General features: G+C 42.0%; 2 protein-coding genes across 5 annotated transcripts; both read left to right on the top strand.

Moving 5' to 3' along the window:
- Window positions 1–13,616: 13,616 nt before the first annotated feature.
- Window positions 13,617–15,692, top strand: LOC122912802 (transketolase-like). The gene has a single exon (XM_044258996.1). It carries the CDS (start codon window positions 13,708–13,710, stop codon window positions 15,577–15,579), a length of 1,872 nt encoding a protein of 623 aa, XP_044114931.1. The 5' UTR covers window positions 13,617–13,707; the 3' UTR covers window positions 15,580–15,692.
- A 54,823-nt stretch (window positions 15,693–70,515) lies between these two features.
- BDNF (brain derived neurotrophic factor) lies at window positions 70,516–126,249 on the top strand. 4 transcript variants are annotated; one of them, XM_044258993.1, is made up of 3 exons: window positions 70,516–70,617; window positions 90,337–90,514; window positions 124,991–126,249. In XM_044258993.1, exon 3 carries the CDS (start codon window positions 125,012–125,014, stop codon window positions 125,753–125,755), a length of 744 nt encoding a protein of 247 aa, XP_044114928.1. In that variant the 5' UTR covers window positions 70,516–70,617; window positions 90,337–90,514; window positions 124,991–125,011; the 3' UTR covers window positions 125,756–126,249. The 4 variants fall into 4 exon arrangements, with proteins under 4 accessions (XP_044114928.1, XP_044114927.1, XP_044114929.1 ...); XM_044258992.1 differs by lacking the exon at window positions 90,337–90,514; XM_044258994.1 differs by lacking the exons at window positions 70,516–70,617; window positions 90,337–90,514 and adding an exon at window positions 71,595–71,674.
- Window positions 126,250–144,179: the final 17,930 nt, after the last annotated feature.

The following is a 144,179-nucleotide window of genomic DNA, read 5'->3' as shown; positions in this document are numbered from 1 at the left end:
ATGAGTATGGAGCTTCTTTAATAGGTCCAGGTGATCTACCTTTCCACAAAAGAGAAATAAATTTTAATTTATTTAGGCCACACTTATTTAAATCTTTCCCCTAAATCATAAGCCTGAGATCCCACACCTAGGATGTCATAGAGCACGCAGTCCAACACAGGTTTGATACTAGACCTCCTGATTTCGCCAGTCTATTCTGCCATCTCCAGGTAACTCTAGGAGTTTGGGATTAATAGTTAGAAATATGGCTGGATTGGGCACTGATAACATAGACTTCCCTGAGATTAACTATACTGGGTCTTTCCTTATCATGTTAGAAGCAGAGGGGAACAACCAACCAATCAATAATATTAACAGAATCCACATCTCCAAATCCCGTGTTCTTCCCACGTTGCCGATCTAACGTGGAGTCGTTGGTCCAAAACACTCATGAACAAGTGACAGCCCCCAACCAGAGGCTTGATTTCCTGATTATCTAATCCCACATTTTTACCATCATACCAAGCTGCTTCAATAGCACCTGAGCCAAATTCAAAGATGTAGGATACTCGTCTATCCTCTCCAAGAACATAAAGAGATAACCAACTGATTGAAAGAAATCAGGAAGAAAAACATCACTGCCTGATCCCTGAAGAGAAAGGATTGCCTTCTATTTGGCATTTTATTCCCTACAGCCTCTTATAGGACACATCATAGAGCAGGCATTTAATATAATATTCTTGGGAGGAAAAAAAATGAAGGGTTAAAAAGCTGAACTCAATGACCCAAACTGACTTGAGTCTATTGTTTCCCTCAGCATGTGGGTGGCAACAATAGCTCTGATGAGACTTTATGCAATACACTTTATCAGACAAGAGACCAAGGTTGATTTTAATAAAACATCCACATGGACATATTGATTTCTCTTGACCAGGTCCCTTGCTTTCAAGCTGTTCTCTTAGGCAAGGCAATCCATAGAGAGAACTAGCCAGCTCTCAGTTTTGTCCCCTGGTGACTAGTTGACTTGTTAGCCACAGAGCCCAGGGGAGTTAGGGCTAATCTCTGTTGGGTCAAACACAGTAAGTACAGACAATATGGTCTATTGACAGAGAGGAAAAGAAACATTTTGAACATCAATATGCTCTGTTGTGATATAGGCTGAGCCATTGTGCATTGATCTGGGTTAAGGTACTTAATCCACCAGTGACTCAGTTAGCTTCACCTGCAGAATGGGAAATTAAAAGCATGTGCCTCATAGAGTTGTTGAGATTTAATGAGTTAATGTATGTAAGTCACTTAGAACAGTGTCTGCCATACAATAAGTGCCCCATAAATATCAGCTACCACAGTCATCATCTTCATTGCCATTTTCATCATCATCATCATCATCATCATCATGCAACCTGCTGAGTTTATTTTTCAAGGAAAGACGGATTTCAGTCTTTCCTTGTGGGTTCTTGTTCTCCATTAACTATGAGCTCACAATTAAGACACCATATATTGAATGCCCAAACACTTGGAATGATGTAGGATTATGCCCATTTAAAAATTTTACATATCTGGAATTTTATTTCTGAGTTACACAATTTACAATTTGCCTATTGCCTCCAGGTTACAAGTCCCTTCACTGTGAAGACTTACTTCTTCTGCTTCTCCTTTCATTGTACCTTTTCTATTCGCTAAGACCCTAAAGAATTGCTTGCCATATCCTCTCACACTGCTCTTCCATTGGCCTCCACACTCAAATGCTTCCTTCTGGCCCCTCTTGCAGCACTTCACTGCAGTTAACTCACCCTTTAGGATTAGGACTCTAGGAAATCCTGTCTCACCCACCAAATCTGAGTTAGCATGGCTGACACTGTGAGTAGCTTACCCAACAAATATTCTCAACCTACCTTCTTCCCAAAGCACCTCCCACTTTAAAGACTGACAAAGCCAGATACTTGCTTTCCTGACTGTCAGCTGGAGTGACCATGTAACCAAACTCTGCCATATAAAATATACAGGAAAATCTGCTAGAGGTGACTTGGATTTCCCCCCCCTCTCTAATCAAAGCAGACAGCATGCAAAGAGGATTGGTTTTTGTCACTCTCACTGCCCCATATCCTGACTTTGAAAATGATTGTGTGAGGATATCTGGATCTGCAACATTCATCTTGTGGCCATGAACAGACCTAAATAACAGCCGAGACATAGACCCACAGACCCATGGAACTGTTGCATCATCCTTGGATCTACCTACTTCCAGATCTCTTGTTAAGTAAGCAGTAAATGTCTATGGTTCAAGTCACAATTAATTGGTTTTTCTATTATTTGCAAGAGAATATAACCCAACTGATATAACCACCTACCTAATAACATCACCTCATTTGTAGCCAAAGACACCAGGTCATGACATCTGATTTCCAGACCAACCTGTACTTAACAAGCTATGTGCCCTGAGTTCAGCTTCATCTGCTCAGAAGATGAGATCCTTCTAATTTTCATGAAGGCAGCCTATAGGCTAATGGAGAGACAGTAGCTCTCTTTCCAGGTCTTCCTATAATACCCTCTTGTATTTCTTATTGTAGCACCTACCTCACACTGTAATTGCTGATTTCTCTTCTGAATTCCCTATAAGACTGGGTTTCTTGAGGACAAAAAACATTTCTGATTTCTCCTATACTGTCAAAGTCTAGCAAAGTCCCTGGCATATAATAGAACTAATACTATTTTAAACTAATTTGAATTCAGGTAACAAGTTAATCTTTGGCTGGGTTGTTCTCACTTTTCAGTTCAGGAAATATGGTTCCCAGAAAGGATAAAGTCCCAGGGATACACTACGATGCTTAAAGAGTACATGTTGGTGATGGCTACAGCCTATGCAACTCAGTAGCAAAAGCTTGACTTCAGGCCACCCGAATACCCTGCCCCCACTGTCCTTTCATTTATTCAACAAAAAGTTTCTGAATGCCTACTATATGCCAGTTCCATGCCTTCCTTCCCCAGCCCATCTAATTTTAGGCCACCCATCCTATCCCTGGAGAAGAAATGTTGTCTTTGACTTCTCTTGGACATCTAATACAGAATATTCTGTCAACTTTTATTTATGAGGTTCCCCTCCCAAGTGTGTTTGCCTTTTCAAGGAAGCCCAAGAAAAGGGACACTGTTAGCTCAAAGCAAAGGATTACAAATCCAAATGTTCACAGAAGTCGGGACTTAAATGCCAACAAGTGTAATGCAATGAGAAGTAACGGAGACTGGTTGATTGTAGAACACCCTGTACCCAATCAAGTCCAGTAAATGATTGGTGGGTAAACAGCCCAGGATGGCCAAATCTTCTGAGCTTTCAGGAAAGGTCAAAATTTTGTGTGATACCCCCAGTGTTAGGTGCTGGAAGTTAATTCAAACTTTTGAAATAAATGCTATATTAGCCAGTCAAAACACAGCTATAGGATAGAACAAATCTATGGGACATCATTTTGAGACCTCTGACTTAAAGGAATGAATGGAGGCCTCCTCATGATTCTGTGTATACCAACTGGAGAGAGTTTAGGGTACAGCATGGGAAGAACAAGTGGTATGGCAGAGAAAGACAAAAAACAGGCAAAGGTTTACTTGGGGGCATAGAAGACAGCTAGATCTTGCTCATCTCTGGTCCCTCATATTCTTGTAATCTTCATATTGCCTTCAAGGTGCGTGTCATCTCTCCATTTGGTAGAAGTGTCAGTGAAGAAGGTAGGACTAGAAATTAGGTCTCCTGACTTCTGGTTTGGGCTCTTTCTAATTCATACCACTAACCCATTTTGTTCTTGTTCACTTTCCTCTAAACCTATGTTATGTGATCCATCTCCATGCATTTTAAATCGATATGCCTCAGTATTCTCATTCATGAAATGGGAATAATAATAACACCTGCCTCCTATACTTGTGCCTGGCACACTGTATCCACTTAATAAATATTTGCTGCTTCTTCTTCTTTGTTCCTGTAATTTCATTTTCTTTACTTTTCTTCTCTCTTTCTTTTTAAGAAAGGAAAAAAAATTTAATCACATTCCCTGCCCCCAATTCCAATCTTGTGAAAGGGTATACGTTCTGGATCTTGCCCACATGGAAATGATTATTGTTGTCAAGATTCCCAACAGGAAGGAAGGAAGGAAGAAAGGAGGGAAGGGAGGGAGGGAGACTAAGGAATGGTCATTCCCAAAGCAGTATGTAGCTTCCAGGAGAGCATCTGGCTCCTGGGCTCACACTTACCCCTAACAGCTGGAAGTTTTGTGCTGGAGCCCAGAAATGACCCTGACAACTCAATGGAAGCAAGGAAAGATGGGTTTAAATAGTTTTAAGATTGGTATACCTCTTGCTAAGAAAACCCATTCTCACGCAGTAAGATCCAACCTGGAAGACTAGGATCAAAAATGATACCTTGTGCTTCGGGAAAGAATTCCACTACATGATTATTTTTAAATTCACCATGGGGTCCCCCTAGTGTGTTTGAAATACAATTTTATTTGCAAAATCTAATTAAAAATCCATAATTCTAGAACCAGGATGAATCACTGAGATACACTTCTTCACTTTATGGATAAGGAGAAATGAGGCCCAGAAAGGGGAATGAACTAGCCCCAATGTAGTAGTCCCAGTTGTAGTAGAGTCAGAAATGGATTTTTTTGTTTGTTGTTGTTGTTGTGAAAAGATTGAGCTTAAGTACTAATTATTAAGATGGAAAGCAGTGTTACCTAGCAGCTAATAATCAATGCAACAATATCAGCTTTCAGTGGGCACTCACCATGGCTAGGCACCGATTGCTGGAAGCAGTGAGCCAGCAGACTCTCTGCCTTCCCTTCCAGTTTACAGCCTGCTTCTTTCTGCAGGTGAACACGCCAGCAGCATGGAGGACTTGCTTAAGGTCGCTCAGCCCACTGTCAGCAGACATCCAAACTAGAACCTAGGCTTCCAACTTTTCAGTCGTGTGTGTTTCATACTACATTATGTTGTCTCTCAGGAGTCTAGGATGTACCTTTTGAGTTAAAGAAGAAACAGGTCTCTCCTTCATGCTTCCCAATTCTATTAGAAATCAAGGACCCAGAATTAAAAGATCCACATCTCTGTAACCAAAAACTTGGAAATGAGGACACTTGGTTAACATGAATGCTGCTGTCATCATTTAGATCTCAGGCCCTAGGTTACCACCTCAGACAGAAATGACCCCTGACAATTCAGAGGAAACTTCTTGACCGCCCCAGACACACAGCTCCCAACCCCTGCTCCCAAGCACCCACCCTACGTTACATTGCTTTCTTCTTTTCTTAGTACTGATCACTATAGGTATAGCATCGATATTGACCAATTTATGTACTTATTTTGTGTCCTAGAACTGCCCATGAGCAGAACTCCACCTACTTGTTTACTGTTGTAATGTAACATGTCCGCCATGCCTGGCTCACGGTAGATGTGACCATGGTAGCCTATGGTAAATGGTAGCTCATTTGTGAGGTGAATGAGCGAATTATAGTTCTTGATCTCAGCCATTGGATCGACACTGGGTGCTGTAACAGAGCCACACTGTTGCTCAGTCACCATATCCCTTAGCAGCGTCCTCCCAGTTGGGAGACAACATCAAACCCAGAGGTGAAGAGAGTTTGGTGGGAATGTTTTTTTAACAGAAATGTTCACTGCCTGTCAACCTTCCTGCTGAATCCAGCAATCTGCTTCCATTTCAATGTGATTTTTTTTTTTTTGAGACTACATCTGTAGAACTGAGAAGTGTTAGAGTAATTTCCATAATAGCAAGTTTCTTACCCCACTCTCGCCAGTTTACATGAAGTGACAGTGTTTATTGTGTAGGATACGTACATTATGGCTCCAAAGTCATTTTCTTGGATGTCACCCACTCGGCTTTGTTTTTGCTTGTTACTCCAGCAGAATGATTCTCTCAGGAGAAAAACTAAGATTTTTAATAAAAGCACAACACTGTAAAATGGTTTTTAAGGGAAAGTCATTTTTTATGAGCTCTGCTAACTGCCAGACTCCTGAATACATTCCATTTCTTTTTCAATACTTTGTCCCTTCCCAGGGTAACTGCCTTATGGGGAATATGTTATATTTCTCCTTGGATCCGGCAGCCTCACTCTAGTCCTGGCAGCTAGGGGACATTTAATTCATGTTTGCAGGATCTGAGAAAATGTACATCTCTACCTATGTTACACCCAGTAAAAGATGGCAGCTGACCAACCCAATCCCGCAAATCGGACTTAGCAAAGAAGCCTACTCATTGTGCCAGCACCACAGAAATCAGCTGTCTCACCAAAATTTTCCCTTTTCATATCTCATTCATTCACAAGATCATTTAAATCTCCCACTTTTATGCAGAAAAAAAATCTGCAGGATACAGAAATCATGTTTTATATCAATGATTCTCAATGGAGGTGATCCCGTGCCTCTATTTTTAGGTAAAATTTTAGGAAATAAAGGGGACATTTTTGGTTGATGCAGTGATTTGAGAGAGTGATAGGGTGTTTATTAGACAAAGGTCAGGGATGCTAGCTACCCTGAAATGTGCAGGACAGTCCTGACTTATAAACACTGTTCATGCCCCACATGACTTTCTAGTGCCCCACTTATGATTCACATGGTGAGAGAGAGACACCTGTGTGTGTGTGAGCATATCCGAGCCTAAAATCTGATCCCATTTGTTATGTACACTAACTCTTTTAATCTGCAAGGAATAATTTTCCTAGAAATGTAATTTCCAAGGAAATCAAGAATAGGCTATAACTTTAAAAAATAGTTGTACTGGGCACCTGGGTGACTCAGTTAGTTGAGTGACTGCCTGCGACTCAGGTCATGATCCCAGACTTCCAGGATCGAGTCCCACATCTGGCTCCCGGCTCCTTGGGGAGTCTGTTTCTCCATCTGACCCTCTCATCTCTCATGCTTGCTCTCACTCATTCTCTCTCAAATAAATAAATCTTTAAAAAAAGAAATAGTTGTACTAAGAGTTGTTTGCCATTTAAAAAATACATAATGGGGCTCCTGGGTGACTAAGTTGGCTAAGCAGCTGATTCTTGATTTTGGCTCAGGTCATGATCTCAGGGTCCTGGGATTGAGCCCCATGTCGGGCTTCCTGCTCAGTGTGGAGTCTGCTTGAGGATTCTCTCTCTCTCTCTCTCTCTCTATCCCTGCTCCTCCCCCTGCTCTCTCTCCCTCTCTCTCAAATAAATGAATCTTAAAATATATATATATATTTTATATATATTATATCTATTTTATATCTATATATAGATATAAAATAGGAAGTGACATCACTCATAGCACTTAGGATCAATACCTGTATCGGCCTGCATGTGTCACATTCCTAGAAATTCTATGTATAGATGCAAATATTTGACTCCTACACAATGTCTTTTAGTGCTAAAACAAGTACATACTGAAATATATATATATTTTTTTATTTACTTTCCTTTTAATTATCCTTTATTTCACACTTACAATGTTACAATTGAATTTTTCTACCCATGAGTATGGACAGAGTGTGCTATCCATAAATTTCATTTCAAGGTGGGAAAGCTGGTGTGACTGGAGCATAAAGACTTATTTAACCCTTGTCTTAGTCAGTTCAGGCTGCTATAACAAAACACAGTTAGTGTTAATCTCTGTTGGGTCAAACACAGTAAGTACAGACAATATGGCCTATTGACAGAGAGGAAAAGAAACGTTTTGAACATCGGTATGCTCTGTTGTGATATAGGCTGAGCCATTGTGCATTGATCTTGGTTAAGGTACTTAATCCATCAGGGACTCAGTTTGCTTCACCTGCAGAATGGGAAATTAAAAGCATGTGCCTCGTAGAGTTATTGAGATTTAATGAGTTAATGTATGTAAGTCACTTAGAACAGTGTCTGCCATACAATAAGTGCCCCATAAATATCAGCAACTGGGTGGCTTATGAGCAACAGAAATGTATTTGTTATATTTCTGGAGGCTGCGATCAAGGTGCTGGCAAATTCAGTGTCTGGTAAGACCTTGCTTCCTATTACATAGATGACTGTCTTCTCATTGTGTCTTCACCTGGAGGAAGGGTCAAGGGAATTCCCTGGGGTCTCTGTTATAAGGATATTGATCCTATCTGTGAGGGCTCTGACTTCATGACTTATTCACCTCCCAAAAGTCTCCACCTTCAAATACCATCAAGTTGGAGATTAAGTTTCAACACATGATTTTGGAGGGGACAGACACTGGTCTGTAACAGTGAAGGAAAGAGTGGCATGAGAGGAAAGACCATGTAGTAGGTTAAGGAGGAGAGGCTTTGAATGTATTTTCAAAATTGGAGCAACCAGACATCACTGGAAGCTTTGGAAGATCAATGACCTGCTCAATTTCGCATTTCAGAAAAATCATTCTGACTATTGCGTGCGGGATGGATCAGAGATGGAGAAAAGAGAATGACCATTTAATAGACCTGCAGAATATTCCACACGAGGGAAGACAGCATCTTGAAAGTAGTGCTAGAGTACAATGGAAAGAAACCGCTGGTTTTGAAAAACAATTAGGAGGTGGAATCCAAGGAGCTTTGGGACTGATTAGATGTGGAAGTGGGAGAGAGGAAGTTGTTGAGAAGGTTTCCTGGGTTTGGTCACAAGCAAGAGAATGGGGTACTGATCAATGAAACAGAGAACACTGTGGGGCAAAGTGGTTTAACAGAAAGGACTAATGAGTTACATCAGTGACCACTTTGACCCTCCCAGCAGCACTTCAGATAAGAAAAATGGGGCTCTGGGAAATTAAGTGACTTATCTTGAGCCACAGTGAAGAACAATACAGATCAGATGAGAAGTTCAGATCTCCTGATTACAAAGTCCAAAGTTCTTTCCCCAAGCCGTTTTTGCTGAAAAGTGTTTTCTGTCTTCCAAGAAGTTATAATCACTGATGATTTATATAGAGATGCTGAAAATATGTCTACAAATAGCAACCAAAGTAGATCTTGAAAGACAAAGTGTGTGAGATGATCATCGTTCAATGCTCTGAGATCTCAACGCGTGGGGGAGCACAGCTGGGTGGAGTCATGGGGTGAGGGGTTCACCAAGTAGCTCCAAAGATGAATACAGAAATATGGGCAAAATTTTAAAAAGTGATTGATGTGGTCATTAATGGGGAAGGTGGTTTTTATGTGGAAAGGGGTACATCCGTGGGAAGTAGTGGTTTCAAGCATAAGTTCTGAGGTCAAACCAACCCTGTATCCTAAGTTGGAGTTATCCTTTTCTAGCCACGTGTCCTGGGACAAGAACTTCTCTATTTCTTCTCCTGTAAAATGAGAATAATACTAGGATTATTCCTAAGGTGGTTTTGAGCAGTAAATGAGATCATGTATGTTCTTCTCATGCTCTGCAAGGTCCCATAAGATGTGGCCCTCTACCACCTGTCTGATCTTAACTGAAGCTTCCTCTTCCTCCAGGTCTTGCATCACTGGCCTTATCCTAATTCTCCAGGAAACCCGGCACACTTCCACTTCAAAACTTCCCGTTTGCCATTCTTTCCACCTTGAGTAATCTTCTCTTGAATATCTGCATGGCTTTTTCAAAGTTCACTTTATCAAAGAGATTTGTTTTCTCTGTGGCCCTTTAAAATAGCACCCCCACTATAATTTCCTACATCTTCAACACACGGGTCATTCCTCGACAAACCCTGCATCCGTTATTTTTTTAATCTCTTTTTCCAGGATATATATTTCATGAAAGCTGAGATTTACTCCACTTTATTCAGTGCCTAGAACAGGGCCAGGCATGCCATTAACTACTCACTAAATGTTTTCTAAATGAATTCATACATGAAAAATGTTTTGCACAATCGCTGACATGTAGTAAATAATTAATATTAGTGGTTTTTCATTACTCTTAAAACTAATCTTTTGATATATATCTAGCCAAAGCAGATACACATTATTTTATGTGTTTTATATGGTGTTATTTTATGTGACTTCCTTCTCTTACAGGTTTTCTCTTCCAGCATCAGCTTACGCTCCACATTGCTGCAAAGGCAAACTTTCAAAAGCAGAACTGGTTAAATACCTTCAGAACATCCCCATTGCTTAGAAGAAAAAGTTTAAAGTTAATAATTGGGTCCTTCATCAACTGGCTCAAATGGCCTCTGTACTTTCATTTCCTGCTTCTTCTTCCCGTTCATTATATACCCTAACCCACTAATCTACACATAAATCTCCAAGCATGCCGGACTTTTCCATGTGTCTGTGTCCTATACATGCTATTGCCAGTGCTGAGAATGCCCTCCTTCTTATTTTCTACATGGTGAACTCTTCTTTATCCTTTAAGACCCAGATCAAATATCCCTAACTCTGTAATATCTTCCTCAATTCTCCCAGACAAATTAATTGCTTCCAGCTCCACATTTCTCATATTTTTGAACATAGTCTACCAGAGCATAAGACATATTGTATTAGCATTATTTACATATGTGTCTTGTCTTCCTCATGAAACTATTAGCTCCTTAAATGTAGGGATTATGTCCAAATCATTTTTTTAATCACTGGGGACAGACAAATCAGAAGGGTTTCATGGCTGGATAATCTCTCACATCTTTGGTAATTTGGTGGTGCTTAGTCCAGGAATATCACAATCCCCACATTCATACTGCTGCCCCCTCCTTCTATACCTTGCCAGCATCACTAATTGATCAAGATGCTCTTTCCAGCTGAAGCCATACCCAGCTTTAAAATCCTCGTTTCGCCAAATACCCCAGGTAGCCCCTTCAAATGTCTCAGAGTTGATGCAAAAGATAAAACCTTGATACCCTAGAACTTGGTAGATGCTCAATAAATCCTTGTTGAACAGATGCTGAGTTCAGAACTATTTACAAGCAAAAAAAAAAATCTTTTTTAAAGGTACAGATTAGCTTTTTGGTATTATTACAAAAACACTTTTAAGAATCAAGTCTTTCCTGGGGGCGCCTGGGTGGCTCAGTGGTTTAAGCCTCTGCCTTCAGCTCAGGTCATGATCTCAGGGTCCTGGGATCAAGTCCCGCATTGGGCTCTCTGCTCAGATAATTTCTATCTATACAGATCCATTTTTTTAAATGTAGTGGTCATAACATCTAAAACTACCCCTCTTTTCAGCTATTTGTATGATTTTGACCTTTACCATCTTCTGGATTGGAGGAAAACATGCATTACCTAAAAGGACCAGGAAAAGGAATGGCGCATCTAGTTAATTTTATAGTCTGGTAACCTTAGTGGAAGTCCCAAACACATTTTTGTTTTAAAAAAAAAAAAATGCTTAAACTTTTTTGTTTAAAGATTTACTTTAGAGAGAGAGAGAGAGAGTGTGTGTGTGTGTGTGTGTGTGAGTGGGGGGAGGGACAGAAAGAGAGGGAGAGAAAGAATCTCAAGCAGACTCCCCACTGAACATGGAGCCCAACACAGGCTCAGTCCCACAACCCGGAGATCACAACCTGAACCAAAATTGAGAATTGGATGCTTAACTGACGGAGCCACCCAGACACCCCAAAATGTTTAAGCTTTTAACAAAAATGCTTGGGGTGCCTGGGTGGCTCCATGGGTTAAAGCCTCTGCCTTTGGCTTGAGTCATAATCCCAGGTTGGGGGATCGAGCCCCGCATTGGGCTCTCTGCTCAACGGGAAGCCTGCTTCTCTCCTCTCTCTGCCTGCCTCTCTGCCTACTCGTGATCTCTGTCTGTCAAATAAATAAATAAAACCTTTAAAAAAAAAAGCTTGAGTTTTGCCTTCTACCCTAACAACACATAGCTGCTCTGATTGAGTCTGAGAAGCTCAGATGATTGAGGCTTCCCCAGGACTCAGAGTTACTCTTTTCGGCATCAGTGCTCCTCGCCCAAGGAGGCAGCAATCTAGGAGATGAGCCCAATGTGAATGAGCCCTAGGACCTAGCTTGCAAATGTTTCGCGATCAGTAAGCAATGTTTCTCACTAACTCCCTGATGTCTGCCTAATTTTTTCCCACCTAAAAGAGAGGAAAAAATCTCCCACAACACAAAATTTCCAGAGTCTGATTTTTTAATTTTATTTTTATAGTCATAACTGTATTCTTGTTTTAAGGAGTTTGATATTAAAGTTACTAAATATCAACACACAGACTCTAACTGACTCGTGTCCTAAAAATCCCAGTTGGTGGTGTTACCATCTACCTTCTTTCCAATCCAAGGATGCAGCAGGTCCAGATTGGCACCTGTTGTTCTTGTTATAGAGACCTACAAGGTTATTCTGCTACAAAAAAGGGCAGGCAAACTGGGATCATTTAATGTGAATTCTGGTGATTTCAGCACAGCCGATAGCAAACGCAATAGCTTCACTGTTGTTCTTCAGCTACAATAATGGAGAGAAAAGATCCAGACACAAACGGTCAGATCCAAGCCTTACCATGAATTAGGTGTATGACCTTGTGCAAATCACCTTGATTCTCTTTGAGTCACTTCTCAAATCTGTAAAGTGAGGGGGTTGGATTAGATCACTTTTAAGGCCCTTTTTTGTTAGCAGATTCTAAATCTGAACTGCGTTAGCCCTAATTTGGGGAACAATTTCTCATCGCCTTTTCCACTCCAACACCATCTTCCAAGGCACCCTATACAGAGACTGATAGTATTTCGTTGTTATTTTTTCCTTGCTTTAGCGCTATTAAGTGGGGTGACTCACAGGGCCGGGTTCCAGCTGGGGGCTCAGAAGCTATCCATTTCTAAGAGGGGAGCTCTGAGACTCCGAAGGAGGAAGGGAAAAGCAAGGAACATCTAGTTTACCACTCCTAACTGGTTGCCTCCTCTACTAATTCTAATGAAACACACAAGCAGGCAAAACAGATGAAACCTTTGAGCAAAGAAGACCCCATTTCCAAGGCCTAGACCCTTCTGATTAATAAGAACTTTCATGTACCAGAAAGTCAAGTGGCGTAGTGGAAAGGGTTCTTTCGAGAGATACCTAACTGGCATTATTCATGTTGTTTGCTCTGGAGCGTATGTCATAAATCCCCTCTTTCTTGTATTCTACTAATGAATTTTTGCCATTTTTATCCCGAAGAAGTCACTTTGCAACAACTGTCTACTAATCTTTATCTGTACTAGGTTTTTTAAAAAAAATCCTGATTATAATACTAATACATATTTGTTGTGGAAAACAGGGAAGTTTAAAACAAATGTGAAAAGATTGCCCACGGTGTCACCAGAAGCATTTCAGCATATTTCATTCGGTTCTTTTTTCAGGATGCATAATTGTAACTCAGACATCGGCTGTTCCCTCTTCCTCTGTTTGAGCTCACAATAGCTTACACAACAGCTTTTTGTGTGTTTGTCAAAACCCTTTCAAGTAACAGACAACACAGTTCAAACTGGCTTAGGCAGAAAAACACATTTATTGGATCTTAGAAAATTTCAGGATAACCACCTAAATGTCCATCTGAAGGAGAACAGATAAGTAAACTGAGGTGTAGGCATATATCAAAATGCAGCAAAGAAAATGAGTGAACTCAAACTATGCACTGGAACATAGACCATTTCACAAATGCCCAGAGTAAAACAAAGCAAGTTGCAAAAGAATGCATGTACTTATACCATTTGTGTTTATCTAATTGCTTAAGGGCACACACAAACATAGCTCAAGAATACACATTTATCTCCTCGGCCGCCGCCAGTCGCCGCCGGAGACCTCGCGCCGCTTGTGCGTCTCCGCGTCCTCACCCTCGTCCTCCCCATCCTCCTGCCAGCGCGGTCGCGCCATGGAGGGCTACCACAAGCCTGACCAGCAGAAGCTGCAGGCCCTGAAGGACACGGCCAACCGCCTGCGCATCAGCTCCATCCAGGGAACCACGGCGGCCGGCTCAGGCCACCCCACGTCATGCTGCAGTGCCGCGGAGATCATGGCTGTCCTCTTTTTCCACACCATGCGCTATAAGCCCCAGGACCCCCGGAACCCTCACAATGACCGCTTTGTGCTCTCCAAGGGCCACGCGGCTCCCATCCTGTATGCCGTCTGGGCGGAGGCCGGCTTCCTGCCCGAGGAGGAGCTGCTGAACCTGAGGAAGATCACCTCTGACTTGGACGGGCACCCCGTCCCGAAACAAGCTTTCACTGATGTGGCCACTGGCTCCCTGGGCCAGGGCCTCGGGGCCGCTTGTGGGATGGCCTACACGGGCAAATACTTCGACAAAGCCAGCTGCCGCGTCTACTGCTTGCTGGGCGACGGGGAGCTGTCCGAGGGCTCTGTGTGGGAGGCCATGGCCTTCGCCAGCATCTACAAGCTGGACAACCTGATTGCCATTCTTGACATCAACCGCCTGGGCCAGAGCGACCCCACCCCCCTGCAGCACCAGGTGGACGTCTACCAGAAGCGATGCGAGGCCTTCGGCTGGCACACCGTCATCGTGGATGGACACAGCGTGGAGGAGCTGTGCAAGGCCTTTGGCCAGGCCAAGCACCAGCCCACGGCCATCATTGCCAAGACCTTCAAAGGCCGGGGGATCCCAGGGATAGAGGACAAGGACGCTTGGCATGGGAAGCCCCTCCCCAAAAACATGGCTGATCAGATTGTCCAGGAAATTTACAACCAGATCCAGAGCAAAAAGAAGATCCTCGTGAACCCCCCTCAAGAGGACGCCCCATCAATGAGCATCGCCAACATCCGCATGCCCAGCCCACCCAGCTACAAAGTTGGGGACAAGATAGCCACCCGCAAGGCCTACGGACAGGCCCTGGCCAAGCTGGGCCGTGCCCACAACCGCATCATCGCCCTGGATGGGGACACCAAGAATTCCACCTTCTCAGATCTCTTCAGAAAGGAGCACCCAGACCGCTTCATTGAGTGCTACATTGCGGAGCAGAACATGGTCAGCGTCGCCGTGGGCTGTGCCACCCGCAACAGGACGGTGCCCTTCTGCAGCGCCTTTGGGGCCTTCTTCACACGGGCCTTTGATCAGATCCGCATGGCGGCCATCTCGGAGAGCAACATCAACTTCTGTGGCTCCCACTGCGGCGTGTCCATCGAGGAAGACGGACCCTCTCAGATGGCTCTGGAAGATCTGGCCATGTTTCGGTCCATCCCCACCGCAACGGTCTTCTACCCCAGTGATGCGGTGTCTACAGAGAAGGCGGTGGAACTAGCAGCCAACACCAAGGGCATCTGTTTCATCCGGACCAGCCGCCCTGAAAACACCATTATCTATAACAACAACGAGGACTTCCAAATCCAACAAGCCAAGGTGGTCCTGAAGAGCAAGGACGACCAGGTGACTGTGATTGGGGCCGGAGTGACCCTGCACGAGGCCTTGGCTGCTGCTGACCTGCTGAAGAAAGAGAAGATCAACATTCGCATCTTAGACCCCTTCACCATCAAGCCTCTGGACAGGAATCTCATTCTTGAAAGCGCACGTGCTACCAAGGGCAGGATCCTCACTGTGGAGGACCATTATTACGAAGGCGGCCTAGGTGAGGCCGTGTGCTCTGCCTTGGTGGGCGAGCCTGGCATCACCGTCACCCACCTGGCCGTGGGCGAGGTGCCAAGAAGCGGGAAGCCGGCGGAGCTGCTGAAGATGTTTGGCATCGACAGGGACGCCATCACACAGGCTGTGAGGGACCTTGTCGCCAAGGCCTAGGGAGACGAGGGGGTCGAGATTAGAGGCTCTACACATTCCTGAAATTGTGGCAAAGGTGCTCAGAGATCTATGGAGAGGAGTGATAAAATATATGTTTTGAGACAAAAAAAAAAGAATACAGATTTATCTAAAAGAAGGAAAAGGCAAGATTGGGAGAAGTAAACACCAAGTTTAGGAGGGAGGAACAGGGCAGTGATTAGGAAGTAGAAGAAAGAATGCTTTAGCCATAATGATCATGTTTTATTTCAGAGGTTGGGTGAGTCCCAAGTTTTCATTATACAAATTCTGTACATTTTTTTAAAATATGAAAGATGTCGGGGTGCCTGGGTGGCTCAGTGGGTTAAAGCCTCTGCCTTTGGCTCAGGTCATGATCCCAGGGTCCTGGGATCGAGCCCCACATTGGGTTCTCCGCTCAGCAGGGAGCCTGCTTCCCCTCTCTCTCTGCCTACTGTGATCTCTGTCTGTCAAATAAATAAATAAAATCTTTAAAAATAAAATAAAATATGAACGATGTCATGACATGGTCGTAAGGCCCCTTCCCCCCCCACACACACACACATACACCCCGCATTCACACACATGTGCACATGCACTCTCCAAAAACAGGTTCAGGAGTAACTCCAGCATCTGGTATGCAGCTGCCTAGTTTCGTCTGTCTGAGCTCTGGCTTCCTCTAGGTTAACTTCACGCACTGGCAGGTCCATGAGAGGAGTTCACATGGACGAAATTCCCAGTTCCATTTCATGGGGTCCCATGCCCATCCCTGAGCCCATCATTTTGGGAGGAAAGGACATGTGAAGTTCCCAAGGGCCTGGATGGGGGGGGTGGGTGTGGCTGGGTCAATAACATCCCGACTACATGGACGGGGAGGGGGACATAGGTGGCTCCCCAGAGGTAAACCAGGGTGTTGTTATCAGAAGATGGAAGAGATTCTGGATAGACATGAACTACAGATGTCCCCTCTAACTAGCGAAAGACGTTAATGTACTGAAGACATCCTAGGAACAGGAAGAGAGAATACAAAAAGTCTACAGCAAACGACCTGCCACTACCACTTAAACATCTTGCCAGAAGATGTTTCTCCCTGTGCTGTCCCGCCCAAACTCTGGGTGTCCCTTCTCTGTCTTTTCTCCCTCTTTCCCCACACAGTACCCTGACTTCCTCACTGCCCTGCCCCACTTCAGCAAAAGGAGACTCTGCTATCCATTGACTTGCATATTCCCTGCTCAACAAAGCAAAACACCTACAATCATGGGATTCACCTCTTTAGAAAGCAGGAAAGTTGAAGGATTATCCTTTATAACTTGAATATACCCTTGGAGGTCTTACACCCATGTAAACAACTTATCAAAGCACAATTTCCAAACGTTTGCAAATGATTAACCCAGAGAAGTTTTAATACCAGCTTCTTGGATGATGCATTTTCTCCTTATTCCTGCCTATATTCTCGTTTGTAGAATGCTTGTGTTATATATGTTTGTGCTTCACTTTTGTATTTTACTCAAGTCACTCATTATTCCACTGAGATTTTATCCTTGTAATGGTTGTCTAAAATGACATTATATGAATGTATCACATTTTTAAGCAATCATCTATTATCAGGCATTTAGTATGTTTCCATTTGTTATTGTGTTGTAAGTAATGTTGACATTAACATATGTTCGTAACCGTTGTGTTTTTCTGTGAGCATTGCCTTAGGATCTATTCCTAGAATTGGAATTTCTTAGCCAATGGAGTGTGAACATTTTTATGGCTCTTGATACAGTTTGCCAAATAGCTTTTCAGAAGTGCTGAAACTATGTACCCTCCCTTAGCATTGTAATACGAGAATGGGATAAGGTTATTCTTATTTTCTGAGCACTTCCTGTGCCCTTGTATGCAATACCTAGTGAGTTCTGAGTAGACCATAGAATCCACTATAAAGCAGGGATGGTTACATGGTACTTCTCCCACTGTATTAAGTGTTATGCCCTTCCTGGAAAAAGTAGAATATACAGATAGTGGTTATGCCTTCCCATGTTTTCTTTTTTATCTTTCTTTTCATCCGTCCAGTTTCTCAACCCCAAATCTTATAAATGAGCCCTTTTGTTTTTTCCCTCCCCACTCCCCATATTTAATCTTGAACCATTCCAATCACTTCTACTTACAGCACAGAACCTGAATCTGTATGCCTCTCAGCATTTCCTGGGCTCCCACATTAGGTTAAGCCATCACCAGCTCCAGACTGAACTACCAAAACAGCCTCCTAACTGCTTTCCAAACTACTCTCCAAGCAGCAGCCAAAGTGATCTTCTTATAAATGTAAAGCCATAAAGGCACCTCCCTGCTTGACACTCTTAAATGGTTTAGAATAACTCTATCCCTCTGACTTCTCCCCCCTTATCTACACTGTCTTCCTTTCACTTGGTCAGGCTGAAGCACGCAGGCTGCTTTCTGCTCCAGAAGCCAATCTTAGGCTAAACTTTCACTCCCCTGGTCTTTGTAGGACTGGTTCCTTCAGGTCATTCAGATTTCAGCTCAAACATCCCATGCACGGTGACTTTTCCCCAGCTCTCCAGTCTGAAGGAGTCACCCCATCCCTCTCACCTTCCTTCTCCACAGCCCCAGTGCCAGAAGTGTTATTCTAAAACATACCTGAGCATGACATCTGCGGCTTGTGAAAGAAAGTACAGATACAACCATACTTCACTGATATTGCAGGCTTGGCTCCAGACCACAGCAATAAAGTGAATATTGCAATAAAGTGAGTCAAATGAATTTTTTTGGTTTCCCAGTGCATATAAAAGTATGTTTAAACTGTCCCGTAGTCCACTAAGTGTGCAATAGCATTATGTCTAAAACGATTTGCATACCTTAATTTAAAAAATACTTTATTGCTAAAAAACACTAACCATCATTTGAGCTTTCTGCAAGTCGTCATCTTTTGGCAGGTGGAGGATCTTGCCTCAGTGTGGATGGCCGCTGACTGATCAGGGTGCAGGTTGCTAAAGGTGGTGATTCTTTAAAATACGACAACAATGAAGTTGGTTGTATCAATGGACTCTTTCACATGAAGGGTTTGAAACCACTGTAGGGTTATTAATTGGCCTAATTTCAACACTGCTGTGTCTCAGGGAACAGAGAGGCCTGAGGAGAGGGAGCAAGACAGGGGAACAGCCAGTTGGTGGAGCAGTCTGAACACACACATGTATCCATTACGTTTGCTGTCTTTTATGGCTGTGGTTTGTGGTGCCCCCAAAACACTTGTAAGAGTAAGAATGAAGATCACCGATCACAGGTTGCCATAACAAATACAATGACAAGGCAAAAGATTGAAATAATGTGAGAATTACCAAAATGTGACACAGAAACATGAAGTGAGCAGATGCTGTTGGAAAAATAGCAGCGATAGACTCGCTCTCTGGAGGGTTGACCCAAACCTTCGATTTGTAAAAAAAAAGAAAAAAACACGGTATCTGTGAGGCGCAATAATGAAAATTGCAGTAAAACCAGGAATGCCTGTGTCTTCATATGATTTTTTCAAGACCCTCTATAATCTAGTCCAAACTAACTTTCTAGTCTTTCTTTCCAAGGACTAATTTCCATTCCCACCAACAAACACACACGCACACACACACACACACGCACACATGCCAGATTATTCATCATTCCTAAATTTCTTCTATCCTTCTGGGCTCCTTAAATTTGCTCATATTGTTGCTTTAGGATGAGCATTTCTTACCCACTAAAATACTGTTCATTTCTCAATCTCATTCTCAAATATTACCAATTTCAGTTGCTTCTCCAAGCCAAAATAAAAAGCTCCCCTGTAACATAGAGATAACAAAGAGATTCCAGATTGATTGGTGACCTCTCCCTGAGGAAGTCTTGAGAAGAAATTTGAGGCTGCCAGAGAAGGAGGTCTGTCTTAGGAATAGGAGTTGTTACACATATATTAACAATATATATTTTAATATCTCTATCTATATATATTCCTGCTCTAATAATTTGCATTGTAAAACAGAATACTTCACCTTGGGCATGTTTCTTTCATGCTTTATGTAATATTTACTAACTCATATTCTTCCTTTGCCTTTGAATTACCTTTGAAACTTAAGTTTAGTCTGTTAGGGCTTGGCATAATAAATGTCACATGATACAAGCTCAATATATTCTTGTTGAATACAGTCTTTTCTGTAATGACCTCCACTATAGACCAAAGGAGACAAGGAGGCTGAAAAACAAGTAATAAATGAAGAGATGTGGGGGACTGACTGAAAGTTAAAGCTGTCCCCTGATTCATGGCTGAGAATACAATGCTGATCTGTCAGTGTGGTTTTCTAGAAAGAGTAAAGACTCTAGAATCAGATGAATCTCTGTCCAAATACCAGGTTTGCCATTTGTTAAAAGCCTAAACTTTGGCTATCTCACAAATTTCTCTGAACCTTAGTTTCCTGAACTGTAAAATGGGGACTACAATCCCCATCTCATAGGATGTGGTGAAGATTACTGAGAGAAAACATGTAAACCAATGAGTCTAGGGTATGGTACCATACAGGCCTCCAATGTATCTTGGGTTGCTCCCCTTCTCAGTGGCCAGATGGGGATTTGATGGCCCTCTGACTGAACGTGGAGACACCTGGGATACCTCAGATGGTAGAGAAAGGAAACAAGCTGGCCAGATCCCCTGACAGAAAGGATGCCCAACAAAATTTAGATGACAATTGAGAACCTAGGCTTTTAGAGCCTGGATTTGATGAAAAAGCAAGATTTTTTTTTTCTAAGTGCATTTTCCATCCCGTCAGTCCTCCTCTCATCTTGCCTCCTCCATGTCCCTTTTCATGGAGTGAACAAGCCAGTAAGTGACATCAGCACGTTCAGTACCTCAAGGAGACTCCCCACCTGCCCATGAGCCGGGCTCACCTGACACTCTGGCCAGCAAAAGCAGAGAGGGGAGAGTAAAAATAGCACACATGCCCAGCCATTTCCTGAAGCTCACCTCGGGCGCTTACAGTACCTGTGAATTAGTCATAACTCTGTGACACTTAACTTTCTGATCATGAGCATAAAACCATTTCCTCCTCCTGTCTCTCTGTTGGACTTCTAATTTAATATACATGCACACACACACACACGCACGCACATGCACATTTTTTCCCCCAAAATGTTTGTTCTTGAATTGAGTGTTCTTATGTCTCCGTTGCCTCAAACACAGGCTCTCCCTAGCCCCCCCACCAACCACCTTTGCTCAGGAGGGAAGACAAGAAGGGTTCAGAGCTCTTAGCTCTAAGCAGCAAGCATGGCTACCTAATCCTCCAGTCTCATTCCCAGTGACTTACTGAGGCAGTAAAACGTAAGTCACAGAATGCTGATGTTGGGTGAGCCCTCATTTTACAGATGGGCAAACCGAGACCTGAGAAGGGAAAGATTGTTTCCCAAGGTGAGACAGTGGGACAATGACACAACAGCTTCCTGGTGTTCCACGTGTTTTTCTGTTCCGCCATATGCCAAATCACATGGGCCTAAATATTGTTTCCCATTTCCACGTTACACTACCGCGGGAAAAGCAAATGATTCATTACTAACATGTCCCCATTGGCTAACGTTCCCTGAGTGCCTGCTATGGACCAGCTGACATACGCACACTGTTTTATTTGGTTCTCACCAGAACCCCAGCTGGCTTAGTTCCTATCTCCATTTTATAGATGAGGGAGAAGAAGACCAGAAAGAGTAGAGAACGTGGCCAGCATACCGCAGCTGTAAGAGTGAAGTGGAATTTGAAAACAGGAAGTTTGACTTCAGAAGTCTCATGCTGAACCGCTACTCCATCTTGTGTCCTCACCAGGAGACCTCCGCTGGTGGCGTACCCTTCAGGACGGTCACACATCCAGCAGCAACCAAAATGTCAGAGTGGAAAAAGCACAGACAGGGTGGAGCTCCAGGCCAGTGACCTAGTGAGGATGATCTATTGCCAGGGATACAGAGAGGTGAGGGGCTCCCTGAGGCTCAGTGCTGGCCCTGGGAGCTGTGGGAGGACCAGGCCTATTGGACTGCCCTGCACCCGGCCCATTGTCTGATCTACAAAAGCAGACAGCTGGTTACCAGCAATGGGGCCCAGTGGGTTCCAGGGCTTTCTTGGTGGTCAATGGTGGCTGCTGAAGCTGTGCCAGGGATACAAAAACTGTATTACTCCAGATACTCAAACATCCATTTTCTTTATTTCTGTATATTCTCTCCGAGGAGAGAAGCATTTATCCCTCCCACTGTCTCTCCACCCTGCCAACAGACCCCACCCTGGCTTCAAATCCATTTCCCCTGCTCTCAGAAAATTAAAGAACGCTTCTGGATAAAGGCAGAGAAGAGTCTGGTTTGGCCTTGAGAAAACAGACCAGTCCTGCTGGTTTCACTGGTTTGGTCACTGATGGGAGCCTGTAATCTGATTTCAGTCCTGTCATTTCCTCCTCGTTCTGTACTATCCCCTTTTCTCTCTGGGCCTCACCTGGCCCAGTTTTGTCTAAAGGACAGTGTGAACTCTGGGGAAGGGACATCGAAGATAAACACGTCCAGCTGCTGTGTCTACATCCTCTGGGTTTTGATGGTGGGGTAGGAGCAATAATCACAAAACAAAGGCAGGGACTCAGACACTGTGTATGGTAAAAAAAGGAGCAGTGCAGGGAGGGTGAAAACAGCAGGCAGGGTAGCCCTCAGGAAAGATGCTGAACAGGAGAAGGGTTATAGAGGGCCACAGAAAGCACAGAAGGGCTGCCTCCTCAGGTATCTGTCATAAGAGCTCCTCTCTTTGCCGAGCTTTAGGGAAGGCGCAGACCGGCCATACAGACCTGGGTTTTATATGCCATCCACCTCTGGCCTCTTACATTTCACTTTCTCTCCTGTGACCCATTGTTCCCAGAACTCTCAAGAGGAACACTTCTTCATTGACATTGTTGAGAAGGATGAGCAGTGAGTTTCAAAGCTCACTTAGCTAGAAATAGGTAATTTTGAATTTTGAAACAGACACGCACATACACGCTTGCATGTATACATACCCATTCGTCATTTTTCATGATGCCTCAAGAGGAGTAATATCTAATAGTTTGATAGTCCAAGAGGGCCCCTAGAAAACTCCCTAACAAAACTGGGATCACAGTTCTTATTCTGAGGATAAGGAGGCAGGTTTGATCACCAAATTAGACCTCAAAACTGCCTAGATAACCTAGAACACATGACAAGAAGGGTGAGCAGCAGAGATAAACATTGGATCCAGCCTTTGGGTCCAAACATTAAATTTCTCACAACGCTACGTCCTTGTGCTGGGTACTGGGAAACAAGATCCAAGGTGTACACTAGCCAGCAGGAGCACACATCAGCTTGGTCTGGGCTCATAGAATAATGTTTGTATTCATGAATTAGTCTGGCTCAAAAGTGTTCAGGAATGGAATCCTCATGGAGCGGAAAGGACTTAAGCAGATCTAAATCCAAAGCCAGGTTCAGCTTACTATCTTTGAGAACTTGGGCAAGTTACATGTGAGCCACTCTTCTTGATTTGTCCCCATATATGCTTCCCTTGACTGGTTGTCATAAGTAATAAAGATAATGTATGGCTACACTTCTCAGATTAGGCTGGCAAATTCCTAGGAGTATTTGGCAGTGCACTTGGGAGTACGGGAGGCCATGGCATAAATACAAGGCATGTTCCCAGTGTTTCTATTTTACTCAATGGCAACTCACTTACAACCACATTTTTTTTTATGTTAAGACAAATAGGGATCTATTATTGAGTAGGAAGAAAAATCTGCTGCCATCTTAAAGCTCAAAGTGGTAAGGAGCTTTCAAGATACAGCCACTGCACGGTTCATGCTCTTAGTTCCTTAGGGATACACATTCACTTTCTCTGTTTTGGGGGGACTTCAGTAGAAAATTTGAGGAGCTTTGGTGCATGCAAAACACCTAGCATGGTGTCTTGCACAGAGTAGGTGGCCAGCCATTAATAAATGTCATTATCTGGGATGTGATCATCCCCTTGACCCTTGCGTTCATCAGATCACATGTGGGTAGAATGGGGTCCAGTGAGGAGCATCCCTTTTTAAAAGGGACACATCAATTTAGAATGTGTCTTGATTAAAGTGTGATGGTCAGGTTGAGGAGAGATCTGGAAACACTTTAATATGAGAAACTATTCAGGGAATTTGAGTGGTTCAGTCACTTAAGCATCTGAATCTTGATTTTGGTTCAGGTCATAATCTCAGGGTCCTGGGATCGAGGCCCACATCTGGCTCCATGCTCAGTGCTCACTGAGAAGTCTGCTTAAGGATTCTCTTCCCCTCCCTCTGCCCCTCCCCTCTCTCTCCCTTTAATATAAATAAATAAATCTTTAAAATAATACAAGAAACTGTTCTAGTAATTGGGACTCTTTAGCCTGGAGAAGAGAAGAGAGGACAAGAAAGATTCTTATTCTATCTGAGGGGTTGGGAGGAGGGTGACAGGAAACATTCTGAATAAGCAGACTAAGCAGACTATAGCCGACCAAGGTGGAATAAACAAGGGGCTGATTAAACCTCTAGATAAAGAAATACTTTTTAACATTTGAGTTCTCCAGCAGTGGTTAAGAACTCAGATTCCGGGGACACCTGGGTGGCTCAGTCAGGTGAGCATCTATCTTCATCTCAGGTCATGACCCCAGGGTCCTAGGATAGAATCCCGCATCAGGCTCCTTGCTCATCAGGGAGTCTGCTTCTCACTCTCTCTGCTCTGCCCGCTGCAGATCCTCTTTGTTCTCTCTCTATCTATCTATCTCTCTCTCTGACATATAAATAAATATGTCAGACTCTGGAATCAGACTCATGGGGTTGAAATCATGGCTTTGACCTATAATAACTTCAGGCAAGTTAGTTAACCATCTCTGGCTCAGTTTTCTCACCTATAAAATGGTGGTAGTAAGACAGTCCACATAAGATTGTGGTGAAGATTAACAAAAACATATAAAGCACCTAGAACAGTGCCTGATACATAGTCAATACTCAGTACATTATTTCATACAGAAGTTAGCTGGAAACTACATATGGCATGTTATAGATTTGTGTACCCCTCCAGAATTCAGATGTTGAAACAGTACTCCTCCCTGTTATGGTATGAGGAGGTAGGAGATAATTAGGAGTAGATGAGGTCCTGAGAATAGAGGCCTCCATGAATAGGATTAGTGCCTTGTAAGAGTCATAAGCAAACTTGCTTCCTCTCCCCTTTTTGTAAAGATGCAGAGAGAAGATGGCCATCTATGAACCAGAAAGCAGGCCTTTAGCAGACACTGAATCTGCGGATACTTTGATCTTGGACTCCCCAGTTTTTAGAACTTTGAGAAATAAATGCCTGTTGTTGAAGCACCCCAGACTATGGTATTTTTGTTATAGCCGCCCAGATCTACTAAGACAGGGAGACACGAGGGTAAAGGACATACTTGAAGCCATGGATGTTATAAGATTGTTCTACTAAGGAATATGCAGGGAGAAAAGAAAAGAGTCAAAGCAAACTGAAGCCCTGAAATGCTAGAATTGCAGTATTAGGATTGCAGGATTCGGCTGCAAATAGACAAAAATCCAACTAACAGTGGCTTAACTTAGTAATAAAGCCATTTCATAACTTTGTGCAATAAGAATCACAGAGGTAATAGGGGCTGAGGTTAGTCCAGAGTTCAGTGATGTCATTAAGGACCGAGGCTTTTTCTGTTTTCTATTCTGCTAATTTCTGCACGTTGACTCTTTGTTTTCACATTTGTTATCACATAGTCTTAAAATGGCTGCCAAAGTCTAAATGCAGTGACCTTACTCAACCATGTTATTGGCAAGAACATGAAGTTAGGGACAAAGGTTTTCACTTTTTGAGATTCTGTCCTTCATATGGGAACATAGTTCTTCTCAGAAGTCCTCTGGCAAGTTGGTCTTTATGTCTCATTGGCTACAGTTTACTTAAAAGGAAATCATGACGGAAAATGAGATTAATATTCTGTAATATATACCTCAAATCTGAGGTAAGAACCTACTTGCCCTAAACTCAATAGATCTCTGCCTAAGAGCTAAATAAAATTTAGGGTTATGACTCCTGAGCAGCTATCACCTGTCACATTTCGGTAACACCAATATTTAAAGGGTTAGGAGGGCCCCTGGGTGGTTCAGTCAGTTAAGAGAAGGAAAGAAGACAGTGAAGGGTATCAAGAAGAAAATACCATAGATGTTGAGGGAAAATCAGAGGAAGTATCAAGGAAATGAGAAAAAAAAAAATGTTTCAAGGAAGAGAGAGGGGTTATCATAGCCAAATGCTTTAAACTTGGACCAATAGTAACTGAGAAGTTCCAGCGACTTGCCAACATATAAACTGAGTGAGAGCAATTTCAATGAGGTAGTGGGAACAGAAGCTGAGGGAAAGGTTACAAGAAGCTGAATAAATAGAGGGAGTACAACAGAGAATGGAAGATAACTCTTCCTAGTTGTTTAACTATAAGAGGAAGACAGATGGATAATAGCTACAGGAGAAGGCAAGGGCATGTGAGGGTTCTTTAAGAAAGGAGGCTTTTGGTGCCTTTATTCAGGGGAGATGGAGCCAAAATAAAGGACTATATTAAAACATTAGGAAAGGAAGTAAGATGGGATAAAGATTGAACATGTCGGAGAAGGTGGAGTTAAGGCCTTGTTTAGAGATCAACCCTTCATAAGAAAGGCATATTTTCCTCTAAGACATCATGGTGCGAAGGGGTTAGGTAAGTGGAGAAAGGAGAAGAAAGCAAGGACATGTACAGATACAGGCGAAACGTGTTTCAAGCTCAGAAGTGCTCAGAAGGGCCCACAACACCAACTGCATGGGGAAGGAAGTGGGGAGGGGGTATAGCTGAAAAGCGTTTTCCATAAACAGCCTCAGAAAACCCAGTTTCCTGGACATGGAGAGAAAAAGAAAAAAAAAATCTTTTTTTTTTTTAATTTTTTAAGTTATTTTATTTGACAGAGATCACAAGTAGGCAGAGAGAGAAGAGGAAGCAGACTCCCCGCTGAGCAGAGAGCCCGATGCGGGGCTCGATCCCAGGACCCTGGGGTCATGACCTGAGCCGAAGGCAGAGGCTTTAATCCACTGAGCCACTCAGGTGCCCCAGAAAAAGACCATCTTTACCTATCTTTCTCAGGAGGCTTTAATATCAGTCCCTCAGGTTCTAAATGATAATGGGCATCAGAAGACCAGCCAGACATTTTGCCAAATTGTTTGTACAGAAAAGGCCTCCATGGCCCAAAAAGCATTTCTTCCCAACCAGCATCAAGGGCAGGACCCAGCACTCCTTCTGTGCCCATCAAGCCCTTGGTATTTCAAGTAGGGGGAGCTTTTGTAACCCTTACCATTGGCAAGTGTCCTAAATGACAACTTCATTGTTTCTGGTAGGTCAAGCCTCACAAGTCTTCAATTAGGGGATAATTTTTCTCTTCACTAGTCACATTTTAGGGAAATGCCCTCTCCACTGGAAATGGTACTTCCTCAGGAGAGATGCCTTCAGCCCAGTGTTCCTATAACACAGCCTTAAGGCAGACAAAATACTCCATCAGGGCCCTCAAAACAAACCACTGACAGACTGAAATCATTGAAAACCCATTTTGCTCAAAACTATCCAATTTTTATATTTTGGCCCGGATGTTGTTTAGAATTGGTGAGAGGTATTAGGCTATAATTTTTATTCCCTTGAAATATAGCTTTAAAAGTGAATTAAAATGCATGGGATTGTCTGAGGGATAAAGTCACAGTGATGAAAATAACTTTAAGATGCATTTTATAACATCCAGACTATTTTGCCATATATTTCATCCACCCAACAACCCTAGGAGATAGGTGATCACTGCCTCCCTTTAAGATAAGCAAAGATTCAGAGGGGTAAAAAAAAAGTTCTCCCAAAATCACAGATCTAAGTATCAGAATGAGGATTTGAACCCAGGAGTTCTTACTTATTTCTATTAGCCTGGGTTTCCATCTCTTTTAGAAATGGGAGTGATGGCGATAGCTACCTCGCCAATGTAGGTTTAATCAGATGAAGCCTTTAGAAGCAGCCTGTTTGGTGGATTGTTGTTAGAGAAAAGGCTGCAATAGGAAAAACAGAATATTTTTGAGAAATTCTAACAGGGAGGCAGTAGGCTTCAGTGTGGGGAGGCATGTGAGTCAACATTCTTGACTGCAAAGGATATAAACTGCCTGGAGCTAACTGAAGCAACAAAGAGATTTGTTGGCTGGGCGTGGGGTGGCCCTCTCTTCAGCATGAAGGCTGAGGAGACTGGGTCTGTCAAGGGGCAAGAGATAAGGGAAACTGAACTGCCACGTTCACAGCTAAGGGCACATGTCAGAGAGGGTCTGCTTTGACACTACACACAACCTCTGCTCTACTTCCTCTGCCACCACTGGGTGCTGGACACCCTACTTCAGTCCCTCAAGTAAGTTTTTAAAAAGTCCATTGATTAGGTGTACAATCTGGTTGGAGTCTCTGGTTGCCTACCATGTCTCGGCACCAGCTTCCAGAGGTGAGAAATGTATCTATCTAACATCTTCACTTACACAGATTTAGTAAAGGGAACCCCCCCCCAATATGGAAAGACACTTCAGATTCTGCACAGTAAATAAAATTTCAAATGCTCGCAGCAGGTAGTCTAACTCCATTATGTTCTTCTCAAGCTGACTTCTCAATCTGACTCCTAGCACTTCCTCTTCTCTAACTGGATATTTTCATATCCTGATAGAGCATTCCCATGCCTATGCTCTCATCAATTCTTCTTTCTCTTTCTGAAAATACCTCAGCTTTGATCTGTGATTCCTCAGTTCTCCAAAGTCTACTACTGACTTTGCCCTGGCATGTTCATTGAACACTGATTAATGTAATTCTATTATGTTTAAATAACCTTCCTTGGTGAAATCATTCTCCCTAATGTCCCAAGTCTCACTGTGTCCCCCTCCCTCAAAAACATATCCAATCTAGCTCTTAGAATTTAATGACTTGGCCACATATATTACCAGTTCATTAATCAATTGATAGGCACGGTAATATGGAGAGAGGACCAGGAATCAGGTTCTGGTCTACTCCCAGCTTGATGTACTTCCATGGGCAAGTCGCTTCTATTCTAAGATGCTGCTTTGTAAATGAATGAAATAGATGAAATCTGTGGTTTCCAACTTGTGTCTTCATTAGAATCATCACCTGGGGGAAACTCAATTATGAACTTTTGAGATCCAGTACAAATCTTCTAAATAAAGATCTTCCATAGTGAGTACAAAGTAGGGTTTTTTGTTTTGTTTTATGTTCTTTATTTTATTTTGTTTTGCTTTAAGCTCACCAAGTTATTCTGCTAAGAAGCCAGGTATGGGACACCTGGCCTAATAGATTTCTTGTCCCTTTTACTTTTAGGGAGTGGTGAGATAGTAGTGGGTAGTAATCAAGGATCCTACCTCCGGTATCAGAAGGAGCCCAGGTTCTGATTCTGATTCTGTAACTCCCTCATTCTGAAACTTCATCCAATTACTCAACGTCTCTAAGCATCTTTTCCTCATGTCAGAATGGGACTGATGAATGTAACACACCCCATGAGGTTTTTGCAAGGATTAAGTGAGATAAGGCGTTTGGCGCTCAGAGCCCAGTGCCTGGCCCATGAACAGCACTCAGCAGTGCTAGCTGGATTATTATGATGGCAAAGGGAGGAGAGTTCAGGCATCCGGCTGTGTTGGGGGAGGCTCGGGGAAAGCTGGTGGAAACATGACTTTCTTTTTTCTGTTTTTGTGCTTGATTTAACTGTGTAAAAATATAACTGATGAACTTAAAATGTTCAGGATGTTGGCGTTTTTCCCCCTTTTTTCTGGCTGCAGCTTCTCAGAAGACGCGTTCCCAAAGAGGAACATCTCAGCCACACCAAGCAGTATGTGACTCGCTGCTGCGTCTTGGCACAGGACTGAATGTGGTCCATAGTAAGTTGCTTTGCCTTAGTGACTCAGCATAGTAGGCCCTTTTTCATTTCTCTCTCATTCCCCAGCCAAGAAACTCTCCCACCTCTCTCCGCCGTATGCTACTGAGATTGCATTTTGTATCATCTGCTGGGAGATAACATAGTTAAATTGATGCTCGGAACCTTATAAGGCTATAAACACTTCTCTGCAGGATGGACGTCATAATAGCAAATCGAGGGCGAGTGCCAATAATAGATTTCTTGGGTTTCTTTTTTTCTCTGCACATTCTTCAGGGCTCTCCGAGGGGGGACAGAAATGACATGGCAGCCCCGAAATAGTCCAGGGAATCAGACTGAGGAAGGAGCGTTTTCAGCAGGGAGGCAAACCAAATACAGCCCACATCTTCTCAGCACCGAATCTGTGTCCCCTCAAAAGGGAAGGTGCCCTTTTTGTGGCAGTAGTTGGAGCAGTGGGAAGATGATGGCTTTAGTGTTGAACAGATCTGAGTCTTGGTGTCCTCTGCCTCACACCAGCTGCGTGACTTTGGGCAAGTTGTCTACTTTCTGAGCCTCCTGTTCCTCGTCTTTGTAACGAGCAGGAGAGCGGTGATAAAATGAGATAGCACCGTAACCCTGCCTGCCACAGAGTAGGGACTCAGAATGTGTTTGCCTGTTTTGCATTCTTTCTCTCCTAAAATATCTCCCACAGAATTAGTCCATTAAATGTGCAGCGTCTACAACAGGGTGATTCTAGACTCTTCCAACAGGAAAGAAGTCACTTCCATAGAAAAGCCTTGGAATGTCCTGCATGGTGTAGTAAAAAACACACTCAGCTCAGGGTCAAACTCAAACTCTAGTCCCGTTATGTGACTTACCATCTTTGTGTAACATTATTAAGTTTCTACATTTGCTGAGGGCTCCCTCTGTGCCAAGTGCTACACTGAATGCATAATATGCCTTATTTTACTTCATCTCATAATAACCCCCATGCAGTAGAAATTAGTATCCTCAATTTATAGAAAAAGGAATTAAAAGGCAAAAGAATTCAATAAGTTGCCCAAGGTCCCAATGGCATAAAGGGTGAAGGTTGGATTTGAACCCAGTTCTGTCTGGCCCGAGAGTCTGTGTTTCTGATCACCATGGGATCTGGCTCCTGCTTACTGCTTGCATATGAGGAAAATATACGCAAAACAAAGGGATAATAATTCATCCCTACCCTCCAGGAATTTCTGGAGGGGAACATAGAAAACCATACGTTGCGGAGGCTTCGTATCCTAAAAGGACAATTTAAGGTAAGGAGTTATTATCACAAAAAGTACAATGGTCTCCTTGGTCCCAGAAAACAATCTACGTCCCCAGAGAAAAATCAAAGCTGTACGGCTGACCGTATTTGCCTACACCCAGCAATGTGAGCCTGAGGACAAGGTGGCTTTTGCAGCTATACGATTGTATATTGAGTAGGGTAGAGTACGCACTAAATCTGTATTTATACTCGGGAAACCACGCTGTGCTTAAATTAGCACTTGAAGAATAAAAGCTTCTCTAAAGCTGCCCTTCTTAAGTAACACAGACTAACATTTCTATAACTAGAGACAACAGTATTTTGAAAGCAATAGCAAGATGCCTTGAATTCACCCTAAATCATTATCCATTCCTCTCCAATCACACCTCCCAACCCCGCACCCCCTTGCAACCAGCTTCCATCTAAAAGCAAAACTCTTTCCCAAAATTTACAACCCAAGCAAGGTTTGAATAATAAAGACCATCAGGGATTTTTTGGGGGGACTCCTGGTTTATTATTCAATGCTGTGTTACTCAGAAGTCACAGCACTCATCACAAAGGGGCCCAGAAGCATTTAATTAATCAGAGATGCCCAAGGCATCATCACAGTAGCATAAGAATCAAACGTACAAATTCATGAAAGACACAGAAACAGCATCCAATCTTATTCCCTAGCTTTGTCCCAGTTTACGGGAGGTCAACTGCATTTACTGCCCAGTAGCCCCAAAATTCCACCCAGCCGCCTCCTGGAGCTTTTCACAGATCAATATTTGCTCTGAGTTCACTCTTGTACAGGCTTTTCACCCAGCCACACACTCAGACATAACACATACACACATGTAAGCGTGCATGGGTGTGTTTGTGCATGCACACGCGCGCACACACACACACACACACACACACACAATGCACATCACCAACTCCCATGGAAACCAAACAAGGGGGAATAATCTAAAGGCAGTAAGGAAATCACAGAAGAGCTCTCCAACCGTCCTGCCTGATTCTCCCCAGTCCTACAACTCTGAGACCCCTCTGAGATTTCTGTAGGATTCTGAGTACTCTATCACCATTTAATTTACAGATGAAGGGTGATTTCCCTAAGCTGAGAATAAATAACCAAATAATTGAGCATCACAGCGAAGAACCAGGAGAGATGCTAATTTTAAAGCAATCATGCAACCACTGGTGCCAACAGAAGCCACTTAAGACTTTTGATCCCAAAGTCACCTTTGCCCAATAATATCTTTAAGGTGTGGGAGGCGAGAGAGAGAGAGAGAGAGAGAGAATGAGAAAAGATATTAGTACTAAATATTTTCCTCACTCCTTGAATAGCTTAAATAGGGACTGAACAAATAAAGCTCAACCATACAATGGAAACCTCTGTAGTCTATAAAAAATGAGAGAGAGTGCTAAGTACTGACAGGGAAAGGTGGCTAAGTTACATTGTTATGTAAAAAGAATTGCAGAGCTGCATTATTGTAATAATCCATTTAGGTAAAAATAATTATATGTAGAAAAAGTATGTCTTTACTTATAATATGTGTGTAGAAAAAATTTTGGAAGCATATAAACCAAAAGGATCCCAGTGGTTGTATCTGTCGAGTAAGTTTATGAGGAATACTTATTTTCTAAGTCACTCATTTCTATACAGGTTTTTTCTTTTTTTCAAGAGTGGGAATCTACTATACTCTATATCAGAAGAAGTGATAAAGCTGAGCAAAATTTTTTCTCTGCTCTATAGAGACTGATAACCTTGAGATTTGGGAGACCCCTGTAATGATATCTATAATAGCTGCCCTGGAGCCTTCATTTCTCTCCATAAGCAGCTGTATCTGGAAACCCAGGCATGCCACACTCTAGCCAAATCCCTTTTCTTCTATTTTTGAAAAACCAAAAAAACCACAGTGACTTGTGTTCATCATTTCTGGTCCAGCAGTGGCCAAGTAGGTGGGTGGCAGAGTTCCAGGTCCTGATGGATGACAAGACTTCAGTGGCCAAAATGTTAAAGATCTTTCCTTCGTCTTCTCCTTTTGTGGGTTTTTTTCCCCTTTTGTGTTGGCAAAACACATTTACAGAGTTGTACTAATGACAGGTCATCCATCATTAGTCTGTAACATTGCCAAGGACCAGTCCTCCTGTCCAGTGTAGAGTCCAGTCCCTTCTCAAGACAGAATGACATCTGGAACATATGAAATATTTTGACTGAGAAGAAACATGAGTGGGGATACTTGGTCTGGGGTTTCCCTTAACCCAATTTCTTGGCAGGACTTCTTATTAGAGAATGGGAGACACACACCCACCAACCTTGGACACGCACGAAGAGATCATAAGTTTAAAATGTGACTAAAAGTAGCCAAACTAAATATTAAATTCTTTTGTTGGAACTATTTGGTGGGTCTGCAGAACCCATGGACCCCCTTCCTCCAGGGACCACTATAAATCTATGCAGCCATGTCCGGTTCATGAGACCTTCCCACAGCCTCCTAATTCCAGTTCCATCTAAGATGAGCACCTGAGTCACAAAGGCCAATCGGAGTTTCCTGGGGATTTGTAATTGGAAATCAGATTCATCAATTTCATTTTTGAGGCTAGAGGGCATAAGCACAGAACCCGGATGCTGTGGCACATTGTGATCATATATACCAACGAAGGAAACCAGTCTTCAGAAAAAAATAAGAGCAGAAAAGATGCCCAGAGAGAAGCAGCAATGAGAAACCACGGGGCACCAGACACAGATACAGACACTGCCTGACTATATCCTTACACTTAGCTTCCCTAAGACCCTTCAGTATCCCTCGAATAAATTCCCCATTTTGTTTATGCCAGTTTGAACAGATTTCCATTACCGGATACCAAAAGAATCTTCATTAAGGCAACATGTGACAAAACTGTGATATTCAAATGAATTCTCTGCATCACGGTTGATATCTTCAGAGGCTAAATATTGTTGATCAAATCAATCTGAAACTTCCTTCTGAGAAGGGCTTTCAAAATGAGTCCATGCCATTACTCATTATTGTTATCCCATGATTTAATTACTACATTTAATAGATGTTTACTGTCAGACCCTGTAGTGAGAGCTTTATCAACACTACTCTACTAAAACAACAACCAAGGAGGTAGGTTCTATTATCATTCCCATTTTACAGTTGACAAAACTGAGACTCAGTGATATAGAACAACTTGTCAAAGGCCACATAGTGAGTACGGAAGGACGACTGTGACTGAAAGCATGAACTCTGAAGCCCTATCCTGATCTTTTTGCCTGAAACCTGTCATCATAAGCTTGATTGACTTAATAGACAAGGACAGTCCTGCCCAGCTGATGTTGAAAATCATATCCGTCCTCCAAGATCTGAGATTTGTACAGCTGCTGTGGAAAAGAGTTTGGTGGTTCCCAAAAAAATTGAGCATAAAACTATCAGATGATCCAAAAATTCTACTTCCAGGTCTATACCCAAAAGAATTGAAACAGGTATCTGAACAGCTATTTGAACACCAATGTGGGCAGCAACTTTATTCACAATAGCCAAAAGGTGGAGACAATCCAAATGTCTATCAACAGAAGAATGGATAAACAAAGTGTGATAGGGACATACCGTGGAATATTAGCCTCAAAAGGAAATGCAGTCCTCTCCCATGCTACAACATGGATGAACCTTAAAGACATTATGTTAAGTGAAACAAACCAGACACGGAAGAACAGATAGTGCATGATTCCACTTGAGTGTAGCGTAAATTCATATAGGCAGAAAATGGAATATTGGTGGCCAGAAAACAGAAGGGGGTAGGCAAGAATGGGAACTACTATTTGCCACTAAACAAAGTGTCAAGTTAGGAAGAAAAAAGGTTCTGGAAGTGGTTGGTGGTAATAGTTGCCTAATAATGTAGATATACTTAATGCTCCTGAACCATCCACCTAAAAATGGTTAAGATGGTAAATTTACATAGTGTATATTTTATCACCATAAAAAAAAAAAAGGAAAGAAAAAAATGTGCCACAAGCTCTAGCCAATACTAGAGTTCTGGAACTGTGGGGTCAGGGAAGCAGCTTTGAACAAAATGCATTTAATTACCCAGATATTTTCTGAGCATCTGTTGTGTGTTGGGCCTGCTAGGGGGTTATTGGGAGGATTTAGGGATCGATAAGACCTAGTCTAAGCCTCAAGAAGTTCACACTGTAGCGAGATCCCAGAAAGTACACAAATGCAAGGCAAGGTGTGATAAAACTATAAATAAGGAACACCTATACCACGGAGGATTGAGAATTCAGGGAAGAAGTCATTGTGTATTTGACATAAGATGGGCCTTGGGGTATCGGTAGCTGTTTTAGACTGAATATTTGTGTCTCTCCCCCAAAATTCATGTGTTGAAATCTAATCTCCAAAGTGATACCATTTCAAGGTGAGGCATATCTGAGATGGTTAAGTCATAAGGGTGGTTCCCTCAGGAATTAGATGAGTGTCCTTTTCAGAGAAGCCCCAGAGAGCTCGCTCCTCCCTTTCACCAGGTGAGGACACAGCAAGAACCAGATAATGGGCTCTCATCAGACACCAAATCTCCTGGCACCTGAATCTTGGACTTCCCAGCCTCCAGATCTGTGAGAAATAGCTTTTTGTTGTTACCGGTCCCTGGTATTCTGTGGCAGCAGTCACAGCAGAGTATGATAGTAGCATTACAACAGGAAGGAGCATTCCAGACAAAGAGCATACAGGTGAAGCCTGGCAGCCAATCTGGGGAAGAAAAAGTAGAGGATTAAAAATAGGGTCAGAGGGCACTTGGGTGGCTCAGTTGGTTAAGCCACTGCCTTCAGCTCAGGTCATGATCCCAGGGTCCTGGGATCGAGTTCCTCCTCAGGCTCCCTGCTCAGCAGAGAGCCTGCTTCTCCCTCTGCCTGCCGCTCTGCCTACTTGTGTTCTCTATCTCTCTGTCAAATGAATAAATAAAATCTTTTTTAAAAAATTAAAAATAAAAATAGGGTCAGAGAAGGTGATGCTGAAGACTTATTTGAAACTTACTATCAGCCAGGAACCATTAACAATGTTTTTCACAGATCTCATTTAATCTTCACCGCGGTCTTTCGTTATATTAGGTAATTCTGCAAAGGACACTTCTGGTCACCTATCCAATAGCATCCCCCTCCCTTCCTTCCTTGCCACAAAACCCTAATTCAGTTTTGGAGTATTCTTTCTGGACAGATACGGTTGCTAGAAGAGCCACTCTGCAGCTCCAAGGGATGAGCCTTCATTAGTCTGAGCCAGTGATAGGAATCCCATTCCTATAGGCACAGCTTGCTGCAGCTAAGGGCAAGATGCAATTTGACCAACAGAAAACAGAGGGAGGGAGATCCAGCAGAGGGCTTGTGGAAAGATATTGTGCCCCGATTAAAAAAAAAAAAAAACAAAGAAAGAAAGATTGATCCTACAAGGTAAAAGACTCTCTTTTCTGTCTTGAGGTACATGAATTTCAGACTGCAAAGCCTGGGGCAGTGGTAGCCTTCGTAGGACTATAATCATAGGACTCTAAGATAAAGGTAACCCTCTAAAGACGGCAGTGGAGAAAGATGGAGGGAATCTGCTGACTTTAAACCCTTGAATTAAACTAATCCTACACCCAGTTTCCTCCCTATCTCTTATTTAAGATAATACTCTTTTCTAATTTTTCTTTTTTAATTTAAGCCACTTTAAACTGGGTCTCCTATTTATTACAAATGAAATGTTTATATGGGTCTCTGAGTAGGTAAGAGGTAAAGTAAGTTGTAAGTTAAAGATCAAGGTGTATGATTTAGGAGAACAGTGGGGGTAGGGGCAGGGATGGAAACAGTAGTTTGGAACCTTAGATGCCTTGGAAAGGAAAGCGGAGGGCAGAAGGGGCCATCCTCCCCCAGATGTGTGAGCAGCTCAGGACTGGAGAGCATCAGTGCCCTTGTTCTAGAGTCACACCTCATTGTCTTCATCCTGGGGGAGGGAAAGTGATGGTGTTTCCGTGGTGACTCAGCCCTTCCCCTCGAAAACTCAAGGAAACGTCAAGTGTGTCCTTGTACGCAACCTTCCCTCTGTCACGCCTGTGTTTATATAGGGCACCGCTTGGAAAGTCTCGCTCTTCCTTTACGCTTGAGCTGCCTCAGTGTCTCCCACCTCCTCAACGCTCTCCGTGGAGGGGGCCTGATGTCATTCCAACCCCCTCCCTCTGCCACCCACACGGCTCCAGGCCTTCATGTAGCCTCGGAGGTAGAGTGACCTCCCTCGCTGGTATTTTTGCCACCCACTGAGAGGCACTGAAAATTGTTTGATGTAAAAATACAACTTGCCATGCTGAGAGAGTTTCGAGGAAGCCTTCAAAAGAGGCTGGCAGGGGCTGTCAAAGGCTGCTGGGTAGATCCATAGGTCCTTGGACAGGGAGTCAGAAAAACCTGAATTTGCATCCCAGCTTGGATACCATGAGCTACATGACCTTGGATAAGTCACTTAACCTCCCTGAAACCTGGCTTTATTATCTGAAGAGTGGAAGTAACGTTAGCTACCCTGCTTACCTCACTGGGGCTAATGATAGGATCCCCAAAAGGACAAACAAAAACACAGCCACTGTACCGACCAAAGGATTGGACCTTGAGGGGCTAGGCCTTAAACAGAAATTTTCATTTGGGACAGAGGAAAAAAGTTCGGAAACAGGAATTTAGTATACCCAAACTGTCAGGTGAATCCCTAAAGAAATCTGGGAAAATGGAAAGGCATATATTCCCTAGGGAAGCAGGAGATAGAGACAATTAGCAGAAGGCTTCTATGAGGCCCAAACACAGGCCTGGGGCTCTGCATGCATTGTCTCATTCAACCCTCCTGATGGCTATGTGTGATGAGCATTCTCATCGTTGTTTTTTAAATTTTTTTTAATATTTTATTTATTATTTGACATACAGAGATCACAAGTAGGCAGAAACAGAGGAGGAAGAAGGCTCCCCGCCGAGCACAGAGCCCAGGTCTGCCTAGCACAGAGCCCAACGCCAGGCTCGATCCCAGGACCCTGGAATCATGACATGAGCCTAAGGCAGAGGCTTTAACCCACTGAGCCACCCAGGTATCCCTCATTGTTGTTTTTTAAATGAAAAAGAAGCCACACCAAGAAATAGAAAGTACCAGTTAAGCACAGATTCTGGTCTCACAACTCAAGTTACAAGGATTTTTTTTTTCCCAGAAGGTTTCAAGTTTCCTAAATCCTTTTGTCTTCCTAAGAGGAATGAGAGGAAGGAAACCCTCAAGCAGTAATCTGGCAGCATTATGAGAATTTTCATACCTTGTCGTTGTAGCCCTACCCTGAACAGAGGGTCCTAGAGGGTCAGAAAGAGCACTGTAAGTGACTGAAGTGTGCTGGCTGTCCTATAATTGTGCTGAATAATGAATATAAGAAACTAGATTATAGTCTAACCGACTTTCTGACTATGTAGCTTTGAACAAACAATCGAATCAGGTCTCATTTTTAATTAGAAAATAAGAGTTAAGCGGTGCCTAGGTGGCTCCGTCATTGAAGCATTCGACTCTTGATTTCGGCTCAGGTCATGACTGAGCCCCACATCAGCCTCCCTGCCCTGCACAGAATCTGCTTGAGATTCCCTCTCCTTCTCCCTCTGTCCCTCCCCGCTCATGCTCAGGCTCTCATCTCTCTCAAATAAATAAATAAATAATAAAATCTTTTTTTAAAAAATGGACATGAGCGTTAAGTCTCTATTATAATCGTACGATGAGAACAATCAACTCTGATAAGTAAGGGGAAAAGGGCCGAGCTGGAGAGTGGAACAGGCACTGATGTGGGGATCAAGTGATCTTGAATTCTCAGTCTTCTCATTTGTAAAATAAAAGATATGCTAGATCCCTGGTTTTCAACTGTTTTTTTTTTTTTTCTTTTTAATTCAATTGAAAGCTTTTGTTCCCTGAAATCTGACATGGAACTCCAAACTATTAGGTTAAGTGTGCTGGGCAGATTGAAATAACACAGAGATGCACAGCCATTCCCTCATCATCCTTCCTTCCCTCCTGCCAAGGCCACTCTGCAAAATATGGGCCCCCACAATGTCTGTGGGGCCTCCCTAACTTGACTTCTACGCTAAGGAAAGATAGACCTCCTGGGAGTTTTTATTGAATTTTCCAAGTGCTTTCCATACCATAACTCTTTACACTCACAGCAATCCTACAAAATAGGTATTACTATTAACCCCTTTCTACACATGAAAAACTGAGGCACAAAGTGTCTAATTAAATTGTCCAAGAGTTAAGACTCCTAAAAGAATGCCTCCTTCCATAATGGGAAGAGGTTTCAGGTCCCCAGTGCCATCTAGTCTCCCACCCAAAGGAAACTAAAGTCAAGCTTAGATAGAACCTTGATTTTAAAGGGAACACCCATCACAGATGAAATATTATTTTCCAGATAAGCCTTTCCAAACCTTTTGAGAGCTGAGCAGTGTTGATTACATGGGCTTGGTATCTGGGTAGTAGAGGGAGATGTCTAGAAAAATTCATGATATCACAGACTTTGACAGCACCAAATGTGTCAGACCTCCGCCATGTGGGCTGACACAGTAGATCCATGTGCGTAAACAGAGCCACTCTTTAGGAATTTTAGATGGAAATGACTTTGCTGGCTCTAATCACTGTGGACAAGTCAGAAGCTTGGAGTGAACCCCTGCCTTAATGTGTGAGCTTGCACAAATGAGTGTCTGTGCCTCTGAGAAGTGCAGAGAAGAGAAACAAAGCCATTGTTCCACAAATGAATGGTTCAAGCTTCTGATAATGCTATGGAATACACAGAGACTTACTTAAAATTTAAAAAAAAAAAGGCATATTCAAAGCATAAGGATCCTGATCTCAGGAGTTAGCCCAGTATCTTTCCATTATATTTTGCATAAGTCATTTGTGTTGCTGGAAAAATGAGCGCTTATTCATTCTGGTGTCATTCTTTGACTGCCTAACATGTGCCAAGCATTTGCTCAAACCTTCACCAAACATTCACTGAGGTTCTTGGTAGTACTTTGCTAACCAAGAAGTGTTCGTTGACTGCCTATTATATGAGAAATACTGTGAGGGTCCTACCTTCTTTTATCCAATCAAGAATATGTGTTGGGTTCCTACTGTGTCTACACCATCTAAATACTCATTCTATGCAGACTTATTGCATATCTACTATGTGCTAGATGTTGAATTAGGGGATGCACATGATTCAGACAGTGTCCCTTTTCTGTGATAATTCCCAAAACAGTACCTTTGCTTTTGGTAAATACCTTTGTCCCACACCTCTAGGCCAATAGCAGCCTCCATGCAAAATTTTAACAGCAGTGTCTTGGATCCTTGGAAAAATCTTTAATGCATAAATGCACATCGGTAAAGATATCAACTTTAAATGAAAATTAATACAGCACTGGTCTTATTTACATTAGAAATTTAAAAGCATATCCATCCCATGAATCCTTGCCCCCATCTTACTTAAGTAAAAAAATAACTAAAAATTGGAGAATGGATTAATGTTGCTATGAGAAGCCAAAACAGAGGAAGGAATGAGGAGGAAATGGAAAGGCCAGTTGACGTAATTTCTCCATCAATATTCATGGTTAAATTGACCAGATTGCTGTAGCATAATTTTAGGAATTTGCCGTTTGGGGTTTCATCTGTATGTGTTCAGGGTGTGCAGTTCCAAGAACAACTGTGACTTGACTTCAGAAGTATATATATTTATATATTTCCATCATCATCTTCTCTATCACCATCAAATGTCAGTTCTCTTCCACGAAGGCAGAGGGGCCCACGTGATTTGCTGAGCCCACAATTATTCATACTTGCTCGTGCCCAAGCCAAGCTTCTGCCAGCCCACGTCCAAAGTACCATGCAGCCTGTTTCTGAGGTGGAAGAAGATGGGGCTCAGCAAGGTCAGCTTGGGCCAGTATCTCTGAGTTGAAGCCACCAAGCAGAAAGGGCATCTATTTCCCTTTCTGAGGGTTCCCTTAATGTCGGGACCTACCATTCATCGTTTCCAATAATGGAAACCTGGCATTTGTTTCAGAAAATGCCACGTGTGTTTTCCTTGCTTATCTGGGGCCACATGAGTGATCTGTCCTTAGTTAGATGTCTTTTAGAAAAGGAAAGATGCAAAGAAGTAAACAGATCTTTCTGCCTCTTACTTGCTGGGTGATCTTGTATGACTCAACTGTCATCTTTGGTAACTTTGGTAAAGTTAACAATGGAAGCATTAATACCCACTGGAAAAAGCTGTCGTGAAGAATCAATATAGCACCTGATTCATAGTAGGTAAAAATACTATTATGAATACTATTATTCATATTATTTATTGAGTGTTTACAATGTGACATCTGGTAATAATTGTTATCTTTCCTTAAGTTGTCTGAACTATATTATTTCTCTAAACTTTGTCTTTCTTATCCATAAAACAGGCCTAACAATATTTTACATATTTGCTTTAAGGCAGTGGTTCTCAAACTTGATTATACGTCAGAATCTCCTGGTGAGCTTCTTCGAACACTGATTGCTGGGCTCCACTGCTCCATTTTGATTTAGTGGGTCCAGGTTAGAAACTGATAATTTGCAATTCTAACAATTTCCCAATTAATACTGATGCTAATGGTCCAGGGTCTCTACTTTGAGAACCTCTGCTCTAAAGATTAAGTTTATGGAGCATATATTCAACAAACATTTACTGAGCACCTTTTGTACGCCAGGAACTGTTCTAAGTATAGAAGGAAAAGCAGGGAAGGAGACAAAGTCCCTATCTTCATGAAGCTTACATTCTAGCAGGGGAAATAGACAAACAACCCTAGAAATAAAAAGTAACATACCAGGACGCCTGGGTGGCTCAGTTGGTTGGACAACTGCCCTTGGCTCAGGTCATGATCCCGGAGTCCCGGATCGAGTCCCGCATCAGGCTCCCAGCTCCACGGGGAGTCTGCTTCTCTCTCTGACCTTCTCGCTCATGTTCTCTCTCACTGTCTCTCTCTCAAATAAATAAATAAAATATTTTAAAAACAAAAGTAACATACCATACTTTGAAGAAGAATGAAGCAGGTTCAGGGGATACTGAGAGACTGGGTTTCACCGGGAATTTTTTTTTTCACTGGGAGATACATGGGTCAGGGAAGATATCTCTGAAGAGGTGATAACTTGATCAAAAATAATAAGGCAAGAAGATATTTGATCAAGGAGAACATTCCAATATGAGAGAGGAACAGGTACAAAGATCCAAGATCCCAAAGAAGTAGATTTGAGGACTTCCAGGAACAGCCAAATGGCTAGCATGACCAGAGCACAGTAAGCCAAGAAGGGAGAATGGGACTATGAAATCAAAGACATAGACAGTGGGGGAACATCCTGTAGAGTATTCCAGACCGTCTTAAGCAAGTTGCATCTTATTTGAAGTGTGATGGAAAGTGCCTGGAGGATTTTCAGTAGGTGAGTGACATGATCTAACTTATATTTTTCAAAGAGCACTCTGGCTGCTGAGCAGGACAGGAGTGGAAGCAGGTACAGTTAGGCAGATGCTGAGATCCTCCAGGAGAGGGATGTGGTGGAGAGGGGAGGGACTGGCCTAACGTGGTAGCAAAGGAGGTGTTGAGCAGTAATCAGATTCACATGACACTTTGTAAGTCAAATTGATAGGACTTGCTATTGAGTTGCAGGTAAGGTGAGAGAAAGAGGGGAATCAAGAATGACTCCTGAGGGTTTGGGTCTGATTTGGTTTAAAAAAATAATAATAAAAATAATAATCACAAAAAAATCTGTGAGAAAGTATCTGGCACAAAATAAGGGCCCAAAAGTCATCTATATATTTGGATTTGGGATAGTTTCAGTTTGGAAATTCTAATGCTACATGACCATGCAGCCTGTCATATCTGTAATAATACAGACAGTAATACAAATGAAGTTGTGCAAAGTAGTTGCTCTGGGAAAGTTCTGGCATTCAGCCCTCCAGTTCTTTGTCAGTGCTATTCCTTCAATTATTTCACCTTTCTGAAACCAAATATAACGCCAGTAACCTGAATTGAATGTCCAGTGTGAAAGCCACTATGCCAGGGGCTGAGCATGTGTCATCCACTTGGGAATATTCTAGAATTTAGGGCTTACCTTTGAAGAATGAGCCAGTACCAATATGAGTCATCATGTCATTAGTGGTCAGTATTATTGTTGGAGCCCTCTTTCCTGGCATTTCCCTAAGATTCCTTGCTCAAGGGCTTTGGGCTATTTGCTCCCCCTTGATTGTGGAGCACCTTAAAGTGCTTGTAATATGTAACCTAGTCAAGGACAGTCAGCCTGGATGCCACCCCCTCCCTGAGCAGGGCTGGCAAGCGTGCTGCAACACCAGCAGAGACAGAAACGCATGCACTCTGTGGGAGCTATCACGTCTGGACTCTGGATCTCTCCAAATATCATCAAGAAAGAAATATGACTCATTGAAATTCAGTTGTATTTTTTAAGAAGTTTGTTCTCGTTGTTTATAGCTCAGGAGATTCAGCTTGTGTTGTTCATGCATCAGGATTGCAAAGAAGGCAAAGTTTGCCATCATCAGCTTCTGTAGCCTACCTTCTATATTTGTTTTTGGCATTTACTCCTGGATGCTCAAGAGCCTCATGGATATCTACATCCGTTTCCCACTTTTTTTCCTCCCTCCACTTACTCAGCTTCCCATGCTTTGGACTTGAATTTACCAATACCCATCAACAGTTATTCATTCAGAAAGTCTTCATAGATCATGCTTCATGTGGTTTACAAAGCACCCACCCTGAGTGCTGTTCTTGTTCCTAATAGCCAGTATTCGTCAAGTGCTTATTATTTGTCAAGCACTATGCCAAGAACTTTCACCAGACTATCTTAATTAATTATCACAGCAATCCTATGATTTTAGGACCATGATTTTGTAATCCCCATGTTCAAAAGAGAAACCTGTGAAGAGGTGAAATAATGTCCAGGATCAACCAGGACGCTTACAGCAGGGTGGGGTGCAAACCCAACCTCTTTGATTCACAACCTATGCTCTTAACCATCACCATTGCCTTTCAAGGCAGAAGAGAAAGTAGTATTTATGGAGCACCTGTAGTGTAACATGCCCTTTGCAAATGCTACCTTGTTTGATGTTCACAGCAGTTCCTCACGATAGGTATTATTGTCAGCTGAAAGGAAGCAAGAGCCCCAGAAAGGTCAAGAATCTTTTGCAAGACCCATAGTGTTGTTAAAGGTGACTGAGCCAGAACTCAAAACCAGATTTCCTGGACACCAATGTCCCTGTGCTTTTGGTAGCACCCAACAGCCCAACTTAATAGCTTCACTCAACAGCTGTGGTATCTGAGGGGTTCTTGGAAAGTTGTATAGGATTTTAATAAGTGGAGATGAGGAACAGCCTCTGGATATCCAGAACAGCAGAAGCAAACAAAGCAGCCGGAGTAGCTAGGAATGTCCATGGGAGCTATCAGTGGTTTCTCTAGAGAGCTAAGCCAAGGAAAGAACATTCTTATTTTCTATATTCCTCTACATCTTGTGTCTCCTCCCTCTTTGTTTGAAATCCTGAAATGACTTTCTGTCGAACAGTGGCTTACATGACCTCTCTTCTGCCTGCTCTCTCCCGGAGTTCACTCACTCTACTCTTGCCTCACTCTGACCTCTTTCCTAATCTGCAAATTTATCAGCTTTTTTGCACTTGAGAGTATCCTGCAGTTGCTCTGTGCTCTAACAGTAACTTTCTTGTATATCATCTTCCCACAAGAAAGATCAGTTCAAATGTCATCTCCTCAGAGAGGCCTTCTCTGTCCCCATAGTTACTCTCATTATGACATTCTGCTTAAATGGTTCTTCAATAAACAAGTCCATGCATCCTTGAATGTTTGCAGTTCAAAAGAAGAAAAATACAGTGCTTTTTATAGGTCATTTCCCAAAATTGGCTTGTCTGCAGATATATCAGTCTTACCCACATACCAAAAATCGGTATCCAGTTGTATCTTCAGACACTCTGAAAGCAGCTTCTTGACTATGAAGTTTAAAACCGAATGCAATTTTGATGAAAACCAAAAACCATGTAGCAAACCCCATTAGAAGAAGGCAATTGTGAGAGTTTAGGCTCTTCAAAAACTTGTCTTGATGGACTAGAAAGATAAAAGAACTATTTGCTCTTTCGCCTGAATTTCATTTGTCCTGTTGACCTGAAATTATAGCCAATAATCCTAGTGGTTTGGAATACACATCAGTATTTCATAAGGGCAGATTTCATAGATCATAAATAAATATTTTAAAATAAGTCTCAGCATTAATTTCTAATATAGTAAATGTTAATAGATATGAGCCACACGAGCAAAAGTTTTTTGAGGGTCATCAGCAATTTTTAGGTGTAAGAGGATTCTGAAGCCAAAATATTTGTGAACCACTGAGTTAAGCAAACCAATAAATTCATTTTTTTGCTGAGTTTATTTTTTGTTGGGTCTCTGTCGCTTCCAAATGAGTCTTGATATTATGTCTCATTTAATAGGAAGATAATATTGCTTTGAGAAGTGAATAGAACAGTGATAAGCCAATAGTAAGTTTCTTGTGATTTAGACCAAAAACAAAATCTCTTCCCCCTCCTCCCATAATCCAAAAATGAGAAGAAAGTTTATAGTAAATGAAAACCCAAGGAAAGATTATAGTAAACGAAAACCCAAGGAATGTTAGAGTGTGTGGCAATGTCAACTACACACAGGAAAGAGACACTTCTGTCTCCTAGCAAACAGAGCTGTGAAATATATAGATATAGATATAGATATATTTGTTATATATCTGCAATTTGTTATATATCTGCAAATATATATATATAACAAATTGCAGATATATATATATATATATATCTCAACAGCACTTTGCCAAACCAGAGACCCAGTTGTATGTAGTCATATAACTTTACAAAAGATTTTTTCAAAAAGTTTGTTTTGTTTGTAACTTTGAAAGTTTAAAAATGAATTCCTATTTAAGGAAATATATAACACAATACCAATATTGAAAGATAAAAAATTGCATGAAATCCTAACTCTACTGGAAAGTTTGGAATCTATCTAGAGCAGACACGTCAATATACTAGCTTCCTCCCAATTAAGCCCAGGAAATGTGACTGACTGGGATGTCATGCTTATAAAAGAGTTCTCTTCTCCTTATTCAATTCAGTAAAGACACAGCCAGGGGTAGCCCTCTTTGATAAACGACGACGAGAGTGGCTGTCTCTAGAAATTAAACTCGGGAGTAGTAAGGAACGAGAATGTCTTAAAAATTTTTAACTAAATCCACCTTGAAAATATCACACCTCTCTACTTTAGTCTACAGTGATTTGCAAAGAACATGTTTAACTTTCATCATAATATGAATCTAATATAAGTGGGTCAGATATTTTTTGGTACTTTGACCTGGCGTTTAACGCAGTTTGGGAAGTAACCAAGAATGGCTGAAATGAAAGGTCCTCAAGAAAGTGTAAGCCAGAGATGGAAGAATAAGATCCCAAGCAGTGGGCTGATTGGTTAAGTACTGAGGCAAATTTGGACTTCATCCTAAAAGCAATGGCAAGTCACGGAGCTATTTTTAAAAATGTGGTATGAGTTATGATCATGCAAATCGAGGGTCCTATGAAAACTCATGGCTACATTTCTAAACTAGGCCAGGAAATCCGAGAAGCGATACTGAAGTTGAGAACCAAAGGAGAAGAGCTAACCAGGGAAGAAGGGGATGGTGAGTGTTCTAGGCAAAGAAGATGTAAGAGATCCACACATTTAAGGCACTGGACAAAATCCAGAAATGGGTGAAACATGACTGTGGAGGTGTGGGAGGGTGATGTATCCAGAGAAGTAGGCCGTGTGTAGAGCATGAAAGGCTTTGGAAGCAGCTTTCAGAGGTTAGACTTAAGCACAGGAGCTTTGCAAATTCATTGAATGGGACTGGCATGATCAAATTTATGTTTTAAAAAGATTATTCTGGCTGTACTTTGGGGGAAGGGACAACAGCTTCTGTTTGTAGTCCTTATGGCAACAAATACATATTCCTGTGGGCTACCTTATCTCTGCATGAATTTATATCGCTGGAAAAGAAATCTTCCTTTGTCCACTCTTTTGTTTTTCTTGGTTGAAAAACATGGAGTATGGGATTAAAATAACAGGGGTCCCTCGAAACTTACAAAGAAGGAAACAAGATTGTATGTACCTGGAAGATTGATTGTCTTGCCGATGCATGCTAGAGAGGAGCACAGATAAACAGGATCATCCAAAATTAAGAGGACTCTAGTCAGAGCAAGCATTTGTCTAAATGCAAAAACCTATCTAAAGAAAGAATTGATCATTCTTGTAACCTCAGACAAAGGCAAATAATGAAGGCAAATCTTGGTGTTGTAGTTCCAACCACCACCTGAGACAGTCTTGCCCAATGGACTTGGGTAATTTGACACCATTGCAAAACACAAATTGTGTGTTGGGTCAATGATCTCAACCCTGACTGACCAAGAGAATCACCTGTAGAGTTGTTGAGAAAAAAATGCAAATGCCTGGCCCAGATCTTGGGTCTGTGACAGATCCGAAGCTTCTGAAAATTGTGTAAACTTCACTGACTCCAGAGACATAGCCAGGGTCATAGCAAGAGAATCACCATTATATGCTGTAATCTTAAACCTGACACTGGAATCAATTTAATCTCCTTTATACTGATTCCATGTTCACCCTACAATCTTCTAGTCATAATATGGTTTCATTTATAGATTTTTGTACAGAGAAAGAATGTGCTGATTCTTGCCACACATAATCTAAAAATGATTATGACATTTTTTCGTAAATTGTTAAACTGACACTGGCAATTTATACAACAATCTTAGTATACCTAGTTAATACAAGATTGTCTTTGAGAGAATGATACTTCCTTCTGGGTAATGACAAATCAGGTTTCAGAAGCCCTAAGCCTTGAAGACCACCTTACTTCACCAAGATAATGTCATCATTTGAGACTTTGTAGGGATCAGCTCACAGGTGTTCATAATTTTTATTAACTTTATGCAAATGACTAATCACTCCTCCACCCCTCCCCCCGGAATTATCAAATAACACTGTTTTAAACTCAAGGATACACATTAGTGGTTTAGAAGTGAGAATCCAGGTACCGGGACATTGAACAGATTCCTTAATGAGTCCCCTGGTTATACTTAAACTAAAAGCCCCACTTACCTTACAAAATATTATTTTCATCATCAAGGGAAAGTGTTCCCTGCAGTGTATTAAGCTGCTCTGGGTGAGAGGGAAAATATTAGAATTTAAACGTGGAAATGAATATAAAGGATGCATCATAAACTTCACACACCCAGCAGCAGGTACTAAAAGAGGTCTTTATTTTATTAAAATATTAACCAACTGTTCAGTATAGTAAGTGGCACTGAAGCTGAGCTGCGGCAGTATTGGCAGTATTGTTCAGGCTTTCCAACAGAGTCGCTACCCTTTTTCAAATGTAAATGGAGGGTATCTTTTGTCATCAACAAAAGTTAGAAGGAACAATGAAGAATGGAAGAAATGTCATAAAAGCAAATGGGAGAAAGCACAGAGATGGATAATTCACCTGCAACATCCTTGAAAACGTGCCAAAAATCCTTATCTACTGAGAGAGCTGCAGTGGGGAATGTGAAGGTGCTTCTTCCAGAAAGGAGGGCCCCTTGTTTTCCTGGGGAGGTGGCACGGGGCCAGGGTAGTCATCCAGAGGAAAATGGAAGAATAGGGTTTACCAGAGGGAGGCCCAGGTGAAAGGAAAGATTGCAAGTGAAAGGGAAGAAAACAATTGCTGGCTGTCTTCCATAGCCTCCTAAGGAAGGACAACACTGGGGGCCGGCTGGACACCTGAGGGTCCCTGGGGCTTTTGTAGGAGACACCCTCAGTAGATAAAGGAAAAGCTGACGCCTCTGCCCTGGCTCAGATGAAAATAAGGAGCTGGGCCTCTTCACATTCCAGCGAACCCTGCATCCTTATCACACAGTCTAAGTCGAAGCCACGAGAGATGTTCACCGCACAGCGATTTTCATGCGTCCTCAGTTTTTGTTTTGTTTTTGTTTTTTTTAGAAAGAGAAAGACAGAGAGAGCAGGAGTTGGAGGAGCAGAGGGAGAGGGAGAAGCAGGCTCCCCCTGGAGCAGAGACACTGACGTGGGGCTCTATCCCAGGACCCCAGGATCATGACCTAAGCTGAAGGCAGACACTTAACTGTCCGAGCTGCCCAGGTATCCCTAGGCACCCTCAGGTTAACCTGGAGTTAGAAATATAGAAATGAGGGGCGCCTGGGTAACTCAGTTGATTAAGCCTCAGACTCTTGGTTTCAGCTCAGGTCATGATCTCAGGGTCATGAGATCAAGCCCCACAACGCCCTGCTCAGCATTAAGTCTGCTTAAGACTCTCTCTTCCTCTGTCTTGCCCCCCATCTCTCTATCTATCTATCTCTCCCATAAAGAAATAGTTAAAATATAGAAATATAGAAATGAGGTAAAAGAGAGGGCACAGCATTCTTTGCTCAAATTGCATCTCTCTGAGCTGGCAATAGGGGTAGTGAACTAGCAGTTAAGTAACTGGTTTCGGGATCTAAAAAGTCCTGATTTTGCATGCCTGTTCTATCCCTTACTGGTTGCATGATCTTGTATATGTTACTCAACCTCTCTGGGCTTCCTTGGCTTCATCTGGAAAGTCAGGAAATCATACCTCTTCCATGGGTTGCTCTGAAAGTTGAATAAGATGCCTGATGAAACAGTATTAGGGCAAGAGAAAAATCTTGAACTGCTCTCCATTGTCTTCCCCAGTCCACTTCCACCTTCCACTTCATTTCATTTCTTCACATGACCTCGGTGACCCTTTAGCCCTCACAGCTACAGAGGAGTCAATGTTTGCCTAAAAGAGCAGCGTCCGCATAGAACCTGGAAAGACAAGTGTAAAAGTATTTGGCTCTTGAATTTCAAAAACTATGATACAAATGTAAGCCAGAAAAGATTTATAAGAATAAATGACCAAGTTTTATTTTCTCTCTTCAGGCCAAGTGAAGATTTCAGGCCTGAAAGAGAAAGGGACTATTGAACAGATGGTGTTAGAACAGAATAGGAAGAAATGGCTGAACTTGGTAAACTACAGTCGATCATCAGCCCAAAGGAGCCACCAGCCACAAACTGGGTTAGTACACTCGTATGGTTCATTTTCCATTCCTATGACCCCTGTGCATCCCCTGACCTGAGCACTATTTTGGCTCTCTTCTCATCTGATAAGGATCACTCAGTGACAGCAGCCAGCATGTTATCCAATGATCATGCATTGACAGTCTGAAAGCAATCCCCATTTACTGGTTAAAGACTTTGTTCATCTTTATCTAACCCATTTTGTGATGCCCCTTCAATGACCAGGATAATCATTAGCCCAGCCAACTTAAAAAGGTGATAGTGGCTCAAAAAGACAAGTCCTCCATATCTAGCAAAGTTGTTACTTGGTAGAACCAAGGAGAAATCTTCCACTGAGCCAGGACAGTGTGACTTACCTGTACCTCCCAGTGACAATATCTGTTGTTATTTAATCTATGCCCATAAAATCCCCAAACAGATTCTGACAGTCCTTTATGCTTAGTTTAATCCCAAGAAGCAAAGTAAATCACAATATTGTGTGATTGTGGGGGACTTCTGCAAGCTTAAATTATAATATATATATATCTGTCTTCTGACGCCTTGAATCACATAGCTGGGTAGACAAAGACCCATTTCCAAAGCAGCACCATAACCAATGACTGTTCTAAGCTATGCCTAAAATGAGCTTAAAAGAACCCTATAGGTTATCGCTCCTCCTCTACGTGGCAAGACGCCTGCAATGGGATCTTGTCACCTGGAAGTGGCTGGAGAACTGTCTTTAGAGTAAGAAAGGAGAACCATTTAAAACTAAATGTATTTTTAAAAATTAGGCAGGAGATAGGGCCCCTGGGTATCTCAGTGAGTTAAGCCTCTGCCTTCAGCTCAGGTCATGATCTCGGGGTCCTCGGATCAAGCCCCATATCAGGCTCTCTATTCTGTGGGGAGGCTGCTTCCCCCTTTCTCTCTGCCTGTTTCTCTGCCTACTAGTGATCCCTTTCTCTCTGTCAAATAAATAAATAAAATCTTAAAAAAAAAAAATTGGGCAGGAGAGGGGCAAGAATTGGCCCAAGCATTTTCTATGAGGACATGGAGGATAATTTTCAAAAGGTCCAACTTACCCCTGAGAATTCAGGCAACATGTGATACTCCTCAGGTTTGCTATACATGAAACTTTGGGTATGTGAAGAAGCCAGAAAGAACAATTGTAAATTTTCCATGCAAAATGTGTCCTAAGAATAATGTTGGATAAAGAGAGCATTTGTGAGAAGTGCTTATGTGATAAGCAACTTTCATGTTAGTTTGGCTTGCCTTCTATTCTCTGTCCCCTAATGGGGCATTATAACGAAAGTCCACAAGGCCAATTTCAGAACAAGCTGTATCTGAAGCCTTCCTAATCGAACTCCAGTATTGATAACACTAATGAAGTACAAGAAATATTAAAACTCTTTTAACACATTATACATTAAAATCTCTACCCTTCTCTTTCCTTAGCCATCATCTTACGATTCCACTGTATTTCCCCCCATGTTTTCTTCACTCTCCACTTTCAACTGACCATAAAAGAAATTTGAGCTATATTTTTGTGAAAATGAGAATGTCAATAACCAGTATAAGGCATGAATCATGAAAACACGAGTCATGTGTTTCTTACTCACTGTTAACCCACTGTGCTGAGCCCAATGTCTGATACATGGTAGTTTCCTGTTCATTCATTCATTCATTCATTCAGTCATTTCACAAGGATTTCTTGAGCACCAAATACATACAAGAGACTATTCCAAAAGCTTGCTATACAACAGGGAATAGAACAGATGAAATCCCTGCCCTCATTAAGCTTACATTCTGATGGAGCAATTCAAACAATAACCAAATAAAGATATAACATGTAAATCATTGATAAATACTTTAGACGAAAATAAAGTAAAAAAAAATTGAAAGGAAATGTCAGGTGAATGCAGGCAGTGTGGATAGGATGTATGGTGTTTAACGGTATCAAAGACCTCTGTGACAAAATGACATTGAATGGAAGAACTGAAAGAGAGAGTGAGCCCTGCAGTTGTCTAAAGCAAGAGTGTCCAGGCAAAGACACAAGTCCAAAAGTACTGAAAAGAGACTATGCTTGACATACTCAAGGAACTATAAGGAGGCCAGTGTAGTTGGAACGAAATGAGTGAGGGGGAGAATGGAAGGAGGTATAGTCAGAAAAGTACTGGAAACCCTGAGGAGGAAGAAGATAATGTAGAGTCTCACAGGACTTTTAAAGATCAAATCATATAATTTCTTTAAGAATATGGGTTTTTGTCAAATGAGATTGGAAGCTCCTGGAGAGTTTTGTTTTTTTTTTTTTAAAGATTTTATTTATTTATTTGACAGAGAGAAATCACAAGTAGGCAGAGAGGCAGGCAGAGAGAGAGAGAGGGAAGCAGGCTCCCTGCTGAGCAGAGAGCCCAATGTGGGGCTCGATCCCAGGACTCTGAGATCATGACCTGAGCCGAAGACAGCGGCTTAACCCACTGAGCCACCCAGGCGCCCCGCTCCTGGAGAATTTTAGCAGTGGGGTAACTTGACCTCACTTCTATTCTAAAACGATCTATCTGAGCGCTATGCTGAGGGATACTAGAGACAGGCCACTGAAATTGGCCAGGTGGGAGTAGGTAAGCCAATTAGAAGGCTAATAAAGTAACCCAGGTGAGACGTAATGATAGCATGGACCAGGGGAATATGGGAGAGTGGCAGGAAGCTACTAGGTTCTGGTTACATTTCAAGGATAAAGGGCTGATGGGATTTGCTGATGGATTGGAAATGGAATGTAAAAGAAGGAAAGAAGTTAGAGACGACATAGAGATTTTTATCCCAAGCAACTGTAAAAATAAAATTGCCATTTACAATGTGGGAAGACCATGGGAAAAGCATATTTTGGAAGCAGGGGCAGGAATCTGTAGTTTGGATGGCGGCATGTTAGATTTGAGTTGCTTATTAGATATCCAAGTATTTATCAAGTAGGTAATAGAAGTCTAGGGTTAAATGGAGTGGTCTAAGATGGAACTATAAATTTTAGAGCCAAATTAAATAAAAAATATTTAAGGTCATGAGACTTAATAAATTAATTGAAAACTGATTGTAAATAGAGAAAAAGACCAAGAACAAAAGCCAGAGACTGAAGCCCATGATTTAGAAATCTGGGAGTTGAGAAACAATTAGCCAAATGAGACCAAAAAGGAGTGGCCAGTGAGATAAGAAAATCAATAGAGAGGACTCCAATAATTCATTTTTATTGAAAATGAATGAATGAGTGAATAGGATCATGACTTCTGAGGCGAATGCCAAGTCTTGGTCATCCTTGCATTCCTACTTGCATATGGTCTTAAAAGAGCAAATAGAGTTATGAAGGCAAAAAATCCTAATATTATTATTTCAAAATGAAACTGCCTGGGAAACCCAGAGTACCATCTGAGTTTCTCATCTGAGGCTGTAAAGCATTTCACTTAAGAATCCAAACACTGGGGCGCCTGGGTGGCTCAGTGGGTTAAGCCGCTGCTTTTGGCTCAGGTCATGATCCTGGGTCCTGGGATCGAGCCCCGCATCGGGCTCTCTGCTCGGCCAGGAGCCTGCTTCCTTCTCTCTCTCTCTCTGCCTGCTTGTGATCTCTCTCTGTCAAATAAATAAATAAAATCTCTTTTAAAAATAAATAAATAAATAAATCCAAACACTGGCACCATACTATGAGAGTTCTTATCCCAGCTTTATTACTTATTAGCTACATGACTTTGACCAAGTAACTTAGCCTTTCTCTGCCTCGGTCTTTTCATCTGTAAAATGAATTTCATAACTGTGTCTCTCTCATAGGACTGTTAATAAGATTAAACGTCAAGACATATAAACTCCCTGAATAGTCCCTGGTACTCAGGACATAACCAAGCAGCTATTATTACTCTCTGGCACATGATAGGTGATCAAGGACTAATCCAAATTTGTTTTAAACCAAGAATTCCCTCAAAAGAGAAATGAACAAGAAAATAAAGTTATTGTGAGGCATTTCAATGGGCCCCCAAACTTTCTGCTTAGTGATACGCATGTCTATTTCATTTTTTTAACAAGTTGCCATCTCTAGGGTCCCTTTGCTAATGCAGTATTTCTCTTGGCACTGTGTGCATACATTCACATTTTTTTGTTTGTTTTAAATCTCATATGGGTGCTAAGGGAAGTCCTTTTGTCCTAGTTTACTTGAGCTGCTAGAGAAGGATAGCATACTAGAGTTTGGGGGGCTTATAAACACAGAAATTCATTTTTCATGGTTCTAGAGGCAGAGAAGTCCAAGATCAAGACTCTACTATATTTGGTGTCTTGCTATATCCTCAAAAAGAGACAAGGTTGAGGCTGGGTCCTCTTCTATAATGGCACTAATCCCATCTTGAAAGCTTTACCCTCATCACTCAATGATCTCCTAAAGGCCTCACCTCCAAATACCAGCACATTTTGGGGATTAGGTTTCAACAAAGGAATTTGGGGAGGACACAGCATTTTGACTATAGAAACTTGTTAAATTGAAATGCCTTACCTCAAAAAAAAAAATCCTGTTTTGCTAACATATTAAAGATCAGACTTTCCTAAGGAAACTAATCTAACAGGAAGTAGGGGTTTTTTTCAGTCGGAGAAGAAAAGGAAAATGAATATTTTTTCTATATCAGGTGGAGGGAAAAAGAAATTCATGTGGTAATTTTAGTTTGCATATTTTTTCCATCCACTCCCAGTAAGGGCTTTAATTTTGTTTCTTTAGTCTGCATTGTTTTTCCTTAAAAATACCACTCCTTTCTCCATGTTTTGCTTCATCTCATACTCCAGTGAAGGCAATTGAAATTGAGCCCTATTTTCTTCTAGGTATGTGGTACACAAAGAAAATTCAATACATAATTGATCTCATCAGATCAATTAGAGGATGATGATTTGCTTCCAAAGTGATTCTTAGCTTTTCAAAAAAGGTCCCAATAGGATTTCCTAAAATAGTTTTCATTTGCAGGGGGCATTGTTATGATAATTGCTATGATATTGTTGAGAACTTGATTCAGCATATAGTAAATACTAAAGGAATATCTATTTTGATGATACAATCTACCTGATACCATACATATTTGTGTATATGTCTGTCCCTCCCCTAGAGTCATGATGGCAAATGGATTTTATTGCTTGTTCCAACTCAGATTGATTGGAAAGAGCTGCCTAGAGCATTGAGTTTAAAAGGATTTTGAGACTGAATCCAGGTTCAGACAGAAAGAGCATGGTGATTGACTAGCAATGTCTGATGTGGGAACAAGAAGGGATAGTGGCTGCATATGTGCTTAGTAGTCTGCATTAGCATTAAATATCTTCAAGGAAAGATAAAATGCATCTTTGAATCACTCAGAGAGCATAGCACAGGTTAGAGCATGTGTAGTTGCAATATATATTTGCTGAACTCAATTAAATGGAAGAATAGTGGCCCTCAAGACTATTTGCAATAAACTAAGTAACTTTCTCATACATGTCTGCTACTTTCGTCACCCACCCAACATATTCATTAAGCACTTATCAGTTGGAAGAAGTCCCTCTATATCCACACCCCCCCACCCCAGAGAGCAGAATGATCGTGCATGCACACATACCCCTTAATCATAACCCCATGATAACAGAGTTTTGGGGTTTGCTTTGTTTGCCTATAGGACCTATGTGTCTCTAGGACTCTGCCTACAGTTACCTATCCCAAGTTCATGATCATCCTTGAGCATTGTTACCTGGTAAAATCATGACAATAGGCAAACGAAGCACAAGTGAACAGGTAGGTCTGGCCTAGAAGTTGTATATGGCCTAGAAGTTGTCATATGTCTGCTTTCCATCTCCTAAATAAAAGGGTAAATGTTGGTAGTCCCTTAAGTAAATCAGATCGTAATCACTAAAAAAGTATATAATCTAAAGGTTTTCTGACATCAGTAAAATGGTCACCAATATTGAGAGTTTTAACAAACTCTAATAATGACAAGAAATTTAAGATTTTAAAGACACCCTGGCTTTTTACCAGGAAGCATCCCGTCTTGGGTGACATAGCTGAACACTGCATAAAACTCTGGGGCAAGGTCAATAATCATGTGGGAAATCTTACAAGTAGCCCATGGCATTGTTTGTGTCGCAGCGTAAATGTTTTCTCAGTTTTACCCAAATATACTGTTACACAGTCTGGTTGCATGGAGGGGCTTCTATAAGTCTGTAAATGTCCTAAAATTCCAAGCAAATTTTGGTGAGTGGGTACATTTTTCTAAGAGATTCCAGAAAAAGTCCAAACTAGTTAAGAAGATCTCCTACAGGGCCTTTACATTACAATTCATGACTATTTCCCTTTCCTCTTGTCCATGGTTCATCTTCATTCATCTCAATTCCAGGTTCGATTTGTGAAACTGTTAGTTTTTTCCTAAATATATACTATTCATGTCAAGGAAGAAAAGGGTAATAGGGTCATATCGGGTATAACAATCTCTTCATCACCCAAACAAAGCCAAAGGAAGTGCTCAGTAAACATTTAGTGATGGAAGGAATGAACCGTCTATTTATAACAGCAGAATCATTGAGCTGTTAAGTAAGATTATTATAGGCCTCTAGTTAGGGTTTGATTTGATGTCATTGTGTTCACAACTTGACTTTTTTAAGAGCTTCAGATAAAGGAAGGAACTCATTTTAATTCTGAATTTAAATATTACAATAGATAGCAATTAGCACAGACATCAAAGGAGTGGAGAAAATTTCATCATTAAGAGGATAAGGATGTTATTATAACCAAAGAAAGATGATCAGATGCAAACCTATTAAAGTAGCTGCTAATAAAATAAATCTTCATAAAATGGGTTAAATTACCTCCTTAATATTAAACAAATGATTTTACAGAGGTGTCTTGCTGGAACTGAATATGAGGGCAGGTCATGGCACATTAGTTCCCCTGTGTCTGCGTTCCATGATGAAAACAGAAAATAAACAAATAAATGTAGTCATAATCACAACAATATTTATAGAGCCACTTCTAATACCTTTTACATGTTCTCATGCTTAATATCTTTCACATGATCTCATTCCTTTATTAGATTGAAAAGTATATCAGGTCAGGTTCAGGGTGTTCTAAAACTCAAATGTATAACCAGTTGGAACCTATGGTTGTTTTATTAACGAGGTAATACCTGTGGCCTCTGGCAATTTTTAGTTACTTCTGTTCCTCTACAGGGAGGGGAATTCACATTCTCTTCACATTTCATTCTGCTCCCATACACACATGGATCAATCTCTGTGATGGAGTTTTCATGTCTCACTGTCATTCTTTAGCATTGGAGGACAAATAATAAGGTTCTAAAATAGTTCTGATATAGTGTGTGGGAACAGCCTTGCATCCATGGGAATTATCTGAAATCATACAATGTCTTAACTGGTCACAATTATTAAACCTGGGCAAAACTACATAGTCCTTCAAAAGGAAGCACAAAATGGCTCACAAATGAGGTGACATCTCTGTTTCACACCCAAGGACAGCAGTGCAAAATAATTTGGGATGGAAAGCAAAGCCTACCTTATCCAACTGAAGAGTACAGGGGATCTTGAAATTGTCAGAATGCAATTATCCCCGCTGGAATTTGAGCAGGCCAGCATCTGACACTTCCAAGCAATGCCGTTGGCCTTTTTAATGAACATGAAGCCTCCAGATTGGATTTCTCCTCAATTCAAGGGATAAAACCTGCACTCTGAGAATATAGAGTGCAGAGATGTTAATTACTTCACTGCTGTCAGGTTCAGAATTTCCCTCCTAGAGACCAATATGTCTAATGCCTTCCTCTCAGAGAGGGAAACTGAGCCCTCCAGAACACCACACGTAAAGAACTGAGTAACTTTGTTTTTTTGTACCACTAAGTCCCCAGTTTCCCCAATTCAATTTAACTCAACGACTATTTATTACCTCCTGCTCTGTCTCAGATCTTTCACAGGAGTCCTGGGAATTTAGAGAAATGAAGGATACCTGGTTTCTGTTTTCTAAAAGCTGCCACTGTGGATAGAGGGACAGATACCATGACATGAATAATTCTTTCAGAAGGCAGATGTGCCATGGGACTCAAGAGCCAACAGCCATGAGGGTATGCCAGGGGTAGTTCCTTCTGCAGAGGAATCTGAGAGAAGAGGTCTGCCTTCCTGTGCTTCGAAAACCCCACCATAACTTCTCCCCCGGTTTGCCCTCCCAATGGGAGTTTCTGCTCTGCCATTTCTCAGACCCAGCTTTTACATAAAACTTGTCTGGAATTCATTCTCTTTCCTAAATTTTGGACCTTCCTAAATTTTAGGCTTTCCTAAATTTTGGCTTGGGGATAGGAATGGATTCAGGTTTCGTGGGACCTGAAGTATACACAACTTGGGGGACTTTTTAAGAAAGACTACAAGGTAGGGCACCTAGGTGGCTCAGTCAGTTGAGTGCCTGCCTTCAGCTCAGGTCATGATCTCAGGATCCTGGGATGGAGCCCCGCATTGGGCTCCCTGCTCAAGTAGAAAGCCTGCTTCTCCCTCTCCTTCTACTGCTCCCCTCGCCACCCCACCCCCCAACACTCATGCTCTCTCTCCCTCTTGCTCTATCTCAAATAAATAAATAAAATCTTTAAAAAAAATGTGGGGGGGTGGGGAAGAAGACTACAATGTTACAAACACAACCTCAGGTCCAAAAGGAAATATTTATTTAGAATTTTAAAAAGATCACAAAAGAATCATTGCAGCCTTGAGGGTTGGGTCTTTTTCTTCTTAGGTTTCTCTGTCAAGTTGCCAGAACTGCTTACATAGGAATTCTTTCTAATTGCTACCTGGCTTCCACCCGCCACTATTCCATTCCACCTCCCGCCTGCTGCAGCTCCCAGAAACTCCTCTTTCCAGGAGCCTGTGCAAGTGAAGTGCTTCATTAGCTTCACAGTAAGCCTGACTTTGCCTGGGGAAATGACTGCCTCAAGGTCACACAGTGAGGACACTGGCCAATCCAGGACTAGAACCAGCTTGCTTGAGTGAAATGAGCGTAGACTTTGAAGTCACGCAGACCTGGTTCCCATCTTGTCTCAGGGACTAAAGAGCTGTGTCCCTTTGTGCAAGTCAGTTCTCAGTTTCACTTTTCCCCTCCCTTAAGTGGAAATGAGAAGATTAAGCACACAGAACAGTGAAGTATTCTAATTGCCAACACTGTTCCTGACTGGAAGCAATGCTCAGTCATTGGTAACTGTTAGAAAGACTATTCTTTTCCTTGGCAATGCTCTCTTCTTCCATGGCTAAATACAATTCCTAGATTTTAGCTGAGCACATAGATGTCCTGACTCAAATCTACATTCCCCAGCCTGTATCTGTGTCAGATAGATTTGGGCATGGGACTAAGTTGTGGCCGATGGGATATAAGCAAAACCAGTGTCCATCTTCTGGGAAGTGTCCTTAATGCCAAAGAGGATTGCATACATGAATCTCTCCAGGTAGAACTAGAACTTTACAGGATATTGAGTCCTTAATCTGATATGCCACAACTGGAAGGTCTCAGTGGTGGGATTTGGGTCCTGTGGCAGACCAGTAAGAGCTTCTTGTTTAAAAGTTGCAACTCACCCAACTCCGCTGACAGCTATAGGTAGGATGACCTGGTTTTATCATTATGATCAGAACAGCAACCCATGCCTATTAGGTGGTTACCATTTATGGTATGCTCCCTCTCTGCATAGCCATACGATGTCCAAGTAACACATTAAATTTTCTCAAAAGTCCACAAAGCAGGGATGATCATCCTTATTTTACAGATGAGGAAACTGAGATCAGAGATGCCAAGTGACTGAACCAAAACAAGTGACCTGTCAATGACAGAGTTTATCAAGATCCAAATCTCAGTCTTAAACCCAATCCCTTAAAAACTGCACTGTTTTTTTCCCACAAAATGAGACTTGGTAAGACTGGGTTCGTACAGAGTTCATATAACAATAAGCATCCAGTAAGTCAGTCCAGAAATGTTTATTATATTTAATATTATATTCATTATTCTAATAGATATTTTTTATTATTACTGTAACAAGCTAGCTCCAACCTTCGTGGCTTATTTACATCAGCAACCATATTATATGTGATAATTCTGCGACATAGGAATTCAAGCAGGGATTGGCTAGCCAATTCTTTCATTCCACATGGCATTGAACAAGGACAGTTGATGGCTTTCAGCAGGGTCTGGGCTGATCTGGAGGTTTCGGGACAGTTTCTCTCACGTACACAGCATCTTGGCAGGGTAAACTGGAAGGCTGGGCTCAACTGGGCCCCTTTCCCTCTGCAGGTAGTTTCATGGATTTCACATGGTTTTTCTTTTCTTTTGAGATTTTATTTACTTATTTATGAGAGAGGCAGAGGCAGAGGCAGAGGGAGAAGCGGGTTCCCTAGACTCGATCCCAGGATCTTGGGATCATGACCTGAGCCAAAGGCAGACACTTAACCAACTGAGCCATCCAGGCACCTTCACATGGTTTCTCCAGCAGGGTAGCTGGACTCTGACATGGTGGGTCAGGGCTCCTAGAGCAAGTGTTTTAGCAGACAGGAAGAGGAAGCTAGGAATCTCTTAAAGCCTGGACCCAGAAACTATCACAGTGTCTTTTTTTTTTTTAATTTTGTATTTTTTTGCCCTATTCTATTAGTCAAAGCAGTCAGAAAGCCCCAAAAGGATTTGAGGGAGGAGCACCTAGATGCCACCTCTTGATGAGAGAATGCAGTCAACTTCAGTTAATTCCAATACTAACCCTATTGAAGGAAATTTCACAGAAACAGGCAGACAGATAATTTGCCTTTTTGAAATATGTATGAGTTTTCTAGGACTGCCATAACAAAATACCACAGACTGGGTGGCTTTAACAACAGAAATTTACTTTCTCACAGTACTGGAGACTAGATGTCCAAGATCAAGGGGCCAGCAGGGCTGTTTTCTTCAGACGTCTCTCTCTCTGGCTTGCAGAGGGCCACTTTGTCTTCACATGGTCTTTCTTCTGTGCACACACTTCCCTGGAGTTTCTCTCTTCTTTATCATGACATCAGTCTTATTGGATTAAAGCCCTACCTGTGCATCCTCATGTTAACTCAATCACCTCTATCTCTAAGCATAGTTACATTCTGAGATACTGAAGATTAGGACTTCAGTATTGGAAGCTGGGTGGGGGGAGGGAGAATACAATTCAGCCCATAACAAATGTCAAATCTAATGCCATTATATAAGTGGAAAAATTTGCCCAGGTCAAACAATACAATGCGTAATAGAGTCAGAATGAGAGTTCTTTCCAGAGCAATCCTTTTCCTAGCACATCAGATGATTCCAAGACTTCTATGCTGTCTTAAAGGAGTCAGGAACAGACAAAGAAACCAAGAAAGGCCCAATGTGAGGACCAGAGATTTCTCCTTTTCTCTTGAAATTTCAGGCTTTTCACAGTTGCCTCTATTCCAAGTCATTGGGTTCATAGGCCTCTCTGCAGACCTAGATCTCTGATCTGCTCATTTCTTTCCCCATTTCTTGGCTGACATTTCTGATGTTCAGGTCACTATTTAGATTCTGAATCACAGTAATATTAGAGAATATGATGTCCTTGTTTCTGCCTTAACATAGATCTGTCAAGACTTTGGGAACATCTCCTCAGCGATTTGCAAACTCAGACCCATTCTGGGACTCTGAGTCATCGCATTAGTGCCCCTTAATTTGCAGTGTATACCCCATCTTTGATTTGTAGCTCTTGGATTTCAAGAATAACCTGCATCTTAGAAAGGAGTTGGCCTATGTTCTGTCTAGGCTTCTTCTATAATGCATCTGCCACCTTCTAGGATGGAGCTGAAAGAAGGAGAGACACCAGATGTGGCTTAAGCCTTCCTGGAACACAAGACAGTTGATATTCTGTGCTCTTCTTTCAGGCTCACCTTGCATTCCAAGCTATGTTTCTGTGCTGTATGAGGTTAGAAAACAAATATTCCCAGAGATAAAAGGGAAAGTCTAAGTCCAACTCATGTAACAAAATTATATTAAGCTTCAATTATCTACCAGCCATGGTGTGGGGGATGGGATAGGGGCAATATAGTTAATGGAGACTGGCTTGTTGCAATCCTCTAACACACATTAGACTGCAAAAAAATCAATCAGAGATATATTAAGGGAGGGAGAAGGCAAAGAGGGTAAACGTAGCCTTAAAAGCATGAGCTTTGGAATCTGAAAATCTTGAGTTTTAAACCCTACCCTATCACGTACAAGATGTTTGACTTTAGGAAAGTTAGTGCACCTCTCCATAACTTGGTTATATAACATTGAGAGGATTCCTAACAGAATAATGTAGGTAATGTTCTGAACACAGTGCCTGGCGTAGAGTTAGTACCCAATAGGTGGTAGCTATCACTTTACGTGTCTCCCAGTGCAACTGTAAGAATTAAACGATCTAGATTCTTGATCTTCCCCAGACCTCCCATACACTGTAAATCTGCCTTTCTTTCAATGTTCTCCACTCAGTAAACGATTTCTACAAACATGCCATTGCTCATGCCAGAACCCTTTGCAATCCTTATTCCACATGAACATATCACCAAGTCCTTTGATTTACCTTCTAAATACATCTCATATCTATCCACTTTTCTAATTGTAAACCTCTATTTGTAATAGACTCTCACCTAGACTCTATACCGAGACCCTTCTAATCTAGTCTTCACAGGGCATCCAGATTTTAATATATAAACTTAATCATGTAACTTCTTCATTTTAATGGTTCCCCAAAGCCCTGAGGATAAAAATCCAAAATGTTCCATAGGCCCTGCATGGTCTAACCTAGCTGCTCACTTCTCCAATCTCATCTTGCATTCTTCCCTTCCTCTTTCACTATACCCCAGCTACATTCCCCTTTTTGGTACCAAGTTATACAATTTAACATTTTTCCCACCTCTGGTGGTTTTAAAATATGTTATAAATTTCTTCAGCGATCCTCCATTTAATAGATGAAGTCTAATCTTCTCCCTGCACATAGATAAGACTTGGTGACTCACTTCTAACACATCGAATGTGGCAGAAGTGAAGTTCTATGATACCTGAGGCTAGGTTATAAAAAGGATTGCTTCCGCCTGGCTATTGCTTGGATTGCTTGCTCAAGGAGAAACCAGCTGCCATATTGTAAGAACACTCAAGCAGCTTGTGGAGAAGGCCACGTGGGGAGAAATTCCACCAACACAGCAACAATTTTCCATGTCTGTGAATAGTTTCTCTACCAGATCTTTGGAAGATGACAGCCTTAGCTGAAATCTTGACTGCAGTATCACAAGAGATCTGCCCTGCCCTGCCCCCCAAGCCAGAACTTCCCAACTAAGTATTCCTGACTCACAGAAAATATTGGTGTAATACATGTTTATTTTCATGTTAAACTACTACGTTTTTGGAGTGATTTGTTACATAGCAGTAACTACCTAAAATATCCCTTCAGGAGTTTTACAGAAGCTACTTTCTCTTCTTGCAACATTCATTCCTCCTCTGTTCCTCAGGCTAACCCTTACTGGGAATGCAGAGGAGGGCAGGGTAGTATGAAAGCAGGGATTAGCAACCCCTTGTTACCTTGATGGAGGGAGAGGCAGTTAGAGATAATAACATGCATAAGAGCATCATACAAATCTAAGGAGAAGCTCCAGAGAAATGCCTCCTTCTCTTACCTGCTTCCCTGAATTATTGACAACTCACAGCAGCCTGAGACCACTTAAAGCAGTGGACATAGAACAATTCCTGCCAAGAGCTGTCTAATTGAAAAGACACAGAGCTAAAAAGGAATTTTGACTGAAAACTAGAATTCTGAGTTAACTTATGGTATGACTGGTATTTTCCACATAGTTCATTGGGGAATTTTCAAAGTTTCTGGGAAGTGTATATTTTCTAATACCAAACAGGCAAAACTGCATGATTATCCATTCTAAAAGCTCCATATTTTTCTGCTGTAAAATGATGGGGTTGACCACATTGACCTGCTAGTCCGTCCATCTCCGAGCTCAGGGATCTGATGAAGGTGTTAGGATCATAGGCAAAGTCATGGACAGTGCTTTCTCTATGACCTAAAGAGAAAAAAAAAAAGAGACCTTTTTCCAGGATTGATGAAAAGGAAAAAAGTAATTTAGAGGAAGAGTCCTGCATGTTGTAACTGATTATTTATTTACATTTCTTTGCTGAACTGATGGAAAAGGTACCATTTTGGGGATGAAGAGCAAGTGGAAATGTGATGTGTTACAAAAGCAGAGCCCTTGAGCCTGGGAAAATTGGTCAAGTTCACCATGTGTTATGAATAAGGACTTCTACAGGATTAATAAATGCTTATTTTAAAATGCTCTCAATGAAGAAATAGACAAGGTTCTCCTCCCCCCACTCACCCCCTACCCCCCCCCATCTCTTTATTTTCTATTTCTCACTTATTTTCTGATCAAAAATCCATTGTTTATCCCTCCTTTTATGACTAGTGAAATTTTGCCGGTAGGAACACTGCTCACCGAGGGCCTTTTAGAAAAGCTAGAGCCATTCTTCTGGCCTTCATTCTGTGCCAGAATCTTTCTACTCTTGTTTCCATAAGGCACTCTTGTCGCATCCTATTACTTCCACTACTTTTAAATGATATCACCTCAGTGAGGTACCATCTTTTCTCTCCTTACAAAAGAAAACAGACCTAGTTTCTTTAACCTTTCAGCAGAAGCAAATTCCCCAAATCCCTCTGTCATTCTGGTTGCCTTCTGCTATGCCTTCTCTAGTTCCAAAATATCCTATTTATAGAAAGAAACCCAGAATGAGCTCAGGACTTATAATATGACCTAACCAATCCTCTTTACATGACTAGAATAATTTTCCTGACTTCTTTTCAGTTTTTCAATGTGCCCAGAAAATTCCAAGCCAATTCACTTTCCTTTTATTTCAAAGCATATAAAAAGACAAACATTTAAACTATGGCCAATGTTACTTATAGTAAGAGGTGGATGTTCATTGTGTTCAGGAACTTTCTAGAATGTTTCTAAGAGCATGTTAGAATTTGTGGCTGGTGTAATATTAGGATTAAGAAAAGAGGACTATTACTTGAATTATTTTTCATTATTTGGCATTCACTCCAGTTAATAAAGTGATTAGCTAGGTTTCAACAAAGACTGTAATCCAAATGATGCCATGGGTTGGAGCAGCATGTGCAAAGTGTGGTCCAGCCCCATTGGGAATTTGTTAAAAACGCCAAATCTTACTTCTCATGCTAGACTCAGAATCTGCTTTTTTAAAAAGCTACCCAGGTAGGGTGCCTGGCTAGGTCAATTAATAACACATGTGACTCTTAATCTCAGAGTTGTGAGTTCAAGCCCCACCGTGGGGTTAGAGTTTACTTAAAGGAAAAAAAGAAAAAGCTGCCCAGGAAATTCATGCGCCCATTAAATTATTTAGAAAAATGCATGGGTAAGCACCTGTGAAACTATCCCTCCGGATGTTTTAAGTAGATTAAATCTCAAACAGAGCCTGTGAGGCTCTACCACAATATAGACTCTATTACTTTTACAAGTTATCATTTGCCTTTTCATAATTATGTGACTCCTTGGGATTTGCTTCCTCATTTTACTTGATTTCTAACATTATCTTACATTTAGCTAAGTATGTTTTCTTCCAAGTCCTGACCTGACATGCTTTTGACCTGTCTTAATCTTCTATCAGCTTTTCACATGAAAAAGTCACTTCCCCCTACTTGCCACCCATACTTCCTCTTATTCATCTCTTGTCTGTAAGACCATTTGGAAAGAGTCATTCAGTTCTTCAAAATCCCATGTGGTCTTGATTCAACCTCATTATGCAGTTGTCTGGTTTTTCTGAAATTGAGTTAGATCATGATCAGATCTTTTGTCTTATGCTCACCTGTCAGGCTTAGGAATGGACCAGGATTATTGCAACTAAATCATAACTTTTCCAAAGCTTTCTCTTGCTTGCTTCTTTTGGATTCTCTGATTGTTTCCTTCCTATCTAAACTAGGTTTGTAACTGGAAGATTCCTTAGGTTCTTTTTAAATCTAAGCTCAACATCAGGTTCTTGGCAATCATTGCCTATTCTTGTTTTTAGAAAGCTTTCCAAATTGTGCATCGTGATTCTTTGCCTCTCCTTCTATTGCCTGTGGAGAACCATTAAAAATCAGGAAGTGACTAAGGGAGCCGATCTTTCTTCCTACCTGGTCAGAATCACTTCTTATATCATAAACAGAACTCTTCTGCTGGGGTTTTTTTGTTGTGTTTTGGTTTGGTTTTTTTGGTGTTCTTTTTTTGTTTTTTTAGTCTCCAAGACAGCACTTATGTCACCATCTGAAGCTTCTCTCTGAACACTCTTCTTCATCGGTTATAACAAGTGATCCTTCGGCAATGATTGCTGACATCTGGGCAATGATTAGACAAACACTCTTCCAGTGTGTCATCTTCACCTAACTTCCAACTCTTCGTGGATTAGATCTTGGGTTTATTTGACTCTGAGATTTGTTAGGACAGGAATTATTGATATATTGGTCACCAGCCTCAGGAAATGGCAGGCACAGAAAAAGTACTAAAGGGGAAGAAGTAGGAGTAAGAGAGAAGAAAGGAACTAATCCATCAAACACAAGGTGAGACGGAACACTTGGCAATTAATTACAATCAAATAGATTTGGAAAGAAAGAATGGAAGTACTGTCTCATCACTTCTGCCTTGATAGGGGGAGGGAATAACCAAACCATCCTTTTTAATGTGACATACTGAATTTCCTTTTATAAGAGAGCAGGCTTTGTCTCAAGAGATATTCCAAGCATCTGTTAATTCCTTAAGAAAAAGAAATATTCTTCCATTTCTGACTGCCCAGACTCCTGTTTTGTTACTACTCTCCTACTAATCCCAAGACTCTTTACACATCTTCTTAATGATATTCTTGTGCCTTCTAGTCTAGATAAGTCCTTTCTTATTAATTTTTATACTCATCTTCATAAAGTTACAGTCAGAGAACAAATTTTACAAGTATGGCTTTGGCAGAATGCTGCATGTGAACATTAGAGAATTCACCTACCAAGAACACAATATTCATGGTTTCCAAGCAAAAATCCTTTCTTCTAGGTTATGTTAATACATCTTGCTTTAAAATCTGGGTACATTGTTAAGTAGTGATCTTTAAGGAACAAGATTTGTTTAAATCAGTTTGTTTAAAAGGATCTTTAAGGAACAAGATTTGTTTAAAAACAGTTTGAAATGTTCTTACCATTACTAAAAATGAATGGGGTCAGATGAACCTACAGAAGTGGGATACTCATATCACAGCTGACTCCAGTTGTGTGGAGAAAATGAGAGGACCTCAGGAATAAGCGCTCCCGAGATGAAAACTATGGCAGGTACAGTACTTGGCATATGTCTCAACAAATGAAATGACTGCAATAGTTGCTTATATTAGACACTGGATTTCTGCAGATGGAAAAAAAAAAAAAAGAAAATATGTAAGTGAGTGGAAAGAAGAGAAAAAAAGATGGAGAGCTGATCATACACCAGGAGAATTCACCTTCAGATCACTGATGAAATCAGGTCCAGGAAAAAAAAAAAAAATACTGCGTGTTAAACACCTTCTCTTCATTCCTCTCTCCAAGACTCTGTAATAACTCACATTATATAGCAGCCCTTTTCCCTCATCTTGATCTATGACCTGTAGGTTTTAGCAATGACTCCAAGAAAGAAAGGCAATAGTCAAAAATATTCCTTGGAAAATATTTTCAGTACAATTATGTGTTGTTTAAATCATTTCAAACTAATTGATCATTCATGTTTTGAATCCCCAGTTACCCAGACTAACAATTCAGGGTAACCTACCGTAAAATATGGCATTAGTTTTCAGAATAAAGATCCATCAGAGAAATATCTGATAGTCTCTATACAAACTACAAACTGCTGACAAAAAAGTCAAATATACATGCAACATGGACACAATGGGAATAATTATGCTCATATAGCGATCATTTCCCTGTGTTATTTCAAGATTTCAGATCTGTAATGGAGTTACTGAATAGCCAGGGAAACTTAATTATAGCATTATGAATTGCATTCTCAGGAAACCAGTTTTGTCCACAAAACCTGTACCCCAAGACCTCTGAGAATGGTATGTTCCAGCTGTCCCAGTCTTAGGGCAGCATCTGCTGGCTAATTCATGGATCGACAAAAAGTGGCAGTTTGTAGACAATCTGAGCAGTCCTTTCAGTTGGAGGGAACTATTGCCTTGATGATTGTGAGGGTGTCTGTCACCCTTTTATCATAACCTACCTCAGGTGTCCAGGAGCCTGGCAAATCTACAACTGTCCCTAATGAGGTCTAGGAAGCGTCTGTATATTTGTACCTTGGCTGGAGCCTAGGATAAACTGCATTGGCTCTGGAAGCATCTCTAGAGAGGTCAACTCAACACTAGACTTACATATAGTAATAACAGCCTGGTGCCAATGGGAGTTCCAATGAACAGAAGTCCATAAACAGAATAAGGAAGTAAAGCTTGTTTTCCAGGAGGAAGGCATTTCTGGTATGGGAGGGGGAGGGTAGTAGAACCTTGAAGAGCCACAGAAAGCTAATGTTCTGTTGCCTCTAATTCTATCGTGTAACTTAGGTTTTTACACATAAGGAAGCACGAATGACATTCAAATACAGTACTTTTGACTGGCGTAAAGAAAGTGCAGCTTGGAAAGGGCTCGGTGGTCTGAAACTTAAGACCTATCCACCATCTTATGCAGCATCTCTCTGCCTCATCCCTGCAGTCAATAGCGCCGCGGCCAGGGCCTGTGACGACGTTGATGGGCTCTCCTTTGTGGGAACTCTGGGTGGAAAGCAAAATCATGGTGTTGGTGCCAAAACAACGAAACCTGAAATCCTTCTGGGGACTTCCCGGGGTACTTGCGCTCCTCAGAGCGACCGGCATCTCCATAACAACTGGTTTACAATCCTCTTCGTTTCTTCTGCTCGGCTCGCAGGCACCGGCTGAGGGAAGGCAAAGGGCAGCTTCAATGGAAAGATACCTTGAGTTAGCGCCTCCTTAGGCTGGGGGAACGTCGCCAAAGATCGAGTTATAGCTTGTTGCCTGAGATTTCCCGAGTTCTTCCCCAGTCTTCAGAGAGCGGGGCCCCTCTCCTACCTCTCCGGCCTTTATTTTACACCGGGTTGGGGGGGGGCGGTGAGGGAGTGAGAAGGTGGTCTGTTCTATTGTGCTTTTTTTTTCTTTCTTCTCCTTGAAGTTCATCCTTTCCTTTCTAAGTTACTTTCCGCCGACACGTGACCTCTCCACTTCCCAGCCTGCGCAGCCACTGGTGAGGAAGCGCGGGTCTAAACCGCGGGGCTTCCTGGGAGAGACCCCTCCCACCGCTCGCAATCCCAGCCCAGGTTCAACTGGCGCGTGGCTCCCCTTCCCCGCTGCGCTCACCCAGCACCCCGGCCGGCCGAGGGCCCCCCGGACCATGCGGAAGCGACTCCGGGGAAGAAGCACCAAGCGGACGCGGAGCGCCGAGCCGCCGCGGTGGCACCCCTCTCTGCCTTTGCCGGCGGCTCTACAGTCCGCGGCGCGCCAGGCCGACCTAGCTGCGCGCCGGGGCTGTTAACTCTCATTTGAGAAGCCATAACCTATTAGAGCAAACGCAGTTATAACTTCATTCAACTCAGCCGCTCGAGAGCTCGGTTTACACAGGTTCCTGTGGGCAACTAGTGGCTCGCCCCGGTGCCTCTCGCCTAGTCATCAGTCCCTAAGAGGGAAAGGAAAAGTTATCGGGCTGATGCGCGCTTCGACGCATGCAGTTGTTCCCAAGGACAAGTCACCTCACCCACAGCCCCCGCCGCCTAGCCCCCAACCCCCCACTTGATCATCACTCACGACCTCATCAGCGGGAGACCCTTAGTCATGATCGGGAAGGGGGAGGGGCACGAACTTTTCTAAGAAGTTTCCTTTCTATCAAGGGCGTCACAGTGAGTTGGTCACGTAAACAGCACGAAGAGTCGTCGTTGCCGCCCCCCCACCCCCTCCCCCTGCGTTCTTCTTGTATTATTATTAAAGCGGTAGCCTCCTGGCGCTGATAAGCAACAAGTTCCCCAGCGGTCTTCCCGCCCTAGCCTGACAAGGCGAAGATTTTCTTACCTGGCGACAGGGAAATCTCCCGAGCAGAGCTCAGCTTTGCCAGAGCCCCAGGTGTGACCTGAGCAGTGGGCAAGGAAGCGGTGTGTAGGCTGGATTATTTTTATGAGGGTACCCTGAAACTCCTCACTTTCCCTGGGAACTTTCTGTGCCAGGACCCAGTGACGGGCGGTTGGGAGGAAGCCCCAGGAACCACCCGCTATTTAGCAGGGCAGTTGGGCAGTCATTGGTAACCTCGCTCATTCATTAGAATTACGTTAGAACTCAAGAGAAAACGTGTCTCTCGGAGTGAGGGCGTTTGCGTAAATCTATAGGTTTTTCAACCTCGATGCCAGTTGCTTTGTCTTCTGTAGTCGCCAAGGTGGTTGAGAGTTTAAGCTTGCGGATATTGCAAAGGGTTATTAGATTCATAAGTCACACCAAGTGGTGGGCGATCCACTGAGCAAAGCCGAACTTCTCACATGATGACTTCAAACAAGACACATTACCTTCCAGCATCTGTTGGGGAGACGGGATTTTAAGACACTTGAGTCTCCAGGACAGCAAAGGCACAATGGTGAGTAGCAATAAACCCCGCATTATAATTGAAAAATCTTGACATGTTGCTTAACAACCGGCATATCACAGCTCTTCCTGGCACTTAACACGCCAAAGAACAGCAGCTACTCAGGCCAGGAGAATCGGGTTTTTACATAGTGCAACTTTAATTGGAATCATTTGAGATTTAACACAGCAATGTGGAACTGCGTGGAACAAACTTGGAGCTGGGGGGGGTGTTATATTGGCTGTTCAAGGCTGATGCTTCTCTCCCAGCCTTCTTGCATTCCATTCTTTTCCTCTATGTGTGTGGTGTATGAGCATATTCTATGATTTATTTGTGGGCATGTAATTGGCATTCACAGGGGGGTTAATTTCCATCTAAAAACAATAATGCTACTAGAGGTTGGGGTTAGGGGGTGGAGGGGTAAGGATGGGGTAGAGACTGGGAGTTTGGGTGCGGATGGGGGGTGGGGTTGGTGGGGGAGAAATAAGTCAGAAGTGCATATCACCGGTAATGAAATGGGTAATCTTCTCATAGAAGAAAAGGGTCTCATCAACATGTGATCAACTATTAACAGGATGGCTTTGGCAAAGCCATCCACACGTGACAAAACGTAAGGAAGTGGAAGAAACCGTCTAGAGCAATATCAAGTATCACTGAATTAGAGATTTTTTTAGCCTTTTCCTCCTGCTGCGCCGGGTGTGTAATTGGGCGATCGGAGTCCATTCAGCACCTTGGACAGAGCCAACGGATTTGTCCGAGGTGGTGGTACCCTAAGTAGCCGTCTTAGCCCCGCAGTAAAGCCAGCTTCGTGTCGCCCTTAAGAAGCGTCTTTTCTGAGGTTCGGCTCACACCGAGATCGGGCTGGAGAGAGTCAGATTTTGGAGCGGAGCGTTTGGAAAGCGAGCCCCAGTTTGGTCCCCTCATTGAGCTCGCTGAAGTTGGCTTCCTAGCGGTGTAGGCTGGAATAGACTCTTGGCAAGCTCCGGGTTGGTATACTGGGTTAACTTTGGGAAATGCAAGTGTTTATCTCCAGGATCTAGCCACCGGGGTGGTGTAAGCCGCAAAGAAGGTAAGCATCGGGGCGGGGACCCCCTGCAACCCCAATTCTTGAGCTATTTTGATACTCGGTCTTCCCGAGAGGACTTGTGGTGAAGGGGAGGAGGTAGAAGGAGAGCATGAGAGGGGGGTTGTTTCCTGGTATTTGCCCAGTTTGGATTGCCCTAGGTTAGAGCCTTGGGGTAAAGCGAGAAGGGGGTGGGGGGATAAAGAAAAAAAAAATGCTCAGTCTTCCTGCGGATATAATGAGTTTAGTTAACTTGGACCTGCATATGTCTGATTCAAATGTAAGATTTCTCTTTTTCTCCCCTTACCTCCTTTTCCGTTCTCTTTGCCGGTGTGTGTGTGTGTGTGTGTGTGTACAGTAGATTCATTACTAATTATGAGGCTTTTACACAACATTCAGTTTCCTAAATTTTGACTTTGTACCATTTAGAATTAGGCTGTGGTGGTGGTGTACGGTGGGGAGGAGGAGGTTGGGAAGAGGGTAGGAGGTAACGCTAAATCTCCAACACAAAATGAATCAAGGTAATTTCAGCTCTTCTAGTGAGAAGAATTCATTCTCTATGTATCTCTCCCCCCTCCCTCTCTTCCCCCCTCCCTCCTTCCCGCCCCCCCTTCTTCTACCCCGCCCCCTCCTCCTGCCTCCATCCCTCCCTCATTCTATCTCTTCCCCTCTGTCGCCCTCGCGCCTAGCTGGATGTTTCTTTCCGTGTGTGTGTGTGTGTGTGTGTGTGTGTGTTTTCCCCTCCCTCCCCACGAGTTTCGGGCGCTGGCTTAGAGGGCTCCCGCTTTCTCAAGGGAAGGGGAGCCGCCGACACCGCGCTCCGCTCCCCCGCCGGGCCGGATGCCTCACTGAGCCCAGGTCCGAGTCAGTCGGGGTAACTAAGGAGAGGGGGGGCCTCTGCTTGGGAGGAGAAGGTCCTTTCCGGGCTGAAAAGCCAGGGAGCGGGCCGAAGGAGGGGGCCTGGGTGGCTGGAGGCGATGGAGAAGAACACTCGCAGATCCGCTCGGCGGCTGGACAGAGCCACCAATCAGCTGGGGCTCAGACTGCCTAGCCAGCGCGAGGATGCACCCGGAGGCGCGGGTGGAGGGCGGCCGGCTCCACGCCGGGCCGGGGCCGCCGGCGCGATGGGCCGGGAGACTGGGAGGATCGACACTGCTCAGAGCCTCCCTACCTTCCGTTCCACCTCCCCCGCCTCCGCCCCCGGGGGGACCCGGAGCGGCCAGAGCCAGCGGCAGCACTGTCCTTTGGCCTCTCCTCTGGCACCCCAGGGAATTGCGCGCCCCAGCGCGTGGGCCACCACCCTTTCCACACTCTTACAAACCTCAACCCACCCCCTTCCCGGACCCTTTGTTCCGGCCGCCAAGCCAAACCCACTGGCAGTTTTCGCCCCAGGGCTTGAGCGTTCTGGACTCCTCCTTCCCGGATCAGCCCTTCTTAATTAAGAGTCTAGGGCTTGGGGTGGGGGCGGGCGGTAGCGTAGGGGAAAACCTATTTCCGAAACTCTATAGACTCGACTATTCTCGCGAACGAAAGAATCCCAACTCTGCTCAGGTGGAAGGGACGGATTCATAGGCAACGCGAGGATATTGTGGAGATTTAGAAGGGAAAAAAAAAAAAAAAAACAGGCACTAGGATCAGATGACGGTGATAGGCTGCTCGGCACACAAAGGGAGCGTAGGGCAGGGTTTACGGAGCAAGTCTGCAGCAGCGAATGGGGCACAGATTGTTCCGAGATCCAGTCGTTTTCTCAGTTAGATCTACGCGAAAGGAGGAGAGGGGAGGAGCAGGGAGGGGAACTAGGCGGGAGGGGCTGGTCTTGGGGGCGGGGGGATTTCTGATCAGTCTGATGCAATTCCAAGCGTGCTGCAAAGGAACTCCAAGGAGTCCGCATCACCATCGCCACCCACCCTTCCCAGATGGTGCTGTTTTAAATACGGATCTGCAGGGCTGAACGCAGAACTGGGAGATTTATTGCAAAATCCCGAGAAGGGAGGGGGGCACAGGGAATGGTAGGGCAGAATTTAAAGGTGCAACGCTTGCTTTTCCCCAGTCAAGCGGCAACGGGTCGGATTTTTTTTTTTTTCTTCCTTGTCTGCCTGTCTGGATTCTAATTCACCAAGGAAGAGGTGTAAATATTGTGACATTTCGAGGCGGCTTGATGGATGAGAAAAAAATCATCTGTCACTCTAAATTGCAGAGTTCCCTCTCCTCGAGATGTCTCTCTAGCGAATACTCACTGCTGCCTAATACAGTTGCTAGGGCTTCAGATGAATGCATCGTTAAGGGAATATTATCCTTTTAGTCGACTTGCCAATTTATCTGACAGTCGAACCGAGAAAATTGTAGATTTCGCGGCTCTGGGAGGCAAGGAGGGAAAATGCTTAACAGTCTAATTCTTGTAACCTCGACATCATTAACCACTTAAACCTGCAAAGTATCGCGTCATCTTCTCTTACATACACACACACACACACACATCCTCGACTTATGAGATAAAATGGTTTCGCCTAAAGTGCCGTGGAAATGAATGTCACTTTAAGAATGTGCGCCTGATATTCACTGTTTATGTGTATTTACATAGAACTGCTCAGCACGGAGGCAAGAAATTTCAATTCTCCTGTTTGAAATCAGACGGAAGATTAGAAGGTGATAGGGGAAGAAAGGGAGGGGGGTGTTTTTAACCCTAAAAATTAACCGTATTCTAGCCTACTTCTATACCCCTGGTCTTGCATATTAATATTTCCGTGTGTGAGATTTTAGCTTGGTCTAGCTCCCCCAATGGAATATATCAGTATTGATTCAGATGAAAATATATTCATCCTGCCTGTAGCTTTTTCAGTGTCATTGATAGTAAGACCTACAACACAGCAATTTTTGAGGATTGAAAAAAAAAAATGTCTGAAAGGGTTTTGCAAACTGGGATGCGGACACTCTATAAATGGGAGGTATCACTATGACATTCTTTTTACATGAAACATTTTCATTTAATGGAACCAGGGTACTAATTATTTTTAGATAACCATTTGATTTGTATGGTTAAGGTAAAAAAGTGGGGATTTTATAAGCAAGTTTTTTCCTGGCTTACAAAATATTATTTGTTTATTGCCTATCAGTGTAAATTGGAAAGAAGGCCTTTGAAAGATCTAAAATCAACCTACATAAACTTCATTTATTTGCCAGACTCTTTTTCTAACAAGTCTTTCATCTAAATTCTTAATAAGAGGAGAAGCTAGTGAATTTAGTTTTTCTTTTCTTTTCCTGGCCTGTCCTCTAGGGGAAACATTAGTAAGAAACAACATCCCTAAATCAGGCAATGTGAGAGGCAAGGCCTAGATGACCACAAAACAGATAATCAGCCACAAAAACCAACAAAGAGAAATAAAGAAAAATCAGCACTGAGGGATGACTGAAAAGGGATTTTTGTTTTTAATTCTATGATTTGGGGACCAGGCTCCAACTTGCTCAAATAACATTCACAGGATCAAATTGCTTACAATCTGTCAGTTAAAATGATGTCTAACTGAACATATTTTTTAATAAATATTCTTCTACCAAGGGCCAGTAAAGTTATTCTTTGCTTTTAATTAGGACAAGCTAACCATTTAAATGACTCTAATGAATATGAACTGATACCTGGTTTTAAAATTCTGCTTAAAACTAATTTTTTTTTTCTGAAAAGCACTGACTTGCCAGGAAAATATCTATTTTTGTAGCTTTCTTTTCACTCTATGGATAATTTAATGAGTTGCCTATTTTAATTTTACAACTGCTACCTCAGAAGTAACTCAAATTATCTTTCTTTGGCTCGTGTCTTTCTCTGCTGATCTACTACTGCTGTGTGTGTGTATGTGTGTGTATGGGCATGTTTGTCTCTGTATGTTTTCTGGTGAATTTCACAAGCAGAGATCTCTTAAGTTTACATGCCATAATCCATGTAAAGAACAGAGTGTGGTACTTAATGAAAATAAATATTAACACTTAGTGAGAGCTTACCATTATTAAACCCAATGGAAATAGGGGGAATGCCTTTAAGGGGAGAAAGATTAAATTCTTAACCAATAAAAAGAAAATTTCCTCCCCCTCTTTGACTGAAGAGTGATCATACTTTCAAAAATAGGAACTCTTTCTTTTTTTACTTAGGAAATTAAAGCTACTGCTTTAGTAAGTGTGTCTTGAGGAAGATATACATGTTGCATAAAAACTAATACCCCAAAATAGCATGCTGAAAAGATCAGAATGTTAAATTCTTTATCCCTGCCTCCATTTTCATTTGGCGATTTTTGAGAGCATTCATTCTGTTTTTGTTTTTTTTTTTAATTTAGGCAGACTTTTAAATGCTTTTTCTTTTTTCTTAACATTCTAAAGGAGTCCTACAAATAATTCTGCGATTATGCAGACTTTATTTGTATTTCCTGATAATTGTGTTTTGTAGGCATGTAGTGCTGTGATAGCTTTTAATAAGTTTCCTTGTTTGTTCTCTTCAGCAATTGTGTGAGGTAGGAATTAGCAGTCACCTTTTTACAGATGAGGCAATTCAAATTCAGAGTTGTCCAAGACCATGTTGCTGGTAAGCAGTGAAGACTGACAGAGTCTTGTTTCTTCAAATTTCAAGGATTGTGCTTGTTCCTCTCCAGACTATGTTGCCTCAAATGCCACTTAGGCATCTGACGGGACTTTATATGTTATTTCTCCTATTTTGATTTCTTTGATTAAAAAAAAAATTTACCTACAAATAGTTCCCAGAATTCTGCTATGACCTTCCCTTCCAAAACCATTTCAATCTCCGACAATTGGAGGCTCAAAGAAGGCAAGAGTCTTCCTGTAGCTGACATACCATCTAAGGCACGATCACTAAGTCCCCCAAAACCAACACAGAAAATAGGAAGAGCCAAAGCCAAGAATCATTTTGCTTTTACTTGTGAGTCATAGAATCTGACGGCTGGGAAGGTCCTCAGAGGTCACTTAGCCCAGCCCATATCTGATGCATGAATTCAGGCTGGCTTGTTTCCTTCTAAGCCTCTGGAATTTCACCCCAGTTTTAGATTCCTGGAATCTTGCTTGCCTTGTAGATATTCTGATACTTATGGGGATTGTGAGCTTGACTGGCCATTTCCTACTTCAGGCCCAAAAGGTATATTTTCTATGGACCCACTAAAATTCATAATTTTATACAGTAAGCATTAACTGACAACCTGGAGATTCAGCAATAAGGAAGACTAAATGGTTCTTATCTTGGTGGAGCTTATAGTTTAGAGACTTGACTAGTTCCTTAATTTGCTCTAATCCCTAGAAGGGGACAAACTGCTAGAATCTTACCTTTTTCAAGAGAACACAGTGAACAGCCCGAGTTAAAGCTTCACTCCCAACTAGTCAGTAGCTGAGAAAAAATCAGTTGTCTCCCTCCATCTCTATTTCTTCACACATATGACAAGAAGATGTTCTCAGGATAAACTCTCAATTCCACTTTAGCTCCAGGTTTGAGTGATAGAATGGATAACTCTTTCTTGGTAGAAGGTAAGTACTAAGTCACCCTAACATTTGATGATTTATAATTTGGGGTGCTGCTCGGTCTTTAACTTGTTAAGAAGCACATTATGAGAAGTGAAGGCAACTTATTTAAACCCAGCATAAAAGAAATCTAGATATTGAGTCTATCGTTTTCTGAGAAATGATGACTTAGAGAGTTTTAATTTGAACAATGATCCTGAACTCCTACAGATTATTTTTTAAAGGTATGGGATGGTGAGATTGACTCACTATCAAATTAATTGCTTATTTTCTTTGGGCAAGCGTAAATTTTAATTTTTCAGGTCATTTCTTATTAAAATCAGAGATATTATATCTTGAAATTGTCTGGGCCTCATGAATAATGCATCATATTATACACATGATAATAGATAATTAGATGGACCAACCAGGAAAAAACATGAAAGGGATCTGGTAGCCCAAGGATTGCAGAAGGTGTGTGGGCATTTTGACATCCAGGAAATGCTATAGATCTGTCCTTAGCTAACTCAGCCTGGTAGAGATAATTAAGAAAAAATGTGGGTGTAGGAAGGCTGCAAGCCATTCCCTGGGATTGGCTAGCTTGCTGCAGTAGTTCAAAAACAATTGGCACAGCCACCCACACTGGACATGATTGCCCTTTGATGAGGCAGCTATTGACTTTTATAAAGATGCCATATTTAAAATAACTTCTGATGCACTAGGGATGACAGATATCATTCTTGAATTCTATTTTAGACAAATGGCAAAATATATTCCAAAGTATTAATTTTAAAAATTTAAAAAAAAAATTTTAAATCTATTTTCTAAAAACCAGAAGTTGAGCAACATGTCACCTGACTTTAAGAGTTCAGTCTGAAACTGGGAGAAACATGGTCTACATGAGACATTTTGTCACATTGCAAGCATTTTCTGGACCACCACAGGAGTTTGAAAGTACTCTGCTGATGCTTTTAACCCCTGAGTAAACATTAAATGCACTGAAAAAAACTGACACTGGGAAAGAGAAACCCAATCAATGGCCCCAAAAAGCAAACAAAAATACTCAGACCTTTGTGCTCAGAGTGCATGTTATAATGTATGGAATTCTAGAAATTCCTTCAGAATATGCTAGGTCCCATACTTATCAGGACTAGAAGGAATTGGAATTGACTTATCCCCAGCTTCAAGGAACTGGAATTGACTTATCTCCAGCTTCAAGGAAAATACCAACTACCTACTACCCTACCCCCAGAAGACTGTAGGAGGAAATACCCAACCTGGGTGATTAAAGCCTTTGAGATAGGACTTTATAGGGTGAGTGAATAGAAAAGAGAAACATGACAGTGAAGAAAATTAAGCGGAGAAAATAAAAAGCCAAAATGGGATCAGTATTAAACAGGGATTCTGGAAGTATCCCCTCTGAGTTTTCCTTAAGGCCATTCGTCCATTGAGACAGATCTGCACAATCCGTGCTCCTTATTCTGGTTACTTTGGCAGGAAACTGTTCTGCTTTTACCATCCTCCTCCACTAAGGGCTACTTTCTCCTCTAACAACTTCCATAATGAATATTTTAAAATGAGCTTGTTAATGTTTCTCCTTGAAATCTGTTAGATTAGCATGAGCTTTGTAACCACTCTGTGCCATGGACTCCACTCTTGGCAGTCTGGTCAAGCCTATGTAAACCCTTCTCAAAATAATGTTTCTAAATAAGTAAAATAAAAAATTGTAAGGCTACAAAGGAAGCCAGTTATATTTAATACAGTCATAAAAATATTTTAAAATAGTATATTATGTGATGCAGGAATATGCTTTTTTAATGCACGAAATAAGGTCTAACACTATGTAAATACTAAAATTTTGAACTAGTGATAAGCATCAACATATTTTGAGATGTCTGTAACAACGAACAAGTAATATGAAGGTGTCTGTGATTACTACTGGTGACAAAGTCTACAAATACTACGATGCAGCATTTCACAAGCATTTAACAGCACACCTGTTGGGGGGTACTTATGAACATGGTATAGATTCAGAAATTCTTATCTCTTGATGTCTTCCAGAATTAGCCATTGAGTTTTCCTCTCTGGCAGAAGGAAACTGGCATTTCGGGAAAACTTTTAAAATATACTTTCACCATTAGACAAGTTGCTAAGGGGAGAAAGAACCAACTGATAATGTGGTTAGGGTATAGTGAGTGACATGTTTCTACTGGCTGACATTGCTGTAACTCTGAAGTTTATCCTTAGTACCACCCACACTAACCCACTGCCCTAGAAATCCACTACTGTATTGAAAAACGGAAAAAGTTGGGCCACTTGGTGGCTCAGTGGGTTAAGCTTCTGCCTTTGGCTCAGGTCATGATCTCAGGGTCCTGGGATCATGTCCTTCATCATCCTGCTTCCCCTTTTCTCAGCCTGCCTCTCTGCCTACTTATGATTTCTCTCTCTCTGTGTCAAATAAATAAATAAAATCTTTAAAAAAGAGAGAGAGAGAGAGAGAGTTCAGATTCAGCATTGCCTGGGACACCATGTGTGACTTCACCAACCTCAACAAACTACAGAGACTTCGTAGTGATACATAGTATCACTATATGCAAAATTTCATGGAAACTATATGCAAATTTCATGGGATGGGATGACATTTATTTTGTACTACTCGTGCTAAATTCTTTGCTTTGCATTTGAATATACTGTTTAACCCTCAAAGCAGCTCCCTGTGACCTGAGATAGATTATATTCTAATGGTACCAATAAGGAGAGTGGTGCTCAGAGAGTTTAAGTGATGTACCCAAAATTACACAGCAAATTGTAAGTGGAAAAGCTAAAATTCAAACCTAAAGTTCTCTGGTTCTAAAGCCCATTATAAAATCATGACTCTGTATGTAGTAGCTACCACCCAGATTGGATTTGCATCTCCCATTTTCAGGTTTGCACATATATTTTGTTAAGAGATCTTTAACCTGCCCTTTGAGATGGCTGGGAATCTCAAAATTGGTAGCCACAAGTGCTAGTCCAGAATTATAATGAATCTCTGCTAACTAATGAAAGACATTCAAACCACTCATTGTCATCTATCTTTTCTGGAGCCCCATTTTCACAATCACCAAAAGGAGACACTGATAATACTTGGAGTTTTGTGGGGATCAAATAAATTAATAATAAAATCAAATGTTACTGAGTTCACTGTGGTGAGCATTCTATACTTCCAGTTAATTGAATCAACAACAATCTTTCTAGGCAGAGATTATTATTATTCCCATTTTAAAGATAAGAAAACTGAGGCATCAGTTAATTAATTAACTGTCCTAAATTAGCAGAGCCAATAAGTGATAAAGCTTGACTCAAACTCAGGTCAGTCTCATCCCAAAGCCCTTTCTTTTATTCAGTAAACTAATCTGTAAACCCCTTAGCTGTTTATTATAATTTATGTCGTGTTTGAAACACTAGCAAGAAAGAGAATTTCCAGAAATAAGTATATCACCACCGAAGAGCAAGATGAGTATCTGGAACTCTTCACCTGCCTGTTTTTCCTTCCACTTACTTTAACAGATGATGTCTAATTCCTCAACTTGTTCAGGGCAGTTCAAGTTAGCGGATTCTGAGAGTTATTGAGTTACTGAGTAAGAAACGTTATAAATTGTTTAGATTAGGACTTAGTGTGTTTTGAAGCCATTTCATAAATTTGCCTTTTCGAACTGTTAGTGGCTGTAGCATGGCAGATGCTGAGATGAGGCACACCCTTTCCAAAAACACAGTGGATGACAAACCTCCAAAGCTAACACATTGTTTACAGATATGGAGAAGAGAAGGATGGACAAGCCCAATCCTGAATGTAATTATAGGGCTTTACAGCCCATGTTAGCAACTAAAATGTTTATTGGCTTTCCTTGTGCAATTCACTGTTCTTCTTCCCAAGGCTCCACTCCAAACTTGGGATTTCTCTGGAAGTCACATTTCATTTGGGAGGATGCAGAACTTGGTGTCTGGGTCCTTGGGGTCTTTGCACCAACTCAGAATTCAGAACACCAGCTCTAGAAATAAGCTGGGAGGTAGTCCAGGCAAGAGAGTTATACTTGTACATGAGCATCTTTCTGATAAAATGCATCCATCATCCTCCTGAAAAGCAACTCTGAGAAAGATGTAGCTTTAAATGAGGAACTGGAGGCATACTAGTAAGTCTTAGCATGATTCAATGGTGTTTGCAGAGCTGCCAAAGTTACGTAAGGAGTCAAAGATGGGGAGACATCATCCTGCCTCCCCTCTGATTTATGCAAGAAAGGATGGTCTGAACTCAAAATATATTTGTTACATCCTGGAGCTCAGAAACCATTTCCACCAGGAAAGGATGATCTTACAGGACATTTTAATGTATGAAAAAGACCACCAAAATCCTTGTCAGAACTGCATTCTCTAAAAGACAGAAGAGTACGAATTCTTACCTTGGCTTAGGGCTCTAACTTTAGGAGAAAGAGTTACATGAGTTTCAAGTTTAGTTTACCAAGTGATAGACAATTCCTGAAAGGAGTCTGAATGTAGATGGGAAAAAAGTATCTTAAAGATGATTTAGTTCACAGGTACCTCTAGTGCATAGAAATCACGTGAATCATTTGTTCTTTCTGAGCTAAGGTCTGAATGTGCTGCCTGTTTATAGCCCACTGCCCTCGTTCTATTGATCAGGCACCTGGGGTACACACTAGTAAAGATCTCTCAACCTATTCAACAAACATTTCTAGGAAACTTATAGTATCCATGAGGGCTAGTGGAGTGACTTGCCCAGGTCATATGGCCAGAAAGTGATAAAGTTTAACCTAGGACCTAAACTCCCTTGACTAGTATATGGGCCTTAAAATCACATCATGTGACAATGGTAGTTCTTCTATTTTCCAATAATAAAAAGATAAAACAACGAATGCCTAAATTTATATATAATTTATATTAATTACTAAAATAGAAACATAATTAACAAGATATTGATAGTATTCTAATAAGACTTTGTTAACTTTAAACTGATGGGACAAAACTAATTATATTTTAAATTTCTTCAGCACTCCACCATTACTTTAGGATTATTGAGACACTAGCTAAAACAAGATGAACTGAAACCTCAAATTTTCATTGATTCCTATATTATTCCCTGAGTTTTCAGTTACTTCGTTTGGTTCTCAGTTCTTATCTGAGATTTGAAAACAGTTTTGTTTGGTTTACAGTGACAATTTTTGTAGCTTCCTCCCCACTCGCTCTATGAAAACAAAAACAAAAAAATTGATTTTTTCCCTTAAAATGATCAAAAATAAGAGGGGAATTATAATATTAATTATACTTCTTAAATTCCCTAGTCTTAAAAATGTTAGGGAATGTTTGCTAATTTAAACTTTATATTTTTTAACCCACATCATTTTTCAAAGTAGTACTCTTTTCCTTTTTTTCGAGGCAGGGGTAAGCTCTACACCCAACATTGGGCTTGAACTCATGATGCCAAGATCAAGATATGCAAGCTCCATTAACTAAGCCAGCCAGGCGCCCCTAAGAAATACTCTTTAAGGCTGTTTCTTTGTTCTTCATATGACATCCATACACATCATTCCACTTTTGTGATTAATTTCTATTATTAAGTACTGTTCTGAAGTTGTGCATTTGTAAAAACCAATTAATTGATTGGCAAATTAGATATTTATAAATTCTTCCTAAAAATGAAGAATGCAGTTTATATAAATAAATAACAACAATATGAGTTATCAAAAATACAATAACAAAAAGTAATATTAAAAATGTTAATTAGCCAAGAAAATAGTCAAGAATATGTCAAACTTCTATACATTTTTTGAGACAAATTGGCATCATGTAGGTTAGCATGATTCTCTTTTATGGAATTCAACTTATTTTTACTCACTTTAATTAGTTTTTGTGTGCAGATAAAATGGAAGGCAATGGAAATTTGGCTTGCAAAGTAGTTCTAAGATGATCTACATCCACAATCTGGTTGTAATGCCATAAGAATATGTTTATTATGTGAGAATGGTAATTCAAATTAGCATTCAGTATAGACATAAAGCAATGAGCAATGCAAGCTAACTTCAGTTATTTATCCTGGGAACTTTTTCTTTTTTTAAATTAAAAAGGTCAGAATATATAATAGTATTGGCTCATTCTTCCCAAGTACTCCAGGAAAGCATGTCTATGAAATAAAGGATCCTCAGTCCTAAACATTGTACTGCATTTGGGGGAGGCATGAAATTTGGTACTAATGTGTTGGGTCTTCATTTTTCTAATTCGGCATAGAGGCTGTCTCAAGGAAAACTGACTGTGGTCTGAATTTGCATCCCAGAAACATATTTAATTTGTATCATGGAATCAACGTCTGACTTCCAAAATTGGATATCTAACCACATACCCCACTACCTCACATACATCATCCACCTTTCCCAGATCATAACTGCTGTCCAAGCAGAGAAAAATAGTTTTCTTTGAGTGTATATATAGCAATGACTGACCAAAAAAAAAAAAAAAAAAAAAAAATCAATTTAGGGGTCTTGGAATGTGTTTCCCCCATTCATTCCCCATTCTGTTCCATCTCTCTGTCCTCAACATTTATGAAACATTATATTTGTCCTATCCATCTGCATCAACATCACCCTTTCTTAGATCCAACTAGACTTACCACTCTTGGTGCCCTACATTGATAGAGGTTTCAGAAGTGCCTACTTAGAGCAAATGCTCCTAGCCCAGTAGTCTTCTTTTGGTCACAGAGTCCCTTGACAACTTCTCAAAATTATATTATGAAGGGGAAATAAATGTGCTCATCTCCTATTCAGTTTCTTTTTAAAGTGTTGATTTCATTCCATGACTGCCTAATTTCTTCTTGGGACTACTAGATTGAGTTTGTAGTCACCATTGAATACCCTAAACATACCCTAAAGAGACAACCATGAGTAGTGGAAATGGTATTTCTGCTGATCCTATGTTCTTCATCTGGGCTATAAAGAATGAAAAGGCCCAAAATATTTGGTCACACGGGGTTGTGAGGTCATAACAGAGATATAAATGACAAGTGAAATAATCAGTTAAACTTGCTTCTAGATATCATTTAGGTTAACCTGATTCTTTTGTATGGACTTCAGTTTAGTTTTACTCTATTCTAAGTAGGCTTTATATGCAGACAAAAATGAAAAGATAGGAGAACTCTCTCAAATTAGGAGAAAGTAGTAGCTTAAAAAGTAGTGTAGTGTTTTGTAGTCCTTACCTTCTGAGAGAAGTTACATCAAAACAAACACTTGAGAATATATAAGCACTATCCCACTTTTAACAGATAAAGGTTCCCAACTTAGGATATTATGTGGACTACAGAAAAATCACTTGCTCTTAAACAATTTTATTGAGAAGAAAAGAAATAAAAGCTAAATATCCTGTTTAAGATCTGTTTCTTTTGCAAAATGCTTCATCTAAAAACTAAGGATAGAAGATCCAGCTTTGACATGAAGGCTCATCTTTTCATGGAACAAACCACTTCTGTCTCTAAGCTGCAAGGGAAGGATTTGTCAATCTGATTGAATCTCCCCTTTAGTTTTTCCCAACAGCTGTGTTCAGATAATTCGTGACTCCTGTGTTTCCTGAGCCCTGGATAATTTCACACACATGTCTAGTATGGGGCTCCACATTTTCAGAAGAATATGGAGATCTTGGAGGAGGTCCAGGTAGACCAAGGGAAATGATTAATGGATTGGAAGTTGGAGTTTATGAAGAAAGGTTGTGAGATCTGATTTCTTGTTATGAGAAAAGTCCGAGTAGTGACTTAATAACACAAGGAGGTTAGTAAGCAGCTGTTCTTCATCTTCACTAAGGTTGGATGAAATGAAATAAGATATAAATTGCAACAAGAACAAAAATGTGTTGTAAGTGGGAACTTCCAAGCACTAGAATTGCTGGGTCCTTAGAAAGGTCTTCAGAAGAAGAATGTGGAATCTGCTTTACTGGTCTGAAATGATAAGCCTATGAGTGGAGAGAAGGATGAGATAATCTCTTAAGATCCCTTCTGGATCTCTTTTTACCTAACCACCTAGAAAAATTATTTGCCTGAACAGTGCCTCATTTCCTTCCTACCACTGCTTACATCATGATCCCTTATCCTTTGTCTACCTTCTGTAAAACGCTGCTAACTAAGGGCAGCTAAGGCACTGTTCAATCATGATGGGACCTAACCAGATTCTAGGTGCCCTTCCAGCTTTGGGAACAAGTTTCTTATTCATTACTACTATCTCTGACCACTGCCAGCATGGTGAAGGTCATCTTCTCATACACCAAACCCATGACAAGGGAAAACAAAACCAAATATAATTTCCAACCTTTAATTCACAAATGACCCATAGTGTTAAAAGACAATTCTTATGTTCTAAAATTTGAGTATCTAAAGAGCTGAAATATGTTTTATTCATCTGCCTTTAACATAGCCCAAAGAGTGAGGGCGCCTGGTTGACTCTGTTCCTGGAGCATGGGACTCTTAAATTCAGGGTTGCAAGTTCAAGTCCTACGTTAGATGTAGAGATTACTTAAAAAATAGAATCTTAAAACAAAATGTAGACCAATGTTTGGCAGTAGGTATTCAGCAAGTTTTCATCAATTGATCGAATATAACCATGACATGAAGGTAGTAAACTGAAGACTAACTGAAGTTGAGAAAAGGGAGAGTTGAGATGTTTCCAGTGATGCTGTATGCTAGACAAATGTAAGGCTCAACCCTAGTTGCCACACGTGTAGCTTTGAGGATTTTATTCCTACCATGGTGGACTTAGACAAGAGAGCCAGCTGCACGACCTGCTCAGGTCCTTCATCAGAGACCATTCAAGATAGACACTGTATAGATTCAGAATCATATAAAAAGGGCCAAATTCCTAGTGTGATTTTGTTTTTTATACGGCTTTATGAAGTTCAATGGCTTTTTCTTAATTCTCTTTTTGCACGTTTCTAACTTCTCCATGAAGAATATGAAATTTAATATTAGAAAATCTCTTACTGCCATCATCAAACAGTCTAAATAGTTAAGTCACAAAAATAAGGTAATCTGTTCTTAAAATTTGTTTCAATGTCCTGAAACCCCCTGGTTTAAACTTGCTAATTCTTCTCATGACTTTCTCCTAATAAAACCAAAAACATACCACAGGCAGCTCTCACTGTCGGTTCTAACTTTTGGTCTCAGTCTACAATCACAGCCCTTTGACCATGCTTACAGAAACATTACATTGAGTAAACCAATTTATTCTTCACTATTAATTTTTGAATGTTCTCAGGGAAAATCTGGTAACTCTGAGGGTTCCAAGTTGATGACTCTCATATGTTTGGGGGTTAGTCTCAGTTGTTTTATAGTGGTTTCGGTGCTGTTTCTCTTGATCCAACAAAATATTATTCCCAGGTGGGATTGGTTTTTGACCTTCTTGCTCTATTCTCCTAATCTTGGCCCTTCTAACATTTTCATATTGTAGCTCCTTTCTTTTGTTTGTTTGTTTGTTTGTTTGCCACTAATGGTCATGCCTGCTTACATAATTCTCCTGTAACAGGTGTTGGCCAATTTGGACACAATTGATTATGGCTTAAAAGCTATTTTTTTTTTTTAAAAAGATTTTATTTATTTACTTGACAGAGAGAGAGATCACAAGCAGGCAGAGAGAGAGGGGGGAAGAGAGCTCCCTGCCGAGCAGAAAGCCCGATGCGGGGCTCAATCCCAGAACCCTGGGACCATGACCTGAGCCGAAGGCAGAGGCTTAACCCACTGAGCCACCCACGTAGCCCTTAGAAGCTATTCTTATGGTTCAAGAAAAGCTGACAGAGAAGAAATACACCCTACATTAAAGTACCATTTAATAAACAGGAATATTATTTCTCTTTTAAGGTTTTTCTCAGGAGAGACCTTATTCAATAATTTGTAGGATTAGAAGTAATATAGTTCAGGCTGGATTGGGCCTTTGAAATCATGCAGCATGACTATGAAAATACCTTTGCACTATGCTAACCAGGAGAGTTGTCTATTTATTTATTATTTTCACTATGCTAATTACTAAGATTTTCAACAGTTTTTGAGGTCAATCCATTTGATTCTAGATGACTATTTTCTTTTTTTTTTGCAAGGAGGATTGAAGGCAGAAGTAACTAGGAAACTTAAGTAAACATAATTAAACATAAAATGCCTATAACGATAATAGAATTGACTTCAGCCAATTAAAATTATTAATAGAAAAAAATATGTCAGTGTCAAATCTGAGTCTACTGCCTCTGTTCCCACTTGGGTAATGAGGATTAGCTTATGTTTCCTGAAAGAATAGATGGGAATTCACATTTCTTCCTGACCTTTGTCCTTCCAGAACATTGGGTTAGAATAGAATTAACCCATAACCAAAAATAAATAAATATTTTAACTAATTTAAAATTAATTTTTAAGCCCCCCAAAAGTGAAATAGGGAGCATTTTCTTTTCAAGCAGTCAAGTTTTTCCAACTTTGGGTGATTGAAAAAATGTTCAGATCATGAATTTTGGAACTTTGTTCTTAACATATCAAACATGCAAGAGACTAATCTTTAAGGAGAATCAGAAATGTTTGCTCTGTATTCTCAGCATCACTCTTGATCATAATAGGAAAATAATTTTGTAAAAAGTTTGACCTTTGGCTTTTAGCACTATCTCCATACGCTACCTGAACTAAACAAATAAAAAAAATTATTCAGAATTCTGTGCAACACACCAGTACAACTTCAGTTTATCATAGCTTCATTGCTTTTGAATGTAAGATGTACTTTTAAGGCAAATAAAGTAATTTAAGTCAGGTCTTTTATTGTTTTGGTAACACTGTAATCACAAATCAGAAAGTTTCAAAATGCTCAGAAATGTCAAGAGGTCTGATTCATCAAAGCGTTTATCTGAATTGGCATTTTGTCTTCTTTTATTTCTAAATATTCCTGCCATTTCTGACTCTGTCTTTTCCTCAGTAAAACTGCACCACACACTGGAAAGTAGAGATACAAACATTTATTTGTACAACATCAAGGGAGTAAGAATAAGATTGGCCATAGACACAATCAGAGTCTCGGAAATGAGAACACTTTTTCCTTCTGCAAAAATGCTGATGTGGCAATGTGGATTTAGCAGGTAGAAGATTTGTCGTAACTTCTAACTGAGCAGCACTGAGAATGCGAAGATCTTGACTTTAAGTTGGTAGGTATTTTTCCTGAAAAAAGTGAATTATAATTGAGCTTAAAATCTTGGGAAATAACTAATTTTCAAGCAAATTTAAAGTTGGAAAGCATGGGTTTGAAGTTAGCATAAAGTTATTTCAAAAGTTTAGGTAAGGCTCCTCTAGTACTTTATATAGTACAAGATGTGTGTGTGTGTGTGTGTGTGTGTAATTTGTAAATCTAGTCTAATTGTTTTGCAGTATTAAAAGAAATTGTGTCTGCTTTCAGCCTACACCCCTGGGAATCAATGCAGAGGTTCTCTCAGGTGGCCAAGCCCAGCTTCAATGCCCACTGTCCTTTATTGCTTCTGGCTAGCCTGCAGATTTCACATGCATTAAATATCCCACAATAAACCTCATCATCTGTGCTGTTGGGTAGTTTGTATTGGTCATGTGTCCTGTCACTTTGATAGAGGTGCAAAGCTACATGTCTGACACTCTAAGAATATGCATGTTTTTGAACGATTTGACTACTCAGTGCACCAATTTGCAAAATCCTTCTGATAACACTTCCAAAGAACAGATAGCTTTGTTTATTTTGAGGTGGGGAGAAGAGGGATATTTCTAGCTGGAGTTCCTGAGTTCATTGAAATCTTGTCCCTGGCATTTAGCTGCGCGAATTTGGGCAGAATATTTCATGGCATTGAGCCTCAACGTCTTCATTTATAAAGTAATTGTTTCTGTCACTAGTCTTAAGAAGCTTTAAAACAGCTAATATAAGTGAATACATTTTGTTGACTGTAAACCCTTAGATATAATATTATATACTCAGTTCACCAGCACATTCTTGATAACCACAAGAGGGTCCAAGAAAGGAAACTGTTTATAAATCTTTCCCTTTCCCCAAATTAATGTTGGAATGTTTAGGAAAATTCTTACAGCAATGAGTCTTAGCAATTATTGGGTCAAACCCCTCTGAGATAAGAGAAAAAATGCATATACACATAAAACTGCCTACCAAATTTGGGGGATTGGATGGGGGGATTCCTCTGACACCCTTAAGAAAGCGTTTCTCAGAGTGTGACCTCATTTTCTGCATCCGAATTGCCTGAGGTGCTTGTTAAAACGTTAATTCCTAGACACGGCCCCACCCCTACTAAATCACAAATTCAGGAGGAGAAATCTGGGGTTTTGCAGGCACACAGATGATTTGTATGCTTGCGGGAGGTCCAAGGACTACAAATTAAGTACTGCCCTCTTGTTACTTATTCTGTATTTTAAGGGTTTTCCCCGGTAGCGTACGAACCGGTTGAACTAATGGGAGGAATATTCAGCTTCAACACAGGAACCTAGGTAGACGGTTGACAGTGTCCGTCCAATGGCAAATTGAAAATAGTCCTCTCGACCCTAGCTGTTTAAGTTCTCTCCGAGGGTCTTGGCTACCTGCACTCTACAGACTGCTCTTCGCTGGGTGGGGGAGGGGCGCAAGGGGAGGATTAACTGAGCCAACTGCTTCTCCCCCTCCCCCCTCTTCCCTCACACCACAAACACACACACACACACACACACACACACAGGTAAGAACAGAAGTCTCTTTATCTTTGCTGCCCAGGTTCATTATTAAAAGGATTGGTTTATGTGTGTAAGTTTGAAGGGAGAGAAGGGAAAACATCTGCAAAACCATGCAATGCCCTGGAACGGAACTCTTCTAATAAAAGATGTATCATTTTAAATGCGCTGAATTTTGATTCTGGTAATTCGTGCACTAGAGTGTCTATTTCGAGGCAGCGGAGGTATCATATGACACCGCACGTCAAGGCACCGTGGAGCCCTCTCGTGGACTCCCACCCACTTTCCCATTCACCGCGGAGAGGGCTGCTCGCGCTGCCGCTCCCCCTGGCGAGCTAGCATGAAATCTCCCTGCCCCTGCCGAGATCAAATGGAGCTCCTCGCTCAGGGGGTGCGAGTATTACCTCCGCCATGCAAATTCCACTATCAATAATTTAACTTCTTTGCTGCGGAACAGAAGGAGTACATACCGGGCACCAAAGACTCGCACCCCCGACTTCTTTTTAACGAAAGGGAACGTGAGAAAAAGAAGAAGAAGGAAAAAAAAAAATAATAAGAGTCTGGGAGTTTTGGGGCTGAAGTCTTCCCCAGAGCAGCTGCCTTGATGTTTACTTTGACAAGTAGTGACTGAAAAGGTGGGTTCCTTTTCTTTCTTTCTCTTTCCGTTTTTCTCTCTTTGGTCAGCTAGAAAGCGTTTGGCTTTGGTGAGGTCTGTCATTGCCTCGGCTTCCTAGCTGGAGCAAGTAACTTGGTGTAATGTTATCTGGGGGCATTCATTAATAAAAAATGCCGTTATTATCTTGATTGAATTCCTATTAGGCAAACTCTGGAGAGGTCAGTGCACGAACTCTGTTTAAGCCGGCGTGTTTAAGGCAGCGGAGTAAACCAAGAGCCCCCATGCTCCGTGAGATTTCATTGTGTGCTCGCGTTTGCAGCTCCGTCGTGCGGGAAGGTGCGGGAAGGTGTGTCTCGTGGCCCGGTTAACGCACGCCCTCTCCCGCAGAACTTGGGTGCTGGAATGGGAAGGAGGGAGTTGCCAGGGAGGGGAGCAAGACCCCGGGGGCGCGGGATTCGCACCAGCTCCTGTCCGCCCCAGCGCGCGCAGCCGGGGTTTCCGCGAAGGGCGCGGATGCGGGGTTCCCCCGGGCGGGGGGTAGGTTGCCCTTCGAGGCGGCGGGTGCGGCGCTTACGTCCTGCCCAGCCACCCCCGGCTGGCGCGGGGCTTGCGGGGCCACGTCGCGGGGTCCCAGGGACGGGCGGAGTGCGATGCGCGGACCCGGGGAGCCCCGGGAGTCCCAGGGGCTGAGCGGGAGCGAGGAAAAGGCGCGGCGTTCCCTTTAAGCGGCCGCCCCGCACGGGTATCGGTGGCGCGGGCGAGCCGGGGGAGGGGGGCGGGGGGCGGCGCGGTTTGACCAATCGAAGCTCAACCGAAGAGCTAAATAATGTCTGACCCGAGCTCGAGGCGCAGGCTGGAGCTCCCGGTCCTCGCCGCCGCCGCCGCGCCCGGGCGCACCCGCCCGCTCGCTGTCCCGCGCCCCCCGTCGCGCCGCTGGCTCCCGGGCGGGGCCGAGGAGCCGGCCCGGCGCGCCCCCCGCCTCTTCTTCGGGAAGCTTTGATGAGATACTTGAACTGCAGTTGCCACCGCTGCTGTGGGGCCGGCGGCCAGCGGCTCCGCGACGGGGATCGGGGCTGGGCGCAGGGGCCAGAAGCGAGATAACGATGTGACTCCTCCGCCGGGGACCCGTGAGCTTTGTGTGGACTCCGAGGTAGGCAAGGAGCGGGCGTGGGGCTTGGCGCGGGAGCCGCCCGTCCACAGGGGAAAGTTGGCTGGGAGACCCCGAAGTTGTAGGAAGAGGTTGGAACTCCCTTCCTCTCCTCCAGGAGAAAGGGGACTTGATGTTGCTCTGGCGGAGCTTTCTCCTCGGCATCCCGCGGCCCAGAAGGCAGCCAGGACCCCCCGAGGGAGAGGGACTCCAGGCAGCCCTGAAGTTGGGGGAGAAAAAGCCTAGAGGAGACGCGGAGCTGCGCAGCGGGAGCGGAGACGGCGCCCCGGGGATTCCCCGAAACCCTCCCCTAGCACAGCCGGGGTCGTGAGAGAGATTTAGGGCGCCAGCTGTCGGGGGCCCTGACTGCGGTGACTGTGTCGGAGCTGGGGTATGAATCTTTTCTGTGGGCTGGGCGGTCCCCGCGCAGATTTTAGGGGGTTCCTGGCTCCCTCAGGCCACACCACCGCCCCCCGGGGCTCCAGCCCGGCTGCACGCTGTCACCTGCGCCTCAGGAGTTGAGACCAAAGCGGACTTAACACAGGTCCAGTGCAGTGTATCTCGGAAAACTTGAGACACTTCTGCAGCTCGGACCTGAAAGGGGCTGCAGGACCCCGGGGCTGGCTGCGCCCACACTTCTCCCATCCCGCGCCTCTCCCTTGGAACACCTACCAGGGAATTACAAGTTTTGACTTTCGGGAGCAGGATGGGCTGTCTTGACTCGGGTGGGTCTCTGGGGATGCAAAGCCGGGAAGAAGGAATGGGTGAGCCGTGCCGGGAAAGAAAAAGCTGAGCGTTGGGGGCTTTACGCCCGACGGGTCGAGACTGGAAATTGCAGTCAGGGGGCATCCCCAGGGGAGAAAAGTCTTGGGGTTGCTAGAATGAGCTGAAGTCGCGGTGGAAGGATACTGCGTTTGTGTGTTGGGGGTGGAGCGGAGTGGAGGGAGGCAGGGGTTGGGGGGCGAGAAGGAGGGGGCAGGGAGCTTGGTGCTAGGGAAGGTAGAGGGTGCCCTCTGCCGGCGAAGCTACCCAGAGCAGCTGCTGGGGCCCGGGAGGCTGGGGGTGGGGAAGTGGTTAAAGGATGACTTCGGGATCCCTTCGGGAGCTGGTAGGAGGGACTTGTTGAATGATGCTTCTGACACTCGACTCGGATGTAGTTGACCCGTGGCTCCTCTTTGGCTCCAGTGGAAAAAGTTGTCCTCGCCCGGGGGGAGTTATGATGGACTACGATTGGTGGTGTGTTAGGGCTACCTGGATCTTATTTTTGGATTCTTCAGGTATCTTACACTTACTCCTCAATGTCAGTAGTAGCCAGTGAACATTTTTTGACAGGAATGCAGTAATGTTCTTGGCCAGAAGCAAAGGAAATCATATTTCTGAGTGTTTATTAATTCTAGTATAGTGATTTCTTAAAGCAAACCAGTGCCTAATTGAGGACGTTTTTGTTTTTAAACTGCACATGAAATGTGTTTTGCTGTTAAATAAGAGCTTAAGACTGGCTCTACTTCTTGGAAAATACCCCTTCTCTATTTTTATACAAAAATTTATTTGTATATGTGTTTATTATAAGGTCAAAAGACATTGGTCTTAAAATTATATACTTTTTTTAAAAATTTTATTTATTGAGGTATATTTACAGGTTTATTTTGTCTGAACATGGGAATCCTCAGTGTTTACCTCCTGCAAAACATTATCATTTTTAAGTTGGAGTTTCTGAGATTATGATGGCACGTAGTGCGCCGTGTTGATCACATCCCACATTGCACGGAGAGATTGCCAAGTCTTGGCCCTGGGACCAGCACCCCTTTAAAACACTCACTAACTCCTCTTCCCTTATTCTGCAAACATCTTGTTTAAGATTTTTCTTTTATGAGTTTACCCCTGGACTAGCAGCAGAGGTAAGAGAAAGGAAAGAGACACTTGTTGAAATGTAACCATAACTTTTACTGGAATTTAAAACACGTTGGTCACCATTGCTGGAATTCCAGGGCCATAAAATCGTTGTCTTTTTTTTTTTTTCTACATTATTTTGCAATATGTGATAAATGTTGGTAAATACAGACTGGTAATAAGTATTTTGATAGGAGAATTGTTATGTAGGTAGGGCTATTTTAAGTTATTACGGAACGTATTCTATTTATAAATGATGTAAGCAGAAAGAAATGATTTCCAGATAAACAAGACTTATGTACATGTTTTTGAAGCATTAGAACACTGCATACACACTTAGACATCACATTTTTTAAAAAGCGAAATAACAACGTAATTTTTCACATACATTTGGAGCCATTCATAGCCCATTCAGAACTGAATTAGTAACTGGAAATCATGTTTATCACATTCAAGGTCATTTAAGGTATAAAGTAGGTCAACATTCAGAATAAAGCATTAAGGAAATCTGTTTTAGGATGTCTTCTAATTAAGTGTAACTTTTACTTTCGAACAGAGGAACTGAGAAAATGAAGCAAATGGTTCATTTATACTAAGTGAATTAATTGTCTGATGCTCATAATGGCCAAAGTGGGGGGGGGAGGTGCTGGAATATTGCTGGTTCATTGTGATTTACAAGGCGGGGGAGGGGGATCTTGTAAATGCAAATTTATAAAATCCTGGAGTAAAGTCCTTTGGTTTCCTGTTTAATAGGGACACCATTAGAATGTAAACTATTCCTTTCTTCCTGGAATCTCACCTTTCTGTAGTCAAAATGCAGATGAGTGATAATCTCATTTCTTTGAAACATAAATAGCTCTAGTTTGTAGCTCAGAACACACTGCATACTGGGCACGCCCACCTGATAATAGCAAAAAGCTCTGTTACATGTTTTTACATTTGTGTTTAAACTCTCTGTAAATATCCCTTAAACCACCACCACCACCACCACCCCCCTTCAAACAGAGCACATAGCTCTGTATTCTACATCCAGATAGTGAACTTGTGGAATTTAACAGCCAGCAGCTTTGGGTCTCAATCATGGACTTAACTCTTCTACTAAGCTTCAAGAATATTGAAGATGTACACAATAGAAAGGTCACATGCACGCAGTTCATTAACATTTTGAGATCTGGGAAGCGAGTCCCAGAGTGGAGAGAATAATTCTCAGTTTCGTGAATGAAAACAGAGAGCATGGAAATTGTAAGAGAGCTAAACTCTGAAGATCTTTTAAAATGAAGGGCACTCCCATTTTGATGTCGATAATAGTGAATTTATTTTAATGGTTGAAACAATTTTCATCTGCCATCTCCCTGTATGGATAATTGCAATCTGTGTGAGGGGGCCAGCTCAGCCAAATGCGAGTGAATATGTCCCTTTAATAGGGTAATTGCTAACTTTTCTCAACTTGTTTTCAAACGATTGTTATGGAGCACTCAGTTTCCACTAATTGCAAAATTGCTGCTTAATTGAAGGACTCTCAGCCGCCATTCAGCCACTGGCAGGCTCGTAATCTCAAGCTGTGAATTGCATTTTAAAGAGGAATGAAGGAGAGAATTCAGGGGAATTCTAGGTTAATGCTGGCTGTTTGGTGGAGGAAGAAATCATTTGAACAAGAATCACATTAAGTTGCGTTGTGATACATTGTCTTTACTAGGATGAATAACATACCCAGATGGCTTCAAAAGTGAATAACCAAACTTATTGGTTCCTCTCTGCATCCATTTACTCTGTTTAGTATGGAGTAATGTTAAGCAATAAATGATGTTGGCAAATGAAATCCGTATGTCATTTGTATATGGGGTTTAACCCTAGGAAACAGAAGAAGGCTTTGGTGTTTTTAAGCTCAGGCATATGTGTCCTCAAAGTCCCCTTAAACTTCCACTGAAGCATAGAATTGTTGAGTCCTAAATAATTTTACACTTAAACGCATCTCTGGCTTTCCAGAACACTTAACACTAAACCCTTAGAATAAGTGATTGACCCAGTTATTAAATATATGGGATCATTCATGGCAGACATGAAACAATGAAGCTCGCTAATATATTGATTTTGAAAGCTGGGGGGGGGGGGCGCGGTAAAGGATGGTAAATGTGTGGGTTCCCTAAGTGGAACAGAAAGGTAGAAAGAAACATTCTACTGAAACATTCTTGTTTCAGTAGAAAGACACGAGAATGTGATCAGATAAGTAGGGAAGCTTTCATTTAAATGCAGATACTCAAATTCAGGTTCAGACTCTGGGACTGGTAGGCTCTTGGGGAAATTTGACCAAATATGCTGGAGGCTAAGAAGTGGTTCATTGTCCTGATGTCTCATTTGCACATGGTCTGGAGCTTGAGGATGGGTTCCTTTAAATGAATTGGAAGGGGCGGGTGCGGGACCAGGAGAGTGACGAGTTGGAAGCAGAGTAAATTTACAAGCTTCAGTGACAACCATAATATAGCACAAGTTTATTTCCAAAGATCCCAGAGAGTAAAGAACATTATGCAGTTTTCCCCAAAGGATCACTTGAAAGAACTTTTCATTGGTTGTCATGGTAGTAATGTCCTGATTTTGAAAGCTCACAGAACCTAGTAGCTCTTAAATGTGCTTTCATCTTGATTCCTTTGGTCTGACTGAAGCTTTATGACCACCTTCTGTGTTTTTGACATGCCTCTGCATATTTAGAGGGAGGTGGGCGGGCAAAGGAAGATGCCTTAATCCTAAGACACTATAACTAGGAAATGTAAAATTTTATGATAAGAAATCACTTAACTTCAAACTGGCTTATTAAAATCAAGCTAGAAGACAGCCCGTCATTTAATTACAACTAGCGTGTGTAAAATTAAGATTTATACAATGGGAAATTCAAAAAAAGAAAATAAAGCGGCATTTTCAAGAAATTTAAGGAAGTCATCAAAAGTTGAAGTAATAGTGCCACCTAGAGAACAAAATCACCAGCTTTACCAAGCCAAATGGCTCATTTGCCATATGAACCCTTTCTCTTCAGGCTATAGTTACATTAAAGGCTAGTCACTAGGATTTGCTTGCTACCCTGTTCCGATTTGGTGAGTGTGGGGGTTGGTGGGCCGTGGAGGTTTACTATGCATTTGGGATTGTAGATGAGATTTTAAAACTGGCAGATCCACAGCTCAATACATACACGAAGTCATTTTTGCATGTTAGTATAGTAGCCAAATGTAAATTAGCCTGTCAGGAATAAAAGCTGGCCTTTTTTTTTTTAATATTTATTATTTTTATTTATGTATATTGAAGCATTGAGTACAAAGGTTCTGATTTTATTCACTTGCTACAGGCAGTTCACTGCTCTTTCTGAGATACAATAACACCAAATAAATTGAGTAGAGAGCCCTTAAGAAGTCTTTGATCTGAGATCCAATTTTAACTTTAATGATTTGAGGAGGATTAAGAATAAAATAAAGGGTCATATATGTAGCATGGCTTTAAACACCAAAAAAGTAAGAGGGGAAAAATAGACAAGGAGAAGGAAATTATAAGGGCTGCCTCAGCCTTAGCATAGATAAAGATAGACAAATGAGCCAGCACCAAAAGATAGTAGGGGAGCCAAAGCACCAATAATTACAAATTAGCTTAAAATTCTTTGATGACAAACATCTGTGTTTAATTCATTTTTGCATGCTCCCACAGTAGCATCCAAAACAGTGCTGGGAGCAAAAGAGACACTTGGACAAATACTGTTGAATGAACAAATAGATTGATTAATAGTTGCCTCAGAGTCTATTGTCTAGCAATGTAGACAATGAAGAAACTTCATAATTGCAGAAAAGTGTTTTGCTGGCAGAGAAGCAGAAGCTGGAAGAACTTGAGTGTGGTGCTCCTTTGCTTCTGGTACTGGTGGTTGATGTCCTGTAGTTGGCTTGGTTCTGAAATTTCTTATGCAGTTTTATTCTTTTATAAAATTAATCATGTTTGGAACGTAGGAAATGTTAGTGTTGATTTATGCAGTAGCAGCTCTACACTTCCTGGTGGATTTTCATTTCATCGTTTTCAAAGTTTTGGATGTCAGCCGCTGTGCTTCAGGGAGTGGAAGAGTGTGTATATGTGTCTTAAAAGTAGATGTTAAGTTAGTGCCTGTTTCTTCCGGTAAGCAGATAACCAAAGAAAGTCATTATATTGTCTGTATTTTGTGTCATGCATAGGTGCGGAAAACGTTCGGGGAAGGGGGAACGCTAGAAAAAGAGAGAAGAAGGAAGGAGGAAACTCATCGAGTGTAATTTTTGCCACACGAGATGGAGTCTAGTCAGCCTTGGTTTGCCAGCTGCTAGCATCAGCATTTGCTGCATTTTCTGATGTTCCCTCTGCCTTCCTGTGTTTCTGAAAACTGAAACTACGCCCAAATCGAAACAAGTTTCTCTATCTTCTCACGTGTTTGTTTATTTCTTGAGTTATGGGAAGTGTTCTTAAAACAGATAAATTTCTTTTACATCATACAGAATCTGAAGGTCCAGCAGTTCACTTCACGCCGCTGGAAGGGATGCTGGGCAGAGTACCAGGCCTCGTTCCTAGACCAAACTGTCAAAGGTGCTGTCTGTTCTGCAACACTGGGAAAGTACATCTAGCATTAACATGTTGGCTGATAGTCTATCTAAAGGCGCAGATGATATGTTTATCGTATTGAAACGTAAAGCCAGGAGACAGTCTGTTGAATCATAGAATCTGGATCATTTACACTTACTTAGATGTAAAATAGTATGATTCGGTTAAAATCAATTGTATAAATACAGGATAGAATAGGGAGTTGGGAAAAGGTTTGGGGGGATGACTTACCAGACTACACAAAGGAATCCTAGGTGTTTTAAATAATCACAGGTTCACTGTGAGCCGGTGGTGTTACTACAGGCAGTGCACATAGCTACTGAAAATTTTGGTCTGCACTAGTAGAAGCATAACCCTCAAATGGGGAAGCTAATAATTCTCCTCCACTTTTTAGATAGACTATATATAGGATACTATCTTCAAGGAACTGAAATTGCTTTCATCTGCTGAGATCTTGGTGACACAGAGGCACAGGGCATTTGAAATCATGTGAGGCATGTGAGGACATGTGAGGAATGGTTGAGGGAATTTGGTAGGGGTGGCTGGGGACAGAAAAACTTAGGCTGGACTGGCAAATGGGTTGGGGTTTGGGGGTTTTGTTTTGGTGGGTTTTTTTGTTTTGGTTTGGTTTGGTTTGGGGGGGGGGGTTGGTCTCTCTTAGCAACTCCCATCACATGATTCTAGCTACCTGGAATGCTGGCTTAAGAATTCTGAAGCTGTCCAGGCTCAAAGAAAAAGAATGTTCTGACTGCTAATGGCTGCCATGGCGGAGGGATTAGTGGCAGCCTGTGTGATCATGTTGTTGACATCCTTATTTACAGGACAGTCTTCACATGTGGAGGAGGGAGTGGGTTCGTTTTGTGTCACCCCAGAGAGCAGATCTAGGACCAGTGATACAAATGTAGGGAACCATACATAGTGTCTAGAGGTATTTTAAATTCCATTTAATTTCAGCAAATATTGAATGCTTACTGCATACAAAGCACTTCATTGGGGGGTGATTTATAATCTAACAAAAAAAGAGGCTTTTTTAAAATATGGCCCATTCCTGTTGTAGATGTTTAAACAGAGGTTGCAAACCATACAGAAAGGGTGCATGCTAATGTGGGAGGCTGGAGCTAGGTATATGGGATCTGAAGTACCTTTGTCCTCCTAAGTTTTTCATACACGTTGATATATCCTGAAGTGTCCTCCCTATTTTTAGTTAACATATAATTCCAATAATGATAATCACATATCTTTGGTAGTTTTTTAAGATTATTTATTTATTTATTTACTTGACAGAGATCACAAGTAGGCAGAGAGACAGGCAGAGAGAGAGAAAGAGAGCAGGAAGCAGGCTCCCTCCTGAGCAGAGAGCCCGATGTGGGGCTCCTCCATCCCAGGACCCTGAATCATGACCTGAGCCGAAAGCAGAGGCTTTAACCCACTGAGCCACCCAGGCGTCCCATACCTTTGTTTTTTAATCCTCTACTTTTGCAGCTTCCTGAATTGAGTATCAGGAAATGCTTTCTGTGTGTTGTTTGTTTGTTTGTTTGTTTTTGCAAAGTACTGCCCTTTTACTTTTCCCATACTTTCATCAGGATTCTCAAAAGTAGTTCTTTTTTCCTTTGAATCAAGCTAACCAGAATGTTTCTAAAAAGAGGCCTGATCAGATTCAGATGCCCAAATGGCTTAAGAAATTAACTTTCGACATTAGATTTTCTAGAGAGTTCAGGGGCTGAACTGAAAAAACCTTCTCAACGTCCACCTTCCCCTTCTGGGAACCATGAGATCTTCAGATATGACAGTTTGTTCTACAGTTTCTCTTTTTAAATATAAAGTGTCAAAGAAATGGAGCCCTTTCCCAACCCATCAAGTTTCAACGTAAATTTCTTTTTTATAACTTACTTTGCTCTTGGGTAGAATGGTTGGAAATTAATCCACATGGGTGTGTCATTAAAATGCACATTGAGAGTGTGGGGTGTACAGCCCACTCCAGTACTCATGAATATTTATTCTTTATGATTGATCTTTCAGACTGCTTTCAAGTATTCATATTGTCAGCTTGTCAGTTTACTATTTACATCCCATTTAGGACATCACATATTTTGTGTTGCTACATGTATCTTTTCTCCTGTTTCAAAGCTTTTCTTCTAAAACAGTAAGAGTGTTATACACAGGGGATGATTATGTTACTCATGAATTCACCAAGCATAAATTGAGGGCCTGGGGGGTGCCAGGCACTAGGCTACACGGGGTTTCTTTTTCCTGTACGGATCCATTCATCTTTCCGTGCTACCTGTTAGGGAACTCCATTGATTTTCCCATATAAGGCTTCCATTACCTCTTCATATACTCACTTCAAAAGAGGTCTGGTCTTTAGAAGGAAAAAAATCTGTTGAGCAAATTCTCAACTTCCTGTCCATACTATATTTTCAGCGATGGGCTGTGACATTTTAAAGTAACTTACTTCTCTTTTAAGAGTTGATCCTTCTTATCCCTTGATTTTCAGGTGTCATTTCATATTCAGATAACCAAAAATATGCTTGTTAGACATTGCCTTAAACATTCTGCTTCTAGAAGATATTTCCTGAGGAGCTCTCTGTGCTAGATGCTGGAAAAAGCACAGTAGAACTTCTGAACCAAAGATGCTGGTTCATTTCCAGTGACTTGATGATGGATTTTTTCCCTTACATGCTTGGGCCTCTTTGTATTCAGGAATGTGTCTTTCATTTGACAGTGTTTATAAATACTGTATGTATATAAATTTAAATTGTGAGAATGCTTCCATTTCCTGGAAGCTGGTTTCATGATTATGCTGAGTAAGGAAAAGATGGAAAAGTCATTTTAGTGAATACTATCTTGCCTTTAAAGATTAGTTAGTAACATGTTTAAGTTTAGTAATGCATGTCTTTAGAGTTTACTAAAAACCGCTTTTTAATCCATAGGACCTCCATTCATGGTGAAGTCAGGAGATATTTTTGATCAAATGTGTGGTAGAAGAGTCCGTATGTGGTGTTCATGGGTCAAGTAAATATGCCAGTGTAACCACGAGCAGTTGGGCACCGTCAACTCCGAAAGGAATGTTTAACCTCTTGATACATAACAAGGAAGCAAATTTTCATGTAGTTCTGTGAATTTCAGAAAAATCAGGAAGTGGATTAGGAAGGGGTAATAGGTCCCACTTTCCTTCTCCTATACCAGACTTCCAGCCATGCTCCCAACTTCCGTTTCACTCCTGAGCAGGGCAGCTAGAGTGAATAGTGCCAGAGAACACTCGATGCTTTGCGTTTTGAGACAAACGCAGAGAGATAGACCCATGTGCACTAACCTCAAAACTAGTGGTGTAAATATAAATAAGTGAATTGTAGGACTCCTCCACCGCTAACAAAATCATATACGGAACTTGAGTATGTAAAACAAAAATAAGCAGGGCTGTTCTAGTTGAAGTAGAGGTGGGAGCATCAGGGTCCTGCCCCTTTGACCTTGACCAGTTTTGTCCCTTGCAAGAGGCACCTTGACTCTGCTGGACACATCTATGAAACCCAGATGGAAAACTGTTTCTCTAGGTAAAAGTCATCACGCAGAAATCCCAAAGTCCTAAATCTTCCTTCCTTTTTTTATGAAAAAGACTGTCCTCCTGCCCATTCCTTGGCCAGTCCTCTTGCGTTGAGAGTTGTGTTCTTCTGCTTGTTCAGAGTAGTCACAAGTGGAACTTGATAAAGGAAATGCTCCTACATGAAATGCTCCTACATGAAATGCATGAGTTTTTAGAAATAATTGTAGGTGGGTAATGGTTGAGAAGCAATGAGGGATGACCTTAATGTAAAGATTTTATTAATCATTAAAATGGGTCATCATTAATAAAATTTATTTTAAATTGCTTTTCCTAAAATATCAGTATATTTTCCTGGTTTTCACAATCCTGAGAGCGACTTTCTTAAAAGTTTCTTATTCCAGAGACTCTGATTGTTCTTCAGGGTCACTGTCATGTAAAAATCTCAGGGAACTCTCACCATCGCTATTCCAAGCATTATTACAGGATGTGAAAACTCGCCTTAATGCAGTAAGCATTGGTACTGGAACAAAAATTTGGTTGGTTTGTCATCACTAACATTCCTACATGATTTTCTTGGCTGACATCATATGTAGACAAGGCTGCACACTTCAATAGGCATTTTGTCCAAAATCTTGATTCATATTTTAAAAATGCGTTCTCGTGTTTCATTCCATTTGATCCTACAAATAATCCTCTGAAAAAGATTGAGCAGACATGATTCCCACGTAATAGATGGGGAAACAGAAGTTCAGAGTCCTGAAATAACTTGATCCAAGATGCACACTCGAGAACCCGAGCAAGGATTACAACTCAGTGACTTCTACCTTAGCCTTCATGCCATCGCTGACTGTTGCCAGCCATAACGTACAGTATTCACATAAGAAACCATATTTTTTATGGTTTCATATTTCAGACCCTTGGTACATTAATGTGAATCTGGCACAGGTATAGGCCGATATTGTCACCCTCTATAGAGCAGAGATTGGCGACATTCTGGGTGCCAAGGAGGAAAATAATGATGGGAAGATAACAAAAATGTTTATTAGAGTTTTTAAATGTAGTTCCTCCCCCACCCCTTTTTTAAGGGGAAAAAAAATAACTCTTGAAGAGAGAAGAATAGAATATATGATTTTTTGATGTCTTGTTCCTTGAGTTTCTTTGTTAAAATTTTACTTAAAGCTGAGAATCCTGGTATGTGAGCCATAGAAGAACAGAACAGAGGGGGAGGTTCCCCAACATGGTGAACATCAGAATTGCCTTTGAAACTGTAAAAAAAAAAAAATACAGATAACAGGTACTGGTCCTTGATACTCATAGGTTTGGGACAGAGCCTGGACATAGATTATGGTTAGAAATGTCCATAGGTGGTTTAGATAAGCAGGAAAGTTAAGAATTGCTGAATGAAAAGCCAAATAAATTTACTATCCTGTGATGTAGAAAGACTTATCATTCACTTCATTGTTCAAATATGTGGGTTAGGTTATGGTGAGAAGGGATTTGGGGCCTTGTAAATAATCAGAAGTTCAGAGGCTTTGAGATGGGAGGCTTGTTGAAGATCTTTTGACTCAAAAGATATTTCCTCAGAAAATTCTTGAGAGCAGAAAACCTGGGACGATATTCCCCAGCCCAGTGATCAAGTTAGATTGTAGATCCATAACTTACTAGAATTGTGACCTTATACTTAACACTTAAACTCTCTGTGCCTCAGCCTCTCAACGGGGTAGTGGTAGGGATGAAATGTGTTAATATTAGTAAAGTGCTTGGAACACTGCTTGGCGTAATAAGGGCTTAATCAATTTCAGTCACTGTTGTTGCTGTTGGCACTTTCCAGCCCAAAATAGCACCATTTGTGACTTATTATCAAGACAATTAAAAACTTTATTAACATGCTTCCTGTATAAATTTGCTTCACTTTGTACCAAAGTTGACGAGACCGAGACTCTGTTTTACTGTAATCTTTGGAGTCTAATTTGTTTATTAATGACTTTCTTCCCCCTTCATCCATTTAAATCCTACTCATTCTTCAAGACCCAGTTGGAGTGATAGAGTTGGATTCCAGGTCCGCCACTTAGTAGACCTGTGATCTTGGGCAAGTTGCCTAAATTCTCCATGGCTGGAGTAATGCTGAGGGAAATACTTTCCCCCCATCCTGTGGTTCCACAAGGGCACCTACTTCCTAAAATGCACAAGAAGTCTTCTCTCATTCCTGTTACTTGTTCCTTTCTGTGAGAAGTAGTGATCAGTCTGATTGGTGGGACCTTACTAAACCTGTCCTCTCCTGGAGTGTATACGTAAGTCAAAGCAATGGACTGTTGGTGCTGAAATTGAGCCCACCACTCTCTTGCTCTGTGGAAGCACCATGTCCAAGTGTGTAGGTTCTTGGCATTCTAGCTGTGATGCCTTAAGCAGTAAATGCTGGGCTGGCTTCTTCAGGCCCTGCCGACACCTGTGCCCACCGTGTTTTCTAACCCAGCTTTGCTAACACGAGGCCAGCTCTGTATTTTGATTCCCTCTTGGCAGTGTGTTCCTATTCTGTTCTCAATTCAGGTTTCCAAAGGGAGGAGGTATGGTTACCCCAAATATGTACTATTAAGTAAAAAAGTTGAATAAATGGTAATTTTTTCTAAAGATTTTATTTATTTGACAGACAGAGATCACAAGTAGGCAGAGAGGCAGGCAGAGAGAGAGAGGAGGAAGCAGGCTCCCTGCTAAGCAGAGAGCCCGATGCGGGGCTTCATCCCAAGACCCTGGGATCATGACCCAAGCTGAAGGCAGAGGCTTTAACCCACTGAGCCACCCAGGCACCCTAAATGCTAATTTTTTTCAAAGTTATATGAGTTATGGTCCTTGTCCCCAAATACCTATCTTGTAAGTTAGCTTTATTTGTCTTTTAGTTAGCTATATTTGTCTTTTTAAGTTTCTATTTTAATTCCAATTAATTAACAGACAGTGTTATATACAGTTATATATTATATAACATACAGTGTTCTATACAGTTACAGGTATACAATATAGTGATTCAGCAACAATGCATTTTTGTCTCAGTTCTGCAGTTAAAATTTTAAACCCTTTGAAAGCAAAACCTATGTGTCATACTTAGTTCCCATAGCATAAAGCTGATTGTGGTGTCCGTGGTACTTGCTCAATAAGTCAACATCTCCTTCAGGAATGGAAAAGACTTCAGCATTGTCATGGTCAGCTAGGAAAGCACTGTGAATGGGAAACCATGTCTAGGTAAATGGCCATAAATGAGTCTTGATTTCCAGCTTCCATGGCCCAGAAGCTCACAAACATTGAACTCTTTATGGGCACTTTTCATGCTTTATGGTTTGGTAGGTGCTAAGAGGTTAAACCGATCTGATAATGTAATCTTCTGCTCTACAGAATATGATTGACACTGAACAAAACCCTAGTTCAAAGTCTCCTGTTCTCTGTTACCCCTCCTCCCTTTCATTCCCTCTTTTGGGACTGTTCTTGGGGACATGCCAATGACAGCATGTTCTATAATGAACAGTAGTTGTTGATTTAATCTGTATCTAACCCCATCCCGTCTCTCTAACAGTGAAGCTCCCAAAGGCAGGGATTCTGCCTCATTCATCGTGGTGTCCCTGGCTTCTGTGCTCAGAGATTGTTAAAGCACAGATTTTAGGAGTAGGCTAAGTCTCGGTCCTCTTAAGCTGTGAGTTTGACACGTTGACCCCAATGAAAGGCTTTCGAGGATAACCCAGCCACAGAAGGATGGATGACCTTCATGTCTGTGAAAGGAGAAAAGGCAGAAATGGAGCTTTAAAAATCTTTGTGGGGTTTTTTCCCTCATGGAATACTCATGATCTGCCTCTTAGTTTCTTCACATGAGAGAATAACAGAAACACAGCTGACCAGAGCTCAGCTGATTAAACATGTGCTTGAGTCCATGACTCTGATGTATACCTCAGAGGTGTCACCTCATTGTCCCTGTGTTCCCATAAAAAACTTTTTATTTGTGAGCCTCTAACTGATTGACTATATAAAATTAACCACTATGGGGTAACACTGAAACACTTCCTTGAAAGCTACCAGCAGCTGGAAGTGCACCCACCTAAGTCTTAGATTTCCTTGTCATACTTAAAAGTCAGTGACAATTTCAGGAAACAACAGATGTTGGTGAAGATGTGGAGAAAGGAGAACGCTCCTACTGTTAGTGGGAATGCAAGCTGGTGCAGCCACTCTGGAACACAGTATGGCGATTCCTCAAAAAGTTGAAAATAGGGCTACCCTATGACCTAGTAATTGCGCTATTGGGTATTTACCCTGAAGATACAAATGTAGTGGTCTGAAGTGGGGGGAAGTGACCTGCACCCCAGTGTTTGTAGTGGCAACGTCCACCATAGCCAAACTCTGGAAAGAGCCCAGATGTCCCTGAATGGATAAGGAAGACATGGTGTGTGTGTGTGTGCGCACACACACATATACATACAGTGGGGATCCTATTCAGCCATCAAAAATGAAATAATTGCTATTTGCAATGGTATGGAAGAAACCAGAGGGTATTATGCTAAGTGAAGTAAGTCAATCAGAGAAAGACAATTATATGATCTCACTGATAGGTGGAATTTAAGAAACAAAACAGCATCATAGGGGAAGAGAGCTAAAATAAAATGGGACAAACCATAAGACTCTGAATCATAGGAAACAAACTGAAGGGTTGCCGGAGGGGAGGGAGGTGGGGGGATTGGGTAACTGGGTGATGGACATTAAGGAAGGTATGTGATGTAATGAGTACTGGATGTTATATAAGACTGATGAATCACTAACCTCTGATTCTGAAAACAATAATATATTTTACGTTATCTAATTGAATTTAAATTTAAAAATAGAAAAAAATAAATACTGCTGCCTGTAAAAAAAAAAAAAAAAAAAAAAGTCAGTGAGAGTTTATACTCAGGATTCAGTCACTTGAAGACTTCATTAAGAGTTAACCAGTCAAGGGGTACCTAGCTGGCTCAGTCATTAGAGCATTTGACTCTTGATCTTGGGGTTGTGAGTTCAAGCCCTATATTGGGCATAGAGCTTACTTAAATTTAAAAAAAAAAAAAGGGTTGCCAAATTGATTATTCTCACTTTACATGAAGCAGTCTTGAAAATTATTTTCCTTAAACAAATACATCTAAACTCTAAGTTTTAATAACCTTTGCTAAAGAAGTAAATGAATCATTAACTAAAAGGTGTGTGATACTTTTTTTTTTTTTTTTAAGATTTTTATTTATTGGACAGAGATCACAAGTAGGCAGAGAGGCAGGCAGAGAGAGAGAGGATGCAGGCTCCCCGCCAAGCAGAGAACCTGATGTGGGATTCAATCCCAGGACGTGGGTTCATGACATGAGCCGAAGGCAGAGGCTTAACCCGCTGAGCCACCCAGGCACCCCTACTTTCTTAATCAGAGATAGTTTACCAGTTTTAAGGAAGAGACTCTGACTTGAAATACTATAGGTTAGTAGTCCCCTAGATAAATTGTAAGGAAGCATGGGCTGCTCTGAGACATGAAGGTGGAGGTGAGGGCATTGTACTTTGAACCAATGAGGCATTGGAATTTCTCACAATGGCCCAAAGTCAAGGTTGATTTCATTAAGAGGTGATCGCAAAATGTGCTGCACCATTTAGACTACCTAAGACCCAGCTGGAACCAGCAACCTTGCACTGGGCCTTCTTTAATCAGAATAGAAAGGCGTTCTTTGCTTTCTTTTTCTGAGTTCCATACAGTCTTCTGGCTTCTCTCCAGCCATCTAGGGAGCAGTACCAAGTAGAGCGCCTCCTGTGAACTTACTCCTGTAGTTGTTTCCTGCCTTTGGGAATGTTGCACCTCTGGTGTGGAAAGCCACACTTGGGTTTTCCTGATTAGTTTAACATCATGGTGGGGCCTTGACCATTCCTTGAGTGAGAGATCTGCTTTCCAGATGAGGATATATACAGAGAGTAGTTTTTTTTTTTTTTTTTTTTTGGTCTCTAAATTTGAGGTAAGGTCCCCTAGGGAGTATTTTTAGAAGTGTTTGAAGTTTACATCTGATTTTGGATGAAAGTTGGGAGCCCACCTGGGTGGAACAGGCACCTGTCTCCAACATCTCTACTGATCACAAGGGATAAGGAGCATCATTTTGGATTTGGATTTGGGATTTGACATTGATTTTGCATTTGTGTATTAAAGTCTGTATTCTTGAAGTTCTCTCACATATATGTCATGTCTCCCTAATTTCCCTGTTAGGCTTATGGAATCTCCAGTATATCCATTTGTAGATGACTACATACGGAGTCATTTAACCGCATGTCTTCTTCAAGTCTGTTTTTGTCAGCCCACTCTTGTTTTCTGTTGACATTGCAAGATTATTTTGGAGATTTCCTTTCCATTCCCACTCCCCCCACCCCCCCACACACACACCATCTCAGTGTCTCAGAAACTTTTGGGAATGGGTCTTGTTCCCCTCCTGTGTTTGGCTATGGTCACCCCTCTGGCTGGTGGTGTGGTTAACAAAAGTTGTTTGTACAGTTGCCCTTTACAGTTTATAAAGCCCTTTTCCATGTGTTGATGACCCTTGGCATGATGCTGTGATTCAGGCAAGGTGGGATTTCTTATCCTCCTATCACAGAGCTGAGGCAGCAAGTCCTTCCATTGGCTCATCCATGATGATTCATCTGTGATTTTCCCCAGTTTCTTAGTTAAGAAATGGCCGATTATCAGCCACTTCATAGGGTCAACTTAAAAACAAGTGGGAAAGGTAGACCCAGAACTCAGATCTTCATTCCCCAGTCCCAGGGACTACCCTCTATACCCAACTGCCCCACCTTGTGCTGGTCTCTTCCCGGAAATGTCCCAGAAATTGAGATGGCACTCAACAGACTTCTTGATTATAGTCACTACTGGGACATAGCAAAGGAACTGGCAAACATTTCTTGAGTGTCTGTTGCACCAGAGCAGTGTGGGAGAGTCATTGGTGTCAAAGGTGAAGTCAGTAGGTTCAACTTTTTTTAAAAAGTTGGTTAGTTTTAATTTAATTTCTTGTTAGTTAATTTACTTCCATGACTCAAAATCAAACAAGTGTTAAAAAGCCTGTGTTGAGGCATCTTGCCCGCCTCCGTTTCCCCACCCAGCACATACCATCTATAGGAGATCATTTGTACTAATCTCATGTGAATCCTTCATAGTGTTTTATGAAAACATAAGTAAATATGAATATATTATTATTTTCCCCCACTTTCAAAAATTTATTTTAAAAATTTATTTTAAGGTTCCCTCCCAAGTGTTGAAGCCATTTTTTTAAAGTAATCTCTATCTACAACGTAGAGATCAAACTCATGACCCTGAGATCAAGTCACATGCTTTTCTGACTAAGCCATCCAGGTGTCTGTAATTTCCCCCATTTTTTAAACAAAAGGTAATATTCTCTACATACACTGTTCTGCACCTTGCTTTTATTACCTGCCAGTATATTTCAGAGAGCTTATATTTCAGTATATAAGCAGCCAGTTGTTCTTTATAGTTGCATGGATTCTACTGCATATGTGCTGTATAGTTTATCTGTTTTCTTGCAACTGGAAATTGGGCAATCTAGTCTTTTTGATGTTCTATGCCTGTTGCAATTACAAATGTTGGGTATACATCATTTTGTACGTGTGTACCTACCTATATAGGTACATTCTCAGAAGTGGAATTGCTGGGTCAGCAGGAAAATTCATTTATAATTTTTTTTTTCATTTATAATTTTGATTGATGTTGCCTAAGGGCCCTGCAAAGGGTTTGGACCCTGGGGTGCCTGGGTGGCTCTGTTGGTTAAGCGTCTGCCTTCTGCTCAGGTCATGATCCTGGGACCCTGGGATCGAGCCCTGCACTGGGCTCCCTGCTGAGTGGGGAAGCCTGCTTCTACCTCTCCCCTTGCTCACAGTAACATCTCTCTTTCTCTCAACTAAATAAGTACAGTCTTTAAGAAAAAAAACAGAACAAAATAGAGAGCTCGAATCCTTTGTGTTCCCACCCTCAATGTATGAGAGTGGCTGTTTCTTTACAGCATTGCCAGCAGAGTATATGTCAATCTGAACAATGAAAAGTGGAAAGCAAACTTCTTTGTGAGGTCTCGGTCTCCCACCTTGCCCCTAGTTTGCAGTGGGAATATTGCACAGTCCCAGACTTGGTGAAGACCCCAGTTCCAGTGGAAATACTGCTTCACCATGGCCATGGGTTTATGCCAGCTCCAGTGACACACACAGAATGGACCCAGTTGCCACTTGTAGAAGCTCATGCAATGGAAATTTGAGCATGCACTCATTATTCACCTGACTAGCAGTTATAAATCTAAAGACCACAACAGTGTTGAGTAGAACAGAAAAGGAAATTGTTCCACCACAACGCTCTGTGTATCAGGATTTCAGTGCTCATTTCGCAGCTGTTAGCCTTATTTCTAGGTACTGAGTTCAGAAGATCTCTCCCAAATCACAGATGAGGTCTTGCTGAGTTTAGAACTTTCACACCCAAGGGGAAGCACTTTTGAGGAATGATTTTGCACTTTCCTAAAGATGTGTAATTGAATAATTAGTACTTTGTAAGATGAATTAAAGCTGGTGGAAGTACAATGTAAACACAAAACTGTGACACAGTATGGTCACACTTTTCCCTCAAAGTTGGCAGGCGGTCTCCTGCATCATACAAATAGGGAATCATATAAAAACACAGGATTTGTAGCCGAACTAGCATCTCCATGTTTCAAAAAGCACATATTCCAGGTCACGTTCACCTGACTCTCATTCTCATTGGAAAGATCGATTCTTAGTCTTACTTTCCTCTGCAGACAAAATGCTCTATTGAGGAAAAAAAAAATTTCCTTTTGCTCTACTGCCTAGAAAACTGTGGTTAAAAAGAGCCTGGCAGAATGGTTATTGCATTCAAACAAGCGTTCTTTTTCATTGAATTTTTGAGGGGGCCCCTTTAAAAGGGAAAAACCTGTCCTCTTCCTCTATATGGCCTGGTTGCAGTTGGGGAGTTGCAGTGATGACTGTATGTAGCTACACAAAAAAATAATTCCTCGGCATATGGGTGGACGGCCAGAAGCTAGCTGACACACCCCTGACAAAGACCCATTTTCTTTTGTTGATACCTGCGAAGGCTTTCACAACAGGCATTTCCAGTTCTGTTCACAGGCTCTTTGCAGCTACTTCTCTAGAAGTCTGCTCTCCTCCAAGGGTTGGCTGTGGCCAGAAGCCAGGTATCCTGTGTTTTGTGCCATTGTGCTTCCAACCTGCCACACACATTCAGGAGGTCATCTTGGGTACGTGTTCTGTATCCACTCAGTGTGGCTCTTGGGTCCACTTTCCCTTTGCTGTTTGTGCCAACAGCCTCTGGGCACCCGTTTGGAGGCAGGGAACCCCTGTGAAGTCTTCCACCCTATGACCTTTGTTCCTTGGGCTGTTTCAGCTTGGTTGCCCTTGTGGGCACACTCTGAGGGTCTGCTGCTCTGTCCATGTTGGATCCTCTGTTCTGTGGTCTTGGTGGTCCTACCTAGTTGTAGGAACTACTCCTTGAAGAAGGAATTTGAGACTATCCCACCATACCTTTTTTGCCATTCCTGTCTCAGCCCCTCAGCTCTGTTCTTGAGTTATAGGACCATGGCACAAGTCACAAGTGGGGTGGCCTAGGGAACCATCCTCTAGATTTTGAGGGGATTAGGTTGGGGTACTAAATAGAAAGACTTTACATCCTAAGTTGGTTTTGTTGTTGTTGTTGTTGTTTTCCTTAAGGCACATTGGCACTTGGGTCTTGATTGAGATCATTCTTATTCAAGTAGAGTTGACACAGGATTATTTGGCAGTTGTGGTTAATGATCTAAAAACCATGGGGTTCTGTTCGAGACCCAGTGAGATCTTCTCAGGGGAAGATGTTCTGACATTTCAAGCAAAAGTTCCTCTGTGCATTGTTCTGACACCACTATGCCCACGTATGCATGTACGGTTGATACCTTGAGGGAATGCTTCAGTATGGGGAAAACACAGTAAAGCAGAAACATTAGAGTGGTAGGCAATGTTTGTGAAATTAGTGTGTAAATAAACTGCTTACCAGGAATGATCGTAGAGGGCTTTGCTTAAATAAATAAGAAATTGATACATAGGGTTTGTGGGCTGTCTCTGCCAAGTAGATCTCCCTCAAAATGTAAGACCACATCCACATCTGACCCCGTGTGGAAAGAAGCATGCAAGCCATCTCTGGTGCGAATTCCATTTCTACCACGTGCTGGGTGTATGGTTTTTTGGGGGGGGGGGCAGGCGGCATGTGATTTTAGGCAATTTATTGAACCTCTCTGAGCCTCAGTTTTCTTAGCTATAAGCTGCGGATAACTCGGTTACCTACTGTGCCACTCAGAAATGTTAGCTATTATTTTTAATCATTTTTAATACGAAGAGAAGATTGATATTACTTATTTATCCAATTGTACAACTTCTCCCCAAATCCACCCCCACCCCGGACACACACCATTACCTCCAGTACTATGTTTATTTAAAAATACTGTGTAGATAGACACGTCCCTCATCCCACTGCTTGGATTAAATATGTTGGTGTTTCCGTTTGCATGTATTTTGTAGGAATCAATGTTTAGTGAAAAGGGATGGAGACACGCAGATGTTCCCACAGTCCTGATGCTCATGAGACAGAATCAAATGTTTCCATATAGGTACATCTATTGGCTTAAACGCCGTGGATATTTCCTGACCGGCCATATGGATCTTTTGTCGTCTGAGATGTTAATATTTTCCTTGTATTTTATAATAGCTCTGGAACACGGCCAGTTTCTGGAACAGGGTCCACATGGCTCATTATGCACAGGGCCCAGAAACTGGCTTGCTTGTGCTTCTCACATGAACAGGGACACGTACAAGAGTTGGGGGCTGTGGTAGGGCCGTGGGCAGGGGCACATACTCCCTTATTCTTGCCTCTGCATTAAGCTACAAATAATGAGCACTTTCCTGTGCTTTACAATAAGTCATTAAAAGAAATTATAGAGTCAGATGCAAAAATAACCCGAAGGACAACTGGATGTGTGGAACCACCAGTTTAACCCTCCACGTGCGCAGGAGGTTAATCCTCGTTAACGCTCGGAACACTGAGTTTCTATAGAGAGGGCTGCGTGTCCGCACACGTCTTGGCATCTGCCCACACGCTTCAGTACGGTGTGACTGTGCATCGCAGAAGAAGGGCTGCGGCATGTGGAATTTAACAAACCGATTCCTGAAAATGGTCTCATCAAGGTGAGCAATGGACAGCTAATGGCATTCTCTTGCTAATTTCATCTTTCCCTTGGGATTTCCATAGTGGTTTTAAAAGGATCGCTAGTCTTTTGTCCTAGGGGCACTGTCTCTGTCCAGTTTCTTCTCCCACCTATTTTGCACCTCTTGCTTTGTAAAAATTAATGTTCTCTGTTGTAGTTCAGAGGATGCGATCTAAACTAGACAGAGGTCTCTTCATCAGCTGAGAATCATCTGTCCCCTTTCTCAGTTTACCCCTTCTGAAGTCATGACATTGAAGGCTTCCAGTTTGGACCTAAGATGGCTCTAATTACGAACAGATAGTTTTGTGATGGAATTCGCTCAGATAACTAATTAACCGCAGGAATACATGGGCTGTGGAAAATTTCAGGAGCACCATCTGTGGAAAAACTGGGAAGGGCATGCCGTTACCACAGCTCCGGGGTCCATTAAGAGTGTGTTTGTGTGGGGACCGTGTGTCGTGGGCGGTGACTCACAGCTGTTGAAATTCCCATAGCATCTCACCGCAGGAGTTCCAGGGTGTCTGCAACACCTTACAAGCAACCTGTTGATTTGAAGTTTCCAATTCTGAGGAAAGACTGAAATATAGTCTCTTTTGTTTGTTTTTGGTCTTTGTTTTTAATTGTCCTGGTTCTGGCTTGTTCTCAGTGTCCGCATTATGGCAAACTCCTTGAGGGGGGATTCCTTTTATCCTCTGGCTTGAGAGAGTTACTGCATGTTCTCTCCCCTTAGGGACAAAGGGCACAGTTACGTCACCCTTGCACTTTTTTAAAGTACAGAGCATGCTTATTCCTCAAGCCCAGAACTTGGAAGACCGTGCTCTGCTGCGCTTGCACAGCATCCCCGATAGTAGGTGTGCTGTGTTCGTCATTTGGAGGAGGCACCCCTTTAGCTGTGTTCACATCTGTACCATGTGGGGCTCACAGTGGAACCCAGTAATACTTAGGATTTTGCCTGGGAAAAGAAGGTTCTGTGTCATCTCAACCCCACCCATTTGCAGGTGATCTAACAGCAACACCATCAGGGTTCCCAGTGTGAGTCATTTGTGTACGTATTGGTGACTTGGTGACTCGGTGTTTGGGAACTAGCTGTCTCTGCAGTCCTTTGCAAAAAACCTAAACAGTGAAGCAATCTCCAGTTCTGTTGATGAAACTATCCCATCAACTCCCTGAGGATGTCCCTGTAACTCAAGAAGTTTTAGACTTTTCTTTAGAAAACTTTTTTTTTTTTTTTTTTTTTTTTTAAGCCATGTTTCCTCCTTCGGTCTTGAAGCAAATGATCCTAGTTGTTGGAACCCAACTGAGAAATTGGGTTGCTTGCTGGGTACCTTACTGAGATAAAGACGAATTTGGGTTGGATAGGAGATTTGGATACTTGATATATGGATATGTTTTAGGGTTTTGTTGTTGCTGCCATTGCTGTTGTTTGTGGGTTTTATTTAAGCATTAAACCTGTTAGTTTTAGGGCAGACTTAGAAATAAATCTTCATTGAGTGAGTGAGTCCGTTTTCCCTGCCTTTGTCTTGGTTTCACCATCAGAGACATCTGGCTGAAAGGAATATTCATGTGTGTGGAAATCTATCACCTGCCAATGCCGTTGGTGTCATTTCCAGTCTGATTCTGATCGAGGGAGAAATGTTAGGCCTTCTAAGTCTTCGGGGAGGCCAATTTTGCCTGCACGTGGCTCATGACATTGAGATTGAAAATTAGTGATTGAGTGGAAGTCCAGATTTAGGTCAGTAGTACAATATAAATTCTCGATGAATCACATTTATGGGTACCCTGTACTTTATTGTATAAACACAATAGTGGGAAAGCCAGGTGACATGTAAAGGGAACCCAGATTTATTTATTATCATTACAAAAGCAAAATTATTTTCCTACATAATAAATGTCCTAATAAAAAAAGTGGAACCAATGAAGAGATGGCAGGTAAGCCCATGACATGCTCAGAATGCACCACAAATACTTAAGTCAACAGCCCTTTCATTTCCTGAGCCTAAGTAGCTTCCTTCCTCTTTATCATTTACAGTCCAATGTTTCCCAACTTTAATAAGTATATAAATCACCTTGAAGTACATGAATCTTGTCAAAGTACAGATGCTGTTTTAGTGGACAGGGTGGATGGAATAGAGGAAGGGAAGCTGAGCTGCTTTTTTTTTTTTTTAAGATTTTATTTATTTATTTGAGAGCGAGAGAGAGGAAAGCACAGAGGACAAGTGAGAGGGAGAAGCAGAATCGCCATTGAGTAAGAAGCCTGAGACAGGACTCAATCCCAAGACCCCGGGATCAAGGCCTGAGCTGAAGGCAGCAGATGCTTAACCGACTAAGCCACCCATGCACCTTGAGAGTCTTCATGTCTTGTGAGCTCTTAGGCGATGGTAATGCTGCTGGTCCATGGATCTCACTTTGAGAGGCAAGGTTTCATTTAATTTTTTTCAGGTCCTTGGAAAGTAGGTTATTGAAACTTAATGGAACCTGGTAGATCATATCACAATTAACATTACTATCTGCCATGTTAGAGGAATTTAATAATGCATTTTTTTTGCAATTTAATAGAACATTGTTCAGACAATGACAAATACCATATGATTTCATGTGGAATTTAAGAAACAAAACAAACAAGCCAAGGGGAGAAAAGAGAGAGAGAGACAAATCAAGAAACAGACTTAACCACAGAGAACAGACTGGATGGTTACTAGCGGGGAGAGTCATGGGGGGATGGGTTAAACAGATGAAGGGGATTAACGAGTGCACTTAACCATGATGAGCATGGGGTCATGTATGGAATTATTGAATCAGTGTGTTTCACACTTGAAACTAACATAGCACGGTGTGTTAATTAACTGTACTTAAAGTAAGAGGCTTAACAAGTTGAGAACAATAGTAATAGAACAGTATTAAGTCTGAACTTAATTATAACCAAATCTCACCTGAAATTCTAAAGAAAACAGAATCCTAATTAAAGAGGTTAAGCTTTTAATTGGATGTTAACTGCCATTTTGTTCCGTAATCAAAAAAACAGCAGTTTGAGGGATGCCTGGATGGTGAGTTGGTTAAGTGTCCATCTCTGGTCATGATCTCAGGGTGGTGAGAGCCAGCCTGGTGTTGGGCTCCACACTCAGCACGAGTCTGACTGCGATTCTCTCCCTTTTCCCTTCCCCTGTGCATGTGAGCACTCACATACTCTCTCTCTCTCTCAAATAAGTATACAAAATCTTTTTAAAAATTAGTTTAGGGGCAAAGGGGGGTGGGGTTATGGACATTGGGGAGGGTATGTGCTATGGTGAATGCTGTGAAGTGTGTAAACCTAGCGATTCACAGACCTGTACCCCTGGAGATAAAAATATATTATATGTTTATTAAAAAATTTAAAAATTTTAAAAAAAAGAAATTAAAAAGAAATAGTTTAGGGGCACCTGGGTGGCTGAGTTGGTTAAGCAACTGCCTTTGGCTCAGGTCATGATCCTGGAGTCCTGGGATGGAGTCCTGCATCGGGCTCCCTGCTCAGTGGGCAGTTGGCTTCTCCCTCTGAGGCTCCGCACTCTCATGCTCTCCCTTTCTCATTCTCTGTCTCTCAAATAAATAAAATCTTTAAGAAAAAAGTTTAAAAAATAGTTTAAAACTGTATTTTAAAAAGCAAAATTTTGGTTGTCTGTTCATTTGATGGGCAATTGACTTGTGCATGCTTGACTTTACCACAGAGGTGTGTGCTCTTTGGGCAGTATTACTCTTTGAAGAGGAGGTGAACATGGATAGGACCGTTAGCTATGGGTGGCTCTGGCTTTCAGGGATTCTTCCTTGGTTACCACAGACCAGTAGGTTTCTTGGGGCAGTTGGGTTAAAGGCACTTGAAGACCTTTGGATGGTGGCAGCTGTGCCTGGGATTGGGATGCCTGGTAGGGTGTTCTCTTCCCAGACCTGGTCCTTGGGCCAGGCGCGTTGTACAAGGTACTGTACAAATTGTAATTCAGAGGAGAAGACCCCTCCCCATCCTAATGGGAAATATGGGCTAGTGTTACTCCTCAATAAGCTGGGTGTCTGACCAGTAGAAAAATATTTGCTTTTTTCAAGGACGGAGTATGGGATAGAAGGTGTTACTAAAAGACCAGAGCTGTTGTGCTTTCTATCAAAGATGTTTGTAAATTTATCAAATTAATAATTCAGTGCAATATACTTTTTTATGCAATAATTACATGTATGTATTATTCTGGGTCTTAAGAACCAGCAATTTCTCTGTATTCTTAGGCTAAGTAATGTCCGTGTGTGTCCCAATACCATGCACCCACTGGGGATCAGAGAGTCCCCTGTTGTGAAGGACTGTGCTGTGTAGAATGCACAGTTGGATACCCATGAACATAAACTACATTATGATTGAAAACTACATTTTTAAAGGCACTTCCTTCAAAGCTTTGGAACATCTGCCTCATCCGATTTCATTTACTAAAATATGTATTAGTTTCATTTGATCGGTCATTCAGGGAAGTAACTAAATATCTGTCGTGATCATTAGGCCCACACTGCCATTTTACTTAGGGATTCCAACTGCCAATTGTTTTGCCTCAGGAGCGTGAAGCTATTTGTTTGTTTGTTGTTTTTGTTTGTTTTTTAAATTCTCGGCTAAGCAGTATATATACCTAGTGGAAAAATAATGCAGAGAAATGAAAAAAAAAAAATACTAGTTTCTGTAGTTGAAGGCCTAGTTTTCCTTTGGAATCTGAGGTTCTGACCTTGTTCTATCAGGGGAACCACAGCAAATGGATGAGTTGATTAAAAACTCTGGTCCCCTTTCCGCCTGTACGAAAGGGGGGTAATTATAGTTACCTGCACCCCTAGGGTCCTATGAGTCTTAATTAGTTAATATTTGCAAAGTATTTGGAGATCTTTGAATTAAAAGTGCTGAGCCGTGGAATCCAAGTTCAGTGTAGTTATAATTGGAATGAGAATTTTGGTTGTGGCCTTCCCTCATCCACCCTCCATGATGTTCTTTTAGCCAACCTGGACATGACCTGTGGTTCACATTCATGTCTGCACACTTCTCTCTAACCCCTTCTCTTTTGCAACCCACTTCAGCCTAAAAATAAATAATAGAACTAAATTAAGTTAAAAGAAAGAGAAAATAGAAAAGAAATAGAAAAAGAAAAAGAATAGAAAAGAGAAGAAAGTTAAAATAAATAGAAATAAATTAAGTTAAAACTTAACTCTAATCTTACTTAAGTAACTACTCAGAATTTATCTGTTTGTTCAGCAAGTGTGTGCGCGCACACACACAGGGCTGGGGAAAGGAAGGGCTGAGGTAGAGGGAGAGAGAGAAAGAGCAAGAATTTTTTTTTTTAAGTTTTGTTTTGTTTTAATGTATTTGACAGACAGAAATCACAAGTAGGCAGAGAGGCAGGCAGAGAGAGAGGAGGAAGCAGGCTGCCTGCTGAGCAGGGAGCCCAATGCGGGGCTCAATCCCAGGACCCTGGGATCATGACCTGAGCCAAAGGCAGAGGCTTTAACCCACTGAGCCACCCAGGCACCCCAAGAAAGAGCAAGAATCTTAAACAGGTTCCATGCCTACTGTGGAGCCGGTCTCAACCCTGAGATCATGACCTGAGCTGAAATCAGGAGTCAGCTACTTAACCAACTAAGCCACCCAGGCACCCCTCACTATTTATTTCTGAAGTTCAACAGGCACCAAGAAGAAAATCAGTGAATTAACTGGTCTTTCCCACTCGATCATTCTTTCAGGCCCTCCTGTACCTGCTGATAAACTGGGCTTCTGGAAGCGTTTTCCCGCTCAGAAACTCCTCACTGGCTCTTCCATGTCTGCAAAGCAGGGTCAGAGTCATTAGCATCCTCCTGAGAGCCTTTCCGAATCTGACAGTCACTCACTGTTACTTCTCACTATTCCCTTAAAGAGTTCTTCTCTCTCCAAACGTGCTCTAGGACTCCAACCAAGCCTCCACCCATCCAGTGGTGTCTTTTCTGGACACATCTAAACCCTCCCTATCCTCCCCTTCCTCTTCACAGAGCACTCTTCATTCTCTAACTGGAAGTAACCTCTTTCTCTTTACACAATTTTTTCTTTACTTTTCCTGGGTCTTTTCTACCTTTCTGTTTTCGTTACTTAAATATATGTCCTGCTTCCGAACTCCTAGACCGTAAGATTTGAAGGTAGATTCTTTGGGTGATGAATGAACAAACAAAGGCTAATACATGCATAGAGTGAAACTGGATACAAATTAAAGATTATTTACATTGATTTGCAAGATTGCATTGAGGTGGTGTCTTCATAGGCTTGCATCATGTATGTTAGGAATTAAATATTAATTGATAATTTCTTCAACGTTATCATTATCCTTGTTACTTATAGGACTGTCTAAGATGAGCAGCCATATCTTTAAACTTTTGATTACATGCTCATAGACAAAACGCTAAGGGATTAGCAACAAGGAACACTTTGTGTGTTTTCTCCTGTTTGCCTGAATGACCCCTATTACTGTTTGCTTTCCCTTCTTAGCTTTGGCCATGGAAATGTTGTTCTAGGGTGCCTAAGTTTTTGCAGAGCTTTCCTTTAGAGGAAGGCCGTGTTGTCTGAAATTCCATCCACTGGAATGGCATTAAAGTCAAAGGGTCTTACGGGTCACAGTTATCCAGTACTACAAAGCAACGTCTCAGTGGTGCTGCCTTTACAAAGTCGGGCTCCAGGATACACACACCTGCCGAGAGCTCTGGCTACATTTTAGAAGCTCCTTCTCTGACCACCCTCTGTAGCAGAGCCTTCCTTCTCCCTGCCGTTAAATATTGTAAACCCAGCAGCATGTCCTGATGGTTAAAAACCTGGACGAAGAGCTAACCTGTAAACCTCTCTGAACCATAATTGTCTCATCTGTTTAATGTGGATAATAATAACTGCCTTATCTCCTTTTAACAGGCCAATTAGATCATACTTGTGAGTGTTCTACAGTCTTGAAATGTTAAGTTATTACTATAGCATGCTGTCATGGATATTCATCTGGTTGAATGTTTAAGACTTGTGAGTCATGCTTAAAACTAACTTTCCTTCTATTTTGTAGATTTTCTTTTTAGCCTGGTGTACTATATTTAATTTTTTGAGAATGAGGCTAAAAAAGAAATCCTCTCTAGCATTTTATAGATGTGCTTGAGTTGATTGTTGTAAGCCTTGGAGCAGAATTAGACAGCCCCAGTGAATTCATTACGTATAAAGAGATATATAGACTGTCTACTTAGCAGTATCACACTGCCTCCCATCTTTGGCGTAACAAAGTCTCATCTGAAGGGCCTAAAACGTTTGGAATTGCCATGGAAGCTTTTACTTACGTTTAGGATTTCCTGAGACAGTGTATAAAATCACTCACTGAAGAGGTTAACAGCGAAAAAGGCAGTTACAAGACTTAAAAGTTCAAGTTTTGCTATGATTATTGTCACTGGCTGCTTTTTCAAAGTCTTTTATTAGAAACAGAGCTATACAAATGATAGGGGCTGTTCATAGGATGTCATGTTATTTGCTTGTTAGAAATCATCCAAGTAAAGCTTTGAGCTCTGAGAGAAGCTGAAGAGATTCCTCATGGCTGATCATTGACATCTATAAGATCTCCTCGAGCTTATAATTTGGGTTTAGCATGGCCTGTACTTGACCAAATAATTCCCTGGGTTCACTGGTGCTTTTCAAATGGGAAGTCTTCCCCTGAAAATTAGGTCAAAACTGTCTTCTCATGGTTTAATCAACTCATCAGTAAGTTTTCACTGAGAATTATTCTATTACTCTGTGTTAAGCATTAATGGGGTCAGACATGATCCATTCCCTCAGAGAGCTTATCATCTAACTGAAGACTGCCAGTGGTTGGCAGGCACCATCAACAATTAACAAGCGAGTAGGGAATGAAGTACTAAATGAGATGTAACACGCAAATTGTAGAAGAGAAGGAGGACAGTGTGTGCTCGAGTAATTAGGGAAGGTGGCAGGTGTGATTTGATGTTTGAACTGGGCCGTGAAGGATGAACAAGACTTCGTCAGAGAGAAAAGAATGTGCCGGGAATGGAGCAAGTCGCTTCCAGGCAATAATGTTTCCGGGGCTCCAGGGACTCTGGCCTGATCAGGGTAGATAGAGGTAAGGTAAGACCGTATTTTGAGAGGTGTGAATACCAGTTCAAAGAGGTTAGATGGGACCTAGTGGAACAAAAATGCCATTGCAAGTTTTTGTAAGAGAATGGTGAGCTAAGAGTGGTTAGTCAGGCAGTGGTCATCGTGGCTGAACGGAGCAGAAAGGATGTGAAGGACGCCAGGGGGACATTGTAGTCCCCAGATGAGATGGTGACAGCTGAGCCAAGATGGTGGCAGCGGGATGGAAGGGAAAAGGGATGGACAAGAAAAATGGCTCAGGAAAAATGACCAGGACTTTTTGCTGATTGTACTTGAAGACCATACCAAAAAGGTACGGTCAAACTTGATTCCAAGACTCACCTTCGGCCTGGGTGGTCCAAAGCATTTAGAAATCACTGTCAGAAACAGAAAAGTTAGGGAGTAACATTGTCCCCTCAAAAAGTACTGAGTTGGGTGTTGGATGCATTACTGGGCCTTGTGAGTAAATAGGCAGTGAGCATCCCAGAAGTGTCCCTCTGGGCAGGGCTGGAGATGGGGGCTGGACTTCAGCACTAGAAAGTTCATTACTGACTCTGTGCAGATGTTCAGCTTTGAGAGGTGCGCCCAGTGTGGGCTTCAGGATATAAGCCAAGTTCTATTGACTCAGATAGCCTTTGTTCCTCTGAAACAGTTACTTATGGAACTGCTAAGAAGAATATACAAAGGACTCACTACTTATGTAACCAAAAAGTTACTAAGGAAAAGATGAGAACAGTGAAAGGCAGGGTAAACGTCTTTAAGCCCAGTGTAGAAAAAGGTGTCATTAAGAGACTCCTCACTGTGGTTGAGGTAAAAAAGCAATGTCTCACCTCTGTAGTTGAAGATGCCTGAGGACCTTGGCCCATTTTAAGCAGTTTGTGTGGGCACTTAGTAAATATTTACAAGACTTACTCTCTTTGATTAATTCCAAAATGAACATTTTCTGTTTCATATTTTTAACATCTTCGAAATGGCTTGTGTCCTACAGTTGATGTCCTTTTGTTGTTCTGGTTGGCCAGGTAGGAAGGAGTCCCAGCACAGCTGTCATCACCTTAACCAACTTACTTTGCTTGGTTTTCTTTTGTTACATTTGCAGAAAAATTATATATGATAAAATGTGTCCTAATAAGTCTAAAAGAGCTCTTCGGTAAGTATACAGTAACACTTTGGGGTGATAAAGAAGGCACTTTTGGCTGCATTTATAATTTCTTAGTGGTACACAAAATGGTGTGTTTTGTAATGCCAGTGTCTTAGATTTAGTGAAATAATAGTATTGAAAGATGACTGATCACAGCAGATCTGTACCCGAGCGATATAGATGGCTGGGGTAGAATATTCTAGATTGGCATTCTTTCCTCAGCCTCCATCTGAGGTGCCCCTTGGTAGTTTTAATTTGAACAGGGAACATTAGGAAAAAGGGTTTTCCTTCAGTGGTAATACCACCTGCCAGGAGTAGAAAGCTCCTCGGAGGATGCATTTCTTTGATGCTGAAGAATCCGGGACATTCACAAAAAGTTCAGGTGTGGTGAAAGACTCGTGGATCCCCTCACCCAAGAATTCAACACTGCCACAGGATGCAAGCAGCAAGAGGTTCTTTATTGAAGAGCAGGCGCCTGCGGGTGGTCAGCAGCTCCTGCCAGCTGAGCACACCAGGCTGGGGTGGTACAGGATTTTTATAGATAGGTACAAATAAGTTTTGGATGGGGCAGGGCTGATTGGCTGACAATTTGAACATTTGAAAAAGGCATACTTGGTGTTTGCGGATTGGCTTTGGAGGACTCCCGCGCGAAGAAAAAGGTGGGGAGGGGGAGTTGGGCCTTATTACTCAGCAGAGAAGTATCTTGCCTACGTGACTATGCGACCCCCTGCCTACGTGACTAACGGGACTATGCGACCCCCCCCTACCTATGCCTCTGGCTGTTAGCAAAAGGTATCTTGCTCAAACAGGAGACTAGTGTCACGCCTTAAAAGCCAAGCGGTTACAGAAAAGCAAAAGAGCGATTAAGTAATTAACAACTGGGGGAAGGGTCTAACAGGGGGAGGGTGAAGCCAAGCGATTACAGAAAAGCAAGAAAGCGATTAGTTAATCAATGGCCAGGGGGAAGGGTGTCTATACGCGGGGTCTTTCAGTGGTTCATTCAAACCAGGATGCTCTTCCTACCCGCAGACCCTTGTGTGTCCAGACAGCCCTGAGCATGCTTTCTCTTTGTGCAAAGTGAGAATGAATCCACAAGGAAATTTGTGGGTGTTTGGGGATGGTAATAGCTCTCTTATAAAAGCGGAGAACAGAAGCATTGTTTCTCTGTACCAGCATTTGCAGCCATTTCTGCAGTGTGACCTATTGACTGGAGGAGGTAGGTTGTTGCCTTCCTGTACAGTGACACTTCATGGACAGGAAGTCCATGGGTAGCACAGTGTAACAACTAGGGCATGTGTGTGTCTCTTTGTAAATCCTTGCTCTGGGACTGAGAACTAGGAGTAGTTAGAGTGTCGGACCTGGGCGATGCTTCTCTCTCTTGCTAAGGGACCCAGAGCTTCAGGTAAGTGACATTGAAGTCCTTCACCATCTGATGGTAACCTTGGGTCGGTCCGTAGGTATGTTTTCATGTTGTTTGTTCGCCCATTCTAATTGGCTTCCCAGAGCCTGCCTGTAGACATGCAGCCAAATTTACACTGGAAAACCCTCTGGCAAACAGGAAAAGATTAATTTTGTGGTGTGCTGTTAAGGGACTTCCCAGAAAACTTCAAAAGCACAGAAAGAAGCACTAGCTGCCTATTCCAAAATGTGCAAAATGCCACTCAGCTTTTTAAAGGTGTGATAAACTCAAAGCCCTCTCATACACATATATACACCAGACCACATTTTCAGTGGAAGGAGAAGCTGAGCTTTCTGAGATGGGGCTGTCTGTGTGTGAGCCAGGAAAGCCAAGGGCTAAGGAGCTCAGAGTTGCTGGAGAGAACTGTGGATCTGCATCTGGGAGGCATTTGAAATTGACTTCAGTGCCTTTTTAATGCAGACTTTTCCAGTTCTCTCTTAAGCAGACACATTGTTTTCATATCAGCCCCAGGCATAGACACACCATTAAATTCAAGGGGTAGAAAATGATTTGTGTTTGGAAATAAGCAAAACATTTTCAGTTGTGACCACCCAGGTGTAGTAGGGAGACTCTGGAGCTGATGTTGGGAGCCCCAAGCTCTAATATAAACTTTCTTCAGGACAGGAAACAAATCCTTTGGTTTCCTTATCTGTAAAGCAGGATGGCTTGATGGAATTATCTTTCTGCTTTATTCTGATAGATTATTGGGGGGGGGGGGTCAATGTAAAGGCTCTTTACAGCTCCCTGACTTCTTTTTTATGATGCTTCCCAAGCCTAGATATCACAAGGCTAGGAAAGCCCCCACAGACCCCTCAGGCCACGACCATTCCTGTCACATGTTCCCTCAATAGGACCATGTTGCCAACTCAGGGGGGAAAAAATGACTATTACACTTGCAGTTGTTGCTTAGTAACATTTCTGATTTTGTGTTTCTTGTGACAGCCTGAGCAGAGATCATTAAAAATTAAACTTACAAAGCTGCTAAAGTGGGAGGAAGGAGGAGACCTTGAAGGCACCATTTTTTTTTTCACTTGTTTAGAAGCCATCTAACCTCGGGTTTCAGTGCCTCGTCTTGGGGCAAACACAGCACAGTCTCTGGTTTATATTAAACCACATAGAGAGCACACTCCTGACATTAACGTGTGTCCTGCTGCAGCTGGAGTTTATCACCAGTACATAAAACCCTTGACCCTGCAGAATGGCCTGGAATTACGATTCCCTGTTTGGCACTGCATAGTACAGTCGCATTGCATCCCCCCGCCCGGCGGAAGAAAGCCCTAACGAGCTCTGTGTCTCCTTTCTGCTTTCTCCCTGCAGTTCCACCAGGTGAGAAGAGTGATGACCATCCTTTTCCTTACTATGGTTATTTCATACTTCGGTTGCATGAAGGCTGCCCCTATGAAGGAAGCAAACGTCCGAGGACAAGGCAGCTTGACCTACCCAGGTGTGCGGACCCATGGGACTCTGGAGAGCATGAATGGGCCCAAGGCAGCCTCGAGAGGCCTGACTTCCTTGGCTGACACTTTTGAACACGTGATAGAAGAGCTGTTGGACGAGGACCAGAAAGTGCGGCCCAACGAAGAGAACAATAAGGACGCGGACTTGTATACTTCCAGGGTAATGCTTAGTAGTCAAGTGCCTTTGGAGCCTCCTCTCCTGTTTCTGCTCGAGGAATACAAAAATTACCTGGATGCTGCAAACATGTCTATGAGGGTCCGGCGCCACTCTGACCCCGCCCGCCGTGGGGAGCTGAGCGTGTGCGACAGCATTAGCGAGTGGGTGACCGCGGCGGATAAAAAGACTGCAGTGGACATGTCGGGCGGGACGGTCACGGTCCTTGAAAAAGTCCCCGTATCAAAAGGCCAGCTGAAGCAGTACTTCTATGAGACCAAGTGCAATCCCATGGGTTACACAAAGGAGGGCTGCAGGGGCATAGACAAAAGGCATTGGAACTCCCAGTGCCGAACTACCCAGTCGTACGTGCGGGCCCTTACCATGGATAGCAAAAAGAGAATTGGCTGGCGATTCATAAGGATAGACACTTCCTGTGTATGTACATTGACCATTAAAAGGGGAAGATAGTTGATTTATGTTGTATAGATTATATTGAGACAAAAATTATCTATTTGTATATATACATAACAGGGTAAATTATTCAGTTAAGAAAAATAATTTTATGAACTGCATGTATAAATGAAGTTTATACAGTACAGTGGTTCTACAGTCTATTTATTGGACCTATCCATGACCAGAAGGGAAACAGTCATTTTGCGCACAACTTTAAAAAGTCTGCATTACATTCCTCGATAATGTTGTGGTTTGTTGCCGTTGCCAAGAATTGAAAACGTAAAAAGTTAAAAAATAATAATAATAAATTGCATGCTGCTTTAATTGTGAATTGATAATAAACTGTCCTCTTTCAGAAAACAGACAAAAAAAAAAAAACAACAAAAATTTGAACCAAAACATTCCGTTTACATTTTAGACAGTAAGTATCTTCGTTCTTGTTAGTACTATTATCTGTTTTACTGCTTTTAACTTCTGATAGCGTTGGAATTAAAACAATGTCAAGGTGCTGTTGTCATCGCTTTACTGGCTTAGGGAATGGGGGATGGGAGGGCTATATTTTTGTTTGTTTTGTGTTTTTTTTTTTCCGTTTGTTTTGTTGTTTTGTTTTGTTTTGTTTTTTAGTTCCCATAGGGAGTAGGGATGGGGAAAGAATTCTTTAACTATATATTCTGGTTGATAAGGGATTTATTTGTATGTGGTAAAGATGTTTGCAATATCAATCAGATGACTGGAAAGTGTATAAAAATTAAGGCAACTGAACAAAGTGCTCACTCCACTTCCCACAGTGCACCTCCTAGGCTCCCACTCGCCATTTGGGCCTTGGTCAGGGGAGGCTCCTTTTATTGGAAAGACCTACATTTTCATAGAGCACATTCTTTCCCTCCCTCCCCCTTTGGTCCCCCCTTTTGTTTTCTCTTAAAAGAAGAAAAATCAGTTGCGCGCTCTGAAATATTTTATCACTGCTATGAACGAGTGAACCAATTTTGTCCTTGTGGCACTCCTATAAGCATGGAGAATAGTGATTTCTTTCTTTTCTTTTCTTTTCTTTTTCTTTTCTTTTCCTTTTTTTTAAGAGAAAAAAACAACAAAATACAAAAACGAAGATTCTTTTTTACGAGGGGTAAACATTCAGTCAATCATTGTAAGGCTTCACAAAATCATGGTAAGGCTTAAAAATTGTCTTGAAAGCAAAAGGTGGAGTTCTGTAAGGACCCAGAAATGCCTAGATCAGGGTAGGCGTCCACACTGCCAGTGAAATGAGACTAAACAGCCCTATGGAGGCTGTGTGGAGCTGACATGTCATTTCTGGGTGGTGCAAGAGGAATTTCTGAGTGGCCATCCTGAGGTCTAGGTGAGGGTGGGGAATGGTACTTGAGACATTCCAGAAGGGAGGCCTCTGAAGGACCTTTCAGAGGTGGCTCTGGAATGACTATGTCAAGTTGCTTGGACCTCACGCTTTAAGTGCCTACATTATCTAACTGTGCTAAGAGGTTCTCGCTGGAGGACCCCACTCAGGCTGATTTATGCTCTCCACCCCTGGGTAATTTGTCCTAAAGCTGGATAAGCCTGGAGCAGGTTCAGAACCAAATGTGGCATTGTGATCTTGAGACTAATGCAAAGCAAGAGAATATCCTTGTGACCTGAATACTTACTTAAGCTTTGAAATTAGACTTGAGGAAACCAGGGTTTTGTCTTCTAAGAACTTTTGGTAAGGGGGAAGGGACAGGAAAAAGCCCCAAAACTCAGGTTGGATGACCAAGGCTACTGACAGAAAACCTTGTCCAGAGACAAGACTTCAACAAGGTGTCTGCACATCTAGGACACCACAGGCTTGGAAAGGTGCCTTGCTCGATGGAAGAGGCCAGGACAGAGCTGACAAAGTGTTGCTCCCCAGTGAAGACCTCAGCAACCTCCTACCCATTCTGTCTGTTCATGGAGAGGGTCCCTGCCTCACCTCTGCCATCTTGGGTTTGGAGAAGTAAAGTTGGGGTCTGCAGTAGTGGTCCTGGGAGATATAGTGCTAAACCCACTCACCCATTCAGTCCACTATCCAAATCTGAAAATGTCCTAGACCAGTGTCCTTGAATAACATAAAACCTCCAGAAGTTGCTGCTCTTAGTTGGGTGAGGGGTCAGCAAAAGCAGACATCCACCATGACCCAGGGAATAAAGATGCCGCCATCAGCAAATAATTTTGATTTGTTCAGCCTTTCATTTAGAACAAGCCGAACCTATCCTTTACGATACCATCTGAACACCTGCCTTTAAAAGAGGGAAGATGTTAGTTGGGGTTTGTTTTGTGCTGTTTGAAAATACTGTCTTTGTAATTATTTTTGACATGTAACACATATTTGCTGTATGTTAACTTTCTGCAGCTTGCTTCTGAGGGACAAAATTATAAAACAGGAAGTCCCAGTCTCAAAATCTCAAAAGTCCTGCAAAGTCCTGGCAAAGGCCAGATCTGTTACATGGTTGATAGGAGACACTGAGCAATTGTGTGGTCACTGGCTTTCTCCTTACCCCATAGGATATATCACAGTCACATGCTTGGTGGCTTATGTTGACCTAAGATTTATTTTGTTAAACTCTTTCTCTGTTGCCGTTCATTTTTGTTCTGTTCAGTTCTGTTTTTTTGTTTTGTTTTTGTTTTTTTAAGTCTTGCTGTGGTCTCTTTGTGGCAGAAGTGTTTCATGCATGCGAGCAGGCCTGTTGCTTTTTTATGGTGATTCCCATTGAAAATGTAAGTAAATGTCTGTGGCCTTGTTTTCTCTATGGTAAAGATATTATTCACCATGTAAAACAAAACAAAAAAAATATTTATTGTATTTTAGTATATTTATATAATTATGTTATTGAAAAAAAATTGGCATTAAAACTTAACCGCATCAGAAGCCTATTGTAAATATAAGTTCTATTTAAGTGTACTAATTAACATATAATATATGTTTTAAATATAGAATTTTTAATGTTTTTAAATATATTTTCAAAGTACATAAAATCTGGGGGTTCTGGGTTTTTTCTCTTCACTGTAAAACCAAACATGAAAACATGTTTTATTATAAATACGTGTGTTCCTTGCTTGAAGACCAACCTGACTAGTTTTAGCAATTGCACAGCCCCCCAGAGAGGATGCTTATTTCAAAGCAGGGGAGGCCAATCCTACAGCCTGTGAGCTTCCAAGAAGCTCTAGGATTGGGCCTGTCTTCCACAGTGGAAGACGGGCGTGTCGTATTCTAGGACACTTGAAAGTTTTCTCCTTTGAAGTGATACACTTTCATCGAGTACGAAACCATGTATCCTAGCAACCTCAGGATCCATGAATCAGGGCTGGCTGGCTCTATTTGATTATAAAATAACTGTAAAAAAAAAAAAAATCAGAGTAGGTTTACTTAGGAATAATGAGAATAAATTGGCCCAAATTTAGAAAGTCAATGACGGAGAGAAAACATAGAAATTCAATATTTGGAAGCAGGTCATGTACCCTTAGTTTGGAAATGGTGCCATTTGCATTATGTATTTGTATCCATTGCACTGATTTAATTTTTGTATGTGAAGCATGCAGATTTTGTATCATAGTACCCATGATCTAACAGATTGCTAGGATTTCTAAAAAGATTTGCCTCTGTGATGGCTGCCAAGCCGCTGGGTAATTTAGTTAAAGTGTTTAAAGTTATCACTAAATCTTAGGGAAATAAATGGAAGGATTTTAAATTAGAGAAAGAGCCATTAAGGAAAAAAAGCATCTGTTCCTACTCTTCAGACTCCCCATTTGAACACTGACAACGCATCCCAGAACGTGGTGAACTATATCTGTGCAATGTATCATTTCTATTTCAAACATACACACATGGTTTCCTCTTGTATTGTCTTATAAATAAGGATCAAGAAAGTCATAACAAACATTGACTTGTGTTGTGTATATGGAAGAACAGATCCAATGAGATGAATTACTCGATCCTAATCTGTCCAGGGAGCTTGCAAAGTACTCCAAACTCTTAAGGGAAGACCCTGCCTGGCTGCCAGGGCATGAGCCCAGCAGTGGAATGAGATCTTGGGTAAACCTTAGGCTTCACCAATTTTCATAGTGGAGGAAGACTAAGATATTTTTTGTAAAAAGAAGAGAAGTAAGTATGGCTTTCAGAGTGCTTGAAGTTAAAGGGGTGTGGTAAACAGTACAGGGAGTTATCATAAGAAGATGAGGCCAGAGAAGCAAACAAAAAGCGGAGGATAGACCAAATTAACCAAGTTGGAGTTAACAGGACTAGTCCATTTGTACTCTGTGCGTCGGGTACAAGCAGTTAAATCTGTTCAGTCATTGGGAGGCCTACAAATAACCCAGACTCTTTACTTTCTCGGATCCATTGTTTTTCACCGTATTGAGAGCCCTCTGTGGTTATTGGAAGCGTCTATGATAGTTTCTTACTAGAGGTACTAATTCCATGAATGCTACCTCAGTTGGGACATTCTGAACGGAGGACTAGAGTGGGTCCATGCCACATCTTCTCTCACTCATTTACGTGATTACTAGACTCTGGATAAGATGCCTAACGCCTTATTAACTGCAACCGAAGGGTTTCCAGTATGGGTTCAGCTCAGCCACTACAGAGGCAGCGTTGGGGTATATGTTGGGGTCTCATGCAAAACATACGTACCTTCTCTGCGTTCTCTCATCAAGCCTGTTCTAGAAGTCCGTCCGAGTTGAAACGGCTACATATTTTGAGAAGCTGCTGTGAAGCAAGACATAATCTATGTACATACATGTAGGTAGACAAAGTATTTAGCCTGGAGAAAATTCGTCCATGGATTTGACCCAACATCAAATGGTTGGACAGCAAAATTAGTGATGGAATCTGGGCCCTTTTAGAAAAATTTTTGGTTTTCAGTTTTTGGTTTTTTGGTTTTTGGTTTTTGGTTTTTTGGGTTTTTTTAGCTGTGGGTTGTTTTAACTCTTGGTTTAAAGGTTAGTTGGTTGGCGATTTGGGGGCAAGGAGGGTTGGGAATCTGACTCTTGTTGGTTACATTAAGCCAACTGGTGATGGGTTCGTGAATCCTCACCTAAGAGCCAAGCTGAGCAACTAGAGCAGGTGCAGCCTCTCCGAACCAGCCAGCCTCTGTACGTTGCAGCTAATAAATGCCTCCCCTCCCTAACCTCTGTTCCCAGGCGGGAGTATCTTCATCCACTCCCCCAATTCCAGACACCACTTTAATTCTTTATAGAAAAGCAAAAAGACCACCTCCTCATCTTTTGATGAGTGACTAAATGCAGTAAATTGCCTGAAGAATGTCTAAATATTAACAAGAAAAAAATTATGATCTTACACATCATTATATTCCTCATTAAGAAAGAGCTCTTTCTGCAACACTGTAGGCTTTGCATAGGCCCTCACCTCAACCCCTCTAATTATTTGCTAGGCACAAAACCCTGGATCAGGGGCTCCCCAACCGGGCATTTGCTTGTCTGAATAAGGATAGTGTATTCTCGGTATTCTCAGTATCATGGAATTATAAATGCTGGTCTTCTAATTATCACGTGTGCGCACACACACACACACACACACATGACCTTTACATTCATTATATATTTGTATGAGTCACTAATTTCTTCTATCTGGAAAAACAAACGTGTTTTCCCTTTGGAAAAATAAGCCCTTCCTTCTGTCCTAAAATATCCCACACAAAACACTGCAGCTTAATGATGGGGCATGTCTTAGGCCAGTAAATGACCAAAAAATGTTGATGGGAAGACTGAGCTTGAAGTGCATGTTCTACATTTAGAAATCATCATAAGGATGCTTCTGCAGCACGGCACTTTGGGATTGTATTCTGTTCAGACGGTTCCTTAGAAACCAGGAGCTGGTCTGCATAGAATGGCTGAACCCAGGGGAAATATTTTTGTCTCGCTTAAGTGCTCACATTTTGGAAAAATCCATATCAAGTATTGCAGTACATACTCAAATTAATTTAGTTGAGCTACATTCTCCACTGAGCCCTACCTAACATTAAGAAATTTTTTTTCTAGACTGGAATTTGGTGTATATCTAGTGGGGAAAGAGGAAAAGTCATAAAGCAAAGTTGAAACTCTAAACGGGAGACCTCCAACAGGTATCACGCAAGACCACCACTTGGAGATAGGGGGTCCATGCTGTGGTCTACTTGGACTAATTGCCATGTTTCTCAGGCTCTGCAATCAGCAGCGTTCTCCGGGAATGTGTTAGGAATGCACATTCCCAGGCCCCACCCTAGACTTGCTAGAATCATAAGCTCTGGGGGTGGAGACAGCAAATCTGTGTTTTTAACAGGCCCTCCAGGAGCTTCTCAGGCCCACACATTTAGGAATCACTGGACTAAGGGATGTAAGCAATCAGCTTCCAGCCCGCTGCCCTCCACCTCCCACCCCGCCCCATATTCTAAAGCATAGGAAGATAGCACAGCCCGAGACATTGGAACTGTGAGTTCGAATCCCAGGCATGCTACTATCTCTTTCCAGGACCCCGAAAACATCATTCAAACCATCGAGCTTTTCATTTCCTCACAAGAGCAGTGGGTGCTCCCAGGCAGAGCCTTGCTCTGCGCTGGAAGAAGACACTAATGATTTCAAAGCAAGCACGTAAATGTGTGCCGGGAAAGCTCAGCACAGTTTACAGTCAACAATTTTTTTCTTTCCTTTCAAAGCTACAGCAGTCGTGGATTCAGGACCCAGAGCATGTAGTCGTTTGTAACACATTTGGAACGACTGCGAGAAATGAGAAGCAACACGCAGCAAATTAATAAGGAAGAGATTATTCCATCTGGGGAGCTGGGCTCTGCACCTGCCAACACAGCCCTCTCTCTGGGAAACAGAGCTATATTGGTCACAAATTAAATAAGCTTCCTGAATTAATCAGCTATTAACACCCAGCTGAGGAGTCCAAGGTTCACCCCTCTAGAATGACCAGTTTGTAAACAAAAAGGGCTTCTCCAGTCTTTGTGGCCAGCCTTTTCCTGATTGTAGGAACTGTTTTCTGGAAACAAGGACTGAAGAGTCACGTATTCCCAGGCCCTCCCCATTGCTGTGTGCACGTGTATGTCTTGTGTGTGTGCCCCTTCCTGCACATTTCAGACACCACCAAGAGCATTAGAAGGTTTTTGGTTTGTGGGCTGGGGTGGAGGTGTCCAGATACGTTGCCCATTGACCGGGCGATGTGGAAACCTGAATTCCGGCAAGCCTGCGTGAGGGACCGACCCGGAGTCCCAGCAGCTCAGTTAACCAAGTCAGCCACGCCATGTCTGGTCTCTGAACCTTCAAGCCCTCCCTCAGTCTGTGCTAGGAACAGACTCGACTGCGTCGGAGGTAAATTCCAGCTCCAAGAGTCTGCCATCCTGTTCTCCCTACTTCATTACTTGTGGTAAAAAGAGATTAAAGAGGAAGCACTTAAAGGTGGGGAACAAGATGAGAATTCACCACCCATCTCCTGTGTCCGTCACTGAGGCGCTCGCTGCTGGCCACTTGCCGCAAAGTGGTAATCAAGAGGCACTTGGGTATGCGCGGGAGTTGAGGAAGTGGCGACAGGCCCCGGGGAAGGTTTTCGTGACTAAGAAAATGTTACCAGCTGTTTGACCATCAGACAGAAAATTCCTTGGGGAAGGTGCCCAAGTATTATTCAAGGTACAAACTTCTTCTAAACTTCACTTCAGGGCGCCTGGGTGGCTCAGTGGGTTAAGCCGCTGCCTTCGGCTCAGGTCATGATCTCGGGGTCCTGGGATCGAGTCCCGCATTGGGCTCTCTGCTCAGCAGGGAGCCTGCTTCCTCCTCTGTCTCTCTGCCTGACTCTCTGCCTACTTGTAATCTCTCTCTGTCAAATAAATAAATAAAATCTTTAAAAATAAATAAATAAAATTAAAAATAAATAAATAAATAAATAAATAAATAAACTTCAAAGCCAGACGAGTCATAGTTGCCGGTTTTATGCCACTTCCTATCCTACGGTGGCTGTCAGGAAACCCTGGGGCCAGCGTCCGGGTCGGCTTCCCGTAGTCCCTGTGTATGGAACCCCGAAACAAACAGGGCTTGCATCTCCTTTCTGCTGGGCTTGTAACTTCACCAGTGACACGCAGCGATCAACTTGCCTCACGGCCGCCCCAGCACTCTGGATATATCCTCTTTCTTGAGTCAATGGCCTCGAAGACAAGGGTGTCAAGTGATAAACCAGGGCAACGCTAAACCCAAGAGCACACTTCTGCAGAGCCGACCTTGAGGGAAGGTGGTTCTGAGTCGAGTCTAGGAGACAAATCTCCTGGGCACAGGAGAGTCTGGAAGTCCTCATGCCGGCCACCTAACTTTGGCTTATTCCTGGCCTAGAGTCCTTTAGGCCTCAATCTCTGAGAAACCTGTATTTTCTTTCTGGTTCAATCTGCTTCTGCTCCCGGTGTATGCCCATCCTCCATTCCGAGCGACCCAAGGGGTTGTTTCTTCCAGAATCCAACTTCTCACCTCTCAGAACATAGTAGGGTAGTTAAGACTATAGATTCTGGAGCCTGACTGCTGGGGTCTGAATCCCAGCTCTGCTAATAGGGCTGTGTGTCTGTGGGCAAGTTCCTTAACTTCTCTGTGCCCCAAACTCCTTCTAAAGGACAGGCGAAAATACTACCACCTACCTCACGGAACTTTTGTGACAAATAAGTTAATACACACAAAACACTTAGAAAAATGATGGACCCATGCAAAAGTCTCAAGAAGCTTTTACAAACTCTTATTCTATTGATTGGCAATGACCTGGGCTCACCTACCCCAGACATGAGAGATTCTTCTCTGATATTCTCCGGCTCTTAGAGGGGATCCCATTCCATCTGTGTTTCATTAGCAGCCGGAGCACTTTGTCTTTTCTGGAAAACTCAGAGAGAGGCAGCTCTTGTGTACCCACTAACAGTACTCCTTGGCCGTTAAGCTGTGGCCAAAACACACACTTAGGCAAATGGAGGAGATATGCTACAATAAAAGGCATTTTTCTAGACTGTACAATCCAAATGAAGCCCATTATCCTTAAGTGTCCATTGCAGCTGAACGGGACGGACTGAAGCCAGGGCAAAGTGGATAAACTCACGGAGTCGGAAAGAGAAACAAGGAGCCACAGCCACGTTTCTAAAAATAGCCATGGCACGTCAGGAGGATCCTATCTTGTCCTTCAGCCGCTGGTCACCCAGACCATGACACAGTGATAAGGACTCAGGCTGTCCTTAAGCAAGCACGGTTCCAGGCACCGTGTGCAGATCTAGGTGGCAATATTCGTACTCACGTTTTAGAGGTGAGGAGGGGAAGGTGCAGAGAGTTCCGCGGAGTTGCCCAAGTTCACAGCACTAGGGAAAAGCAGAGCAGGACCCGGAATCCACGCGGTCTCAATCCGGAGCTACTCGCCTAATAGCGGCAACACTGGAAGAGTGTAAAGAACACTGGGGGAAAACAGAAACAAAAGAAATGGAAAGTAGCTGTGTGTCTTCAAAGATTTGGGTTTCCATGGAAAAGGAAGAGCCCTAGTGGTGCTTTTAGTTTCTAGCTCTCAAGAGATCGCTGGCTGGCTCTTTTAAGGGTTAATGTGCACAGAGTCTCAGGTTGCACAGAGGCCCTTTCAAGAGTGGACAGGCCACTGCTCTGTGCTAAACAATCTGAGGGCAGGGTTACTAGAGCTTTGTGCCAGCTGTTTCCGATACCTGGAAATGGGGCAGCTGTTGCCCCCTTCAACCTCACAGCACATCGGAAGGGTTTCCTGTGAGCTGCCTGGAGTGGGTAGACAGAGTATTCTGGAACCACTTGCTAAACTCAGGGACACCCCCATTCTCCCTCAGGTGAAACACTTATGAAGTTACTGTGTTTGAGATGGGTGGAGGAGAGCAAGGGCAGGGCCAGACCCTGCGGGGTCTGCAACAGTCTTGGACAACACGATGCAGGCGTAACACAGACACCCCCTCCCCATCACCCTGCCCCTTCTGAGTACGGCAGACACCACTAAAAAGTCCTCGCTGAGCTTCGTTGGAGCCTCAGAATCCTCAAAATGGGGCTTTGTGTGGTCACTGCCAATTGAATGTAACTGACCCATAAGGCGAACTCCATTGGCTGTCCTGGTTTCCCCAGTTTCACAAGAATAGATCCCATAGGTACTGGGATAGATCAAGCAACAAGTCAAGTGCCAAGGTCTGAATGTGCCCAGCAGGTTGGAGCAGAATTGGGGTGTGAAAGGGTCAAGAATGTTCTCCAGGTAAGTATGTAAAGAGTGGTATCCATGGGTTTTGGACAGATGATCCAAAGGTGAGAAGCCCAGGAAAGGGTGATGATATGAAAAGTGGCTGAACACAAGGAAAAAAGTCTGGCAATAGGCAGTAATATTATATCCCTCAAGTATTTTGTACAAGATCCCGTGGTAGATGATTTGCATGCTATCTAAAATGCACGTCAACCATGATATGGGAGTGATTAAGGAGATAAGGAAACTAACAACACACAATCCTGGATAAGTTGCCCCAAGGTCACACAGTAATAAATGTCATATTCAGATTTGAACCCACATCTGTATGATCCCAAGGTCCCCGATTTTTTAAACATCAGCATTTTTCATTTTCTTTCATTGTTTATGTCCTATCTAAAAATTCTTGGTAAATTTACAGTTGCCTTTATATTAATAATCTCTTAGCATTTGCAGTGTAACCCCATGTTTTCTGGCATATCCCCCCAAACCTCCCAGCTTTAATGAGATGTAATTGACCCATACATTGTGAAAGTTCAAGATGCACAAGGCGATGATTTGATACACTTACATTGCAAAATGATTACCACCATAGTGTTGGTTAATACCTACTCCCCCTCTCATAATTACCATCTCGTCCTCATGCTAAGAACATTAAAGATCTATTCTCTTAGCAGCTTTGAGGTAGACAATGCAGTGTTGTTAATGGCAGTCGCCAAGCTGTACGTTTGATTTCCCAGAGCTTACTCATTTTAGAGCTGGGAGTCTGCGCTCTTTAACCAACATTTGTTCTCTCCCCCCACCACCCCAGCCCCTTGTAGCCCCCAGTCTAGTCTAGTTCTGGGAGTTCAGATTTCCTAGATTCCACATATAAGTAAGAGCAGCCAGTGTAAGTGTTTCTCTGTCTGACTTATATCACTTGGCATGATACCCTCAAGGTCACGGCACAAAGCCAATGCCCCTAATCTTAACCACCAGACCAGTGGTTCTAGATCTTGATCTATACATATTTGAATCAGGGAATTAAAACAAACAAATAAACAAACAAACAAACAAAAAACTATGCCCAGACCACACCCTGGGTAAGTTAAATCAGTATCTCGAAATTGGCAAATGCTCTGCGTCAGCAGGCACCAGGGTGCTAAAGCTCCAGGTCAGCTGGTTAGAAGGTAAGTGGGCAAGTGCCTGGCTTTTTCCCCATGTTTTCAGAACAGGGATGAGTCCCAATAACCACCAGGCTGTGGGACCAGAGGCTATTTTGGGCATCCTTTATCCAGTGGAAAGTCAGGGATGTCATCTGAAACTGCCAGGGAGCATCTGGTTTCACCCTTATCCAGGACACGTACCTAGAGGAAATGGAAGCAATGTCAAGTAGACCAAAACGCGGGTGTCACAACTTCCCTTTGTTTTTATTTCTGCGTCATTTCTTTTCATCTGTTCCTTTCATTTTCAGTTTACCTTCCCACCACTCTGGTTCAGGCCTTCATTCGCTCTCTCCTGGACCCTCACAGCACCCTCTGGGGGCTTCTCTACCTCCAATCTGTGCCCCCTACCCCAGTCTACCCTCTCCTGATAACAAGTTTCAATGGGAATAACGAATGTGAAAACGCTTTGCAACACATGATGCAAATAGCAACACCCACCTACATACAAATTTGCTGACTTGGCAGGAGATAGGGATGCAGTTCTTCCTCAGGGGTGAAGACATAGGGATAAAGTCCAGGGCTTTTGCAAAAAAAATGAAATAGACAGACTGAGAGGAATAACTGAGAGGGTAACAAGGCGATGAATTTGTGCACACAGTATTGGAAAATTCAAACAAATCTTCCAACGGCATTCAAGGTGGGCCTATCTGCTCTGCAATTGTATGTCATGATGATGATCCTGGTAAGAATTGTAGGGTAGAGATCTAATCAGGCCCATTTCTTAAGGAACTGAGGACACGAGTGGCTAGTTGACTTGCCAAACATCACTCAGTGAGTGCACAGCATAAACACGTATTTAAAGGACACATGCTTTCCAGTGCACCATACTGATACATTGATGGATGGATCCGTGGATGCATGGGGGGATGAATGGGTAGAGCATATTTCCCTCCCTTTTACATAGTGAAGGGCTCTCCATCGCTGACAAAGCAGAAATCCATCACACTGACCTCCATAGCTTTCTAGGATGTAGTTTTACATTATTTTCCTCCTTCACTGTCCAGACAATTCCCAACAGTGCCTACACTGCTCTCCCACACTGTCCCTCCCAATCCTCCAATACACATTGTACTCTTGCTCTTCTGTGCCTTTGTGCACTTCTGGTTTTCCTCTCTAATTGTAGAAAGCCCACCTAACTGTAACCTGTTGTGGGATTGCCAGATACATTACAGGATGCCCAGTTAAATTTGAATTTCAAGTAAATAATGAGTAATTGTTTAATATAGGTATGTCCAGATACTGCATGGGACATACATAAATTAAAAAATCATTTGTGTTTATTTCAATTCAAATTTAACTCTGTGCCTCACAATTTTATTTGACAAATCTGGCAAAACTACTCCTAAGATGTTACCATATATGTATCCTCTGATTTTACTCTGCCCATCTCAAAATGGGGTTCAGTGCTCTTTTGTATTTTCCATACAGAATTCACTCTTACCAAATCATGGTAAACAATGTGTATTTTACTGAGGGTTTCTTAGTAAATATGGAAGATGGGGTTTACATTCCATAATACCTCACATTTTGTCTCAAAAATTCTTACTAAAAATGGCCTCAGGATACTCTGTTCTTGGTCAGAAAGTCACCAAATATTCTTCTGACCTCTTTCTTATGAAGCATTAAGCTCTGTTCCCATTCTTTATTATACAGAGAAGCTTCCATTTTCCAAACCCAAGCTATGGTCCAAGGCTGTTTTGTACATTATGGTGAATTTACCAAAGCAACTTTTCAATTAAGCATGCCCCTCCATAAAAGGAACCATCTACTAAGAAGATAAAAGGTGTTCCCATGTTTATAGAATCTTCAAAGTTCAATTCTATGAGGCCTTTAGGGTTTTCCCAGGAAAAGGGAATTTCTCCTTTCCCAGGCAGTAGTTACTTGTATAGGTGATTAAGCCTCTTGTCATACCCCACGCTTCTCTAAGGCCATGGATATTTCATTCATGTGTGTACCCACCACAGTGTGCCTAGATATACCCAAGAAAGTATTCAATAAGCATCAATTAAATTGAATGACGCAATGTGACACACATTTTAAATGCATTTAGCTCTATGTAGCTACAAAAACAGGAGCATAAGGAGCCAATCCCAGCAGCCAGGTAAAACTACTGGACAGTCCAATTGAGTGATTCTTCTTCCCATTTGCATGTCAGACATCTGGAGAGTTTCTTTTAAAAATTACCATGTCTAGACAACAATCCAGGTCAAGCGAATTAAAATCTTTGGGATTCAGGCATCCATATTATTTTCAAAGCTCCCAGATGATTTTATTGGGTAGCAAGGTTGAAAATTATGGGTGGTTGCTAGAGAATTGGACTGACACAGTTCTCTAGGTCCAATGGAAGACACAGAAGAGATAATGGGATAATATGAGGGAGAGCTATGGCTTTATGTTTTATTTTGTTTTCCTTTTGTATGTGTTTTATAGTTAACAAAGAGCTTTCACACACTCATAGACACATGCCACACCTACAGCACAGTCTGGCCATTGAGACTTTGCTAGGTGTTCACCTTGTGAGTATGAAGAACAAGGGGACTACAGAAGTGCTATGCAAACATGCAGTCTTGGGATTGGTTGGGCTGGGCATTGCTCCACCAGTTTCCAACTCTTTTGGTTTCGGGTTTCACCAAGAAGTCAATAATGGTGACACATTTTGGGTTTGAAAGGATAAAAACCTCACTAAAGCAGAACTGGCCAGCTTTCCACACCTCCATCCCTACCACACACCAACCTGACCTAACCAGAGAATAACCAAGGAAATGGCAACCTTCTGGTTTGGCTACATTCCACTTGAAGCTCTTCCAGCCATTGTGAAACAGAATTCCTTTCAGTGTATGTGACTGTAAAGAGATGGATTCTTGAAAAGGACACTTCGAAAAGTAAGGATGAGCATGAACAGAGAGAAAACATGGGCTGGGGAGTCAGCAGATTGGAATCCCTGACCATGTTCTGCCCTTCCTGCTGTGTGATCTGGGATCCCCCCCTTACTTCTTTGAGCTTGGTCATGTCCTCTACAAAAGGAAGACACTGAATTCGATGATCTTAAAATTCCTTCAAGCTCTAAATGCTCCATGGATTTTAAGTCTTGGCACAGTATATGAGAGGTCTGTTGAGACCCTGTGAACCACTCTTAAGAAACAAAATTCTTCCCTCAAGTTCTTCCCACACATATGCTCAAACAGTGCATCCAAATGAGCACTGGATAGGACACAGTTCCATCTTGAACTGGCTCTGTGTTCTGGAAAAAGTTGTACTCCCTCTCTGGGTCCTGTTCTTCTTAGCTGTAATCTGATGTTCGAGTACATTCTTTCTACCATCCCTTTCAGCTCGGCCATTTTAGAGACATTGGGTGCCCTAGTGGCTGAGGGTTTATGTCACAATGAATGTATTATTTGAGTGTAGGACAACATCCATAATATGAAGGAGTGATAAGAATTAAAGATCAACAAGACACCAGTTGTCCAAGAACCAAGTTGTGAACCAAGCTCAAATGCAAACTGAAGGAAGGAAGGGAGAGAAGAAAGGAAGAAGGAGGGAGCCAAAGAATTCACAAATTATATTTCAGAGAGAAAGCTCTTCAGATGAACAACTATGGTGTTTGCAAAGGCAGCTCCCTTTGTGGTTAAAAAGAAAAAGGTTTTATTCTGGTAAACTAAAGTAACTTTTTCTGAAGATAACTGATTAGATAAATATTTTGCCAATTCTTACTAATAACCATTCACCATGTCTCAAAGGCTTAGGTCTTACTTCAAATTTTTATTCTCTTTCCATTTGGTCTTTTTAAGAGCCATTTTAGGGATCTTCAACTTTAGATGTATACTCTTTAGCGTCGTCCTTGAGGGCCCTTGTGATCTGGCTTCACTGAGGGTTTCCAGCCACGTCCCTCTCTGCTCTCCTGCACATACCCAGGATCTACTTTTACTGAAACAGCCACTACCTGCTTCCCACTTCTACATTGCTCTTCCCGCCCCTGACCCTTTTCTTGTCCTTTCTCACTCCTGAGTCTGCATAAATAAATCCTTCAAGACTCATCTCCAATGCCACTTCCTCCTTGAAGCTTCTCCTATTTCCTAGGCTAGAAACAATCTCTGTCCCACTTGGGTTTGACCTCGCTAGAGGCACTTAGTGCGACAGTGCTCCTAGAACACAATAGTGCTTTCCTGAGAGCAAGATCTGCTTCTGAGGGTAGCACAGGGCACAGTGGGAATGAAGTCCAGCTACAGACCTGGGCTTCCATCCTGGCTCTGCCACTGGTTTCTGGGTGACATTGGAAAGGTTACTTGATCTCTCAGCTTCAGTTTACTCCTCGGTAAAAGGTGGACGGTACCAACTTCGTAAGGTTGCTGGGACACTCAGAAAATACGTGTGAAATCACACCTAATATGGCACATACTGTGTGCCAGACACAGTAAGCACCTGATATTCTTTAAACTCAGGAACCTCACAGCAACTACTATTCAGCCCCACTTTACACAAAGGACCTGAGATACCTTGCTCAAAGTCACACAGCTCATTGAGTAGCTAGTCTGGCTCCATGCACTTGCCCACTGTGCTTAATGGTTTCCGTTCTGTAAATGTTATCTATTTTTGTGAATAAAATTTATTGCCTGGGATGCCTGGGTGGTGCAGTTGGTTAAGCATCCAACTCTGGGGTGCCTGGGTGGTACAGATGATTAAGCATCCCATTCTTGGTTTCAGCTCGGGTCATAATCTCAGCGTCGTGAGATCGAGCCCCACATCAGACCCTGCGCTCCACGTGGAGTCTGCAGAAGACTCTCTTCCTCTCCGTTTTGTCCCTCCCCCTCTCATTCTTTCTCTCTGTAAAATAAATAAAGACATATTTTTAAAACATGTATTTCTTTTTATACAGCCTAGCGCACTTTGGCATGAAGTAGATGCTCAAAAAATAATTATTTGAAGAAAATGACTCAATATTTAATTTGAAGAAACTGACCTGGTTAGGTGTGTTTTCGCTGTTATGAGATTAGCTACTTGAATGACACATCTGTAGTGAGCTGACACACACCTGGTGAGCCTACACTCCTTTTCTGGTTTCCCTCCACTGCCTCATTTCTACCATCTCCATCAGGAAGTCTAGGATATATGATACTTGGCCTTAGGAGAAAAGATTTCATTTTAAAAATTGTTCTCTTTCCAAAGAAATGTCAATAATACTGAAGACCTCGAAATGTTTTTGAGGAAGAATAATGACATAAAAGAATTACTATTTCACTATGTGACCTTAGGCAAGTCATTTCTTGTCTCCTAGATGTAGTCTTCTCATAACAGAGCTGAACATAGTGACCTTTAAGCTCTAACATTTCAGGATTCCATGTTGTTATACATTCCTTTCTTCTTCTGATATCTCAATATGTCCCTTCAGGCAGCCGGGATGCAGAAATGTAGAAATTTGACCTATATAAGCTCTATTTGCCAAATGCAAAAAATAAAACAGAAAATAAAGGCATTTTTTTTCTCATGGAGTTATTATTTCCATTACTACTTATAGATTTGTAAGGCATTCGTAGTAACAGTATCTCCTTTAAATTTAATGCCTTTGCATTTACACAGGGCTTTTTGAGATTTTCAAAGGATTTCACCCTCATTATTAAGAGGTCTCCTGACTATTGAAAAGCACAGCAACAAAAACAGGAAAGACAGATGCATAGAAATCCTGAATCCCATCTCTGTATCTAACATGTATTAGGCATCCATCATTTCTAAGCTCTGTAAAGAAACTTAGAAGACACACCCTAGACTCAAGACTCATGCCCTTTCAAGGGAAGATATGCAAACATGTTTGCAGCCACATATTAAGAGCAAAATGACTGTGCAATGACTGGCTTGCTGAAAACATCCTGGGAACCAGAAAATAGGGCCAAAGTTCATTCTAGGATTTTTATGCCTTAATAATAATAATCCTTTCCAAGTGTGTGATGCCTTAGAGTTTCTAGAATCTTTCACACGCAGTTCTTAATTCAGTCCTTGGGACAGACACACATACCACCACCACCACCACTGCCCCATGTTTGCAATGCTCTATTATTCTTAGTTTACAGATGGGGAAACTGTAGTTCAGAACTACAAAAAGGCTTGTCTTAGGTCAAGAAATTAGTGCAATGCTGACACAAGAGTCCAATCTTCTGACTCCAAATCCCGTTTTCTTACCACTTTGCAAACCGTTTATCTGAGGTTTCATGGAGCTCAGGGGGTGGCTGGAGAAGTCTGGAGGCCTTGATTACAGTCAGGGAGAGTAAGAACAGATGTGCATGCTTGATGAAGCAGAAAAGCCCAGATACATGGAAGAAAAGAATGATGGCCTTTAGATGCCCTGCTTAAACATTTTGAATTGGAAATGTGTTCTTATCCCCACTTACAGGTGAGGAAACTCAGACCCAGACGGGTTAGTCTAAAATCACATAGCTCGTGGCAACCTCAAGGTTTGAAACCAAGTGTACCTGACTCTGAATATAATGACGAGAAACATGAGTTTGGGTTTGAGCTCTGCTCTCTACAGAGATCTGGGGCCAGCCGGCTCCATAATCCTTGCGTTCTCGTTGTGAAATGAGCCTGGTAACAACCATTGCACATATTAGGTGAGATGATTCCTGTGACACTCTCGATACATATCCAGCACCTAGGACATGTTCAAGAACGATTTGCTATGAGATTATTTGCCAGACCTCACTGTGTCTCTTGAGTGTCATCCCTCACTCCTCAATGTCTTTCCATAAAGGTCCAAGTGCATGTAAGAAGATGGGGGGGGGGGAATACGACCATGTAGAACAGACATGATTTTAGCTATCCAGCTTTCATTGACTTTCTCCGTGGACTCCCTTTGATCCATAGATACTGAAATGAGGGGCCCAACGTATTGGGTCAGAAGTTAACACCACTCTAGGTGGAAACAACCAGGTTCTCCCTCTGGGAGTACTCAGATTGAAACTCAGATTGGGGAAAGACATGATAAGTTGTGTGAATTTCTGGGACTATTGCATATATACCTGAGAGGGCT

The sequence above is a fragment of the Neovison vison genome, chromosome 7, assembly GCF_020171115.1.
Source record: "Neovison vison isolate M4711 chromosome 7, ASM_NN_V1, whole genome shotgun sequence".
NCBI classification, from domain to species: domain Eukaryota; kingdom Metazoa; phylum Chordata; class Mammalia; order Carnivora; family Mustelidae; genus Neogale; species Neogale vison.
Note: the sequence above shows the minus strand (reverse complement) of the source record. Positions and strands in the feature narration are given on the sequence as shown.

Excerpts from the sequence above, each read along its gene's own strand:
- LOC122912802 (XM_044258996.1), top strand. The coding sequence starts at position 13,708 with ATGGAGGGCTACCACAAGCCTGACCAGCAGAAGCTGCAGGCCCTGAAG.